The sequence below is a fragment of the Gallinula chloropus genome (assembly GCF_964237585.1).
Source record: "Gallinula chloropus genome assembly, chromosome: 3".
NCBI classification, from domain to species: Eukaryota; Metazoa; Chordata; class Aves; order Gruiformes; family Rallidae; genus Gallinula; species Gallinula chloropus.
Window position 1 is genome coordinate 66,078,515 of NC_140087.1, and position 131,471 is coordinate 66,209,985.

The 131,471-nt window shown below is 45.6% G+C and overlaps 6 protein-coding genes across 8 annotated transcripts; 3 read left to right on the forward strand and 3 right to left on the reverse strand.

Annotated features, from left to right (window-relative positions):
- The first annotated feature begins 9,461 nt into the window (after nt 1-9,461).
- Nucleotides 9,462-26,355, forward strand: DHX57 (DExH-box helicase 57). The gene is made up of 22 exons (XM_084261898.1): nt 9,462-9,556; nt 9,828-9,986; nt 10,698-11,509; nt 12,943-13,130; nt 13,267-13,388; nt 13,646-13,841; nt 14,575-14,699; nt 15,796-15,929; nt 16,559-16,613; nt 17,362-17,564; nt 18,526-18,642; nt 18,999-19,095; nt 20,347-20,520; nt 20,785-20,985; nt 21,277-21,553; nt 22,256-22,351; nt 22,448-22,531; nt 22,667-22,804; nt 24,154-24,228; nt 24,584-24,718; nt 25,530-25,730; nt 25,851-26,355. The coding sequence occupies exons 1-22, from the start codon at nt 9,480-9,482 to the stop codon at nt 25,992-25,994; spliced, it is 3,810 nt and encodes a 1,269-aa protein (XP_084118024.1). The 5' UTR covers nt 9,462-9,479; the 3' UTR covers nt 25,995-26,355.
- A 1,425-nt stretch (nt 26,356-27,780) lies between these two features.
- LOC311190572 (serine/arginine-rich splicing factor 7-like) lies at nt 27,781-35,220 on the reverse strand. Of its 2 annotated transcripts, XM_084262532.1 has the most exons (9): nt 35,099-35,220; nt 34,513-34,693; nt 34,190-34,366; nt 33,174-33,248; nt 32,939-33,040; nt 32,419-32,472; nt 29,928-29,972; nt 29,302-29,337; nt 27,781-28,570 (listed from the first exon to the last, which is right to left on the reverse strand). In XM_084262532.1, exons 1-9 carry the CDS (start codon nt 35,118-35,120, stop codon nt 28,546-28,548), a joined length of 717 nt encoding a protein of 238 aa, XP_084118658.1. In that variant the 5' UTR covers nt 35,121-35,220; the 3' UTR covers nt 27,781-28,545. The 2 variants fall into 2 exon arrangements, with proteins under 2 accessions (XP_084118658.1, XP_084118659.1); XM_084262533.1 differs by lacking the exon at nt 29,928-29,972.
- A 1,352-nt stretch (nt 35,221-36,572) lies between these two features.
- GEMIN6 (gem nuclear organelle associated protein 6) lies at nt 36,573-38,860 on the reverse strand. Its single transcript, XM_084261035.1, has 2 exons — nt 38,718-38,860; nt 36,573-37,121 (listed from the first exon to the last, which is right to left on the reverse strand). Exons 1-2 carry the CDS (start codon nt 38,843-38,845, stop codon nt 36,746-36,748), a joined length of 504 nt encoding a protein of 167 aa, XP_084117161.1. The 5' UTR covers nt 38,846-38,860; the 3' UTR covers nt 36,573-36,745.
- A 2,147-nt stretch (nt 38,861-41,007) lies between these two features.
- SRSF7 (serine and arginine rich splicing factor 7) lies at nt 41,008-47,911 on the forward strand. The gene is made up of 9 exons (XM_084262151.1): nt 41,008-41,051; nt 41,382-41,562; nt 41,696-41,872; nt 42,763-42,837; nt 42,927-43,028; nt 43,395-43,448; nt 45,577-45,621; nt 46,196-46,231; nt 47,346-47,911. The coding sequence occupies exons 1-9, from the start codon at nt 41,024-41,026 to the stop codon at nt 47,398-47,400; spliced, it is 753 nt and encodes a 250-aa protein (XP_084118277.1). The 5' UTR covers nt 41,008-41,023; the 3' UTR covers nt 47,401-47,911.
- On the reverse strand, nt 47,214-61,994 carry GALM (galactose mutarotase). The gene is made up of 8 exons (XM_084262150.1): nt 61,760-61,994; nt 61,129-61,283; nt 57,462-57,668; nt 55,204-55,285; nt 51,722-51,863; nt 51,467-51,641; nt 50,899-51,010; nt 47,214-47,383 (listed from the first exon to the last, which is right to left on the reverse strand). The coding sequence occupies exons 1-7, from the start codon at nt 61,953-61,955 to the stop codon at nt 50,933-50,935; spliced, it is 1,035 nt and encodes a 344-aa protein (XP_084118276.1). The 5' UTR covers nt 61,956-61,994; the 3' UTR covers nt 47,214-47,383; nt 50,899-50,932.
- An 18,964-nt stretch (nt 61,995-80,958) lies between these two features.
- On the forward strand, nt 80,959-106,652 carry HNRNPLL (heterogeneous nuclear ribonucleoprotein L like; the record flags this gene model as incomplete). Of its 2 annotated transcripts, XM_084262081.1 has the most annotated exons (13): nt 80,959-81,159; nt 89,914-90,032; nt 91,217-91,454; nt 93,699-93,784; nt 95,976-96,072; nt 96,159-96,231; nt 100,206-100,277; nt 102,022-102,239; nt 102,398-102,519; nt 102,904-103,105; nt 104,058-104,115; nt 104,233-104,331; nt 105,885-106,652. In XM_084262081.1, the coding sequence occupies 13 exons, from the start codon at nt 80,959-80,961 to the stop codon at nt 105,938-105,940; spliced, it is 1,641 nt and encodes a 546-aa protein (XP_084118207.1). In that variant the 3' UTR covers nt 105,941-106,652. The 2 variants fall into 2 exon arrangements, with proteins under 2 accessions (XP_084118207.1, XP_084118208.1); XM_084262082.1 differs by lacking the exons at nt 104,233-104,331; nt 105,885-106,652 and having other exon boundaries at nt 103,983-104,112.
- Nucleotides 106,653-131,471: the final 24,819 nt, after the last annotated feature.

Below are 131,471 nucleotides of genomic sequence, written 5' to 3' on the forward strand. Positions count from 1 at the left end.
TTTAGAGACCTTAACTAGAAATGCAGCCTCACAAGATTCTTCTCTATCACACTGAGAGGCTAGATTTCCAGGCACAGTCTTAGAAGAAATCAGCTGGAAATAACTGGAAATGCAAAATATTTCAATACTATTTCATGTGCTGCATGTGCAACATTAAATGGCTACAGCTCTTTTTCCAATAATATGAAAAATGGTATTATTAATCCCAGTCTTCATCCAATGCCAAGTACATTTTAAACTTACCTCAGGCTAGTTGAAGATCCTTCAGCACTGTCGGTTGCCAGAGTTGGAAATTAGCGCTGTGCAAGAAAGGAGAGAGAGGAGAGCAATGGTGGCTTTACGTCTCCCAGGATGGGACTGTCACATGCTAATCACTGATACGAAACACAAGCATAACAAATGCCTTCTAATTACATAATCTTTGGGTCACATCCTTGCATCCTCATGTGAAAATCAGGACTCTGCACTCGGAGGATGATACCAATTTTTTTCCTTTTTAATTAGAACTGTGCACTGCTGCGAAGGGAGGGTTAGAAGCCTTGGGAAGTGACAGCGTGGTCTCTGCTACTTTGGCAAGCTTTTTACCTCCTATGGCACCCAAGTGAGGCAGCTGGGGACAGGGAGATGAGCCAGCTCCTCCCTGTTTTCTCTGACACCGTCAGCCTCCTACTATGCGCGGTCTCACTAGGGATGGCAGGGCCAAGAGGGCTGTCCCCTTCTTTCCTTCAGGGGAAACCAAGGTTGCTGAAGTAGCCAGGGCAGAGGAGCAGCAACCACCAGTACTTGCACGTTTTCTGTTGCTTGATAGATCATGAAAAATTTCCTTTGAGTATAAATAAACAAGGGCTTGGAGGGAGGTAGAAGAGTGGGAGGCAGCATCCCTCCATGCCTGCTCCGTTCCTTCTGAAGGTCCTGCAATGCTTTTTGCTTTCTTGAAAAGAAAGCGTAGGGAGAATGCAGGTAACACAGGGCAGGGGCTGTCACGAAAAGTTTTGAGCCAGTCCAGTGAGTTGCTCCAAAGTCTAAGAACAGGGAGATGTTAAGGAGGAACAACAGTAACAAAAGGCAGACTAATTTCTCCTTGAAAGATGATCTGCTTCAAAGATACCCTTCAGGCAGAAAACCCAAAATGTAAAACTGCACAGCCTAAATCAGTATAATTACTGTTCAGCACAGATAACTGTGGTAATGTGGCGTCCCAGCAAAGGACATGAAAGGACAGGCTTGTAAATTAACAGAAGCTCTCTGGGAGATGCTGCTACCTCTCAAGTCAAGGACTAGGGTCAGAGAAGGACAGTGTATTTGGTTTTTTGGAGCTGGCTATTTCAAGCAAAAAACACAACAAAATCGAAAAAAAAAATTCTGAAGGTGTGTTCAGTTTTGGGCCCCTGAGAAAGGCAACCAGGCTGGTGAAGGGGCTGGAGAGCAAACCTTACAAGGAGCGGCTGAGGGAGCTGGGGATGTTCAGCCTGGAGAAGAGGAGGCTGAGGGGGGAGCTTATCGCCACCTACAACTACCTGAATGGAGGTTGTAGAGAGGTGGGAGTTGATCTCTTCACCCAAGCAACAGGTGACAGGATGAAGGGGAATGGGCTCAAGCTGTGCCAGGGCAGGTTCAGATTAGACCTGGGGAAAAAGTTCTTCACCAAAAGGGTTATCAGGCACTGGCACAGGCTGCCCAAGGAGGGGGTTGGGTCACTGACCCTGGGTGTATTTAAAAGATGGGTAGATGAGATGCTTGGTGATATGGTTTAGTAGAGGACAGATATGGTTGGACTCTATGATCTGAAAGGTCTTTTCCAATCTTGTGATTCAGTGAGTATCCTGGTAACTACGTTTTTGGTGGGTCAAAGATGCCTGTGAATTCAACAAACAACTCAAGATAGGAAATATATGTATTTAATAAATAAAAACATTTAGCTTCACAAATCTATGAACAAAATATTTCAAATAAAGATTTTTCTTACAGGCAGCTTTAAGAGAAAGGTATTATATGGCTGAATGATCCATGAGCTGCTTTGTTTCAGATGGCCCAGTGTGTTTCAGTCTGCTGATAACGTGCTGTTCTTTCAGTTTGCTATTTAGATTCATAGTGCAGAGACCTTTTGGTGACCAAAGGCAAACAAAAGCAGAAATAGATTTTTTCATTGTGTCAGGCTTTCTGATGGGACAGTGGCAGCAATCGGTATCTCCCCTGTGCACTTTTTCTCCAGAGAAAACCAGCTCTGGTGCATGGCAGAAGTCTGTCCTTGAGCTGTCTGGTACCGGAGCTTGGGATTGATGGGCTTGACCTGTGAGGAGTAGCTACATTTGTTCTCTGCCCTGACTCCACTATGCCACACCTGGCTTATGGTGAACATGATCACAGGAGTGCTGTGTTTGCTAAAGCTTCTGGGGGAAAGGTTTGTCTTCTGGGGACAGTTGAGCATAAAATAGGTGGCAGTTGTTGAGGGACAGTTGAGCTGAGCATAAATTGTCATTTATTGATGACAAGTGTTTCGGAAACTCAGGGAGAAAGACATTCCTAGGGCAAGTTAAAATTCAAGACAAACCCAAACCCAGGAAGAATTTTAGTCATCAACTGCTCTAATTACAAATTCACCCTATCCAATGTGATTTCTTTAAGGTTTTCACTTCAGCTGATCAGTCTGAAAAGAACAATAACTTGGTTTTATTTACTATTGACATGCATCCTGAGGGTTTTATTTGTCCCTTCCAACCCTAACCATTCTATGATTCTATGAAATCAGTGCCTGTTGAAAACTGGTCACAACTGTTGAGCCCAGCATGCAAGCAGCGAACTGCCTTTAACCTGCGCTTCTCTCCATGTCAAATTGCAACAACTTCTGCTTCAGTCCTGCTGCTGCCAAGCCAGGAAATGTGCTGCTCCATTTTCATCTATAAAGTCTCCTTCACTTTCCATCCTGATGTCATCCTGTAATGACATCAGTCCAGCCTGTTGAGAATGCAGTCGGTTTGTGGCAGCGCAGCGATGTGAGCACTACCCAGATAAGCAAATAGCCAGGACTCAGTGTATTGTAAGTACCCTTCTTAACGTTCTCCCACATTGTGGCCTAGAAAATGTTCATCTACAAAGCACACGGTGACACAACCAATGAATTCTGCCTTTCTTTGCAGTATTTTTACTGATGTCATCCCAGCATGAAGCCTCTGTGGGAAAAACATAGTCCAAATCAATATTTAAATGTACTGGGTTTACAACAACGTTCATTAGTGGTAGCCTAAGGATTTTTAAGTGCATGCAGCTGGTTACTGTGTGATATTCTTGCTGTAAAAAATCCATCCTCTCTTACCCTTTCCCTATCCTGCTACGTGCTGTTAGGTCAAAGTGCAAGGCTTTACAGCTTCCCATGTGGGGAAAAAAGTGACTCTCCCTGAATTTAGTCCTCATAAACCACATATTTCTGCTGATCTTTGAAGCTCTGATCGAGCTGATCATTATACCTGAAAACTTCTCTAAAGATGAAATCTCTGTGCATCAATATCCCTAGCAAATGAGGGGAAAAGAACTTTTAAAATAAATCACTGGAGCTTTGTTTCCCTTAAAAAAATGCAGCCACAGCAAGTTTCTATGGTGCTGCCTATTTATATTCTCTCCTGAAAGCTGCAGTGATCCCATCTGAGTAGGTGGAAACTAGCAGCTCTGAAGCTTGGCAAAAGTGGGGCTGTCTGGGAGTGGCACATATTAACAGTCACAAAACAGTGTGAAAAAGGAGAAGTCTTCATCCCCTGGTGAAAACGGCAGCGGCTAGCAAAGGTTGGATCTCTGCTGCCAAGGTCATACCTACATCAGCATTTTAGTTAGGTGAAGTCACAAGTTCAAATCAGAACCAGCTGGTTTTCTCTACAGATCGGTTACTGGTGACAAGTGCTGCACTGGCCCCTTTGCAGTGGGATGGATTTTCACAGAATAGAGACAACATCCTAAGAGGTTTGAGAGAAAATGCCGCCACTGGAGCTATGTGTGATCTACTGCTGAATGCCCTCACTGAAGAGATGTGTACTCACAGGTTTCGACTTCATAGAGAATTCACGTCTGTCATTTAGTCTGACAGCAAAAGACAGAAGCTCTGTGGCATATTTTTGCATGCCACTGTAATAGAGGCATAATTTAACTTAATTTGCTCTTTACGTCTTCCCCAAACATTTGAGTGGGTTGTACAGATTCCCATTGTGTATCCAGGTACACATGGTAATGTATATTTCATTTGGTGTCAGATCACTTAAAAATAGAATTGCTCAGCAATAGTACTATCTTGGCTATTATTTTTGGTCAGCAGGTCAAGAGACATATTGTTTTCTGATGAAAGACCATATAATAACAAACACATTTTAGATTTATTTCAGATACTGGACTGAACAGGTACTTAAAGAAAAATTAAATCTAAGTCAAACCTAGCGAATTGGATGGAGAACTCATTTAAGGAGAATAAACATGAATGTTCTCATGTCATTTTTTTAGGGTTAATTTTCGTACTAAACCTGTTTTGGGGATTATGAGTGGGTGTGAACTTCTCGGTTTAGGGAAAGATGGATTCTTGGCAATTCAAAACTTACACCGTTACTCAAAAGAAATTAATTCAGCTGATGTTTATAATTGGCACTACAATGTTTTATTCCGAGTTATGAAAATACACCTCCATGTTTTTCCATCTCTCTGAAATCTATACCTCAAAAAGTAAGCAAACAAACTTTGCAAGCTATTGGCACAAATCAGTGCTGTATTTCTGCATGCATCTGTTGACAGACAGCTTGAAACACCATCTCTGAAATGGCCTGAACTGTTCTATTCCTCTGAGTTCTGCCTTAGCCAAAACACCTGGTAACAAAAACTGTGTGGGTGACTTCTGACTGGGAGTGAGCCACAGATTTTTGACTGATCTAATGAAAAGGATATAACTGGGATCAGCAATCCCAGACACCCAGTGCAAGTTTCACTGGTAGTAAAAGAAACCTACTTCCATGCTGGCTGAATTATATTTGGGCTTTACAGCTTATGAAATCAAAGCTGATAAAAAAGACTACGTGACACTTCCACTTCAAACATGTTTTCATTGAATGATACAATGTACCTGGCTCTTCTTGTAAATGTGTAGGTACCAGCCCCTTGAAAGTTCTTCGAACTTGCCTTCATAAACTTCACCCTCCAGTACCATTCATCTGTATTCAATGAGAGATGAAGGAAAAAGAAAACAGTTAATGTTTATGCTCACAGTATTATTTTCTTTCATAACAATATCCTTTTGGATTGTTGCCTTTGAGTCTGCTGTCATATTCAGATGTGGTAATGGAGAGGAAAGGGACTATTCTTTTCCAGGATTTCAGGTAAGAGCTTAGAAGATTTTGTCCAGCCACAGTGACTTTCCTCTGCTGGTGCTCTCACAGGACCTTACCAGTCTACATGGCACAGAACTGCTCTCCCCAGCCCTGCAAGTATCTCCTCTACCCTTTTCCAGAATTTCTTTCTGCAGATAGAGGCAGAGCGAGTCTTTCATTTGTTTAAATCTCCATGCCTAGAGATTTAAATCAGTGCACTTCTGTGCTGTAATCTTAATTCTTGTCATCACACCAATACATTCGTAAGAGACCAAAAAAAAGGCCAGCCTAGATCTAATAAAGCCATAAGACGCTGTTTCCTAATTGCAGATCCCTAATTGTCTTGTTTCAAGGACTGTCTTCTCAACAGCATCAACAACATCAGCAATTTTCCTATCCTTCCTGGGGAACTCAGCTAACTCAGTTACTGAGGGCAGCCAAACAATGGTGTATCTGTCATGGCCAGAACTCCCATTTCATTGTGAGATGGGATATACACATGGAGGAGGGCCATGCCTAACCCACTGTGTGTGCACAGACCAGTCATGCAGGGCTTTCACTGGCATCATGCTGCCCAGGTATCTCCCCTGGGCCTGCCTGCGAGTAACGACAGGTGTGTTTGCAGGAGCCCCAGAAGGCAGCGTGACATCTGAAGCCCCCAAGTGTCTCAAGTCGTCAGATTGGGCTGTGACAAGATTCACAGACAGAAGAAGAGCCTGGAGCGTTGGTCTGATTCTTCCTAGGTTATGACTTTCCTTTCTATGTCTTTTAAGGGTGGATATAGTGAGACATGCTCCATTCCAAATCCAGAGAAAGTTTAAAACGGAGTATGTAAAATTACTTTGTCATTTTTCCAGTTGCTGATATGCCGTTTTCTTGGTGCTTGGTATGGCACTCATGACCGTTGCTCTCAAACATACACTCAGGTGTCTTTTTGCAGTCCCCTTCTAGAAAACTAGAGTGGCGGAAGACAGGCATTTTCACTTAAAGGCAGAGCATCTGAGAGGCAAAAACCTCTGAGATTGTGCAATGCATTTATTCTGTTGCACAGAACCATTGCGCCCAGAGCTGACTCTCCATCTCCTGTGGACAGAGTGCTTCCACAGATGGGCCCTGGGAGCATGCAAGCCCTGTTGGAGCAGGCACCTTTGGGTGCCATGCACGGAACACGAGCCAGCAGCAGTCCTGTTACCTGTTCTTCCACCAACACTGAGCTCTGCTGCTGGGGTGGTGTGGAGCAGCATGGGCCAGAGCTACCCCAGGGTAGCAGCTGTGCCTGGCTGCAGCAGGATGTCAAGGAAACCCGCCCATGGCACCTTCTGTGTGTCTGGGGGTCCTTATGCAGCCAAAGCGGTGTGTTTCTTGGGCAGTAGTCCATTCAGTTTTGCTGGTAAATATTTTTGCTTTGAGATCCGAACTGGCCCAGGATGTCCGGAGGGGTTGTGGAGGCTCCATCCATAGAGATATGCAAGGCCTGACAGACCACGGTCCAGGGCAGCCATCGCAGATGACCTTGTGTGGAGGATCTCCAGAGGGGCCTCCCCACCTTAGCCGCTCAGCGTCAGGGTTACCTGTGTGACCCTCACCCTGAAACCGATAGAGGTTTCCTTTATTTTCAGCCCATACGCTCGGCTTTACAACAAGAATTAGCGCCTACCAGGGCCTCTCTTACCTCGCTGGTCTTTATTTGGGAATACGAAAGACACTAAAAGCTGCCGGAGAAAGTAACCACCAGCGGCACTGACAGAACTGTCACCTGGACTCCAGGGTGCATATAAAGACGCAGCTTGGAACCGCGCACAGTTATCCGTGTGCCGCCTGAGCGTGTAGCCTCTACGGGGGAGCCCTCGTCCCGTCCGCGGGGCACCGCGCGAGGGGAGCGGGTCGGCCGAAATCACCGTCCGGGGTGGCTAGGAGGAAGTGTCCGGGGTTGCTAGGCGGAAGCATCCGACGTTGCTAAGGAGGGCGGAGGCCCGGAAGAGGAAGATGGGTGCTTCCGGGTCAGGGGGCGCTGCGCCGGGCCGGTACGGAAGGGAGTGGTCAGAGCCGCGGCCGGGGGAGGCTGTACGTGCGTTTTCGGGGGTGCGGAGGGGAGCGGCGGAGACCTCGGCAGGGCGTGATGGCGGAGCGGGGGTGGAGAGGGCGGGGGTGCGCGGGGCGGGGCAGGCGAGTGGGTGGGGGATGGGATCCCGAGGACACGGGCGGGAGGTCTCTGCGGAGAGGTCGGGTCAGCGCTGGGAAAGGCGTTTGGGGATCCCCGGGTGTGGGGTGCTGGTGAGCCGCTTCCCCGAGGTGCTGTGCGGGGAAGGTGCTGGGGGAGCCGGCCGGGGAAACACCCGGGTAGCGGGGCTGTGCTGAGAGGACTGGGACAGACCCAGTGTGACAGCGGCCTCGGGAGCTGCCGCAGGTGTCCGTGCCCGGCCGTGGTGTCTGTGCCCGGCTGCAGTGCCCTTCCTCCTAGTCTTCCTCATTTAGGGCAGGCCACCCTGCATAGGGTCCGCTTGTCGCAGCTGCTCGCCTGTCCCTGCAATAGCTTTCCATTTGCAGGAGCGTGATACTGGACCGTGTGTTAGTGTCTCTGCCAGCAACTGCTTAATACTAACAGGCTTCTTTGGTCAGAGCTTCTGAAAATCCTGCTGTGAGGAGAGGGCCTCAGTTCTCCAAAATAGATCTTTAACCACTCCTCTGCCTGTGCTCCACAGCATACTTGGTCATATGGACAGCTCCTTGCAGAAGATGATGAGTAAGGAGCAGGTTAATGTCGAAACAAACGGAATCTTTAGTTTCAATTCCCGTTCAACCTTTAACTCTCAGCACTGCAGACTCCCAAGCTGGAAACAGCTGCTTTCTGCTGTGAATGTTCCCCTGAAGGTTTGTTCTTTGTGTTCTCATGACCAAGAAAATGCCATTGGAGTGGCAGAACTGGAGCTCCCAGGCTAGGCAACACTGCTGGTAGGCTCATCTGTTTGCCAGAGATCCTGCAGTTCCTGTTTGAACGGCTGTGAGGAATATTACTCTCATTTTCTAAAACCACAGAATGTGTTTAACAGTGTTCCAGAAGTATGTGCTTTGCTTCAGGAGTGTACAAATATCCTCTCAAACCACCTGTATCATCTCTTGTTACATGGAGAAACAAATAATGTAACATGTGCCTGGACATTTGCAATGTGCTCAATCATCTTCATAACTAAGGGCTAATTTTTTTCCCTTCTTTAGCAAGGGAACATGAGTTCAGCAGGGAGGAAAAGAGGAAAGCCCAACAGAGGAGGAAGAAGAGGGAGAGGAGGTGGCTGCAGAGGAAGAGGGGGCGGCAGCAGTGGCCATTCAAACAAGTCTCAACTTGGTGGAAATAGGAAATGTTCAACCAAAATTTGGGACGATGGAGATGACTTTTGTCTCTTTGAGGAACCAAGGCTGGAATCCAGGTCTTTCTGTTAATTTGGTGGGGTTTGGGTTTGGGATGCTTGGTGGGTTTTGGACATCTTTGAATATAAAGAAGAGTGAAAGGGTGATGAGACTGTTGCAGTGTGAAGCCGTTTTCACATGTTGGTTTTCATTAACATTTTTATAATTTTACAGGAAAGTTTTGGGTTTTTTTTAATATTAGAACCTCCGTTGATTTTTTTTTTTCCTTTGGTCATTAATTTCAAAACATCTTAGATCAGAAAACACTAAGAAACACAGGATATTCATTTTTGTGTGTTACAAAGCAGAAGCTGGGCCATGGAAAACTGGCAATTTAGAATTTAGTATCCTACTATGTATTCTGACTGATCTGTCATAGAAATGCGTGGTTGTACTGAAGACTGAGAACAGCTTTACCTAGCAAAGTGTTACATCACTTTGGATCTGACATAGGGTAAAATACATGTGTGCATGTGCTGATACAGACACATACATCCCGGCCACATCAGAATAAACCCAACCGAATAATCCTTAGGTGATGGACTTGTCTTATTTTGGCTTTCCCAGTTTGAAGTACAGGGTTGGGTCCTCACACATCCCAATTCAGTCAAGATCATTTGAGCCAGGCAAATAAGTGGTTGCTATATTCTCTTAATTTTTAGATCAAATGCCCCTGCCAGAAGAGGAGGGCAAATAAAGCATAGACCTGAAGTGAAAATGCCTCTGCAGACCATACACATGACATCGGAGAATCAGAGAAGAGTGAAAGAACTTCTTCAAGAGCTTCAAGAGCATGACCTGGCTCCTGAATCAGAGTTAGTTTAAACGGGGACACTATTTCTAACACTTATAGATGAGCATGCTTTAACAGGCACACTGTTAGAAATTAAAATAGTAATTTTTTCCCCGTTCTAATTTAATCTCAAATCCTGTGCTTTTCGATCTGCTTTGTTCTACAGTATTAAATCTGGGAAAGGAGTGACAGAATCCTCCATTTAAGTGGAGGATTTAAAGTTGGAGAGACAGAGTTTTGTGTCTACTCAACAGTATAATGTTTCATTTTAATTTGGTAACTCTTTTTATCAGAGTAGCTGGTTCTGGTGAAGACGGCGATGAACCTGATTACCTTGATGATGAACAGTGCTGGTCAATAGATCAGGAAATTTCTGACCTAATACCAAGGCCAGCTGAGCGCAGAGTTGTGGAAAGTGAAGTGTCTTCATTTGCTGTGCACAAGCTCTCCAGGTGATGCGTTTTCAGTGAATGATTTGTATTCTGCATAGGTAAATCACTAGTCTCAACACTGTAAGCCCTCAGTGCTTGGACTTCCCATTGACTCCAGGGAAGTTCCATATGCAGAGCTGATGAGTTTGTGTCTCCTACAAACTGATGGATTTAAAGTAATGGCTTTGTGAAAATAGTCACTCCACCCTTGTTTTAGTGAAGTGTTCGGGTCTTTCTCCAAAGTGATGAAGCAGATATTGGGAAAGCTCGGGGAGTATCTCTCTTATATATAGGTTTCTTCCAGACAGGTTGTGTTTCAAAACCTTGAAACCTTTTGCTTGAATATGAGCATTTAACTATTTTTGCTTTATTCAAGAGAGTTTCTCAAGTGAGAGGATTCAGCTTTTTCTGAAGAGTTCGGTTTCTGTAGTTCACCTGGGAAATCTACTCCAGTAACTATTCCGTGCTACACCCCGAGACAGTCACCACCTGAACAAATTTGTCACCTAATTTGACAGACAAGCATTTACCAGCAACAAATTACTGCCTGCCACTGCCCTTTAAAATAGCATCAACATTTTGGTGTGGTTTCACCCTCCCCCCACCCTCCAGTAGTGATAGTATCTCATGCCATACATGCTTCCTTACCGTAAGCCTAACCAAGCAGATCTTCTTTTGCTTCATCCAGGTCTCTGTCACTCACTTGTTGCCATATTGTGTGTTTTGTTGCAGGTATGGTTTTGACAGTGAGCGCTGTAGGACAGTACTTAGATCCTGCAACGGTAACATTGGGGCATCACTGGAATATTTGCTATTGCAGTGCTTTACTGAAAGATACGGAGAGAAGATGCAGATTTCTGCAACGGCAGCAGAAGCCAGTCAAGAAGAATGTTTGGAACAGAGACAAGAAGAGGCATTTGCCCTCCGGTCAATCTATGGAGAGAAATTTGTAGAAAGAATTCAAAACCGAGTTTGGACTTTTAGTTTGGCGTTGAAATACCTGGCAAACAGGCTCGGCAAATCTAATCAAAAGGGTGTCTTTTCTAGGGACATGGCAAAGCAGACTTCAAAGGAAATATGTAAATTTTATCTCCAAGGGGGCTGCAGGTTTGGTTCAAAATGTAGATTCGCACATGAATTCCCTCCAGACCACCCAAAAAACCCAGCCAGGAACTCTGTAGATGATGCTCATCTCAGACCTAGTAATGATGGTCCTGTGTATGAACTTGAAGTAAGATTTCCTGAAGAAAGCAAGTATCCACTCCAGGCACCTCTAGTAGCATTTTATTCCACCGATGAGAATCTACCTCTCGCTTGTCGTTTACACGTTGCTGAATTCCTGTTTGGAAAAGCTTTGATAGCTGCAGAGTCTAATGAGCCAGTGGTTTACACCTTAGTGACTTGTTTAGAAGATGAATCTGAAATAAGCGAGTTACTTAAAAATACTTATCACAAGTACAGTGTTCCTCCTGTGTCCCTGCTGGCAGCGCCTTCGGTAAAGCTACAGCCGGAGAGTACCTCTGGGTTGACTCGAATGTCTGAAGGTACGCCAAATTTTCCTCAGGGGTTTCCGGGCTAACAACAGTCAAAAATATTAAAAAAGGAAAAAAGAGGAGGAGGCAGAGACCCTAATTCAGGCAGCTGTTCCATATCTGGTTTTGGAGATTAAGGTCATGTGGTGAGCCAGATCCATAATCTCTCTGTGCCTTGGGAAGTCCCTTTCATAATAAAGCTGCTGCAGAATGGTTTTCCACTGGCAAGAAGTGAGTTAAAGGAGAACAGAGCTAATGAATTTGAGTTGGCAGAGTGAACTATGCCTTTTCCTACACAATCGATAAAATCCATTGAGAGACGTGCTGTGAGCTCACCAGAATTGACTGGAGAAGTGTGCTTGGAAGGGAACAGGGAAGGTTGTTAAGTCTGGGCGCATCTGCTACCCGTCGATTCAGAAATACCTTTTTTCTATATTTAAAAAAAAATTAATAATTACCAACCCTTCCTTGAAATTAGTTTTGTAAAGGTGCAGTTAAAGTAAGCTAAGTAAATGTTGCAAGCGGTTCTAGAATGTTGTTCAAGGTATCAACCCTTTTTTGCACACAGGTACAATTAGGTTGATTTCATGGGAGGAGAGTTAGGACCGTGTCACATACAACTCCATGGCATGGATGACTTTAGAGCTCCCAATTCCAAAACTTTCATCTAAGGCAAACTTTCTTCCAGGAGAGTTTTCAGGAACAACTGTATCACATTTTAGAGCACCTAAATACTGATGGCCTTTTGTTTTGTTGCAGTAAAACAAATTATTCCATTTTTTTTAACACCTCTGCAGAAAGAAAACCTTTGATCCTGAAACTGAACCCGTAGATTCCAAATAATCTTCCGTATGTTATGAAATACTTTGTTTAGATAAATGTAGCCTTAAAACTCTCAAGGCCTGGCTTACTCTCTGAGAAAATCCTACTTCAGCTGATAGGCATTAAGCAGTAAAGTACCCTGTCCAGTTTCAGCCCGAATTTAAGTGTACTTGGCAGTGGCTTAACACTTAATGTTACAGCATAGTTTTAATTAATTGAAGTTGGTGCTGCCATCGCAGTCTTGTGCTCCATAGAAGTAGTCGTGTGGTGGATTGGAGCAGGGACCTAGACACACAAAAACCGTTCAGGAAGGCAAACCGGTTACCATACTGGTTCACCGTGTGGCCACCCAGACCATAGTGTCACAGAGCACAGCTGCTGTGGAGGTAATGACAACCAAGTGGGTTGGAACTGGAGAACTTGCGGTTTGTTTGATGAGGTGAGGTTTTCTGGTAGCATTGAATTAAATGCTTGTCAGAAACAGTCCTGCAGACCCTCAGCTCCAGACTAACAATGTTCTTCATTGAGAATGCTCCTGGAACACAGGTCTCTCTTCTGCTGTGCTGGTGAGGTCCTGTTCATTTGTAATAAGAAAATCTAACCACACGTTTCTCTGCCTCAAGCCTCAGCAGTGTCAGAACCTCAGGAAGAAGAGGAGGTGGCAGAAGAGGAGGAGCAAGATGAGCCCAAACAAGTTGTTGTGGAGAATGAGAGCTACGTGAATCTCAAGAAAAAGCTTTCCAGAAAGTACGATGTGCAGTCTCTGTATAAGGAGAATGTTAAAATCTGCACAGATTTTCAGCTGAAAAAGGTACAATGTACGGAGTATCTGTTTGCATGCTTACTTTAGAGCTGTAAATACTTAAGTCACCGGCTGCTGTTTCCACTGGTTTTGTTCCACTCCAGTGGTGTTCTTAACTGCCATGCTGTCTGGTTTTGTGCATCAGTCTTCTAGGCACTTCCAGTCCATATTGCATGAAAGACAGAAGCTTCCTGCGTGGCAAGAGAGAGATACCATTCTTGATTTGCTGAAGAGCCACCAGGTTCTTGTTGTGAGTGGCATGACAGGGTAAGAGTGTGATTGCGCATGCAGACTTTGTGCATCAAAGTATACACAGAAGAATGTGAACTATGTAGCCGTGTCCTGAAGAGGTTAGGGTCATGGTCCATGCCTGACCAGTGCTAGCAGTCTTAGATGAAATTCATGAGAAGGGTGACACTAACAAAAGAAAGCAAATTTCAAGTGGAATGTGGTCATCTACTTTTACATAAATAGAATGTGTTGGGTTCCTGTGTTTGGGGTTTATCTCTGATTTTGTTGTGCAGATGTGGGAAAACCACTCAGATTCCTCAGTTTATTTTGGACGCTTCATTGCAAGGATCTCCAAGCAGAGTTGCAAATATCATCTGCACTCAGCCTCGTAGAATCTCTGCTATTTCTGTGGCTGAACGTGTAGCCAAAGAAAGAACAGAAAGGATTGGACTCACTGTCGGGTATCAGATTCGTCTAGAAAGTGTAAAGGTATGTATGATTTGCTTGCTGGCTTTCGTTCAGTTGCATTCAAATCTGCCTAGTGCTTCTGTAGCATACAGAATCTCTGCCCTGTGTGTGAGATTAAGCATATCTGAATCACCCATATTTTATATATTACAAAATTTATTTTGTATTTTATTTCATCTCAAATTGCATAGGACACTGAATGAGAGGGCAGTACTATAGCTTGTATTGTTGTCTTGCTTTCTGTTGAGATAGGTGAAGGGGTCTGAGATTATGAGTCATGCTTCTGACCTCTGGAAGGCTACAGACCTCACTTCCACTTGTCCCCATCTCCACTTGTCTCCCAAGTGGAGATTGACAGGTGCAGCTTTGGTCATCCAGAAGTGAGGGTTGAAATCAAACCGCTGTCTTAGAAGTTCATGTTGCAGCAGATTGACTGATAGCTTTTTTCCAAGAGCTGTGTTAAAAAAGAGTCACTAAACCATTCTAGGGACAGAGGTATAAGTTATTTATCAAAAAGCAACTTCCACAGGAAAACAGGTCAGATTTTTCTTTTTTTTTGTTGTTTACAACAATTACCAGGGGCAGTGCCCCCTGGTAATTAATCAAGAGAGAAAAATTGTTTGGCCTGTCTCCAGCGGGGACCACTTGTTCCCTGGCACTCAGATGAAACCAAATGCTTTATAGCAACACATATTCTCTTTGCACTATGTTAAGATGCACAAAGTCAACTGAATCCTTTGTCTTACCATTCAAGTCCTCGGCTACCAGACTCTTATATTGCACTACTGGCGTGTTGTTGAGAAGGCTGGAAGGAGATCTGACTTTGCAGGGAGTCACACACGTTATTGTTGATGAAGTTCACGAAAGAACAGAAGAAAGGTAAATAATCTCGTATCCCATAAGCAAAACAAAGAAATGTAGTCAGAGGGATTTGGGTGACTAAGGTACAAGTAACTGAAGTCAGATTTGTTGATCCTGTGGCCGCAGTGCGGGACTGTGGAAGGAGTCTGGTTTTAGGTTCTATTGGAAGTTGTGTTGCAGCAGCTTGGAAAGAAAGCACTTCACTTAAATTTCTCTGCTTCAAGGCTGCCAGTCACATTGAAAAGAGGTTTTGGATGGGGCTGGAGGGTTAACCACAGTTTTCTGCTTCTTATTCTTCCCTAATTCTTGACATGTCCTTTTCGGAATTATATCTCCTGATGCAGGCCTCAGCAGAGCACCTGCAAGGAGCATGGGTTTCTGTTTTCTTCCAGTCTGTGGATTTTACTAGCTGCAGACAGTCTTATCCTGTCCTGCTCCAGCATTGTGCAGTTTTACCCCACTTACGGGCCAACACCTGGCAAAAGATAATTATGTCTGGTCAGTGTCTCCATAAACTTACGCGGCAAGGATCTCTTTCTTTGAAGTTTTCCTGTGGAACTCTGCAGTGCAGTAGGTTCCCAAGAGGCTTTGACTGGGACCCATCATTCTACAGCTCAGGTTATATTTTAACCTTGTGAAAGGGCTTGTATCTCTCAAGGATTCTTCTTCCTTCTCATCTAAAATCACGGGAAGCCAGTCTTCTATGTATGCTGTGAAAGCTGTAAATACCTAGGGCAGAATGCAGTGAGCAGGGAAGAGTTTGAGAAACTCCTCCAGTAGAGGAGCTCTGTTACTCTGTAACCTTGAGGTAATTTGTTACCGTGTTGTCATTAATGTTGTTAATTTATAAGGTAGCTAGAGCTTTTTGTTGCCTAAATGAATTTGCCAGGTAATCCTGATGCTCTAGTGAGGGCCAACCAAAAAGGAAGCATGTTGCCTTCTATTGCTTTACTGCATTATTAACCTCCAGCCATTCTGAGCAGCTCGTACTTCTGGGATGGCAGCACTCTGCTGCTGAAAACACCGTGATGGTGCACGGAACACAGAGGAAAAAAGAGATGCTGAAAGGTAATACTGAAGATGTTAAAATGTCTTTTTTTCTTGCCTTCTTCAGTGACTTCTTGCTGCTGGTTTTGAAGGATATAATGGTTCAGAGGCCAGACCTGCGCATCATACTGATGAGTGCCACCCTGAATGCAGAACTTTTTTCTCAGTACTTTCACTCCAGTCCAATTATTAACATACCAGGTGAAAACAGTTAAATTTTATTATCTTGTCACATTCAGTTGTTTTAGGGGGTGATTTTCCATAGTTCTGCATGCAAAGTGTGTCTTAATTAAACTGCAAAGGGCTAATTCACAGACTAGTAAGTGAGGATTTATACAACAGTTCTGATTGCAAGGGTTTAGCAGGAAAGACCAGTGAGATTTAGGAGAGAGAAGACTTGGAAAGGGAGCCTTTCTTGCTCTGTGTCCATACTAGCAGGATTTCCTTCCCCAAAAGACAAAACTGGCATGGCGTGCCTGACATGATTCCCTAAGTTAGCTGAAGACTCCTCCCTATCCTCGTAAAAAAGCAGCAGGGAGAAGATCCAGCTGGATGTGTACGCATTGAGCCAAATACACCTTTTAAATGGCTAAGTTATTACATGGAGTATGACAGAGACATGGACATCAGCCCTTCTCTGTGCAAATGCATGTTACCATACTGTGCTTTGGAAGCCATCTAATGTTTGTCGTAGAGAGAAGCTGCGTTGAAGAGTGCATTATCTGTGAAGCCAGTGTATGACATCATAATCTTTGTGAAATGACAACCATCTCCTGTCTTTTCCCTGCGTGTTCTGTGGCACGGTGATTTATTCCCACATTTCCTTTCAGGTCGAACGTTTCCCGTGGATCAGTTTTTTCTGGAAGATGTGATTGCAATGACAAGGTACGACATTGCCAAACATTCTCGCCTCCGTTTGTCCTTTGAGGTTGCACTATTGACTGCAGTAGTTCTGTGCATAAGTTTTAAAATTCAGTATTCTCCAGTCTTACCCCATCACCTGCAGTCTTGGACTTCTACTAAAGAACTGACTTGAAACCCTCCTTCTTATGCTAGAGTGGGCTCTGGGACCACATGCCGAACCAAATCTCTCTGCACCACATAAGTACTCATGAAAAGGTGAACTTTGCTATGAAGGGTTTGTCAGTGCTCGTGCTTTTCTTGTGTCGTGGTGGTTTGGCATTGGTGAGCAAAAGAAACCTGAAGGAAGATTTCAGAACTCAATGAAAAAAGTGAAAAATGCAGGATACTGAACAATTCTTCTTTGTAAGCTCTACCTCGCAGCTCAGGTGCCAGGTTCCTGTTGCCATTTGTAATTACCAGAGTCATGGCAGCTCATATTTTCCCAAGAGTAAATTGATCAGATGCTGTAAATTACTCGCAGATTGTTGTGCTGAGCTGCCCACTTTGCTGTCAAGGGCAAGTTTGCAGTCGTTCTCATCACAGCTTTTAAAAGACTAACATCCCAGCATAGAAGGACACTTTGACCTTGCTGCTGTCTATGGTTTTGCGACCCACATACAAAGTTCCCCTCAGATTTACATACTTCTGAGAACCTACCTCCGCAGGTAATTATTAGAAAGCGACTGTCAGACTTCTTGCCACACGGCTAAAATGTTACTCTGCTGTTCAGGTACGTTCTAGAGGACAGTAGTCCCTACAGGCGCAAGCCAAAGCAGGAAAGCAAACAGAGTGAAAGAAAAAAAAGAACTGCATTTGAAGAAGTAGAGGAAGACCTGAGACGTGCTGGATTGCTGGAAGGTACTGACACGGCTGTCAGAGATTCAGACCCAGACCAAAAATTGACTCTGAAGCAGCTCCTTACACGATACAAAGGTGAGCTCCTTCTTTAATCTAATAAATTGGCATATAACATTTGCCAGCTAACACAGTGGGTTAGCATGTAATGTTGTATGCTGAATGCACGTGTGTAATTCAGTTTTGTCCTTGTGAAGTTAAGCAGGTCATTTCTTCAAGATGAGATCAGAAATGTTCTGATTGTTCTCTTTCACTAGAACAAGCATCTCTCCTGAAAAAATTTCTTAGCCTCAGAACGTGGTTGGGTTTCAGCTGCTATCTGTTTCCATCCCTTTTCTGATGCCTTGTTAATTTTTCTCTGTGGCTGTTCTTGCTAGAGCAGCTTTACTTAAAAGCATGGCATGTATCTGCCCCTTCAAAGGAGGTCGCCTCAGCACCACAAGCCTTCCTCAAGAAATTCAGCCACTGTGAATGGCTGAGGAAGAGAGGCAGAGCTTTCCATTAATTTCCCACTGATTACCATTGTCAAAATCTCTTTGTCCTTAGTCACGAAGAGTTCTTCCTTGCACACCCTTGTGGCATGATCCACAATGGTATTGTGGGAGCCATTGCTTATAAGCTTCAGATTCCTGCTAGACAGCTATCTCCTCAGAAGAGTAAGGGAATCTGGGTGTCTTTTTGAGTTGGTGTAAGAAACCTTGGAAGGGAGAGCTTGAGAATGTAGTTCTGGAGGTATCTGTAAGTGGCTATGTGAAGGATTTTGGCTCCTCTTATGGCTAATATGTGCACATGAGAGTCTTCTAGTAGGTGAATCCTGGTCTAGGCTCTGCACAGGGCAGGTGCGAGGCCCATTGAGGCATGAGAAAGGAAGAGCTGAAACAGAGGAAGATGTGGAGGGGGGCATGAGGTGCATTGAGCTCTGTCTGGCCTAAGCCAGATGCTCTTTAATCCAAGGTGTGATTGTGCAGCCACACTGGCTCATCCAGATGTTTTTTACAAGAGCTGGATGTAACTGTGTGTTTCATTTCTTTTTCCCCAGGGGTTAGCAAGACAGTGTTGAAAACGATGTCTGTCATGGACTTGGACAAAGTTAATCTGGAATTAATTGAGGCCTTGCTAGAGTGGATAGTTGGTGGCAGACATTCATATTCCCCAGGTAATTTCATTGTCCTCAAGAGATATACAAGAGTAGATTCCCGGAGGCTGAGCACTTACAGGCAGCCCAGAGATAACGTTTTGCATGCAGAGTTTCTGATACTGACTGATTTTGGGAAAAAAAACAAGCTCTGGCTGAGGAACAAAGCCCCTAATGTACATGGGATGAGGAAGGTGAGGGGATTGTCTACTTTGGAAAGTCTTTGGTTCAGAGACTGTTGGAACCTGTGTGGTTTTTGTACAAGAATTGCAAAACAGAGCTTGAGTTTTGACTTGAGCCTTCTGCACGTTGATAAAATAGCATGCTGTCCTTGATTATATTTTCTTAATTTACTTTTTTTAAATCTACATACACAGGTGCTGTGTTAATATTTTTGCCTGGTCTAGCAGAAATCAAGATGCTATATGAGCAGCTCCAGTCTAACCCTCTTTTTAATAACAGGCACAGCAAGAGGTAAGGCAGAAAAGCTCCAAAACTGTCAGTCTTTACCCATAACTAAAGAGTAGCTTCCTGCACAGAGCCTGCCTTTATCCAAGGATAAAGGTTATTAAATGTGTGAGTCTGTGTTATGAAGGTCTTGACTCCAGTCAGGGTAATTCCTTTTCTATTGTCTTACTGGGTTGTTCTTTTTGGGTTTTTCTCTCCAGGACTCAGTAAGGTTAGTTGTTGAAGTTCTCAGAGACCCTAGTGATGGGTGTTCTCTGTTTTGTGCTCTGCATGATCCAGTGGACTGTTGAAAACTTCACTTGTTCTGTCTCAGAATGTTTGTTGAGACACATTCAGCTGTGGTTGTATTTGTCCTTAGATTGTTACACAGAGAAGTAATTGGATCTCCTTGACTAAACAGTTTTTACACAGATATCCATGACAAGGTTAGCTGGAGCAATTTCTTCCAGTCTACCATTATAAACAACAGATTCCTTCAAAAGAGGCAGAATTTTTGCTCAACTCTACTCTGAGACCTGTCCCTTCTGTAAACTTGTCCACCTTCCCGTGGAACATGTATCATAAATAATGTGGCCAGCAGGATCAGGGCAGCGATCGTCCCCCCGTACTCAGCACTAGTGAGGCTGCACCTCGAGTGCTGTGTTCAGTTTTGGGCCCCTCACTACAAGGACATTGAGGTGCTGGAGTGTGTCCAAAGAAGCCAGTGAAGCTGGTGAAGGGTCTAGAGCACAAGTCTTCTGAGGAGTGGCTGAGGGAACTGAGGGTTGTTTAGCCTGGAGAAAAGGGGAAACGTTATCACTGTCTACAACTACATGAAAGGAAGTTGGTCTCTTCTCTGAAGTAACAAGTGATAGGACAAGAGGAAATGGCCTCAAGTTGTACCAAGAGAGGTTTAGATTGAATATTAGGAAAAATGTCTTCACCAAAAGGGTTCCAATTGTTGGAACAGGCTGTGCAGGGGAGTGATGGAGTCAGCATCCATGGAGGCGTTTTAAAGATATGTAGGCATGGTGCTTAGGCACCTGGTTTAGTGGTGGACTTGGTGGTGCCAGGTTAATAGTCGGACATAAGGATCTTTTCCAACCTAAATGATTCTGTCTTAAAGGTGACATAGCAGAGAGGTTTGCTGCGCTATATTGCTTTCAATAGCTGTGGGCAGTGTCTGGTACTAGTGGGGCTCAAGTGTGCACAGCAGGTTGTTCCCAAGAAGGAAAAGGCTGGACGTGCACTGAATATGCTGTTGTATTGTCCTTCCAGGTGTGTTGTTTATCCACTTCATTCTTCACTGTCTAGTGAAGAACAGCAGTCCGTGTTCCTTAGACCTCCTGCAGGAGTTATCAAAATCATCATCTCTACAAACATTGCAGAAACATCTGTCACCATTGATGATGTGGTCTATGTGATTGATTCTGGAAAAATGAAAGAGAAAAGGTACTGGGATTCATTTCTTGCTGCTTTGTGGCCTGGGAAACTGATCTGTTCCTTGACCTTTAGCATTTCAAAATGCTGGGATAAATTTGAAGGCACTTGAGCTGTAGAAACGTGCTGCAGGGTGGAGGAAGACAGTCTAGACCCAGATCCAACTGCAGAGGCAGGAATTGTGTCTGTACAGGAGCTAGCAGCATCTGCCCACTTGACCTCCAGCCTGTTCACTCTGCACTCAAGAATTTAAGCCTGTTTCTTACTCTCCTGTAGATATGACCCAAGCAAAGGAATGGAAAGTCTGGAAGACACATTTGTGTCCAAGGCCAATGCTCTGCAAAGGAAGGGGCGAGCAGGCCGAGTAGCCTCAGGCGTCTGCTTTCATCTTTTCAGCAGCCACCACTATAACCATCAGCTTATAAAGCAGCAGTTGCCAGAAATCCAAAGAGTGCCCTTGGAGCAGCTTTGTCTGAGGTGAGCTCTTGTTCCTGTATTGCCTGAAAAGACAAAAACCTCTATTGTCTTCAACAGGGATCTGTTCTTACAGGCTCTGTGAGGTGGGGGAGGTATGCTGCTCCCAGGCTATTATTTCGCATTGCTTCCTGTCTTGAAATAGGCATTACAGGCCTGCTTCTAGGGAGCATGTTCTTAGAAGAGTATTTTCTGTTGTTTTGTTTTTATAAAAGCTTGCTTTTTTTGTCCTGTGTATGGAACTAAAGATATTTTATTTTTCTTTCCTCTTTCATTTTTTCCCTCCTCCCTAAGAATCAAGATTCTGGAGATGTTTTCTACACAGAGTCTTCACTCTGTCTTATCACGACTCATTGAGCCCCCTAGAACTGAGTCTTTGCAAGCATCCAAGCTGAGACTACAAGACTTGGGAGCATTAACTCCAGATGAAAAGCTCACCCCACTGGGATATCACTTGGCTTCTCTGCCTGTTGATGTCAGGATTGGCAAGCTGATGCTGTTTGGCACCATCTTCCGCTGCCTGGACCCTGCACTAACTATAGCAGCCAGCCTGGCCTTTAAGTCACCTTTTGTAAGCGTTCTGAACCTTGTATCCCACTTTGGCAGCACTGTGTTTTCATGCAGTGGCAAAGCCACTGTTGGAACTTGCAGTGTATTATGCTTGGCATGTTTTAATTCTCCTTTTCAGCCTGCATTGTTTCTGTGTGCTTGTTAAAAGAGTCCAGTTATAAAGCAGAAGACCAAAACCATGCAGCAGCAGCAAGAATGTTAGTTATGAGTGTAGAGTAGTAAGAGAGTGGATATTAGTTCTAATTTGGGTTAAGAAGTACAGCCGGTTATTTTGACCAAATCTGGCATAAAAATTGAAAAGGAACAGTAATGTTATGAGATGGTGATAATGATGGGGGTGATTTGGCCAAGCCATGAATGTAGAGTTCAGTTTGGACCTCAGTTTGTGTGTTCATTTCCACCTGTACTCACAGCAGTCGTTACTCTTCTACTGCCACGTGCAAACTTGCATGGAAAGTCAGATTTGCTCAATTGCAGCTGTTAGTGGTGCAGAGGGTTTGCATTGAGGGTAGCTGTGAAAGAACTGGAAATAGGTTGTTCTAGTTACTGATGTTTTCCATACACTTGTTGGGCATTTTCTACAGCATGGAGTATTGTATCCAGTGTCCAGGGGGGTTGTGGAGTCTCCTTCTCTGGAGATATTTAAGACCTGTCTGGACAAGCTGTGAGGGAAAGAACACACAGTCTCTTACTGCCTGTCTAGGTGTCACCATGGGATAAAAGGGAAGAAGCAAACAAAAAGAAGTTGGAGTTTGCAGTAGGGAGCAGCGACTACCTGGCTCTTCTCCAGGCCTATAAGGTCAGCTAGAATTCCTGAGCTTCTCTGATTGGTTTGTGAAGTGTCTGTAAGTCCAGCTGAAACATTTTGTTGAAGGTTTCCTGTCCTCTTAATTAGGGATGGCGGTTAAGTATCAAAGAAGGCTCTCAGGCAAGCTACAACTACTGCAGGGAGAACTTCTTGTCAGGAAGAATTCTTCAGGTAAGTCACTTCTCGTGGCCTTGCACCGGGAGTGGTCGAGACACTGGCAGAGTCCTAGTGATGAAAATAAGAAACTAGTGACAACTTTCCTCGCTGTGTGTTACCCATCACTCACAGCCCTTCGTCTGCTTACAGGAAATCGCTAGTCTGAAACGGCAATTCACAGAACTGCTTTCCGACATCGGGTTTGTGAAGGAGGGATTAAGAGCCAGGGACATTGAGAAGAAGTGGTCCCAAGGAGGTGATGGCGTATTGGATGCTACGGGAGAAGAGGTAATGTACAGCATTTGAGTGCTCCAAAAAGGTGCTGCAGTTTTTCTTTCGACCTGGGTGCCAGGTGGGCTCTAGACAGGTGGGTCTCTTGTCACAGCCTGGCCTTACCATCTCACACTAGCAACAGTCAGCTCCTACCTGCTCTGTTCTTCCTGCGCATCGTGTGTGCAGGCACTTGCCTCTACTGCACAAGGCTTTACATGCCCAGGAAGTACGGGCCCCAGTGTAGAAGTGGGCTGAAACCTGCTCCTTTGAGACTCTGAAACGCTGCTGACTTGACATGTTGGAAGTCAGGAAGCGGTGGGATGGCATGGGGATGACTTGTGACCTGGCCTGGATGTTGGGATTCATGACAGCCTTACTTTGTGAACAGAATTACATTATGGAGCAGGTGGTGCAGTATTTCAGCGCAGTAGGCAATCCTCAGAAAGCAGTACCTCGCAGCCAGAGGCCTCCTGGGGGTACGTGGTAAGGGTTCGGTAGTGTCTGAGTCTCATTGTGCATTGGGACTTCTAATTGCTGTCAGAGCCACCGCTGTATCATAGAATCATAGGAGTTGGAAGGGACCTCGAGAGATCATCGGGTCCAACCCCCCTGCCAAAGCAGCACCCTAGGACATATCACTCAGATAGGTGTCCAGGCGGGTCTTGAATATCTCCAGTGAAGGAGACTCCACCACCTCCCTGGGCAGCCTGTCCCAGGGCTCTGTCACCCTTGGTGCGGAACTTCCTATGTTCCAACTTGCAGCCATTGCCCCTTGTCCTATCTCCACAGACAACTGAAAAGGGGCTGACCATTTCCCCCTGCATCCCATGCTTCAGATAATTATAGACTTTAATTAGGTCCCCCCTTAGTCTTCTCTTCTCAAGGCTGAACGGTCCCAACTTACTCAGCCTTTCCTCATAGGGGAGATGCTCCAGGCCCTTAATCATCTTCATAGCCCCTCTTTGGACTCTCTCCAGGAGATCCCTGTCCTTTTTATACCAAGGAGCCCAGAACTGGACACAATACTCCAGGTGGGGCCTGACCAGGGCAGAGTAGAGGGGGAGGATCACCTCCTTTGACCTGCTGGCTACACTCCTCCGGATGCACCCCAGACATCAGAGAACAATTTGGCTCTGCAGTAACTACATTGAGAAGGCTGGCAGCCATTTTGCTGCACTGATGGTAGGGGGAACACAGCCCAGGTCTAGCCTACCACCTTGGGAACAGTAACTACTCCTCCCTGATAAGCACAGCCATGCAGCTGTGCAAGTAAACTGGCTTCAGGAATTAAGTCATTCCAGAAGCTAGGTGTTACCTTTATCAACTTACCTGTAGAAAGTCTAATGCATGCATTAACTTCACAGGCAAACTCGAATGCAGAGAACTTCAAGCTGATCTCGGCTATGTTGTGTGCTGCGCTGTACCCCAATATTGTCCAGGTAAAAGAACAGATTTTCCTTTTCCCTTCTGCTGTTCAGCAGCCCCACGCAGCCTGTTCTTGGTCTGCAGGGATTGTGGCTGCCTTGAGCCCAACTTAGCTTGCCAAAGCTTACAGGCAGCTGAGCTCCACTTTGTATTGCTTGAGACTGCCACTGTTCCGATAAGCTGATCTCTGCATCACACAGAGGCCAGCAGCAAAAGTCTGGAAGAAACAAATGAACACTTGGACAGCACCTGGAGTGTAGTATCTGTCTCCAGTGACTTGGCATGTTACCTGAGAATTTGTGGTTTGGATGAAATTAAAATATTTATCTGGTACAGCGAAGTTTTATAGCTTTTAATCTCACCATACAGGTGAAAAAGCCAGAGGGCAAATACCAGAAGACCAGCACAGGAGTGGTCAAAATGCAGCCAAAAGCAGAAGAGCTGAAGTTTGTTACCAAAAATGATGGCTATGTTCACATTCACCCTTCTTCTGTAAATTATCAGGTAAGGATTCCATTTTTTTCCTGCAAAGCATGGTTTTTTGATAAAAGCAGTCACCTCTGCTTAAGCAGCTGACATTACAGCTCAAATATAAAAAATAATCTCCCCAATTGCCCACTCCCATTGGACTTGTAACAGTGCATTCCCAAGAGCACACAGTTAAACTCACAAGAGTGGAATTAGCAGATGCAGTAACCCCCCCACATTTGCTTAAACTGTGTCTGCAAAGCTGCACATGAAAATGTTGCTGTTGCAGCATTCCCCTGGCTTCTCCTTGGCATGGACTGAGATTGCATGCAGGTAGCACCTTACACAGGCACATGAATTCCTGTACCCCTCCCCAGGCTTCGGCTCTTCAGCTGAAATTAGATTTATTCAGGGACAAACTCTGACTTGGGGGCCCTCACACTCTGAAGTTAACTTACTTTGCAGCTACCTACTAGCCGGTATTTAGAGCTTTCCCTCCCTGCTGCGATACATGGTAACACTTTGTCTCCTGAAGCCTATGCCTGTATTGAGTATTCCATTGCTTTTCCCAGGATATATGTTAGTTGCCCTAAAAAAAGGGGGGGGGGGAGGGGGTAATCATCAGACACGTATTGGGTTCTGAAGGCTTTGACCACTCTTTGAAAGATCGTAATGAACACACACCTGAAAATGTCCCTAATGTGAGATGGAGAACTTGGGGCCTTGCAGCAAGGTTGGGGACTTAGCTGATTTCTCACACGCTCGCTGCAAAGTGGGAAGGAGTGGGAAGGAGCAAGGAGTGACTGGCAGAGGCACTTTTAACAGGGATGTTGTGTACATGTTCCAGACCAGGCACTTTGAGAGCCCCTACCTGGTGTATCACGAGAAAATCAAGACAAGCCGTGTGTTCATTCGGGACTGCAGCATGGTGTCAGTGTACCCACTGGTCCTGCTCGGAGGCGGGCAGGTGCACATGCAGCTGCACAAGGGAGAATTTGTCATTTCTCTCGATGATGGATGGATACAGTTTGTGGCTGCCTCACACCAGGTAAGGAATAAAAGTGGGATAATCCTGGGAGTGCTGCAAAGCTGAGCTTGTCTTCCCAATGCAGGAGGATGATGCATTTCATAAGCCTTACGGTCACCTCTGTTTTACCACATGGGGTAGGTGGCTGAGCTGGTGAAAGAGCTACGTTGTGAACTAGACCAGCTACTGCAGGATAAAATCAAGAATCCCAGCATGGATTTATGCATGTGTCCCCGTGGATCTCGGATCATCAGTATGATTGTCAAACTTGTGACCACGCAGTAATGCGAGAACAACTTTCTGCAGAGACTTCCTGCTACAACCTGAGAACAGACCAACATCAGCATTTTAGGGATCTCGTCCCAGAACACAGCACTGATCCCTGGAAGACGCAGCTGGACAGTGCCAGGTTTGGGCCAGGTTTTTGGTTTTTTTACACCTTTGTGTGCAGAGCTCACTTGGTCATGGTAAGGTGCCTTGCAGTACTGCTGGGAAATAGGAAAATGGCACATCTTCCAGTAGGAATAAAAAAAAACTCAGAGAAAGCAAGCAAAGTGGTTTTTTGTGAGGGTATACACTGCAATTGTGTGGTCTGGGCACAAAAATACTTGTGACCTAGCTTCTTCTTGCAATAGGAAAGGCTGAAGGCAACATGTAACATCTTAAGCTGCTCCCAGATTGATTTAAACAAGGCATTTGCAGGGGAGGGGGGTGGTTCCCCAGAAAGCTGGGCTTTTCTAGCCCCCCTCTCTCCCATGCTGGGGGGCAGGAGCAGGAAGGAAATGTAACATGGCTGGGCTCTATTGCTGTAGTGCATTCAAAATCGTTCCAGTGGGGGTTGAGATTGCTGGTACCCCTCCTCTGGAAGGCAGCAGTCCTTCCACCACCGGGCCCAGGTGGAAATTCATTCCACTTTTGGACACTTGCAGCCTGCTCTGGGGAACAGGGTGCTACAGATAAGTGTGGCAAAATGCCCCAGTACTACAGGACTGTTACTTCTTCCCTTTCCCACCACTGTATCGCTACAGCTGAGCTGTTTAACAGTTGCAAATTATACTAAGTGCCTTAAATGAAGTAAACTGCAATAGTAAGACCAGAGTAAACACTGGCTCTGCCAGCAGCCTTCCTTCAGGCTGGGGCATGCCGAGCAGCAGGGTCACGGCATTCAAGCACTAGTTTGATGATGACAACATGACTGGTCATAGGAGCACAGCCCTGCATGAAGAGTATCACCCAGGCTGCTGGAGCAGTGCAGTACAGCAGGCACTGTGGCTGTGCTGAACTGCATCACACCTGGCAGCCACAGCAACATGGGTGAGAGCAGATAACGGGTCTGTTCAGCAAGGCTGTAGGGTGAAATAGGACATGGTCCACTTTTCACTTCAGCCTTTCCTACACTTCCATAGCAGCATCCTCTTGAATAAATGACTTCTGACACATGCATAGTGTGTTTTGGATGGAAATTACTGTTCAGGCAGGGTCTGTACAACTCTTTCCCCATGTATGTGCTAAAATACCTGGACATGGTGTAGAGAGTTAATCTGAAAACCTAGGGCTGAGTAGACACACAGCTCCAGTGCTCTACCACTAGTGTCAGCCACAGGTGACAAAACCCCAGCACCTTAGAGCTCTGTTAAAACACAGCTACATAGGCCAGAACACACCAAAGTCAAAGTTATCCAGCCTTCCTATTCCCTCATTAGTCTGGCCACAGTCATCATCAAATACCTTGCACTGGTTTGTCATACTTGTATGAAATCCTTCAGTAACCCATGTGTGGTGAGATAGGAACCATCACTACAAAGGTAGCTACAGTCCAGCCTCCCAAAGCGAGGACAGATGTAGGGCAGCAGCAAGGCCCCTGGCTACACTGCACTGCCAAAGGAAATGTGCCCAAGAAGATAGGTAACATGAGCTCCTGACCTGCAGGGTCTGCTTGTGACCTTGTGTAACAAAAGCCTTCATTTCCTAAAGAGTAACTAAACATTTATCTTCTGCACCAGAACTGCCATTTCATCCTAAGTATCACAAAAAAGTAGCACTATTTGGACAACCAGGACATAAACCAAGATTTCTAAAAATATTTACTTCAGTAGTTTACATTTCAGAAGTACTCCAAAATGCCTTCAGACGAGTTCACTGGTCCTTTCATCAACAAGGCAGGCCAGCATCCACCCATTCTTCGTTTTTATCCATCAGTTAATGCTCTTCTTCAACACTCTGTTAAGTCAAATCATCCTGTGAACAAACACACCTCCAGACAGGTTTTCAGCATCACTGAGCTTTGAGGAAGCAGACAAAAAAAGCATGAGGTACAGATGACCATAACATTCACGACAAAGTAGCAAGGACATCCCTTCACCTCACCAGTGCTCTTTGGGCATGAAGCCCTGCACAGGCACACCACTCAGGACAGCCCACAGCTGGCTGCTGTACTTCAGTTGCGTCCCAAGTGCCCCCCCACAGCCAGCCTCCTGCTTTTCACCACAGGAACACATCATCTGCTCCAGCTACCCAGATATTAACAGAAACAGCAGGGTTATCACAATATTTCTTCGTTAGAAATGCAGAGTTTATTTCAATGCTCCAATTAAAAAAAAAAAGCCCAAAATCTCCAGACCACAGAACATTAACACAACGAGAGCGCTTTGCATTAGTCTACTAATAAGACTTTCAAAATATCCAGATTCATGCCAGTTGTTGGTCAATAGAAACAGCCTGCTAGGACTAAGCCCTTTTATAAAGACACCACAAAATCCCTTATAATGTAAACAAAATAAATTTTTTTCTTAAACTTTTTTAAATTTGAATCCATTCTTTCAGGATTTGCAATCCTTCAAGGGCTTCCCGATGGTGAATGACTGAAATGGAAAGAAAAAAAGAGCAGTTAAGAGCATCTCCTACAGCAAAAACAACAGAAACTCTGCACCCTACCCGATGCCTTCTCTGCTCAAGACCCCTGCCCTCACACTCTTCTTACACCTCTGTATAATGTCTGCTTTAGGCTTGGGAAGGGCAGGCAAAATAAAAAGCATCAACTCCAACAGCTGGGCGAGACCTGAAGCCTGCACTCTGGCCATACAAAGGAATTCTTACTCTGCCATAGCCCATACAGCTGCATCTCACAGCTGGCTGTGAGGCAGCACTCTCAGACCATGCAAATTCCAGCACATGCTTCTCTGGTCATAGGAAAGCTTGCTTCTTACTTCATAGTGCATAGAAACACTTGGCAGCTGTGCAACTGAGATCCAGCTTTTAGGAGCCATCAGCAAGAACATAACCACACCACATATTCATGGCTTGCTCTATACCTCACATTACTCCTAACCCAGGTTCTACATTCCTCAGTGACTTCAGGATATTGATTCTCACTTGACCACCTCTTCAGTGACATTTTAAAGGACAACAGAAGTTACTTTTGCATTACTGTCATGAAGTTCTGGCTACCAGTGTAAGAAGCGCCCACAACAATCAACTTTTTCACAGATTAAGTAAAAAAGTAAAGCTCTTCTCCTCCCATAAGTTAATTCCATTGCAACCACTCTAGACACCAGTTCTTTGTATGGCACACTCCAGTTAAGCTAATTCTTACCTTCTCTTTGGAGATGGTGACCTGGACTTGGAGCGACTGTTAAAAAAACACAACCAGCAAAACAATCAATGTGGTAAAGCTGTATACTCTCAGTAACCACTTTTAACCATTTTAAAACTTCAGGTTTAACAGCTTAATGCTGTTAAATAAAAAGATACCATCCTTAACAGTGCTGACCCTATTACTGTAAGCAAGAAGCTGTAGTCGAGAAGGAAAACTGCTGGGAGCCCTTGGGAAAAGCTGGCAACACACAGCTTCAAAGCAGTTATTAAATGACCACAGTAATCCTGCGAAGCAGCAGCAGTGTGGCAAGTAGAGAAGAGTCAGGAAGACTGAGAATGACAGACAGGTGAGAACCGAGGTAGGGAAATCCTATCAAAAACATGTTTTGTCACAACCATGGGTTTAACAAAAACCTGTATCTACAATCCTTCTGGAAGAATTGTTTACTGTCCCACAAAAATCAGATTAAAAAAATGCATCAAAAAATATTTAACACCAACCAAAATAAAAAAGCACCCCACAAAATCCACTCTTCCACACACAACTGAAATACTGGTCCAAGCAGATATTTTGAATACTGAGAGAAAAAAACAACTTAGTGTTTCTTGTATTTATATGCTCACCTTTTAGCAGGTAAGCCAGATTTAGATCTACCATGGGACCCAGACCTATAATAGGAGAGAAATACAGCTCAGCAAAGCAGCCAGTGGCATGCACATATAATGAAACATTAGCTAAACCAGCAAGGGCAAATTCATACCGCACAGCACCAGAAACCAGAGAGGAAGCTCTAGTGCTGCAGGCTTTTCTTGAGACAGACATTTCAGCAGAATCCTTTAGATCATACCCCAGAGACCCCCCCACGTGGAAGACTAGAGCACAAGCACAAGAAGCTTCCCCGCAAAGCTTCAGCTACTACTTTCACAAGACAGAAGGCCTTGTACCAGGCTCCCAGACTTTTCCCCTCTGCCTGCAAGTATCCCTTCATAAGGGAAGTCACCTTAGAAAACCTTTTAGTAGCACATTAAGAGCCTGGAATAACCACAGGTAAGCACATGTGTTGAGAAGATGCATTTGTCCGATCAAGTTCCCAGCACCACTTTTATTAAAGCATAATACAGATTTTTTCATTATCCCAACAAAAGCAGCACTTCAGGTTTTGATACCTGGCTACTAACGTGTGAACTACTGCCAGTTCATCCCACACATTAAAATCTACTCAAACTGTGAGACTTTCCTCTCACATTTATCATGCTACTTTACCAACTCAATAGAATATTTGTCCTCTCAGTGTCAAGGCTCAGGCATGTGGTGTTACTGAACATCCGCAAGCCCAGTGTTGAAAGCAGTCATTTAACAGACTTGGCCAAAAAACTAAGAAACTTTAATTTCCTTTCTGATTAGAGCTGTTTTTAAAGGGTAACAGAGATTCACCTTTACCTGGCCTATTAACTTAAGAGGTACACTGCTTGTTAGTGTCAGTTAAACAGTCAGGTGCCACTGCTCTGAAACCTTCCTGGTAAACTGACATCATCTGTCACAGTTTGCATCGCTATAACCAGCCATTTTGTTACTAAAAGCATTGTCTTGGTTTCAAGGAACCCTTTAGATTATCAAGTCCAACCACCACCCTAACCTGCCATCCACTACTAAACCATGTCCCTCAGCACCACATCTAACAGCATTTTAAATACCTCCAGGGATTGGAGACTTCCACCACTGCCCTGGGCAGCCCATTCCAATGTCTAACAGCCCTCTCTGGGAGGAAGGTTTTCTTAATATCCAAAAGAATAGAACAGAGTTGATCAAAACTACTCAACACTTATGCTTTGTAGCATGAGCATGACCTCCTTTGGTAAGAAATGAGTAAGGCAGCACACAAGAACATTATCTTGCTATGAAAACCACTGGCAAATCCTCCTGAGGCACAGCAACAATGCAGGACTGCAGACCAAAAGCTCTAGAAGCAGCACTGGTTAGATACAGGTGTTGGCAGAGGACCAGCACTGGTTTTCACAGTCCTCCCATAGCTTGCATCCTGAAGTACCACTCCTCACCACTGTAACTGCAAGCCTATGCAAAGTCAGTGTTCCCCAGAAATTTCAAAATGGCTATCAAGTCCTTTGTGCTGGAACACAACTGTCTCAGAACCAGAAGTCAGCCAGCAGCAACAGCAGGATCCCGACCCTTCTACAGCAACATGCAATTTGAGTCTGGCTATTCACCTCCCACATTACAGGTCTATGAGTAACAAGACCATCAACCCCTTAAAGGTTCAAGGTCTAAGTCCTACAGCAGTAGGCAGACTCCTAAGATCACCTCTACTCCCCTTTTCTGAGGCAAAACAAAAGATAGCTTCTTCCAACTTACCAGCTCTCATGTCCGTCGTATTTTTATCCTTTTCTTTCAACCCTGCTTCCAACTCAGACTTACCACAACAGAGGAAAATAATACAGGAGCATTTACCCATTGTCCTCAGCTCCCATTCCAGCATGAAAACATCCAGGTCCACAAAAACAGGGCTACATGTCAGAGAGGCCCTTCAAAACACTACCTGTGGCACCAGAGCTTGTGGTCCTGCACATTCAGCCCTCCAAACCTCTGAAGTCGAGGGTCTCACCCCAAGTAACTGGTTCTTAGCACGACAGCAATGCATTTTGACCTAACTCTCAGAACTGGAATTGGCAAAGCTTAAGAGCTGTAAAGAAGACCTCAGTCAATAGTGGCAACCTTTCCTAGAGGACACAATGTCAAGCATTCCCTATGCATATAGATATTAGCTGCAGAACTTCTCCTAGTACCTTAAATCACATATGTGTTTTATGGCTACATGTACATAAACTGTACATAGCGGCTAATGACCAAAACAAATTCATGCTAATCACCAGAAGGTGACCAATACTTCAGTCTGCAGAAAAAAAGCAAAATTTAAGTATAAATTCTGTATGCTGCACAACCTTCTAACCCCTTCCAGTCAAACTCCTTTGGACTCCAACAAAACCACACATAAAGCACCACAAACCAACCCACAACACACACCAAAACACCACCACAACAACAAAAGAGGAGTCAACACACCGCTATTATTGGTCTGAAGTAAAACAAGTCTCTTACCTGCTTCGAGGCCATACAACAGAGCGGGACCTTGAGCGTGATCTGGATCTAGATCTAAGAAAAAAGAAAAAAGCAGTGAAAGCTCAACTACTACATGATTGATACAGCTGATAGTATTCTTTGACTTTTATGATACCGACCTCAGAATTTTGATAAAACTACTGGTTTTGCAGGTAACTTATTATTAGAAAGCTGTAGTACATTTGGACAGTACTACCATCCAAATAAGAAAATGCAATGCCCTCATCAAGTAAGCCAAACTACTCCCTGTACCCTTGAAGCCAAACTAGGAAGCTGGAGCCATAGATAAAGGCTGTAACTCTGGCACAGTATTAAAAAAGCTCAGAAAGAGCAGTTCCAAAATTACAAGCCCAACATTTCAACATCAAAGCATTCAGACTAGCTCTCAGGAATGTAACACCATGAAGGTATCTGAAAATATAGGGACTAGAAAAGTCACACGCTAACTCCAACAGTTATGTTCCCTTCGAGTGTTGTGGGGTTAATGGAAAACACATACCTTGACCTCCTTAAAGAACCAGACCGAGATCTGCGGGGTGAAAATGACCTATACCTACGGGGAGACATTGATCTGGACCTGCGGTAGGAAGCTGACCTTGATCTACAAAACAAAGAGGAAAAAAAAACAAGCAAAATGAGTTCAATGTACTGTTCACAGGGATGATGGACAAGAATGGAGTAGAGGGAGAAGCAAAAAAAAAGAAAAGAGATGAAAAACACAGACAAAACCCTACCTCCTACCACGACTGCGACTGCGTGACCGAGAATACCGCCTTCCTCGGGACCTTGAGCGGGATCTAGACCGGGACCTGGTTTTAGGTTAGAGAAAACAGGTATCAGGAAACAGCTGCAGGAATCGCTGCATGTGAGACCCTGCTGAAGTCAAAACTGATTTCAGACAACTAAAAACAAAATAAAAAGAAAAAAACAAACCCAAAACCAAAACAACAAAAATACAGCACTAGCATCTGTCAGTTGGAAAAAAATCTCTGGGCCTACTTGTCTTGAGCATTTTACTACCTAGAAAAATGTTAAAAGCTGAATTACATTGCAGAATTACATTAGAATAGAAAACACTGTAATGCGTATTTAAAATAAACCTTGCAAGTTTGCAGGTCGACCCTCTTTGGCCCAAGGTCTAGCAGATCTAGACGATCTAGAAGTATCTATAGCCGATCGCTGCATCTAGGTGTTCTCTTCAATCTAACGACGATCAAACTGACAGCCCAATGAGCCAGGGTGAGGCTTGATTGACGCAAGAAGATTTTTCTAGGTGGGAATGTGGTCAATCTGGTGTTCCTCTTTCTAAACCGGAGGGGGGCCCCAATTGAAAGCCAAATTTACTGTTACGGCGGTCACCGTCTCAAATTTTCTGCCCTTAAAGAATAAGGTGAAGCTACGTGTAGATGGCTCGAGGGGATCTGGCCTCTTATGCTGATCACCTCAAGGTCTAGGAGGATCTTAAGTGTCGGATTTGCAAGGCGCCTCAGCATGAAATCTTAAGGCTCGTGACATTCTGAATCAAGGCGACTGACTCAAACGAAGAAACCTGAAAGGTTTTGACCAGGTTGATTATTAAGATATTAACATTTGATATGTATTAGCAAAAGAAAAAAAATAAATTGATATACACCTGTAGACGTACAACATTAAGAGTTAAAACTGGCATAACATTCTGGGTTTTTTGCTAACAAGAGCTACACAAAAGCGAACTGGAGAAGCCACCCAGCTGCTCTGGCCCCACACATACCTGCTCCTCCTTCGTCGACTATAGCGGTGACAATCATAAGCATAGTGGCCTTTCTCACCACACTCATAGCATCTGTCATTAGGGTCAAAGGGGCGCCGTGCAGGAGGCCTGTCATAACGGGAGCGACGAGGCATCCCTGTTGACACTTCCACTCTAACCCTGGAGCCACATATTATCCTGCAAGACACAGTACATATTAGTCACAGTGATGCTCTTCTCCCCTGTGCTCACTGGGCACCAAACAGGTACTGGTGATTAGCACGGGCTTAGGAGGTCAGAACCGGAGCCAGAGCAGCAAAGGGGAGTTTCAGGTATGCACATACTTCCCATCCAGGCCAAGCACAGCATCTTCAGCGTCCCTCGGATCCTCGAACTCCACAAAGGCAAACCCCGGCGGGTTCCTCGCGATCCAGACGGTTCTCAGGGGCCCGTAGTAGCTGAAGGCTCTCTCCAGCTCGCCTTTTCCCGCGCCCGTGCCCAGGTTCCCCACGTACACCTTGGTCTCTGCCGGGATAGACGCCAGCTAAGGGCCAGCCGCGCACAGCGTCCGCGGCGCTGGGCACAAGGCCACGCGCGACGGGTAGGCCGCCACCCGTCTCCCCGCTCACCCCGCAGCCGCCGCCATCTTTGACGCCGCCTCCATTTTGGTGCGCTCCCGCCGCTGTTGCCGCGCTTGCCCTCCTCCCCTCTCCCTCCACCCCCAGGGCTCGTTCTTCGCCACGACCCCGCAGCAGCGGCTCGGGCCCCAACACCTCTCGCGCCCGCTCCATTTTCACTCACAGCCTACCGGCCGTTCTAAACAACAGCCGCCGCCTCCCACCCACGGCGCGAACAGCAACACCACCTCCGCCCGCCTCCGACTGTGGCTCCCACCTGCCCAACCCTCCGCCAGGTGCTCGTCGTCCCTACCGTAACGCCCGTAACGCGACATCTTTCCAGCGGCAGAGCGAGCCCTGCGTGCAACCTTTATACAGAGGCAGTGACACCGCGCCTGCGCGCCGCTCCCCTTATATAGAGGAAGCACCACCGCGCCTGCGCCCCACTCGGTGCTATGGGGCCGGAACTCGGGTTGTCCGGCAGTGCGGGGAGGGGAAAGGCAGGGCTGGGCACTGGCAGGTTTCGCGAGAATAGTGGCGGCGGGCCGTACGCGCCTGCGTGCTGCGGCGCAGCACCGAGGGGCGGGCGCCGGTGGGGTGCGGGCTGCTGGTGCCCGGTAAGGTCGCGGGTCGAGCCTGACGGACCGTAGCCATGTGCCTTCCTGGGGGAGCTCAGCCTGGCCGTGAGGAAGGCAGGGAGGGAGCTGAGTAGAGGGGAACCAATTTTTCAGTCGTCACCCTTCACCTGAGACATGTAGCTCAGCTTCCGGCCCCGCCGAAACCAAAGATGGTTACTGGGTTTGTTGCTCCCTGGTGAGGCGGTGGAAGGTGTTGCCTGCCTTGTAACAAGGCATTCTCAGGCTGTTCTTCAATCTCTGGAGCAGAGCTCAATCGAGTGCTGGCTCTCACACCGAATGCATCCTGCCTCAGTCAGGTGAAGCACTCAGGCGCTGGCATCTACCACCCTTCTCGGGGAGACAGGCACTTTGCATTTGTGCAGCAGAGGACTTCAAAGCAAAATCAGTGTCAACTGACTGATCTGCAGTAAATTTAAAATAAACCACAGCAAGAATGTGGAGGGCCTTTTACTGTCAAGGGTCAGGCAGACTTTTCAAATGCATTTGAGCACACTAACGTGTTTTGGTGCCCTCTCATAGTAAGACCTAACAAATTGACACATTAAGATAAATGAGGACTCTAAGGGCTCCTGACTGGGTTAAGTCTCAGGGATAATCACACGGTGATTCTTGCAGTGGGTGGAGCCATAAACTAGAAACAAAGCATTAAGAAACACAAATTTACCAAATTATAAGAAATTCTTGAAGGATTAAAGGTCTTCCAATTACTGCTGCTCCAAAATAACAAATATAAGTAGGAAATGCTTTAAAACCTGGTATTTGCCTGTTAACTCTCCCTAATAATTTTAAAAATGTGTACCTATGTTATAATTCATGTTTTAAAACAGGAGACTTGGGGGGGGGAATCAAAAAAGCTTTCCAAACATTTTTTTAATTTTATTTGGAAAGTCCCAAGTCTCACAATTCCCTTCCAGGGGAAAAAAAAAATTAAAATCTGGTAAGCAGTTCAAGGAAACATGTCTACACCACTAGGTAATTAATTTTAAAGGCAAAGGAAAACACAGTTTAAATATACCATATATCATCTTCTACAATACTGTTACAAAAAATGCTTAAACTGATACATCAGCTTGTAATACTGGTAAACTGATGCATCACTTAATTAAGCAAGATATGGGCTTGCTTTAAATAAAAATTTGTGCACAGAAAATGCTTCATGCTTTTAGTTTACACTGCTTGTTTTATACCTTCACATAGAAAAAATCAGACAAAAGTACCTAAACCTGGCATTTTTGCAAATTGCAAATATTGATACCCAGAGCAGTTCCTAAAACAGGACAGGTAGAGCCACTCCTGAAGACAATGGCTTTAAACAGCAGACATCACTGTTGTTTCTCAAGATAGCCCTGTATCAAGCCTTGAACCCGAGACAGAATAATCTCATTGGAGCTGCTGCACTCTTCTGGGCCATATGGTGGGTCAATAGTTAACACCCCGGCCACACACAGCGTTCTCCCTGATTCCCCTTGCTCTGTTACAGGGATGTGGTTTGTTTCCAGCCAAGTCTTTAAGTCGTTCTTCCTCTTTTCAAGTTTCTCCGGGCTGTAGGGTTTGTTTTCTTCAGGTGCAAATATACAAGAAAGTCGTTGCTTCATTTCATCGTCCCCTTCTTTGAGTATTTCGACCTCCTGGACAGCATGGCCCAAGACAACTGATATGGACAGTTTTTCATTCTCCAGGAATGTTGCAAGGACAATACTGCCAAGGAAAGCAGGACACATGAGTCATCATACTTAATCTGAAGACACAGAAACAGAGGCCAAGATTCTTATATGAGTGCTCATTAATAGCAGCATAAACCAGGTATCTAGGCAATGCTGAGTACCCAGCATTTCTCTTGAAAAGCACAATAGCATGCCCTTAAAATAGTGAAAATGTGGGGCTCTGCCAGCAACTTCTGGCCTTGAATTTGAAAACTACTCTAGACATCAAGCAGAACACTACTCTAAAAAAAGCAAAGCATACATTAAAATCATGTCTGGGAATCTAAATATTTTTGTGCAATATTCTTGACCTTGATAAAGCACCGTAATTTTTCCAATGTTCAAAAACCAACGATACCTTCATACATTCCGCACTCTGAATGCCAAAGCAATGATGGCAGTTAACATCCTCAGAAACTTTAAATGACAGATTATTAGTATTTATTGATCACTACTAAAATAATACCTTTTTTTTTTTTAATGAGCCTTGCTAGATTCTTTCTGAAAACTATAGTTTGAATATTACAATGGGAACACACCACAGCAAGTTCACGCTCATGTTGCAGCAGCCTGGTCTTTTCCCAAGGGCACTTACATCCCAGAAGTCCTAAAATACAGGTAAGAAGGGAAGGTTGTTTTATTTCTAGGATCTCTTCCCCATATATTGATGATCGGAGAACATTTTCTTCCTCTTCCGGGAAGAAAAATTCCAGAATCTGCTGCTAGCACTTTGCTAATCTACTGTTGCCACCATCAGCAAAAGTAATGGCTTTTTGGGAAGCGTGTAATGAAATACGCCTCAGTTTTAGCTTAGGCCAACCTCAGAATCACTCACAGCTGCACACACCTTTCTTACCAAAATGGTATGCAACTCTGAGAGAAAATTAGAGCATTGGAGCTACTCTAGAGTTGAAGCAACTACCAGTTCTTCTCAAACATATTGGAAGCTGAATATTTGAGCTTCTAGCCTCCATTTTGTGCTCATGTGGGACATGCTCACAACCAAAAAGGTATGAAAAAGCTCTAGCAGCAAGGATCCAAATTTCTGCCTGTTCCCTGGTGGGTTATGCCTTTCAGACCATGTTTTCAAGTTACTCACTTGAGATACTAGAGATCTGTGGTACCACTTTCTGACCAATAGCAGCCACTACACACTCATGTGCTTCCAGCTGGAGGGGAAAGCAGGGCATTGATGTGAGAACTCTGGACAGAGGGATAAGGGTTTCAACACCTAAAATACCAAAAACCTTCCTGCATTCCCACTGTCTTTGTGAAGGGGGGCTTGATATATAATTAAAAATACTCCTAAACACATGGATGTAATTTAAAGTGCTACCCTTGGGTCCACAATAGTAATCTGAATCCAGGTATTACTCATTCCCCAAACTTGAGTGCTTTGAATGAGATTAAAGTGGATTTAGGTGAACAGGCCTCATCAACTACAATACTGCTTTCCCTTAGGGCCTGCCAATGCATAATCCCAACATGCCAGTTTTGCTCCAAGTAAGTTTGCTTTAGTCATACGATCTTTTCTCTTCCTCAAAAGCTCATTTTCCCTCAGATTTACAAAAACAAAAGCTTTGGTATTTACCTGGCAGAAACTGGATCAACTGTTAAGACCCATCCTTCATATTCATGTTTCTCAATTCCAGCAACTTTCACCAATTTGTTCACATATGTTTCCCAGTCTACTGGGCTTTTTCTCTGCCAGTCATTCATATTTCTTACATCCAGAACCTAGAAAACAGCCAGAACAGTTAGTAAAAGCAACGAATCCTCTTGCTTTGCCCTTCAGATCAGAGCTGAGTTTGGCTCCAGGTAAAGATCTTCCATTTGTCCTAAGCACGATTTGCCTTTTTTTATTTATTTAAAGCAATCATTCAGACAAGGGGTTAGCATATAGCTGCAGTTCTGCAACTTCCCACCCAGTTCACTGTTTTTTAAAAGTAATATGGTGAAGCAAGCCTCAAAAAAATCACTGTTCTGTTAACACCTACCCGAGGCATTAAACGTTCCTTTTATTGCTCTGACCTCTTACAAGACCTAAGGCAACCCTGTCCCTGAGGGACGGAGTTTACTGGCTTGGCTCTCTACCGGCACAAGCCCTTCCACTGCCTGTGGGACGAGCATTATCATCCCGGCCCTTTCCTCGTTCCCTACGGCTGAGCGAGCTTCTAGTTCTCGTGTCGTTCCCCTCTCTTCCCCGTACCGGTAAGGACAGCAAAGCCGCCCGTCTCACCTCGGGGCCACACAAACACGTTGTCTCCCATCTCCATCGCGAAAGGGGCTGGGGAGAGGTGGGGGCAGCGCCGGGAGGACAAAGGACCAGAGGAAGCTTCCTCCTTTGTTCGCCCCTGGCTCCCTAGCGCTGCCTCCCGCTCAATGCCCGCCTGCTGCCTCTGCGCTCGGCAGGACGGGTAAACGCAGGCAGCGAGCTGGACCCGGCAAGGGAGAAACAGCCCGCTTCCCCTCCCTCCCCAAGCTGCGTGGGCGCACAGGGGGAGTGCGCCCCGGCCCTGCGCCCGTGGCCCACTTACCGACTGTGTGGCCACCGGCCGCTCGGTTCCCTGCCCCACGGAGACCGCCTGGGAGCGAGCCGCTTCCCCACCCCCGCTCTCCGGCGGGAGCGCCGCTTCCTGCCGCAGCTTAACATCCTCCCGCACAGCTTCGGGGCACCTCAAGCACGAAACTTGAGGCCTCCGAAGCAGGGAAACACTCGGATCTAGAGTGCTTTATAAATATGGGTGCACATATCAATTACACATAGGTTGACGCGAGTCCAGATTGCAAAACAGCGAGGTAGGGAGTGTGGTGCTTAAATTGCCCTGCCTTCTGCCGTGCTTCAATTTGGGTTTGCCAGTGCTCCTGCTAGTGCTGCGAGGTTGCTGACTTCAGTACGCAAAATGATGACTCAAGCCTCTTCAAGCGATCGGTATGCCTAAATAACTCTACACCTGTTGTCTGCTTCACACAAATATTCTGTTGCTTCCCTGTTTTTGTCCTTTACAATGTTTCCTGGGAACCTAGGGACCGTGACTTCCCCTCTTCTTCCCCCACTCCCCCCCCAGCTCCTGTTTCAACGGTGCTAATGAAAAGCTTCCTGCGCATGGAGCAAACAAGCTGCCATTGTGCCCATGATGCAAGCATGCGATGATCTTGTGAGCCTAATAGAAAAATTAACAAAGACCTATAATGAGATTAGAGTCTTATTTGCAGCCTTGAGGTTTGGTGGGTGGTTGGTTTTGGTGTGGGGGTTTTTTTGGGGGGGGAGCACTATTTGGTGAAGTTTCAATTAAACTTCCACTGTATTGTGGATATTAATGATGGACTATGCGCCTGCTCTCAGCTGTCTCAGAATACGTGGCTAGAGCGTAGAGAATGGCATATCTTGTTTTGACTCTAAGAGCAAGCAGCACCATGAGGAGCCTTAGCTTCCCTTTAACGCCGCTTTCCAGGTGAGAACGGCTGCATGGCCACGCTGCTTTCCCGGGGCTGCAACGCCCTTTAGGCGGGGATCGGAGCGGGCCTGAGGCGCTTCTCCCGCGCTGCTGGCCGCCCTCACGTTCGCGCAGATGGAACCTCCTCCAATAGCGCGGCGGCCACCGGGCGAGCCCCGAGGCGGCAACAGGCTCGGCAGTCCCCTTCTTTCCCTCCCTTACCCCTCCTCCCGCTCCGGTGACGCTCCCACTCAGCTCCACCGGTCGCACCCCACTGTCGCCCTGGCAACCGGCACCCCACTCTCCGCCCTGGCCCCTGGCGCGCGCCATCTCTTGCGCGCAGGCGCGCCGCCTTCACGCCGCAGCCCCACGCCGCCTGGGGGAGGAGGGAGGGGAGGGCAGGTGACGGGCGCAGGCACTAGCGCGTGCGCGAGGAGAGGCGGTTGGCGGAGCCGTTAGGATGTCGCGTTACGGCCGCTATGGAGGCGGTGAGTTCCCGGGGTGTCGCGGGCGGTGGGCGGCTGCGCGGAGGGGAGGGCGAGGAAGGTGTGCGTGAAGGGCCGGTTGCCGCGGGGAGCCGGACGGCCGGCGGAGGATGGGAAAGGAAAGCGAAGCGGCTGTCGTTGCCGTTGTCGCCGCCGCCATTTTGCGTCAGCGGCCGTGGGGGAGGGGGTGCGCCCGCGCGTGCCGCTACTCGTGCAGGCGGGAGCGGGCCGCGCGAACAAGATGGCGGCGCCCGGCGGGGGCGGGGGCGCCGCTCCTCCGCGCTGCGTGAGCCCGCTCGCGCCCCGGCGCTGACACCGGTTTGCTCCCGGCAGAGACCAAGGTGTACGTGGGGAACCTGGGCACGGGCGCGGGAAAAGGCGAGCTGGAGAGAGCCTTTAGCTACTACGGGCCCCTGAGAACCGTCTGGATCGCGAGGAACCCGCCGGGGTTTGCCTTTGTGGAGTTCGAGGATCCGAGGGACGCTGAAGATGCTGTCCGTGGACTTGATGGGAAGTACGTGTGCATTTCAAATGTTTGCGGGAGCTAGAGCCGGCCCAAGGCCACACAAGGAGTTAGGCTTCTCCCTTTTTTAGCTCTGCTATAAACTGTAACAATTAACTTAAAACTGTCGTGGACTTGTTTGCAGGGTGATATGTGGCTCCAGGGTTAGAGTGGAAGTGTCAACAGGGATGCCTCGTCGCTCCCGTTATGACAGGCCTCCTGCACGGCGCCCCTTTGACCCTAATGACAGATGCTATGAGTGTGGTGAGAAAGGCCACTATGCTTATGATTGTCACCGCTATAGTCGACGAAGGAGGAGCAGGTATGTGTGGGGCCAGAGCAGCTGGGTGGCTTCTCCAGTTCGCTTTTGTGTAGCTCTTGTTAGCAAAAAACCCAGAATGTTATGCCAGTTTTAACTCTTAAACTTTAATGTTAGAATAAATGTATAGGTATATATAACAATTTGTTGCTATTTCTATCAAATGTTAATATCTTAATAATCAACCTGGTCAAAACCTTTCAGGTTTCTTCGTTTGAGTCAGTCGCCTTGATTCAGAATGTCACGAGCCTTAAGATTTCATGCTGAGGCGCCTTGCAAATCCGACACTTAAGATCCTCCTAGACCTTGAGGTGATCAGCATAAGAGGCCAGATCCCCTCGAGCCATCTACACGTAGCTTCACCTTATTCTTTAAGGGCAGAAAATTTGAGACGGTGACCGCCGTAACAGTAAATTTGGCTTTCAATTGGGGCCCCCCTCCGGTTTAGAAAGAGGAACACCAGATTGACCACATTCCCACCTAGAAAAATCTTCTTGCGTCAATCAAGCCTCACCCTGGCTCATTGGGCTGTCAGTTTGATCGTCGTTAGATTGAAGAGAACACCTAGATGCAGCGATCGGCTATAGATACTTCTAGATCGTCTAGATCTGCTAGACCTTGGGCCAAAGAGGGTCGACCTGCAAACTTGCAAGGTTTATTTTAAATACGCATTACAGTGTTTTCTATTCTAATGTAATTCTGCAATGTAATTCAGCTTTTAACATTTTTCTAGGTAGTAAAATGCTCAAGACAAGTAGGCCCAGAGATTTTTTTCCAACTGACAGATGCTAGTTCTTTAGTTGTCTGAAATCAGTTTTGACTTCAGCAGGGTCTCACATGCAGCGATTCCTGCAGCTGTTTCCTGATACCTGTTTTCTCTAACCTAAAACCAGGTCCCGGTCTAGATCCCGCTCAAGGTCCCGAGGAAGGCGGTATTCTCGGTCACACAGTCGCAGTCGTGGTAGGAGGTATGCTTAAGTTTGGGTTTTATTCCTATTTGTTCTTTTTGTTTAGAAAATGCTACATTTATGCAACTCTCTAATTGGTTTCGTTACAGGTCCAGGTCGGCTTCCTATCGCAGGTCCCGGTCCGTTTCTCCTCGTAGGTCTAGGTCTGTGTCTCCCCGCCGGTCCCGATCTGGTTCCTTGAAGAGATCAAGGTGGTAACTTTTAGCAGGCTGTGTACTTTGTTTCTGTTGTTTTTTTTTTTTTAGTTAAGGGATTCAAAAAGATACCGGACAGCAGACTTTGGAAGTTGTTAATAACTAGGAATCAGACTTTAGCATGCTTTTAAAAAGTTCCTTGTAATCTTAGTAGTATTTACAAGCATGGTAATGGAAGTAGTCTTGAGACCTTTGTGTGGCTGTATATCCCCTGATGAGTTTTGATGCCTAAAGCATCGAATAATTATGTAGGCTTTAAGTTTGACGTGTAGGCAGAAATTTGAAGTAGTGCTGTAATTGTCATCACTTGTGGTTGACTTGTTTGATTTTTGTTTTAATTTGTCTTAATTTATTTTACTTTAGGTCTAGATCAAGATCTAGGTCTAGATCCAGATCTGTTACATGGCCGCGAAGCAGGTAAGATCTCTTCCATGACTGTGGGTGCTTAGTAAGAGTTGCTGAAAAGTCTGTTTAGGCTTTCCAGCAGCTGTTAACGTTTTCAGAAAAAGCTGTTTTCCCTCCACTAACTTAGTGGCTTTAAAAAGCAGTGCAGGAAAACTGTTCTTTCTCTTTTTATTGTTTTAATTATGACTGAAACCCAGGTCTTTCTAGTCATCACAAGTACTGTTTTGACCAGGTTGCATTATAAACAAACATTAAAAATTCATCTGAGGAGCTGGGTTTTTTCTTTGTGTAGCACCCATGAAATTATGGAGCGTTCGCATTACTTGTGAGAGAAATCAGATTGCCCTTCTGGTAGTGTGTTAAAAGCACTGATGCACAGAGCTCAGCAAGTGCTGAAGGGCTTAATAGTGCCATGAGTTTACAGTTCTTTCCAGCTCTGTTGAATAACAGAAGTGTCAGTGTGCAGGAGCCAAATTAAATTTGAGATAAGCACCTGTTGGAATTATTTTGTGCCAACAAATGTGTCCTAAGAGTGACAGATTTTCAAGGTACACGGGATGTCATTCGTTCTCTTAAGTTGTAGTTTAATCCTTCCATACTAAATGAATGCAACGTTGTGCAGCCGTGTCCCAGCAGCGTGGCTGACAGAGTTGATGAAATATCCTTGGCTGACAGTTGATGAGATATCCTTGGCAAGCTGTTACAGAACAAGAGTAAAATGAAGTTCTGCACTGAAGGAGATAGTACTGGTCTTGCCCATTCCCAGGCCTCCTGTTCTAGTTTGCTAGCTATTCTTTGAAATAAGTTATGTAATAGTCCAACTGTGAAGATACACAAAAAAACCCCAAAGGAAGCTTTAGCTGAAGGGAGTTAAGTGGAGGAGTCTACAGCTGAACATGGAATTTCAGTGCTGAAAGGTGGTTGGTGACATTTTCTGAGTGGAATGACGAGCAGTGACGGGAGATTTTGGGGAATAGAGAGATGAAGACCAGAAGATGGTTTCATTGAGAGCAGAAACTCATAGAAACAGTCCTGAAGCTAGTAGAAAGAAAAGGGAAATTTCCCCGAGGCAGTGAAACAGTTGAACTTTCTCTATACATTGCTAAAGTATGTTGAATCTTAATACACGTTGTTCCAGTGTGATTTAATTCTGGCTCACCATTGCTCACTATTAATGAGGAATAGAAAACGGCTGCAGCCAACAGGTTTACCACCATTGTTATCTTTTCTTTGTATCAGGCTGGTTTTATGCAGTGTAAAGGATGCTGTGAGTGAAATTTCTAGACTCTTGCTTGACACCTTTCCTTGTAAATAGAGATGAAGTGACTGAGGCTGAGGAGATTACATATGTACAGGTACAGAGAAGTGGCAAAATACTGGTGCTTAATTCCAGTGAAGTCACTGCTAAACTTCCACGTGAGGCAATGGAAAATCTGTTTTTTACAGAAGAGTCAAAGGAATACATAGTACCCAGAGACTGGCTCTTGATTCTGAAAGAAGGCAGGCTGAATAAGAATTGCATGATGTTTGCTGGTTTGACAGCATCAAAGCATACATCTGGAAGTTGTTGCAGAAAGCACTGGTTGTGGAAAGTAGAACACATCCTTTGGGAACCTAGAAATTTCAGTGATTCTTTTAGGAAGTGTTAGTGTTCCTCTGGTGCTGCAGTCTTTTCTCAAAGACTGAAGTTTTTGACAGCCTTTTTCCAAAGGTTGAGTTAAAAAAGGAGTATTTTGAGCAAGTGCGTGAATCAGATGAGGTGCACTGAGAAGGTATTTGTAGGAGCAAGCTGCCTGCAGCCAGTGGTAGATGCCACTCAAGCCTAAGAAAACTTGCTTGTTTAGAAGGGTGGCTTTTAGCTTTGTGAAATATTGGTTGGGATTTGGGTTGTTCATGTATTCCTGCCATCTGCATCCACAAAGCCCAGTCATCAGCCAAGGACCAAAGTACAGAGCAATGTGCAGCATACATGTAGAAAGCTTGCCCCTGCAAATTAGCAGGAAAAGCCCTGGAAACTTGCAGGATTCTGTCTGTTCATCATGCTGGTTCCTGTACCTTTAGTGTGCCTCTTGCTGTCTCAGGTGTGAGAACACATGTGCTACCAGCATCCCTGTTGAGTTGTGGTTTTTTGTTCTTGTAGGTCTAGGTCTCATGGCAGATCAAAATCTGGCTCACCGGCTAAGAGGTAAGCATACAAGAGATAAAGCCCGCCAGAGTGTCGGGAATTGGGTTTTAGGTTTGCATGATTAACAGAGCATGGTCCTTTAGGATAAAAAAATCCCTCAAACATTGGTGCCCAGATGAACTGTTTGTGCAGGGATCAAGATTATAAAATTGGGAATATGTTCCTTACCCACCTATTTGTTTTCATTAACTCTTTGTAGTTTCCAACATTGTACTCATGTTTTTGTGTCTGTGTGCCCAGTTCTGTTAAGTTCTTCGATCCATCAAATAAAGGGCTTCAGCTTTATTAATGCTTTTGATACACAGCAGGAATTTGTGGTGAAGCTTTTCTCAAGAAACTCATCTTGGTACTACCCTGGTCTCTTTGTTTTCTCTGCTGAAGACAATTGCTTAAAATTAAATCTCCGTGCTAAATGACTTGAGAATCCCTGTCAGAGTAGAAGTTGATTTGAATCAAAACTTTGCCATTTTAAAGAGCCTCTGGCGAGATTGCCATTGCTAAGATGCTTACTTTCTTTGAATATAAAAGTTCCATTTGACCTTTACACTGCATTGATGATGTTCTGTTTTGACAGTCGTTCAAAGTCCCGATCACCATCTCCAAAGAGAAGGTACGTTGATCTCCCTGCTAACAGCATAGACTCTGTAGAGCTTGCATTTTAGTATCTGCAGTGATCTCTGCCGAGGAGTTTGACTCCTGTTTGTAGGAAAGGACTGGGAGAGATCTCTTTGGCAGAAATAACACAGTTTTATAAATGGTAATATCAATGCGGTAATAACTCCTCTGGATAGTGGTTATTGTAGCAGAGTGAACATCTTGCCTTCGCTTCTGCGTTCATTTCAGTTTGCTAGCAGCTCTGTTGCACAGAGGCTTTCTGCTGATGAGCTTAAACCACAGAGTGAATGTTGGGATCAGCTCTGAGTGTCACTAAAAGACACTTTGAGACTGGGGAAGGTAGGCTGGACTAACCTGGCATAGCAGTCAGGAATTGGAGGTAGAGCCTGTGGTATTTGCTGCTGTTACTCAGATTATTTTAAATTTTTTTTCCCCAGTAAATTGGTAAATAATTTCTCTCCGTGCATACACATATATGTGTAGTGACAGAATAGGCAACATAGTTGTTTTTTCCCTAGCTTGACTTCTTTAAGAGCTCACTTTTACAACTTTGGTGTTTATTATTTGAGGACATATCCTGGTAAGAATAGTCATAGACCTGCCAGGATGTCTCCCTTGCCTGGGTGATCTCTCTGCCCTGCAAGTTATTTTTTTTTTCTTTCTCTTTTTTTTTTTTTTTGAACATTCTTCTAGAACTCCTACACTTAGGTTTGCTTCATTTAAAAATGTGGCTGTGTGTAGTCTAGCCTCACAAATGATCACCAGGAACTAAGTGCTGACTAATCACCATAATAGGTTTTGACAGACTGCTGTATCCAACCAGTGAAGAAATACCCCGACTCCTTGAAGGGTACTATTGGTACTGCCCTTCAGATGACTTAAAATGTTCACATGTAAATTATATTATTAAATAACAGTAGACAAATGCAGGGGGGAAAAAAAGTATTTTCTTGACAATTAACTCACCAACACATGTATTTGTTCATGCCAATTGGTTATTTTATTAAACCCCTGTGCTTAAAGGGTGCTAGGGTAGCCTGTGTGTCCTGTTGCTTTTACCTGAAGCCTGTACAGCTACTGATATGATAACGGGATTCTTTTCCTTTCAGTCGTTCACCATCAGGAAGCCCTCAAAGAAGTGCAAGTCCTGAAAGAATGGATTAAAGTTATGAAGTTAATCTTTTAGGAAGAAAGTTATTTTGCTTACATTATATAAGGGATTTTGTGGTGTCTTTGTAAATGTAAGAATGTAGATAGAAGAGTATATCAACTAAAATTTGGCATGATCTGGATCTTCTGAGTTAGTCACACCAATAGACTAGCACAGGTCTCTTTTTATTGTATTGAATTAACTTCCTGTGATATGAAAATGTGGGACTTTTTTATTGGCACATTGAAATAAAATGTGTATTTTTAACTAAAACTTCTCTGTAGTAACCCCGCCGTTTCTGTTAACACTTGGGTCATTTTAACTGTGTGCCATGTAATGCGGGTGAGAAATATCTGAAATGGAAATGACTAATACTGGTGTCTTCTCAAACTAGTCACTTTTCACCTTTATTGAGTGGTCTTCAGTGAACCACTTTCTTTGAAATGGAATTTAAAACCCACCTCTGTCTGCAGATGGCTAAAAACTCAGATACACCCTTTTTCTCTGTTTATTATATTTAGCGGGCATTCATTTTTCTCCTTGATCTAATTGCTCCACAAAGCTTACTCTCTGATGCTTCACTAGTAGTTGTAATGCTCAAAAATGTCAGAACAAGCTTCTATTTGAAACATGGGCATCTTCTGAGTAAGATCTGCAGAAACCTCTGAATGCAACAGAAACCATCCAGTACTTGACAGTCGCTGCTGTTGCTTGTTGCATTGTTACTTGTTAGTTCTTCAGGCTTTTAATACAAAGGAACCTTCTCAAAAGTCTTGGTGCGCGCTTTCCTGTTTCAAGGGAAGAGGCAGGGTCTTCTTACCTATGTTCTCATGTTTGAGAGGTGAAAGCACGCTGTCTTTCTGCAGCTTGTCTAAACTTCCCTACTTAAAATGAAAGACACTCACAGCTGACCTTAGTCACAGAAATGGGTCTGGTTTTAAAGCAGCCCGGAGCTGGGAGATGACTCCATTGAATTAAGCTAATTTCTTACAGCAAATACACACCTGCAGGAGTAAGTAATTGTGGACAGGTATGTTGAACCTTGTTCTCTAGCCAGGAATTGTATATAAAGCACTTTGTTGACACAGATCATGGCAAGAGACTGGAAACAATGTCAGACTGAGCAAATAGGCGGAGGACATAAAAGAAAACTGGCTGCAATGGAATACCTAGCAGAAACAGGAGCCCGTTTCAGCAGTAAACAAGTACTGGAACAGAAAGTGAGGCCTTACGAAGTCTGCTATGGTGGTCTGCTCCCAATGTGCAAGCCATGCAGAGCATCTTAAATGGAAAAAATAAATTAACACCTTTGGTCACACCTTGGGTAACCAATGATTTTCACAAAACACGTTTCCTGTTAGCAGTGACTTTACGGAGGTTTGTCAGTCTATGTGCAAATTGTCCCCAGGCTGAACGTGCTGGCAAGCAGCCTTGTCTGGCCTCACTGACTTGTCCTCCCTGCTGTGGTGCTTGGTTTCTGCTTGGACGCTCCAGCTGTGCTTAGCAATGAGGATTGCATTCTCTGCCAGGTGCAATGATCAATATTCTGCCAATATCTTTTAAATGCCACCGTCACCACAGCAGGAGAGCACAGCACAACACAAGTGTCACCCTGCAGTGATTCTGCAGAAATGCCCAAAGCCTGTGACCTGTCTTGGGGATATTTATCGGTTGTGCGTTGCCTGCCGGGGTTACAGCGTGCCTGGTGAGAGGCACGTGTATGCCACTGGGCTGGAATCTGATCAGCTGCTTTTTCCTCTCTGTACTCTTACAGCAAACCTACCCCACAATAAACCTTCAGATTAACACGACAGCTGTACTGGTACCTGGCTTCCAGCACGCTGAGGTGCTGTGAAAGTTGGAGCTGGGTACCTGGGCAGATGACACGGACACTGGGCCTCCTCTAAACCCAGGCTTGGCAGTGAGAACCTGAGCAAGGAGGCAGGGCTGTGCTGGCAGGGGCAGCTGCTGTGAAGACGGACAGCACTTCTGAGGCACAGTGGCAAATCTGGCACCTGCACTTCTGCACAGTTGTCGTGACCAAAACTGAGGGTGGCTGTGCTGCCTCCCTCAGCTCCTGATGTCCCCAGAGCAGGCTGCACAGCTCCAGCTCTCACACGAGTCTGGTAGGACTTCACAAAAGATCCCACGGTGTTTGTGAGCTCTTGGCAAAAGTGTCTGGATGGAGGTGTGGCAGTGTGACCACTGCTGCTGTGACTGCAAGACATGTGCAGCGTGGCAGGGGCCAAAGGGACCTGTACCTGAGGTCTCTGGAGGGGGGCAAGCCCTGCTTGCATAGTGGTGACGGTGCTTCTACCCTGGTTTGCACCCTAGTGTTTCCCAAGCTTGGATTTTCTGGGCTTAATTCTCCAGCTAGCAGCCCTTACACAGCACAAACTGCAGCCACGTACGTCTCACCGCTGTGCACATCTGTGTACTTGGGGCATCCTGGGAGAGTAGTGGGGTGCTCATTTTGGGGTCAAGGCGACAGGTCTGACATGTTTGCAAACCCAATGGCCAGGCACTTCTACTAGGGAAAAGATCATTCACACAGTTCTGCAGGCAAGGGAGCACACTGGAGTGCTGTGGGGCTCACTCACAATGTGATGGTGGGAGCTGGACCTTCTTGTGGCTCCTTGGGCAGCAGCATGACAGGAGAAGGTGAGAGTCAGGCTGCAGTGCCTCGCACAGGGTGCCTGGCCCAAGGGTTGGCTTCCCCCATGTCCCTGTGGAGAGGGGTGCCAGCTCCCTAACATGATGGCACTGCCACACCCCCAGCTTGGGCCAAATTTTATGAAACCTCAGAAACATGGAGGTTTTCATCAGACGGGCCTGTTAGAGGTTTTGGGGCATATTTCTCATGGAAACACAACATACACAGGATGGTTTTCCTCCTGCAGTTGTATATTTAGGGCTAGAGACGAGTATACCTGCAGCAGCCAAGGTGTAGCATACTCTTGCACGGCTGTCGCTGCTAGCTTCAAAACAAGTTAAGAGGAGCCAGGGTGGCTGGCTCAGATAATCCTCCACAAAGCTATCCTGCATAACCTCTGCCTACCTGTGCCATCACAATGCTCATGTCAGACCTGGCAGCTGGGCCATAAGGGCTGCCCTGTTGTCCAGCATGGGCAAGGCAGGTCAGGCTTTGATGAGCTGACATGGAGCATGTCGGTGGCAGAGGGAGAGCAGCACACAGCGCAGCTCACAGCATGTTGCTGGGAATAGCTGATGTCATGAACCACCACAACCATATCAGCCTTCCCACGTGCTCCACAGCTGTGACATTGCTGTGTCCTTACTGAGGTGTTTTCAGTGCATTTTTACTGCAAAACAAAACCTAACGCCAAGGGTGAGCCTGGACAGAGGATGAGAGCTTGGCACAGGCCAGATGGCAGCAGAGGTGGTGACAGGAGTTAAAAGCCATCAGAAGCCACAGTTGAAAAAATGTTCCCAAACAGGATGCATCACCCAGTGTAGTTTGAAAGTGCTGTTTGGCAGCCGATGGGACTTACCCTTATCAGTGATAGGAGTCAGGGTGCCCTTTCCTTAAGCAGCGCTGAACAAGAGCCATGTGGTGTGGTTGTATTCCTCACCTGGCCGGAGCAGGGCACTGGGGAAGTGGGGCTGGGGAGAGGCAGCAGCACATTAGTGATTGTGAGCACACACCACAGGACCAGAAAGGGTCATGAGGGCACAGCCGCATCCCCTCTGCCTTCCTGCAGCAGCAACCCATGCATTTCCAGCAGCATGCAGCCTCTAACCACCTATTGTTACTTGGCAGCTGGCTGAGTGGGTGAGTCCTCCCTCTTGTGAATTCAGGTGGGGGTCTTCTGCCCTAGACCCTGTGCCCTTGGGAAGCTGGGCTGTGTGGGGCTGCTCCCCACACAGAGCAGGCCATACCTGCTTAAAGCCGCAGGATGCTGTGACCTGCGCCTGCCTCGGTACTGATGTCTGCTAAGCGTCCCCTTACCAAATAGACTCTGTTCACATATTTAACACTGCAGACCCATGAGGGGTGATGGTGGTATGGTCTCCAGGCACAGGGCCTGAGCAGTTCCCAGGGGTGGGGGGACAGTTTACCTTGTTGACAGCATCAGGCCAGTTCTGGGTTTCCAGGCAGAACGCTGAATGCTTGGGGTACGTGATGGCACCTTTGCCCTTCAGGGATCCATCCAGATTGTTCCCAGTATAAAACTGGATCCCAGGCTGGGTGGTGTGAACCTCCATGGTCCTGCCGGTGGGTGGGTGGCAAGCCCTGGGGAGATGCCAGTGGAGGATGCTGTAGGGCTGTCTGAATGGGTGTCCCACAGCTCCAAGGTTGGGGTTCCAGCCTACCTGGCCACGAGGCGTCGAGCTTGTGCCTGCTGCAGGCAGAAGTTGTGGTCAAAGCCGTCCAGGCCAAACTTCTGTAAGTGCTTCCCCAGCTCCACGGGCTGACGAAGATCAAAGCTGGTGCCCTGTACGGCAGCCACCTCCCCTGGGCAAGGAGAACGGCAGTGTCAGCCACTCACCTCCATGCCAGCGAACACCCACGGTGTTGGCTGCTGCATGGCGTTGAGATCCCTTGCTTTCATGAAACTCCATTTGAAGCTGTTTGTTATCTTTGTCTCGTGGTGCCCCGCTCTGAGCAAACTTGCCTTGTGTCCACTGTGACTCAGGCTGGGACATCACTACCTTGTCCTCTAGCAGAGCTGACAGCCCCTGGGGACACTGCTGTGCTTAGCTGGGGGAAAGCAAAGCCAAGAACTAGGGCAGGTTTGTATATATAACTGTACAGGCTAATTAATATAACCCCCAAACTTATTGGCTATTAATATTTATATATACTTAAGGTATATATACATGTAGTATCTCTCTCTAAATAAAGGAATACTCCTAGATCTCTGGACAGACATCCAAAAGATGGCCACAAAGGTGACTGTGGGGTGTATTTTAGGACCAAATCCCCTCCTGCCTCAGGGCACTGTTTCAGGAAAAAAAGGTTTAAGACCACAAAATCAGCATTTTCTCTCAAGTTTGGTTTTTTTTTTTTGAAGGCCTGATATGAGGATGCAGCATCCCGTGACAGAGCTCTTGCAGTGAGAAGGACCCTAAGACACACAACACAGTGCAAAATACAGCTATCCCAAGCCAAAGGCAAGCAGGTTTGCATGGGGGAGGTGAGAGAGGAAGGGCAGGGGAGGGGAATTGTCCTCACAGTCACATTTTCCTACCCCTCCTCTGCCTCCAAAGGGAGATGTTTCCAATGGTCAGCAGGCAGCTGCTGGGGATGGGGATGGTGGGACATGGGCATCCCGGCCTGGCTGCCAGCACCGTGCACTGTGACCACTTGCTGCAGCCATGGGCCCTGCTCGGCTGCGGTTCTGCACTAGTTCTGCTCTGCAAACCTTGAGAAACATCAGTCTCCACCTGACAAATAACACATTTCTGTGGCTTCTGATCCTATCTAAAAGGAGCGCATTTGCTGAATTCAGCTGTGAGGTGGCAAAACCCTTGAAATGTTTTTTTTCTTTCTTTTCATTTAGGCACGCAAGGGCTCTGCCCTTAACAGGTGCACAAATCTCATCTTCACCCCAGCGCTAAGGCTACACACTGCTTTATCAGCTTCAAAGGTTACATTTACCCAAAACATCAAGAAGGAACTGTAAAAAGCAGGGGCAGTAAGCCAGTGATTAAGGTGGGAAAGAGCTCCATGGCCAACGCAGTGGGGAGAAGCAGGGCATTAAGCTCTTCCCCAGCTTGAGCCCAGGCATGACATGCCAAGCTGAGTAAAAGCCACCTGCACTGGGAGACTCACTTCTCTAAGCACAAGCTGATGCATGCACGCACAGCGGTTTTGGTTCATGAACAGAGGCGTAACTCTGGTTTCAGCAGACACCTGAGCTAAAAAGCTTGCTCTCTTTCTTTCCTTTTTTTTTTTTTTTTTTCTTTTTAAAGCTTCTCTTACTCTCCTCCTGAAGTCAGAAGGTGCACTCAGCAAAGCAGCCCTGCAAGAGCATAAGGGAAACTAGCCCTGCCATTTCCAACAGAGCTCAGCAAACCCACGCTTACGAGAAACCACTCTGCAGGTTCATGCAGCCTTTGGGCACGTATCCCACCACCACCCGCTTAGTTTCTCTTCCTTTGATGCTAGCTGCTCTCAGGAGCACAGCCTTCCTGACATTTATGCTCCTGCACAGCTGCTTGGCGCTCCTATCACTGCTCTGTCCTCTGGAGACCTGCAGCTTGGCACAGAACCATCCCATTGCCCTTGCTTGCCATGGCTCAGGTCCTGCACTCCGACAGCCTCCATTCCTCCAAGCCAGTTGGGCTGGATGAAAAGCCATCTAGAGCAAATCTAGAAGTCCGCTTTTTGTTTTGTTTTGTTTTAAGCAATGCTTTTTCATTCTTAAAAACAATAAAACTTGGCAGCAGATTAATGCTGCCATCAGATCAACGCTTTCTGTAGCTCAGCACAGTCACTTATGCTAAAGGAAAAGCGGGTGGTGGAGGAGGAGGGTGGGAGCCAAACTGCCCAAAGCAAGATGCCCCCTTGTTAGCAGTGGGACCATTGTCAGATGTACATGCTAGGTGCTGGCTCTCCTGCGGGTACGGGGAACGTGTTCCCTGTCCCAGATTGTTCAGTTTATTTAACTGAGCTGCTCGATTGTTTCTGGGAGAGAACAGAGTGGCAATGGTGGAGGAAAACAGAAAAAAGGAAAAAATAAAGAAAAAAGAAAACTAGAAAGCCCTTGTTCTCCTTTTACCCCCCAAATTAAGACCGGAAGCAAGAGGCTGCCAGCTCGCTTCTCCACACTGAGGCTAGAAACAGCAGCAATACTACCTTTGTTTGATTAACCTCCTTAGCATGCTAAATATGCAGTTTTCATTAACTGGTTTTCCTCTTTCATCCATGCAGGACATTAAAGACAGGAAAGAATAGTGCCGGTTTTTGTGTCTTCAGCCTCCCAGGCAGTAGCACCAGCTCTTGTCCTGATGAGGGGACTGATGGCTCAGCTCTCACAGGGAAGGACGATGCTGGACTCCTGAGCATCAGAGCTCCCAACAGCTCTAAAGGTCTGTGCTGGGCCTGAGAGCTGCCCTCCAGATCAGGGAGCCTGACCACGTCCTGGTGTGCCATCACTTTTAGCAACGGCAGCCTGGAAGCCTGGGGTACACTGCTTGCACCTCCCACATTTTATTGAGGCTTAAGAAATTAATACTCCTGCTTTCCATGGACTTTGAGTATGGACTGATCTTTGGGGAACAAGATCTGTGGAAGTAAGATCTTAACATAGTGTGAAAAATCCCAGTAGAGAAGTACGATGAAGTTGAACAGGGCTGGAGGAAGCAAAACAAGCAAACCCAAGGACAGCCCCCACTCTCAAAGTGCTGAGTGACCCTCTCTGGTGGCCTCACTGGCTCTGGAAACGACAGATTAGCCTGCAGAGAAATGCGGGCCAAAAAGGCCTGGATAGACATGCTTTGGTCCTGTGTCATAGGTAGCTTGTGCCTGGACCAGCCCTTTGGACCCACATTGCAGCTTCACATCCCACTTTCCTCTGGCACCATCTTCTGCTGCTCCTTCCTGCACCCCGTGGACAGGCCATGGTCCACCCCTTTCCAGGTCTGGGGCTGTTGATAGACCCCATTACCAGCACCTGGCTCTGCCCACTCTGCTCAGGTGCTGTGTGACTGTCTCCATGGGTAAGGGTCCAGCTGTGCCTGGGGTCCCCTGGGTCCTGGTGCATCCCCCTTGCAAAACAGTGCTGCTGTTCCCCAATACCATCATCAGTCAAACCGTCTCCACCATGAGCTGTAGGTGTCACACCACCCACCAGTAGGAATCTTGGTGTCGTCCACAGGCAGGTAGGAATCTGCTTCAATAGAAATCACGTGGTCGTAGATATCCTGTGAGCCCTGCAGAAGGATGGGAAATACCAGGATTCCTGCTGTGGCTCTTCCACCATTCAAACAGCCCTAAACTCAACCAGGAAGTCACTGCTCACAGTGGTGCTACAGCTGACCTGGGGCACCTCCTTGCCTTGACCCTGGGCACAAGACAAAGGTACCAGCACAGGAAAGAACCTGCACGAGACCTGGGAGCTGTAAATCCTGCGGGGCTGAGACTACCAGTCTGACCTTGTACCTCATCAAGCACTACCACCCTGCAGATTGACTAGCCAAAACATGCTGGTTGCTGAGCACATGGCAGAAGGCAAAAGGGGAAGGAAGCAAGCATGGGGAAGCACAATTCATCCTCCTGGCTCATCTCCTGCAGCACGGGGAGGGGGGTTGTGCTCTTCTTCCTCTTCTACAGCCTTGGGCATGTTGGCAGGGAACCTGCTGGCCTGACAGGGAAGCAGGATCAAAGCTGAGCTTGCACATAGCTGTCTAATTGGTGCAGCAATTTCATGCCCAATGTTATCCTTCTCCTCTGGAAACACATCTGACTTGCATGCTGTAGGAGTCAATACCATCCTGCACTTGTCTCACAACAACCCCATGCAAAGCTACAGGCTTGGGGAAATGTGGCTGGAAAGCCGCCTGGTGATAAAAGACTTGGGGGTGCTGGTTGACAGCCAGCTGAACATGAGCAGCAGTGTGCCCAGGTGGCCAAGAAGGCCAATGGCATCCTGGCTTGCATCAGGAACAGCGCAGCCAACAGGACCAGGCAGGTGATCACCCCCCTGTGCTCAGCTCTGGTGAGGCTGCACCTCAAATACTGTGTTCAGTTTTGGGCCCCTCACTACAAAAAAGCCATCGAGGTGCTGGAGTGTGTCCAGAGAAGGGCAACAAAGCTGGTGAAGGGTCCAGAGCACAAGTCTTATGAGCAGCGCCTGAGGGAACTGAGTTGTTGTTTTTTTTTTTAACCTGGAGAAAAGGAAGCTGAGGGGAGACCTCATTGCTCTCTACAACTATCTGAAATGAGGTTGTGGTGAGGTGGGTCTTGGTCTCCTCTCCCAAGTTACTAGCAACAGGACAAGAGGAAATGGCCTCAAGTCGCACCAGGGGAGGTTTAGAATGAGTATTATGAAAAAATTCTTTACTAAAGACTAGTCAGGCATTGGAACGGGTTGCGCAGGGCAGAGTCACCATCCCTGGAGGTGTTCAAAAAAATGTGTTGATGTGGCACCTTGGGACATAGTTTAGTGGGCTTGGTGGTGTTGGGTTAATGGTTGGACTTGATGATCTTAGAGGTCTTTTCCAACCTTAATGATTACTGCTGTACTGCTGGGAGATAAAAAAAAAAAAGAGGGTAAACTAACAACTGCACAGCTGTTAATTATTAGGGTAGCAGCCTGAGCACACCTCCTGCACGGAGGAGGTGGGATGGCCCTCACTAATGCTTCTGAGGATCTTTGTCTCATGTCCAAGTGCGACTGCACTGTCCTATCCCATTGCTCTGCCCAGCAACATTTTATTTCCCAGATCCTTTCCTCCAAGATCAGTTATAAACAGGGTGAGACTAAAATGCAGCTGCAATATAGTGCCCTTGCTGGCAGAATCCTGGGCTGGTGTGTGTGAGCCCTCTGCACCCTGGTACTGCCCCACTCTGCAACCTTGGCCACCTCACATCCCCATTCCATGATGCTTCTCCACCCCATTTTGACCTGGGTATTTTGTGCTGCACTGACTCTGGCTGGCACTACCGGTCCTGAACTCTGCCACACCATCCACACATGGGTTTAGTATACTGTCAAGTACCAACAGAAGACAGCTGCTACTAATAATACTCCATCAGTAGGGCATGCCAGATCTGCACCTCCTCTGTAATCTGCCCAAGGAACCCAGAGAGACTGAAACTCCCCAGTTACACACAAAAGGAGAGTTAATATTCATAATGGGATGTCTCTGTTCACAACATTTGGGATAACACATCCCCAGTTGAGGTCAATGTGATTCAGTCCTGTTCCTGTTCCTGCATGAAGCCCATGAAGCACAGAGGCAACCCCCATTGCTGTGTGCCCAGAAGCATGCTGTGTCCCCAGACCAGAATACTGGTCCCAATGATCCCATGGATCATCCTATGGGTTCCCAAGGCTTTCTTCCCCTGCACAGTGTCCCTCCATGGGGTTCATCATCCTGTGCTTACCTGTCCTGCAAGGTTGAAGTATGCATGGTTTGTGAGGTTGATGGGTGTTGTCTTGCTAGTCTGGGCTCGATAGTTGATGGCCAACTCCCTACCACTGAGCGTGTAGGTCACCCAGACTTTCAGGTCACCAGGGTAGCCTTCCTCACCATCAGGGCTGAGCCGGAAGAAGCAGATGCCATTTGGGAGGACCTGGGGGCTCCAGAGAACCTGCAAGAAGCGTGCCATCAGTGGGATTGTCATGGGAAACACAGTGCCTTTCTCTCCTGCCTGAGGCTGGGCTGAACCCAGGGACAAAAGGTACTCAAGGAATGAGGCACTGAAACAAAGGGGTTTTTTTCAATCACCTTTCCTGCTAGTACTCCTAGAAGAGAAAAACAAAACAAACAAACCCCCGACAATCTTTTTCTCCCCATGAAAGACTAAAACCCAATACCCCCTTGTTCTCGCTGGTGGGAGAAAACACAAGCACTAGCCTGCTCTCGGTCAGTCAGGACCCGCAGCAAAGAACAAATTTTCCAGTGAGCCACCAAACAAAGGAGGCAGTCTGCTCCAATGGAGTCTGTTCCTGCCTGTGTTACTCCGTATCTAAGAGGGTCATAGAATCATAGAATGGCATGGGTTGGAAGGGAACCCAAGGATCATAGAGCTACAACCCCCCTGCCACAGGCAGGGCCAACAACCTCCAGGCCTGGATCTACACAAGGTTGACCAGGGCCCCATCCAACCTGGCCTTGAACACTTCCATGGACATGGCATCCACCACCTCTCTGGGCAGCCTGTTCCAGCATCTTACTACTCTCTCTGTAAAAAACTTCCCCCTAATATCTAATCTAAACCTTCCTTCCTTTAGCTTTAATCTGTTCCCCCTTGTCCTGCCATTGTCTACCCTTTGAATCCCCTCCTGTTTCTCTGCTCCCTTCAGGTACTGGAAGGCTGTAATGAGGTCCCCCTGCAGCCTTCTCTTCTCCAGGCTGAACAAGCCCAGCTCCCTCAGCCTCTCCTTGTAGGGGAGGTGCTCCAGCCCTCTAATCACCTTTGTGGCTCCTCTGAATCTTCTCCAACAGTTCTACAGGTTTCTTGTATTGGAGGCCCCAGATCTGGACACAGGACTCCAGATGGGGCCTCACGAGGGCAGAGTAGAGAGGGACAATCACCTCCATGTCCCTGCTGGCCACCCCTCTTCTGATGGAGCCCAGGCCTTCTGAGCTGCAAGAGCACACTGCTGGCTCATGTTAAGTTTCTCATCTGCCATGAGTTCCCATGGGTTTGATTTTTGCTCTGCAGCTGGATCCCCTCCTACAGATCTCCTGGTGAGCAGTATCACCTCCAGAAGCTGCTACCCTTCCCTCAGCTAACTTAAGGCTGGCTTCTAGGACAATGTAAATACACACAGGGAGCTCCTGGCTTAGGGGCTGGGGTTGGGTTAAATAGTACCCAGTGCATCAGCAGATACATTCACATGTCAGCACTGATCCAGAGAATGGGATTTCTCTATCTCTTGCCACTGCCAGAGACCAAGGCTCTGCTTGGAGCAGAACCTGCTGGCAAGCGGAGCACGGTCTCACTGCAAATTTAGCTGCCCAGATAGCGTGTTTGACCCTGGCCATGGACCTGATTCTAAGCAGATGTCTCAGCACCTTGCAGGACAGACGCACAACAAGAGGTGATGTGCCCAGTTTCTGAAGCACCTTAATTGCTATCTCACCAAAGAGGACAGATCTAGGGGCAGGGGCCAGATAATGTTTTTGAGAAGACCCCTTTCATGTCCTATGCAGAGATCACAAAATCAGGGCACTTGTCAAAAGCCAACATTTTCACCAAACACAGGAACCAATGTCATAACCAGGCTGCAGAGCCAGTGCTCCTGCATGGAGAACAGCTCAACTGCAGCTGCCAGTGCTGTGGGATGCTGTGGTTTTCTAAATGAGCTTCTATTTACGTTCTTTGAAGAGAAAGCTATTCAAGGCCAGTAAACACATCACTAGTTTTTAAAGCTAGGATGGTTATTTGCTGAAGTCATGCAGCACCCCAGCAGCATGGTCAGATATTGCTGCCACCTAAGCACGGCTGCAAACTTCCTTGTCATCAGACTATGCACTGACAGCAGCATTGAGGTCTGCAAGATCAGGAAAAAGTAACAAGATGGTCAAGGTGGTCACAGCCAAAAGCAAGAATGTCTTGGTTTTTGATAGGACTGACCACAGGTCTCTGCACAGTAACCACTACCTGGCTGGAGAGAGTTTTAAGCAGGTGCCTGAGCATGCACTGTGGGCCAGAAGACAGAAAATCCTGGCTGGGAGGTGTCATTGCCTTGTCCCCAACAAACTGAGATCCCTCAGGCAAGCAAGGGGAACAGGCAGAAGAAGAGATCAGATCCCCTGTTTGCAGAAGACAGCCTGGAAGCTCTGTGCAAAGGAGTACATGTTTACACCTCCATCTCACAGGGCATCAGGGCATATAAAGAAACTTTAAATTGTCCTCTTTGGGGGTACAACAGCCAAATACTCTGATGTCAGCCCATACTGCAGTGCCCAGAAATTAGCTTCTTCCCAGACACTCTGACTTTTGCCCCATCAGCCTTCATGTCCTTCCATGAAGCAAATCATTAACCCAGGAAAGCAGCTGCACCAGCACGTTCACATCAGCTTCTCTGGGGAAACTGTACCTCAGCTACTTGCCAGTTACAAATCCGTTTGATCCAACAAAGCCCAAGGCTTCATGAAGGCAGAGACTTCTGAGTCTGCTATGCAATTAGCAGGGTTACCAGCAAGGCTTTCAAGAGAGGAGATGCTCCGCTGCTCTTTGTAGCACTCTGATGGTATCTGAATTTCAGCAACAGCTCTTGGGAGAAGACAGGAAGGGTTGAGAGCATCCTAGAGCCAAGGAAAAGTCACAGGGAAGGGCTGGGGAAGGTCACAGTGATACTGGGGTATTTTGCAGGCCTGATCTAGTCTGCTGCTGTGAGTCAGAGTGAGAGCCCGGGTTATGCTGTCACCGGGATAAAAACAGCGCCCCAGGGAGCAATGAAATTACCACACTGAACCCACAGCACCACCCCACTGTCCTTGTATTTGGGAGTGCTGTCAAAAGCAAGCAGCAGTGATGCTCAGTTTCTGAAAACCCAGGACCTCACGATTCTGGGAGGACCTATGGACAGGTAACAGCTTTGAAACCTCAAGTGCAACCGAGTCTAGATTGATCACTGTTCCGCAGGAAACTTTCTGTGGGCGCTGGGACAACTACAGCACCCACTCCAAGGTGGCGTGGCTGGTGCTTCTGGAGCCTCCATTGTGCATGAGGCTGATTGCTCACTGCCATGTTCCAACCCAGGCCCTCTGTGAGCAGCACCTCGCCCCAGGGCAACCCCACGAGAGTTGGGTTCAAGGCTGCAGTAACACAGAGGAATAACAGCAACTGTCTGCGTTGAATCCAAGGATGACACAAGCGAGCCTTGCTAAGCGACCCAGGCAAAGACAAGCCAAACCAGCAGCTCAGAGGGTCTCACTCCCCCCTGCTACTGTACTCACAGCACTTTCTGGGAGCTGATTCAACTCTATAACCACTGTGAAGCCCTACAGGGTCAGGAGTGAAGGCTTCATATCCTTTTCCCACAATCCCAGAGTCTGGGTGCTAGAGGACACCAAGACCCCCTCAGCCTTATTTTCACCTTGTCAAACCCCTTAGCTCCTCCATGCAGGCTATTGGGCCCATTGTTGAGAAACAGCTGATACTCCTTCCCGTCCACGGTGAACCTCCCCTTCGCAATCCTGTTGGCAACACGCCCCACGACAGCGCCAAAGTAGGGGTGCTTCCTCAGGTAACCTGTCCAGAAAAACAGTGCATAGCTAAAGAGAAAAATCAGGGCAGGATGCGTGGTCTCCAGCTGTGCTTACAGACTCTCAGGAGTCTGTTTCCCCCCAGTACTAAATAGGTGACTGCAGTCTCGGTGTTTCACAGGGCACACAGATTGCTAGTCATACACAGATCTGATTGAAACAGCCTGATGGCATCTTGTATTCTTTACAGCTGTGCAGACAAGGCCTCTGTCACTGCCAGTCAAAGCATGACACAGAGCTGACCAGGTAGAGGAGCTCTCTGTGACCTGAGGCCACCAGTGTCCCTATTCCCTGTCCACCACTGAGCCCAGGACAGGCAGCTGGAGTTATATTTATTCAGCCCACAATTTGGGGCAGACCTTTAGAAGCAGATCATTCAGTGTGGTAACAAACCAGAAAACACTGGTTAGCTTGCCCGATTTTTAAATTTATTTTTTTTTAAAGAAACAGACATAGACCCACCTTCCAAAGTGTCAAAGCCCAGAACAACATCAGAAAACTTCCCATCCCTGTCTTTCACTTCCAGAGCGGCGATTATGCACCCTAACGACAGGATCTCCACTTTCACGCTGTCCGACTTTAATACGAACTTTTCCACTGCTCCTCCTCCTTCCTCCAGGGGCATTTGCCCGAACACCTCTCTTTTAACCTCCGTCATTGCTCCCCAAGACCTGGTCTCCAGCACCGCCGGAAAGGAGCTGCGTGGCAGGGAGGGAGGCTCCAGAGGAAGCAATGGTGGCTGTGGGCAGAGCAAATGCGGCTCCAGAGAGCAGTCATAAAAATCACATGATTGCGTCCTGCGCCGGGAGGAGTTATGCCATGGATCGCCCTCTCCCAGCCGCCCCAGCTCTGCAGACCGGCTGGCAAGCAGCAGTGCAGCCGTGGCGGGAGTGCAGCAGAGCGTGGGGAGGCGCTAGGGGCTTTCGGACCCCCTAGGTCTGCTCAGCTGGAGGTGGCAGGGCAGCGGAGGAATGATGCCAAACGGCGGGGGCGAGGCTGCGCGTGCCGAGGCGTGTGCTGCCGGGGCCAGGCAGCACGGCCACCGGCCCGCATGTTCCCTGCGCGTTTGGGCTTCTGGAGAGCAGAGCATCCCCACCGCCAGCTCTTCTCTCCCACTTCCACTATGCTGACGCAGCTTTCATGGCCCTTGCAAAAGTATGAGGTGACAAAATGCTGTTTTCTCCCTTTTATGCTCCGCCCTTGGCCCCTCCACCAGAAGCCCAAGAATGGTCTCATGCCTGCTGACAGAGCTGTAATTCAGGCTGAGGGCTTTTGCTGGCCAGATGTTATTCTCACAGTCACATTCGTGTGGCCCTGACCCAGACTCCACTAAAACTCATCTTTTGAAATACCAGCTTCTCCTGTCTCATGTCTTTGGGGGCCATTTCAGTCTGCTGTAAAGTAACGTGCGTGCACAGTTTCGACATCTCTTGGCAAGGTTCAACAGCAAGGGGAAAGAACTTCACTACAATTTGATATCATTATAATTTTATGAGGGCCCAATTTTGGAATTTGTTCCAAGAACCTGTAATTCCAAGAACTGCCCCACAAAAACCTCAAAACACTCAACCAGAGAATGGCAAATGATAATTTCCAACGCAGCAATCACGTTTAGAGAAGACAAACTACAGGTTCCAAGCTATCACAGAAACAGAACCTCCCGCTTGGGGCTGAGCTGAGGTGGTTTTGAAACTTAGACATTTTGTTAACAAAGGCCTTATGTCTGCAGTGTGACACAAACGGATGTTCCTGTGTTTCCTTCTGCACCTTCGCAACTGAAAAAAAAAGTAAAAAGTGAGTAAACGTGCATTTTACTGCTCATCAATACCACCTCCCATTTGAAATAGGCCGGAGAGCAGAACAAATTTTGTTTGGAGCAAGGAAGGCTCTGGCCAGGTGGCAGAGAGGGCAGCCATGTTTATAACTGATTCATGAAGCATCTCCATGTGCAGAGCATCCCCCGAAAGCTTGCTCTTTTGGACCTTGGCTCCCTTGACACCTGTCTCTTAATGTGCTTCTCCAGAGACAAGGAAGCATTCCTGCTTTGCAAAGACCGTTTCTTATTATAAGGTGTGATTTTCCTTAACATGATAACAGCTGCCATTTTGATTTACTTCTCCAATTCATACCTGAGAAGGTCCAGAACCATCTCTTTGTCTGATAGTAAGATAATCACGCACACTCTTTCATTTTCTCACATGCCTTCACAGATGCAAGATCACTCAAGCTTCAGTGACATCTAAGACTGTTGCAGGTGCAAAAGCAATACCACAGACAAATCTGTTCATGAACCATTCACCCACTTCTCAAGCTGACAGATAAACCAGAAAAGGAACCAGCTTACACAAGACCGAGTGTTACACAAAACAGCAATGGCAGTGAAGCAATGTCAGCTTCAGGATTTCAGCACAGTGTTTGAAGAGTCCTGCTTCATTACTTCATAGTTCGCCTCTGCATGTGTCCTACCTGTCTGCCCCGGCACCTGGGGGAGGCAAACAAGGGGAGGAGGCAGGATACAAGCAGGCTGTGTTCAGCGTCTCACTACATGGGATCTACTTTTTGGACATTCCTGTTTTTTAAGAGAGAGCTTGTTTCAGGCCTTACACACCGTGGATTGTTCTTCCCAGAGAAAAAACAACACAGTGCCAGGCCTGAACATGCCTGACACTGGCAGCAGGGCCCTTCCACAGGTGCTGAGTGTTCAGAGAAGCTTGCCACACATCTCCAAGAGTTTGGTTTCACTTCTCTGCCTTGCGACTCTTGCAAAAGTAGCTGGGCAGTGCACCAACTCTGTTCTCCATATTTCCCTTCACTGTCACTGAAAAGGCATGGTGGCAGCCTTTTGCAAGCCAAACCCCAAAATGTTTGCAAGAAGCAGGGATTTATCCACTCTGTCACAGAGAGTGACCTGCAGGTATAGCAGAGGCATGGCATGAAGGCAGGTTATGCGCCGCTCAGAACCTTTGCCCCAGCTCCTCTAAACCAGGCAAGGTATTTCTGTTTAGTGGTAAAGGCAAACTGGGAAGGCAGCCTGTGAGTCCTCTCCCCCACCAAAAAAGCTAATGGAAAGGCATACTGTGAAAAAGAACACTTTTGGGTTTTGTTTGGGGTGGGGGAGGGGTGTTTGGATTTTTTTGTTTGGCTTGTATTGTTTTGTTGGGTGGTTTGGTTTTTTGGGTTTTTTTGAGAGGGAATCATTTATTGCACTGTCAACTACAAACTCGTTATGAGAAAAGTTACAGAGGTGAAATTATTTCCCTGTGATCAGCAGCCTGGAAATTCCAAGTGCCTGAGAAGCAACTGCTGTTTTGCAAGGCAGATGCAGGGCATCACAGGCTTGTGCTGTTTTCTCATGGATACTTTTTTTTTGTGGTTTTTTTCAGATGTTTTTCTTTCATGCAAAATGAAGTTACTTGCTTAAAAGGCCACAGTCAACCAAAACTCTCCGTCACACAGTACCTGCTATCAGAATATCCTTTTTTGGTTGGTCCTAAGTCACTTCTGTAATAAACATCACTATACTTCCTTCCTTAATTTTGCCTTTATTCTAAACCCAGCTGTGTTTTTCAGTTTATTCTGCATCCAGAGCAAGACTTCAGGATTCAACTAATAAAGAAAAACCTTAAAAGGCAATTCAGAGATAGCCAACATATCCGTATCTGCCCCATGGGAAGTTTCCAGGTAGTACCTGGGCTAGGTTGCTTGTCTTGGGGAACCTAAGCTGTTTGTCTCAGCAGCATGATGTGATGCAGCTTTGCACACAGAGCCCAGAAATTATTATACCATTATTACACCAGTGCCATTTTGATTTGAAGGTGACAGAGGCATTCCAAATGCTGTAATACTTTAGCAATGGCCAGTGGCTAACAGCTTGCTGTTGCCCAAGAAGCTTTTTTACTCACTGATAGCAACAGTCATGTACCCAGCACCGCAGCTGGAGATGGTTGCTGTAGAGACAACAGGAAAAAACACAGACATCACTTGTTATACTCTCCAGCTTTACAAGACTGTAATTAAATCCCCTTTTTCCAACAAACTTCATGTAAGCTCATGGAGATCAGGTGGCACTGAAGTCTGCAGGGAGTTAGCACTGGTACACAGAACAAAAGGGGAGACATTCTCCCCCCTCCTCTGATTTTATTGTTTATTGAATGTGTCTTCAGCTCTGCTGGGTACTTCCCAGCACACAGGCTTAAAACTGAGCCTGCACTGTTTTTGTTTCATCTCTTCAGGGGCAAATATACTGAGCCATTGATTAGGTTATTTTAGGATCATGGCACGGTACAATTGCTTGCTGGTATTCTGGCAGTCATTTATCAGGAGCCAGTTATGCACATTTTAGAAAGCTCTTCAGAAAACATAGCTACCCGAGAACACTTTACATGGCACATTTCAGATGTGCCTTTGTGTGCAAGTTGTTTGTGTCTCGGTAGCAGCCAAAATGGCATTTGGTTGCTATAGTAATTACTTTCCTCAGGAGCTAAAATAATAGCTTACAGCTCTTGCAGCTCACTGTTGTGCAGTCTGCCTTGAACCAGAAACACTTCCATTTTGTTTTGTAGGGGGCTGGGGACTAGATGCTGATGCACGCCAAGAGACAGACTTTCCTTTCTATGCTTGCATAGCTAATTTTGAATTTAACCTTTCTAGAGGATGTGTCACAGGTCTAAAGGTTCAAAAATAAAAGCAGCATATTTAACGGTAGGACAGCCTTGCGGCTGAGGTTTCTGATGGGGGTGAAGATTTGGATTTGGTTTCCATTTCTGTTACTGAAAACGGTGGGAAAAGGACTGAGGGTCAAGTTGAGACTGATTTTCAGTGTTGAGGGCCCTACAAAGCAAAGGTCGTGGGGGCTCACAGAGGTTTCGAAAACACCTAGGCAAGTCAAATAGGGATGTGACTGGGAGGACAGCTCTGCATCATTCAACGTTTTTTTCACTGGTGACGGCACCGGTGAAGTGACTGCTGTATGGACCTGCAGCTCTGGGGAGGGCAAAAGGTCTCACTGTGGACAAAACAGCCTTTCAGGGCAATCCCACAGCTGGCAAACTCCAGTTTCCCCCTCCATCTGCAGCCACAGAACATTTCTGAGTGGTATTTTAAATTGCAGTCCTGTAGGCTGTGGGACTTGAAGGGGCACTGTGCATTTCCCAGCTGTAGGATAAGTCCCATGCTCATGGTTCTGTGTGATCGTGAAGGAGGCACTGAATAGGAAGCTTTGTAAGTCATTTTGGGCTCCTGGCCTGGCGAGCCAGTGATTTTTGTGGAGCTGGCAAACAGGTTAGATGGCATGGCACAGCACTTCTGGTGTCTGTCAGGGAAGCAAAAGAGAGGCAGGGGCAAGCGGCACAAGAAATGATCAGACCGATTGCCCTCCTGCATCAAGAAGCAGCTGCGGGGCCACTGCCACACATTTTTATGACTCACAGGGGTTGACCTACATAGGGTCCCAGCACCACCACCAAGTACCTGTTTGATTTTGCAGACAGAGACCAGTAAAAGGGGAGGAGGATATAAAAAAAGGGCTCAGAGAAGGAGGCAGGAGGAGCTAGGATGAAAGGAAAGAGAAAACAAATAGGGAAAGCATTTTGCCTCGTAGTCCTGTCCTAGAAAATTCACTCTCCGATGTGTACAAGGCTGCATTGGCAACTGGCAAGGAGATGCCAAAGGGAGATAAAAGAGCTGCATCATCTTCTAAAGGCTGCAAACACAAACAGTTCCTGTCTGAATAACAGCAGCTTACATAGATGCAGGCAGGGAGGGTGCTTGGGGAAACCACAGGACAAAACTGGGCCTTCGGATGTGAGGGGGGTGTGCTTGGCTTGCAGGCAGCAGGTGATAAGAACTTATTTTGCACATGTAGATGTGCAGATCCCCACACCCTGCCCCTTCAAATTTAGGCATAGCATACACATGGCTTTTGCCTACACAGCTTTGCCGACAGAATCAAAGCAGCCTAGCAGGGACTTATATGAGAATCCCCCTTCTCCTCAAGCAATGCTGGATAAAGCACCCTTTGACAAACCCACATTTCTATATCAAGCTTGTATCTAACAGCACTGGTACAACTGAAGCCAGGTGACCTGTTTATGGAGGGATAACCCTGGGAAGCCAAAGGTGATGTTGACCTTGCAGTGCACGGCAGTCCAGAGCTGCTGTGATGACCAAGCCACAGTCCTTGTGCTTGCACATATGCCCCGGAGCTCTGTGGAGGCAGGGAGAGCCTGTGCTTGCTGGGCATGGGGGAGCTCAGCCCGCATGCCTGTCCTTCCAGCCTGGGGCAGACACATCCCGTCCAGCCTGCAGCTCACACCAAGGCTGGTTGGAAGTCAAGAGGACGTGGTCTTGGTGATCCCACGCCCTTGTCCCCTCACCATGTGGACCGAGCCAAGATATCTTGTGTAGTCCATCTAAAGACAATGCCTAAAGATCATAGAAATTCCAGGGAAAGAAAGGATGATAGACTTTGTCAAGGAATCTGGAAGTGCTTCATTTCAAGGACTCATGGCTCTTTATTTTCTTTCCTTTTATGATTTTAATTCACAACAATCCAATTGTGTAGTCTTTAGCAATGAAAACATTTGAAATATGAAAACAAGTGTCTGTTCTGCATTAAACTTGTGATGTTTCAAATTTTTTTGCCTGAGAATTTCCTAAGGCCTTTTAATAAAGCTCTTGGGCTCAGTTTTCTGCTATTGTATCAGAAAATTTGGCTGTATTTTTAGCCCTGTTATATTGTGGTGTACCAAATCTTCATGTCGTCACTGAAGCACTCCAGTAGAAGAAATATTTAAGATGCAAAATCCTAAATGCAAGGAGGGGTGGGGAAATATTTTTCTGTCAAGAAGCTTTAAGGGAAAAAAAAAAAAAAAGAGAAAGCAAGCAAATTGAAAAGCATGTGAAGGTAAAATGTCACAATCAGTGCAATATATTTCCGGATCCTATAGATTACTGTCTGTCTTTGAAACATACCACTTGTATTCACTGTGGCCAGCACCTGCCATTTCAGCAGAGTAACAAAATTTGTTTCTTTACTCACCACAGAGTCAGGTGCAGGAGAATCGGCTTTCCTTAAACAGGAAGTCTGCAGCCATCATGGGGACTTAAAATCATCATTAAAAACATGATCCAAGTATAAGAAGTTATCAGAGGGTGAAGAAGACAATTGAGACTGTCTTTTTTAATGACAGAAAAAATTACTTCTGATTTTTAAGCCATGCTTTGGAGGGAGCAGGACAAGGCTAATTCATGGCTTTTGATTTTTAGGATGGGCACTACTGGTCTAAACTATGATAACGAGAGTATTTCTTAGATCACTAGATTTTTCTTTAGGTTAATTTGGGAGTAAATTTTGTTATTTGTTATTTGACATTTGTAATGAGCTGCTAATGACTGAGAACATGCACTTTAGGAAGCCTTGTTATATTAAAAGCAAAAGCTGCAGCTACACTAAAAACTTGAGGGAGGCTGCAAAAGCTTCCTCTACTGAAGAACTAGTTTGTGCTAGATAAGCTGGCATAGTTACAAGTTCTTCTCAGATGCAACTCTTCTTCAGCACAGACATCATAAGATGAAAAAAACAATGCTGAACATTTGCTCACAGGTGTCATTACAATTATTTATCTTATATCAGGATAGGTAGCCTGTTTAAATACTGGACAATGCATGAATGCTCCTGTGAAGTGGAGTGTGAAAAGATGAAGTGTGTCACCCAAGAAAGTGTACGAAGGACACCCTAAGGACATGCTTCATCAAGCGCCACTTCCTAGCCAAGTCACTGGAGCTCTTAAAGAGTCAGCAATGATGCTCCACAGACCTTATTTGTGTAAGTAACATTTTCTCAGGCAGGGACAGTGTGCCAACCAGAGGAGTAGTCGTGGAGTAGCTAAAATGATGAATTGTATTGCGATTGCATAAGAGAAAGCTGACTGCATATAGATACCTATTGTGTATTCACTGAGCCCAATTCCTCCACCCCCACCACAATGTTGTCATCTTTGGCTGCTAGCAGCAGCAGTCATCCAGTTGACACCGGTTTAGATGCTGTCAGTTAGGGCAAAGTGAAAGTGGGATTGTTTTTTCTTTTTTTTTCTTCTTCTGAAAGCAATTGAAACTATACTTGGGAACTCACTCCTTTGTTGCAGTCAAAATCCTTATGCTGGTGTTCTGCTTGGGGAATCTAGAAGGTGGGAAAAGTTATGTTATAGGGAAATTACAAAGGATTTATGTCAAGGCTATTGCAGCTCACTAGGTGAAATGGTACAAAACATTTTATTTGGCTTTGCAATGGGCAAAAATAAGTGGGGACAACATTTTGATGACAATCAATAAAAATAATCCTTACACCAAGGACATAGGTAAGCAGAACTGCTTTGAGCTTACAAAATGTTTGTGCTGTACTGAAGTCTGGAACATTAAACCACTCTGGGAGCCTAAGTAAAGCTAGATGGTTCGTGCTGTGGGGATGCAGCATCTTCAGCCAGCATAAGGGTGGGGAAACCTCTGCACGACACCGATTCTTACCCTGTAGGCATTCTTGCTTACCAGACAGTTGGAAATCCACCACAAATTTGCATTCCTGCCACAGCAAGCAAAGTAGTCCAGTGGCATTCCTCCATCCTGGATGGAAAGAGACAAAAGATCAAGATTAGAAATAAAATACAGTAACTCTTAGGAAGGCATCTGGCTGTAAGACCGTCTCTCACTTAGCTGCTGAGCCTTATGCTCCAGTTAAGTTTTAACCATCATAGAGCAAGATGCAAACCACAGAGCATCAATTAAATTTCTATTTTGGAAATGCATATGCTTTCTGGTAGCTCTTCCTCACAAATGGCGATTCTGGGAAACAGCCCCTGCTTTACAAACTGGCCACTGCTCATTTTAGGAACTATTGCCTAATTTAAATCCAGAGTTGTGACCCATTCCTCCTTGAGGGATGCAACAATTAGGAACAAATAAAGCTTCCAAAATCTGTCTTTAAAATGGACCAGGTATTTTAAGAGAGGGAAGACAGTCCTCATGTCTGGATAACTATGCCCATGGATGAGGGTCAGAGCTGGCTAAGGGCATGATTTGTGTCTGTGGGACAGGAATTGTTTTGTGTGAGCAGCCCTGAGAGCATTATACTGACAGACTGTGTTGGTCAGCCCTCTGCACAACAGGACACCCCAATGTCCTGTTCACCCCTCATGATTCTGTGCCCGCATTTCCTGAGCCAGGCAAGACAAGGAAGCTGCCTGGGATTCTTGCATAGCCAACGTGTGTGCAAATGAACTGCACTGTGATGAATACACTGAACAGCCCTTGATTTAATTGGCCAGAGATGTGTGTAGCAGCTACAGAACTGACTTGAAGCATGGGCAAAGGTAGTTTTCTAGTACAACAAAGAAGCCATGGGTCTGCTGCTCATTTCACCTACACCAGAGCCCTGGAGAGATAAGCTAGCCCTGCTGACAGGAAGGAGTGTGGAATGGTATCGCAGTTTTGTGTGGCTGGGTCCTGGTGGAGAAGGGAGGGGTCTGCCGGGGTGGCTTCTGCAAGCAGCAGCTAGAAGCTCTCTGCAGGCCCCAGAAAGTAAACATTGGCCAGTTCAAGGCCAGAGTTGTTGCTGACCAAGACCAAGCCAATCGGCGATGGTCACAGTGCCTCTGGGAATCACATTAGGAGAAAAAAAATGCGGGCAGATGCATTTTGCCACCAGAGAAGGGAGTGAAAAGATGTAAGAAACTCTGCAGACACCAAGACCAGGGAAGGAGGGGGGAAGGAGGCACCCCAGGTGCCAGAGAGAAAGATGCCTCTGCAGCCCATGGAGAAACCCATGGTGGAGCAGGTGTCCCCCCCGCAGCCCATAGAAAAGGCCAAGACCCCACCTGCAGCCTGTGGAGAGGCCTCATGCTGGAGCAGGTGGAGGATGTACAGGACATGCTGTGACCTGCATTGGAGCAAGCCCCTGCCAGCACTTGGAGGCTGTGGGGAGAGACAGAGACACAGAGATGAGAGAGGGAGAGATCCACGCCAGAACAGGTTTGCTAGGTGACCCCATGGAGGACTGGGACTGAGGGACTGAGAGACTGAGTTACATAGTGATTTATGACTGCACCCCATAGCAGTGACCCATGCTGGGGCAGCTGGTGAAGAGCTGAAGCCCTGTGGGAAAGGACTCATGTTGGAGAAGTTTGTGAAGGACCGTCTCCTGGGGGTGAGAGCCCACAGTGCAGCAGGGGGAGGGTGTGAAATGAATGCCCCCTCTCCCTGGCCAAGAAGGAAAACAACTTCTGAGGAAGTGAATGAAACTCCCATTTCCCCAGTCCCTGCTGCCCCTCCTCATGCCATAATGTTGCAGGGAGGGGGGGGGGGGGGTGGGGAGGGACAAGGGAGCAAAATCATGACTAAAGGGAGCAAAATCATGACTAAAGTCTACTAAGAAGGGAGGGGTGGGGGAAGGTGCTTTAAGATCTGGTTGCGCTTCTCATTATCCAACTCTGGTGTCACTGTGTGTGCAGTGCAGGGTAATAAATTAGAATTTTCTTTCCTTTATTCTGTGTTGAGTCTGTTTTACTCATGACACTAATTGCAGACTGATCTCTCCCTGTCCTTACGTTGACTCCTAAGCCTCTCAATATATATTTTTCCCCTGCCCAACTGAAAAGGGGAGTGATAGACCAACTTTGGTGGGCATCTGGCCTCCAGCCAGGGCTAAACCATCACAAATAGCTGCCTTAAGATGCAGAAAAAGCACCTCCATGTGGCACATCTATATGGCACAGAGTTGTCCACCTCTTCTGGACTTGCCAACAGATCAGCAACCCACCACCAAAAGGAAGACATTTCAGAACTGTAATTATTTTATGCTACAGCCCTGAAGAAGCAAAACTTGCCCTGGATGAGGATATGAAAGTGCCATTACAGTGTCTTGAAGAACAAATGATGTCTAGTATTCATGCAGAGAAAGGTGATCCAAACCAGACAGAGGAAGTACTAACTAGATAGATATGTTACACAGTTCATCCAAGAATGAATGCTGGTAAGCAAATGGTAAAGGTTATGAAAAGAACCCCAAGCTCCATGACCATCCACCTGTCCGGGGGCTCTATATGTGGGTAGGAGTTGTGATACTGGGGCTTTTGTCCCTGCTGTGGCTGCAGTAGCACAAACACGCATAATGGATCTGGTCTGCTGGTGTACTTATGTTGTATGTCTGAAAAACACCACAGGATGACCTGTCAAGTTACCTTTTTATCCGTCTAACAGAGGGAGAGCACAGATGCCCTAGATTACAAAGAAAAAGAACTAAGTATGCAAAGTCAAAAACATATGTAATGAAAATTGCCAAGGAAAGGTTGCAAATGCAGGCTGTTTTTTGTCCCCTCATGCCTAACTTGTAGCAACAAGGACTTCAATTTTACATTCATCAGTTCTTTTGCTCATGGGGCCTCAGCCTCACATGGTGCCACTGGACAGGCTATGCCCAGGTAGCGAGCAAGTGCTCAGTCTTTGCTTTCCTCCCACTCACACAGGGAGTGTGGGCCATGCCCAAAGCACACTCCTGACTACTTCTGTTGGTAAAAAAAATACTTGTTTTCTTCTGAGTATTCTTCACTAAGGTAGGGAAGTACCTCACTGTCATGTGAAGTGAGCAGGTGCTGTAGTCTGCTGCAGAGGTAGAGGACTGACACACAGAGAGCGTTTGGCCAGGTGTAGTCTTAATACCATTTGAAATGCTTAAGGCCTTGCTACACAGATAATACAATTTTATTTTACACTCAAGTCTGAAAGTTAATTCTGAAGTTGTCAGAACAGATGTAAGAAAATGAGGAAACAACAGCGAGAGATTGTAAGCAGCTGGTTTTAGTGACTTGCCAAGTCTTACATTGGTCCGAGAAAGAAAGCAGCGTCATCGCTTTTAAACTCTGTGAGTGTGTGCACACTGACTATATACAGAAGAGCAGTGGTAATAAACTCAAACACTTGAAAACTTGGTGTCAGGGCATCTAAAAGAAAACCTGAGATTTGGTGTTGCGGTTTAGCCCCAATCAGTGATTAAGCACCACACAGCTGCTCACTCACTCTCCCCTGGCAGGATGAGGGAGAGAACCAGAACAGTGAAACAGAAAACTTGTGGGTTGAGATAAAAACAGTTTAATAGGACACACAGAAAAGGACAATGATGATGATGATGATAACAGTTAATATACAGAACAAGTGATGAGCAGCACAATTTCTCACCACCCACAGTCAATGCTATGCAAGACCCCCAGCCACTGTACAACACCCCCCTAGACTGTCCAGCATCAGCACACACATACAAGCAAAGCAAACCAAGGAATTCATCCACCACTTCCCGCTGGCAGGCAGGTGTTCAGCCATCACCCTGAAGCTGATGCTGCACAAGATCCCCAGGTCCCACACCAGGTGCTCAGTTGCCCCAGCTGCCACTTAGACCCTCTAGCCCAGCTACAGTTATGAATGCAACATGACATCACACAATATGGAATCACAGAAGTACAGAATATTAGGAGTTGGAAGGGACCTTGAAAGATCATCTAGTCCAACCCCCCTGCCAGAGCAGGATCACCTAGATTAAATCAAACAGGCATGCATCCAGGCAGGATTTGAATGTCTCCAGAGAAGGAGACCCCACAGCCTCTCTGGGCAGCCTGTCCCAGTGCTCTGTCACACACACAGTGAACAAATTTCTCCTTATATTCACATGGAACTTCCTGTGCTCCAGCTTGCACCCACTGTCCCTTGTCCTATCGCTGGCCATCACTGAGAAGAGTCTGGCTCCATCCTCTTGATTCTTGCCCTTTACATATTTACAGACATTTATGAGGTCACCCCTCAGTCTCCTCTTCCCGAAGATAGAGTCCCAGGTCCCTCAGCCTGTCCTCATAAGGAAGGTGTTCCACTCTCTTAATCATCGTGGTGGCCCTGTGCTGGACTCTTTCAAGGAGTTCTGTGTCCCTTTTGAACTGAGGGGCCCAGAATGGGACACAATATTCCAGGTGTAGTCTCACCAGGGCAAAGTAGAGGGGTAGAAGGACCTCTTTCAACCTACTAACCACACCCCTCCTAATAGACCCCAGGATGCCACTGTCCTTCTTGGCCATGAGGACACAGTACTGGCTCATGGTCACCCTGCTGTCCCCCAGGACCTCCAGGTCCCTCTCACCTATGCTGCTCTTCAACAAGCCAGTCTCCAAGCTATACTGGCACCTGGGATTATTCTTCCCTAGATGCAAGACCCTACACTTGTTAAACCTCAGTTAATATCACTGTAACTAGTCTGGATCAGCTGTCCTGGCTGTGTCCCATCCAAGCTTCCTGGGTGCCCTCCACCTTCTCTTTGGCAGGGCTGCAGGAGAAGCTGAAAAGTCCTTGACTGCTCAGCAACAACTAAAACAATCAGTGAGTTATCAACATGGTTCTCATCCTAAACCCAAAACACAGCACTGCACCAGCTGCTAGGAAGAAAACTAACTCCCTGGACATTTGCTTATGAGATTTTATGGCTCATATACTTGAACTGATTACAGCTGGGTTGACCCTGGCATTAGAGCATTTAAGAATCATGTTTTCCATTTGCAGTCAAAGGATGTAAAATCTTTTGTCAGAAGTACTGACTAGGCAGAGGTAAACTTCTCTAAGTTTATTTAGAAAATTAAACTTGGAGTTACTTGGAGTCTGATGCTTTAAGAAACAATAAATATCATAAAATCTGTAATCCTTTTAAACTTGGAGTTACTTGGAGTCTGATGCTTTAAGAAACAATAAATATCACAACATCTGTAATCCTTTGAAAGTGCTGGTAATAGTTCAAGCCTTGACAATTCTGCTGTGTAAGGCAACTCCTTACTGGTCAGTGGATCTGACCTCTATCACAGCTTTTTATTCACCCAGGCGTACACCAATTCAGGCATTCAAGCCAGCGTCAAACATGCTGAGCACTCACAGTTTTGCTTGACAATCACTAGTGTATCATATGCTTAGTATTCCTGGGAGGTTTTGCCTTCTGAAATCTTGTAATGAGTGCCCAAATGTAGGGGTCTATAAACAACTGGTCGATGGAAAAGCAGCAAGTAGCTGGAAGTGCTGTCCAGCCTAAAAGATAAGACCTGAGAAAAATTCTCTAGTTCAGTTTGTCCAGGTATTTTCACAATCTCTCTGCAGCTGAGGTAGTGATAACTTCCAGCAGGAGGGTGGTGAGAGCACTAATTTCTTAAACTGTTGAGACTAAACTAAAAAAAGGAACAACCCCCCTGCACATTCGTACCTTGGCTGTCCGTAACAAATACCAATGTAATCTTCCTTCACATTGCAACATGCCAAACTTCACATTCAACCTATATGCAACATATGTTAACTTTGTGATTCCACTCACTGTCAGTAGGGCCCTGTGCGTTTGGTAAAAGGGGATGAGTTGAAATGATCAATGTGGGAAAACTGTATTAAACAGTGATGTTGGAAGGGAGGTCTTAAGCCTGGAATGTGCAAACTCCAGCCATGCAAAACTTCCCAAGAGCTGTCACGCTCCCCTCCAAGTAAAGACCTAATCCTTGGTCAGAACAGCAGAGTTTTGGCTAAGAAAGAACTGCAGAATGAAACCCTGCAGCAGCAGAGCCTCCCTCGCCACCAATGGATGCTTACCTGAGCCACTGTGGTACCTTTACAGGTAGGGCTCAGGAGGTCATGGTCCTCCCACACTATCCTGATGGTGTCAGCCTGTGGCATGTCTTCTATGTCATACTGTGGCAGGGAAGAACTCTCCATTTATACTGATCTAGCCCTGTGGTGAAATCACTTTTCCTTGGAAATGGCATTTTCTTGGCTTCAGTCCTTGACTGAGGCTTCTGCAGTTGCATGCCCTCAGCTGCAACAGCTAGTGTCAGCAGCAGACACAACACATCAGAGGAGGAGAACCCTGCCTGACAGCCCTCACGTCCATGTGTTGAGAAATGTGCTGACATTTCCCCCACAAGCTGCGTGTCTACTTATCATTCTCCTCAAGCTTCAGGAAGGTCCCTGGCATTGGCTTCCATCAAACATGCATGTGAAAACATGCAACCAGGGGAAAAGACATAAGGACACCAGAGAACTGAGCACTTCAGGAGAACCTTTAAGGAAGCAGAAAGTATAAGTGAGAAAAAAACCCCCAAAACCTCAGCTTAAGGCTATTAAACAGACAGGTATGGGAGCAGCTTCGGAATCAGAAGATCCTGAAACTGCTGACGGCTGGAAATTGGAAAGAATAACTGGGAATGCTCACTCCGTGCATTCTGTGTTATGTGTTGCTATACACAGCCGATGCTGGCAGCTCTCCAGTATAGGACACTCTTTTGTCTCACCCATTTTTATGTCACCTCTTGTTGGATCAACCAAACAAGGTAGATCAGATCTTAGTGTAATATCGCACCTAGGACCCTCAGCACAGTAAGGTGTGATGGCTAAAGGACAAATTTTACCTCACATTTGAAAGTCACACAGAGACCATTTTTAGGTGTCGCCTTCTTGTTAATATCCCACTATGAATGTCATTACCAGATCAACTCATGCTAATTATTTTTCCCTTACAGCCAAGAGAACTAAAACATTTTCCACACTTTTGTTCACTTTTGTTACAGCTGTTACTTGCATTCCCATGGTACCTAAATACACTGATCTTAGCACTGGAATTGTAATGTGTTAGCATGGTAGGAAATGTTCCTCACTACAATGAGCTAAGAGCTTAATGTAATATCAATTACAGTAAAGGATGTAAGAAACACAAGACAGGAGAGGAAGAGGAGAGAAAATTGCACTAGTAACATGTACTTCCAAACTATACACACAGTTTTAAACTCCTACCAGCTTTGGGGATTTTTCTTTGTGCCACTGTTCTTTATGTAATTATCTGGTTACAGTTGACTGCACAGTGGTAAGTAACTAACACCAATTGCTTTTCTTAATGGAGAGTAGTAGACTAAAACTGTGACTTCAGTTTATCAGCTCCAGGTAATAAAAATTGTATGAAAAGAACTACTTCAGGCTGTATTAGCACTTTTCATCTCTCTCTCTTATACAGCACAAGTAGGTTTGGCAAGCAATCTAACAGCGAAATCCTTCTGCTGAGTCAGATGCTGGATTTCAAACTTACGTAACAGGGATGTGTTTCCATATTCCCTCCCTCCTTTTGTATGCAGGAAGTGCAAACAGAAAGAATGAGGGCTCCAAGGCTCACAGTATCTTAGTCTGGAAAGCTCAACGCTGTAGCTTAAATACAGAAAACACCTTAGCATCTTCACTGTGGAATAAAGTACTGCAAGGTCTGCTACCAAGGGATATTGGAGTCCATATTTTGCACAGCAGCATACCGAAACTTTTCTGTTTCTTGGAACCCTCAGTAAATAAGACTTTGGTCAAACAGTAAGTTATTTCCTTATTTTCACAAAAGTAATTTTAGATGCATGGGGTGGGTAAAATTTAACTAGTGCGGAAAATCTAATTATTGCAGCATTTCAATGCATTTTCTGGTTATAAAACTCTGGTATGTTCTGTGATTTCTCAGGCTGTTATTTTTTGCAATCATATGATGTAAATGTCTGCTAAAATCCCAGAGCTCTAGTGCATGCCACTAATTTACTAAAAACTTTATTTGGCAAGTAAGAATTTATGTCCATAGCAGAAATATTGTCAGTGTATTTTAGAAATAAGTCAAGTGCCAAGAAAAGTTAAGTTTAATGTTCACAGATGGCATGTTCCTTGGTGACTATTTGAACCCACAACAGATGTATGTACAGCTTTGGTCCTGTGGACTGTATTGTCTCAAAGTTGTAATGACTTTTTGTTATACATGAAAAACAGGCACAAGAAATACTGCAAGAAAAACATAAATTAAGAAACAAAGACCAAAAACAAGAAGGTGAGAAACACAGCAAGTTAAATTAAACAAAGCGCATACATTTGTAGAGAAGATGAACAGATGAGTTACCTGGGAGATGCAGATTCAAATCACACTGGGCAGAATGGGAAACTGAACCTCCTCCCACTTCTTGGAGGAGTGTCTTTACCACTGGATTTCAGGGTAACAGAAAATGATTAAAGAGCAAACCATTTGCCTTAATTTCTAGCTTACAAGGACCATTTCAGGTGGAACAACATGTTTTGTGTGATACAACTATGGGGTCTAAGTTTCCACCCACACCAAAACCAACAAGAAATTAATAACATTTATTTTGGCAGCATTCTGAATTACTTCCCTCCCTCCTATTTGGCTGCTCAACTGAAGAAGCAATTACTCACACAATCCCATACCCATTCTCTGTTGACCTACTTTCATCAGGATTCCACTCCACATCCACCTGGGGTTGGCAATCACAGCAGCAGAAACTAATTCAGCTAGCAAGTCCTGTAAGCCACTTATAACATTGAAAGACCTTCTGTATCTCCATCCATGTGGAAGCCTTCTTCTGGATGAACTGGCACAATACAGATTGGATAGGTGGTCTGCCAGATGGGTAGAGAAATGGTTAACAGGCTGCCCTCGGAAGTTGATGACCAGCTTTTTACTCAGGCTGGCAGTGTCTCACAAGTGGGGAACCCAGGGACTGACACTGGTCCCAACACAGTTCATCTTCACAAATGATCTGGATGATGGTATCGGAGGAGCCTTCATCAAGATTGCAGGTGACACTAAGCTGAGAGGTGAGATGGACACAGGAGAAAGGAGAGCGATCATACAGAGAGAGCTGGACAGGATGGAGGAGTAAGTTGGGAAGAGCAGAAATTTAACAAAGACAAGTGAAAAGTCCTGCAAGTGGGTATAGTGAGGTTAGGAAGCATCTTGCTGAAAGGGATCTGGGGGTCCTGGTGGACAAGAAGCTGAACATCAGTCAGTACTGTGATGATTCAAGAGTGTTCTAGAGAGCAAAGGCAATGTGAGCCATCAGCTTTTGTGCACTGTTTTGGAGGTTATGATAGATGTTTTGAATCAAGATGGTCTTTAAAGTTAGCACTGTTTGGCATCATGTTGGCACTTACAACAGCATCATGTCCTGGCTGCTAGTTTGTTTTGCAACTGAGAACATCTGTCTCCATGACAACAAGCTCTGATTCTGAAATAAAATTTTGAAATAAATTTGTCCTTCTCTGGAAGGAGGCCAGATACTCTGCCATCTCCCACAAAGGCAAATCAGATCCTGGGCTGCATCTACAGGAGCAGAGATGTTATCATTCCACTCTATTCAGTCCTTGTCAGATCACACCTGGCACACTGTCCAGTTCTTCCCTACATTTCAAGAAAAACACAGACTGAAGAGGGTCCAAAGGACAGACAAATAGATAGTCAAAGCCTGAAGAAGTTAGGTGTTATGTCCCTGGAGAAGACTAGAGAGGTGGGGCTCAGCATAGTGTTCCAGTACTTGGAACGGCTACAACAGGGACAGAGGTGCTCTCTTCACAAGCGGAAGACGAAGGGTAACATGATTTCTTTCTTTTCTTTTTTTTTTTTTTTTTTTTTTTTAAACAGCAAGAACAGCTAATCACTGGAACCAAGAGAGGTGGTAGAGTCCCCATTGAAGGTGGTTTTCAAGATGCAACTGGACAGGGTGCTAGATAACCTCATCTAGGGTCCCTCCTATGAAAGGGTGGCCCAGGCAACCCTTCCAGCTCCCTTCCAGCCTGGGCAGCTCTGTGCTTCGATGCAGGCAGCTGTTGGCTCCAAGAGACACCTTCAGCAACACGTTCCCTGAGGGAACCCCGGTCAGATCCACCTACTGCTTCCATTGCCAGCAAGCAGATGTGCTTGTAACGCAGCGCAGCCCTATCACCGTACACTGACACCGTTAAAAGCGTCATGCTGCTGAACAGAGACCTGGGCACACATGCACAGCTCTCTGGGCAGCTCTCCGCGTTCGTCGAGCTCGATGGGAGCATATTCAGCTCGGTACTGATTCTCGCCCGAGGGACACCGGACCTCATCGCGCCGCGTAAGCGAACCCAGGGGCCAGCCGGGGAGCTAAGGGCCGCGCGTGAGGCGGCGCCTCGGCAGCGGCCTCTCGGCTCCCTGACCTTGGCAACTCACGGCCTTCACAGATAGAAGACGGGACGCAACGGCCGCGCCGCCAACCCGCCGCTTCCAGCGGTGCCTTATGCCTTCCCCTTTCCCCTTTCCCCCTTCCCCCCCCCCAGCCGCCTTTATCAAGCCGGCGACGCCGGGAAGAAGACAAAGGCTGCGGAGAAGCGGCGGCTGAAGAACATGCTCCCAGGCTGAGGCGCCGGGCCCAGCCCTCGCGGGCACTTGACACGACCTCGCGCCGGCCAACCGCCGCAGACCCACCACCTTCTCAAGCCCTCAGCTATCAAAGAGGGAGAGGTGAGAGAGAGGGGGCGGTGCCGAGGCGGCCTCACGGCGCCGTGACGGGCACGCTCGCCGGCCAGTCGCCGCGCCGGCTGAGGCCGATGGGCATGCCTGCCGGCCCATCGCCGCGGCGTCTTCGCCCCCTCATCGCCCGGAGCCAATCGTGGCGCCAGTGGCCGACGGAGAGGCGTGACCCACTCCCGGCGCGGGGAGGGGTGCGTGCGGGGGAACGGAGCGCAGAGCATCTTTCGCGTTCAGCGCCGCCACACTCCGTCCCCGCTCCTTCGTCGCTTCCCTCCCGCCGGGCCGTTCCTTCCCTCTTGCGGCCATGTCGTCGCCGTCGTCTGGAGAGCGGTACGAAGAAGAGGAGGAGGAGGAGGAGGAGGACGGCGCCTATGAGAGCCAGGCCAAGCGTCTGAAGCCAAGCGCCGCCGCTGAGGAAGGGGAGATCGAGTATAGCGGCGCGGAGGAGAGCGAGAGCCGGCGGGACAAGCTCCCCGTGCCGCGCGGCGGGGGCTTCTCTGGCGCGGTGAGAGACGTGGGGGCTGCCGGGGTGTGGGTGGCATCTCCCCAGGATGCCGGCGGGGGAGGGGGCCTGCGAGCCGCCCGCCCCACCCTACCCCCTCCCCTCCCGGGGGGCGAGGCTCGTGACACTCCCCCTCCGCCGTTCGCCCGATGGGGAGGAGGCTAGGGGAACCTCTCCCCGCTTCCCTGCGGAGCGGCGGGAGGTGGGTCTCCCCGCGGGGGTGGCGGTCCCGGCCACGCGGCCTTCCCGAGGCTGGAGCCCGCTGGCCCTTTCCCCTGGCCATGGAGTCGCTTCCGGTGGGGGTGCCCGTCTCCCTCCCTTCCCCCGTGGTCGGGGGGCGGGAATGGCGGGGAGGAAACTAGGCTGGGTCCTGTACTCTCCCTTCTTCCCGCGGCGGGCGTGCTGGGAGTGCGCGGCTAATTGTTTCTCATCGTAGTTGCCTGGGGAAAGGAATCCTAAGCACAGCTGCAGTCTGGGCAGAGAAGGATTGAGAGCAGCCCTCAGGAGAAGGTCTTGTGGTGTTGGTGAATGAGAAGCTCAACGTGACCCGTCAGTGTGCGTGCACTCGCAGCCCAGAAGGCCAGCCGTGTCCTGGGCTGCATCAAAAGCAGTGTGACCAGCAGGTTCGAGGGAGGGGATTCTCCCCCTCTACTTAGCTCTTGTGAGACCCCACCTGGAGTACTGTCCAGCTTTGGGGTCCCCGATACAAGAAAGACATGGGTCTGTTGGAGCAGGTCTAGAGGAGAGTCATGGAGATGATCAGAGGGCTGGAAAACAGGATGAGAGAGTTGGGCTTGTTCAGCCTGGAGAATAGGAGGGTCTGGGGAGAATTTCTAGCAGCATTCCTGAAGGGGCCTTCAGGAAAGCTGGAGAGGGACTGTTTGCAAGGGCATAGGAAAAGGGGTGATGGCTTTAAGCTAAAGGAAGGGAGATTTTAGCTTAGATATTGGGAAGAAATTCTTCCCTGTGAGGGCGGTGAGGCCTTGGCACAGGCTGCCCAGAGAAGCTGTGGACGCCCCTTCCTGGCAGCGTTCAAGGCCAGGTTGGATGGGGCTTTGGGCAACCTGGGCTAGTGGAGGGTGTCTCTGCCCATGGCAGGGGGTTGGGATTAGGTGATCTTTAAGGGCCCTTCCAACCTAAACGGGTCTGTGATTCTAAGGGACTGAGCTTGCAGGCTACTTTGGATTTTGCGGTTTTGAGATTGTTCAGTGGCAGCTTCTTGCCTTTTGGGATGTTGCTGTTCCAAGTTCTGTGCTTGCCCTGTTGCTGAGTGTAACTATAGAAACGTAGAGCCGGGTAAGAAAGCAAGGCAGAGGGTTTCTTTCATCCTTCTGCTCTGCCTTCATGTCTAGCAGTGTATGGTGATAAAGCTGATGATAAATGATTCTCTTCTTTTTAAATTCACTTGTATTTCTAGTTTGTCCCTCCTCCATGAATGCTAATAAGCATGTTCACTTTTTTTCTTTGCTGTGGACTTCTTCATTAATATGTATCTAAGTATCAAGATAATCCTTGTCACTTAAATTTGGGCTAATAATATTTTTGTGTCTACTGTTTGATTTCTTAGCTAACTAATTGTCTGATTGTAACCGTTTTTCTTCTTGATAGTTCTTTCTGCTTATTATTTAAAAAAGCAATATTGGTAAAACAATGATTTAATGACACACCTTGAATTTTAGAATACCTCTGTTTCATGTTTTGTTAAAAAGTACTTGCTTTAGCATTGGCACAAGTTAATGAGAGAACATTTGCTATTATGATCCCTCCATCAGACCTCTTGATGGAGAGGGTACCTGCTAAATGAATAGAAAATTTCCTTGATAAAGTGCAATAAAGATACATCTCTGGAGAGAACTGTTTTAATTTTATGGCTTCTTGTGACAGAGCATCATCTGTATTGCAGTCAGTGTACTCTTAGCAATGTACTGTCTTAAAGGCTAGTTCTTTGCTTGCTTATGTTGCCTTGAAACTTTGTTATGTAGAAGAGCTGGATATCATGCAGTGTGTCAAGCAGGAGCAAGGTACTGAACTTGCTTTTCCTCTCTTCTGTAGTATTTTATCAAATCAGATAGGTTGGGTTTGGGTTTTTTTTTTTGCTATCGGTTTATCCCAGCTAATGTATGGAACACACTGCCCTGTCCCTTTTTAGGCAACGTGAGCATGAAGTGTGCCTGTAACTTTAAGTTTTGGATTTCAAGAATGGCATGTGCTCAGTGCTGTTAGTAAAGAAACTCAAACAAATGTGCAGTAAGTCAAGAACATGAGGATTTTTAGGGAGCTTCTGGAGTCGGTTGCAGTGTGCCTCAAGCAAGTGCCTGGTCGCTAACTTTGTTGATGAACTGGCAAAGCTGTATTCACAGGTCCATTATTGGAGAGCAGAAGTTGTCTTGATAATAGAGATCAAACTAGTTTCTTAAGAATAAGCTATAACGTCAAGTGGATATATGGAAAATGAACAATGACCACTTCTGTTAGTAATTTTATGTAGGGGTTTTAATAGCAAAATGTCAGCATTTATTCATTACAGGTAATACTCATTACAGGTAAATTTTGAGGTTTTTCTCTTATAGATTAGAGAAACGTGCAGGTAACACTTATTCTGTGACATATCCTACTCAATTCTCTACAGGGAAATGTTCTTAGCTTAAAAGTTGTGTGTGGTTCAGGGCGAAGACATTGAAGATGAACATAGGCAGAGGGAAGAAGTTTAAGTATCCTGGGTTGCACAGAAGAGAGTAGAAAAAGGAAAAAAGCGAAGATAAACTAGGAGGAATGGGAAATTAGTAGGAGATATGGGAAAATGGACCAGGGCAAAACAAGTGGTAGGATTATGGTAGCCTCACTGTTTTGGGTTTGTTATCCTAATGTGTTCTAGAGTATCACTGAACTGTGCACTCATATGGATTATATGTATAAAACCAGCTTTGTATAAAAGCTGTTTTGTGGTGGTGTCCTGCTAGTGGGTTGGCAGGCTCTCCTTTTGAGGAGAAATATTTTTATTATTAGGGCATTTTCTTGTTCTTCTGGGATTGTTTCACTGGCTTCAATAAGGTCTTCAAGCCTCTTAAGTTTCAACGGGTGACAGAAGTATGTATGTGAGATCCAGATGGGGAAAAACAAAGTATATTTGCTGTTATTTTTCCTCTTTTTTTTTTTTTTTTTTTTTTTTTTTTTTTTTCCCAGTTGTGTGGATACTCCTCATAGCCCAGAGGTGTACCCTTTTCATCATGGCTCATCTCCAGGCTGACAAGCACGGAAAGCCAGGAACAGACCAGAATGCCAACTGAGGGAGGAGTAGGAAGTGGTCTTGCAGAATTACGCTGTGAGGGAGAGTATGATTGGAAGAATGACTTTCAAAGAGGCAGCGTTGAGTGGTGGTGAAGCCTGGGCATAGGACTCAGAATTGTGGTGTAGCAGAGGGTCGGGATGCTGGGAGATTGTGGATTAAGAGCTGTGTTTGAAGGGCCTTTCAGCTGTATCCTCTCTCCTTCCCTTTAATTTCAGTTTTATTGATTAACACTGCATTTATACGATATCTATTTTCTGTAGCATTCACCTGCCTCACTGTCTCTGATGTATCTATTAAGTATTTCTATGAAATAAGGAAGATCTGTTATCCTCTTTCTTACACAAACAGAACTACAAGACAAGATAGGGACGTGAACTTGCAGTCTCTCAGCTACTTACTGTTACTTCCTATGTGTGGTGTTCTTGCTTTGTGGTAAATGGATTGCAACTTGGTTGCCTCAGGTCTGTCATGGTTGGTTAGGGTAACAGTAGCTGGGGTGGCAGAGTTGAGATCTTGACTGACTTTGCAGTGACTTGTTTGTATATACATTTCTTAAATGAAGTACGTCCTCGAAATTGGTTATGGTGTAATTGTAAATCATCCTCCCTCCTTTGTGCGTGCTGAAACAAGTGGGAAGTAGAGTATTTCAGTTGACAAGGACCTGCAACAACCATCTAGTCCAACTGCCTGACCACTTCAGGGTGGATTCAGAATTAGAAGGGGCCAGAGTGCAGCTATTCTGTTCTGTTGGAAAGATAAAGTGGTAGAGAGTGCTGGCAAGAGGTATGCCTGAAACAAGAGAAAAGATACCCCACACTCCACATTCAGAAAAAATAATTTGGCAGGTAGCCTTCCAGAATGTGGGGGGTGATTAACCTTAACCCCCTTCTGCTTAGCACTCTCCCCGCCACCCCACTGCCCCCTAGCCCCAAAACCAATGAACCAACAACAAAACCAATAAAACCCCACAGGTTGTACAAAACTGATATATTCTTCTACTGCTGTGGAAACAGGATTTTGCTTTGTTTCCTTGGTTCTTCTGAGGCACTGCTGTACTTCTCTGTGTACTGGAAATAGCGTCACTGCAAAGCTACAGGAATTCCAGCTGGCACAGAGGTGTCTCCCATACCTCTGAAGGGAGGGGACAACTGCTCAAGTCAGGCAGGTGTGATCAGCGGGGACATGTACGTCAGGGCAAACAGCTTTGAGGAATGCCATGTAGGAGCAGTTGAAGAATGTGCATGAAATGCCATGTACCTGCTTATGAAAGCCTTTCTTCATCAGACCGTCCTCAGTGGGAGAGCTGAGATTATGGAGGAATGTGTTGTGTACCTTCACCTTACCTTTATAGTGTGGTAATTTTAGCTAGCCTTGGCGTTGTGCAAGATGGTCAGGATGCAGATTAGTCTGTAGTTATGCACTGATAAAGTTTTTGACACTTCCCCAATAAGCAACTTTTTGGAGTAGCCCTTCGCCCCAGTTCTGTCAGACTTATAAAACCAATTTCAGAGCATGTGAGAGGGATGCAGTGGGAGGACAAAATTTTAGAATGAATAAGATAACCCAAATGGTGAGAAATAAAATAACAGTATGTTTAGATACCTGTGGGGGAAGAATACAAAGGACTAGTGCCATACTTTTGCAGTAAGGAACAAATAAAGAGATGGTGAAGGAACAGGTGTTCCAAAAAAAGGTGATACAAACTAATAAAACTAAGGTGAATATACTGACTGAAAGTGTCTGGAGAAGGGTAAAGGGGACATTTATGTGCCAACAGGTGGTGAGAAATTCTCTGGCCTGGAATAATTAAGGAAGAGAGACATCCTAGAGTCCACAATGACTTTCTTCCTTTTTGGAATTGTTTGCAAGAAAACAGTAGTATATTTAAAATGTTGTCTAGAACTATGTAGGTCAGCAAAGAATGGATGTTAAAATGCTGCAGCAGTTCTTTGAAGCTGCTTCTGTTGCAGTATATGAAGTAACTTGCTTGTGCTTCATCCGCTTCGTTATGTCAGCACTTCCTTTCGTGCCCCAGCTCTAAAGAAGCTTGGTTTCAATGTTAACCATTTCTACTTTTCTAGTTTCTTTCTCAAGGGAGGCCTGTCCTTGTTACTGATCTTGAGCATGTAGAAGGGAAGTACATTTCTATTATCTGTTTAATAATTGTCTGTCCAGCTAATGATTCTTAACCCTTAAGAATGGGGATACAGTAGCGTTGGCTAGTTGTTCTTCTGGTTTTGGCGGAGTGTAAGTGTCATGTTGGAGTTTTGTACGGGGCTTTTGTGTCACCGTGGGAGTTGGAGTTACTGAAAGACTCCTTTGTAAGCAGAAATACTGGTGGTGGTTAATGTGTATGTGAGCAGATGTTTTGATGTCACCATCGTCTGTGTGCCGAATGTAGGATGTGTAGTTTTCAAGATACAGTGACTGTGAGATCTTGGTCAACAACCTGTATTTTTCATCTCTGGGAAGAAATTTTGACAGCAATTGGATGAGTTGTACATATTTTGACCTTAGCTGTAAAGAAGCTTTAAACTCATGGACACGTTTGATGTCTATTTTCACGTGGTCTGGTAGATTTGTTTCTCCTCCTTTTAGAGGAAGTCAGGGATCATTCTAGATGTGCTTGCTACTGCAGCTTGGTAGTCGCAACGCTTGTTTGATGACAGTATGTACGTCTACCCTTTGCAAAGACTTTTTGCACTTGAACACGTGCCTATGGCGCGTGTTCAGGTCTTTCACCAAGATGCTCTGTGAATGTTAGGTTGCGGCTTCCTGGCTCAGGACTGACTGGTGCTCGGCTCTTGTGCTGCTGTTTTTCTGCTGCTGGTTAGAAGCTATTTCGAATAAAGCAGAGGCCTTTTTATAGCTTTTTTATAGCCATTTATAGCTTTAACAGTTTTAGCTCTATAAATTATTTTATGAAATGCCATGCTGGTAAGTCCTTAATTTGATAGCAGGTGGCTGTCACTATTTTGGTTGTTTTGTGGTTTTTGTTTCAGGAGGTTGTTTGTTTTAAAACTATTTTTTTAATTCCATGCTTCTGTGTAAGTTACTGTAATAGCAGTGGTATTATGACTTTTAATTCTTGTTAAATCTTCTACTGGACAACACTAGTAAAGGTTGCTTTCTCTGTGGTGGTATTGAAGGAATTTTGGCTTTTTCACTTCAAAACAAAGCAAAATTTCTGTTGGCTGGTAGTTCTGAGAATAATTACAGTTGCGAAAGTGCAGGCACTTGTATATGTGGATATAACTGATGTATAGTGGGTTTGGAGATGCAAGTAGAAAAGTCTTAATTTTTGAGAGAATTTGTGCTATTAAACACAAATTCTTTGTGAAGCTGTGTATCTTCAGTAAGCAAGCTTAGATTGATGGCTAATAAAAAAAATATAAAGGAATATGCATGACAAAGAAACATGAACTGAAACTATAACAGAAGATTGAGCTGGGGTGGGGAGGAAGGGAGAAATGCAGTTCTACTGTCTATTCTCTGAAAAGCTTGACTTGATATATGGGGATGCTGATTAACTAAGGTATCTGTTTGTAGGGAGTCTTTGCTTTGGTGAGAGACACATTGCTTATATTTGCAGTCTGATTAGACAGATTTATATTTTTAGGGGAGAGAGATTTCTTAAATGCCTTAAGGGCGGTGGAAGAAAAGAAAATGTGTACCCCTAGCATTAACTGGGATCTTAATATAGTAACAGTATGCAGGGCAATGAATAATTTATTTAATAACTTATAATTGTTTGTGGACTGCAAATAAAATAAAGGTGCCTGTTATCTTAATACCTCAGAGTACTAGACTTTGCAGGAAAAACTGGTAATTATTGTTGGTTTTCTTTTGAAGGTTTCCTTAGGTGCCACTTTCAGTTTGGAAAGCGTGTATGTCAGTAAAGAACATATAAGCCGAAAATAAACCTCTACGTAGTTCTGTTCCTTCTGCAGTTGCCCAAGTATTTGCAGTTCAAAGTATTAACTTTTTATGACTACTTTGATGACTGCTACTGGTGTAGACCTCAGCTCATTAATTCAAGATATATGGTATCTTATGCAAATATTGCTAGTGGTGTTTTCCCACAATTGTCACAGCTCTTATTCAGAGAAATTTCTGCCACTTAAAATACTCTCATACTGCAAGTGAACAAAATGTGAGCTAAAGCTTAAAAACTTACGCAGCAGTCTGGAGTGCTGGCTTTTTGTTCAGAGTGGTCAAAATCTTGATTTAAAGAAAAAAATGTAATTGTTTTGGGAGGACTGTGTATGGAACAGAGTTGAATTAAACATGCAAGACTCAATTTATAGTTATCTCGAAGTTACCTGTGTTTTCTCCTTGAATCTGTAGCTCAAACAGGGAAGAGAGGGGAATGTCGGAAGCAGTAGTAGCAATTAGTGTGGTTATTTAATTACTGGAGCCAAGAATATCACACTGAGTCCAGAAGATCCTATGCTGCATCTTACATAAAAGTGAGCAATCAACAAGACTTGATCTCTTAGATCAAATACATTGATGTAGTTACTGCATTTGAATGCATCAACTTCACACTGTTAGAAACATGAAGTTTGAGTGCTAGTAATTATACTATATTTAAGTGTGCCCTTTATTATCGCTAATCTTTCTTTGATTATCTCTCATTATTAGCTTTGATAATGTCCTGTCCTCCCCCCGCCCCCACTATCTTAGCTTATAGAGGGTAAATTGCAGCTCAACTTCAGGCTTTGCACGGAAAGTTGAGCCAATTCCAACCTGAATTCTTCAGTCATACAGAGACTGCTAAGTCATAGCAGTGCCTCTGAAAAAGTGGGAATTCTGTGTGCTGGTGAAAAATGGCTATGTCTGTTAATGGCAGACAACCTTGAGGTGGAAGGAGAGAGGGTGCCCATATGTATGGAAGCTGTGAGCTTTTAAAAACACCCATGAAAGAATGTTCAAAATTAGAAGGGAGGTTGGTTTTATCTCAAGTATGGTACAGAGCCAGCATTTTGTTGCATTATGGTGCACAACCCTCCACATTAGGGAAATAATAGGCCATCAGTAAACTGAATGAAGATTTGTGTTTTTTCTTGCTTTTTTTATCTCCCCAGCATAAACAAACAAGAAGGGTATAAAATACTTTAGCTTTTGTGCATGTCCAAGTTGTTGGGTTTTTTTAATGCTTTTGTTGAATAGGGTAGAAGACCTGCGATTCAACTGTGTGTTGAATAGGCTTTATTTTATGTTTAAAAAAAAAAGGTGCCTGTGCAAACACACTAATTAAATCTGCAAAGCATTTTATTTTAAGTAGACTTCAGAAACTAAACTTGGCAATCTGTTTGGAAAGCAAAGTTATTTAAAATATGCTTGGATTGTACATTTAGATGGCTGCTTCTCGGCCCCCTGTAGTGTCTGCCAAGTATTTAATTTTAGTTAATGATAGCAGTATTCCTTGTTCTGTATTGAATTTTAAAATGTCATTTTGTTGCTAGGATGCTGGGGGAAGTCATCACAAAGTCTCTGTTTCTCCCGTTGTCCATGTTCGAGGGCTGTGTGAATCAGTTGTGGAAGCGGATCTTGTGGAAGCTCTTGAAAAGTTTGGAACCATATGGTATGTCAAGTAGCATAAAGTCATCTCTCTGGGCAAGTTGGGAGCATTATTTAAGTCTCTTAAACTTCTTTATGATAGCCATTTGAAATCCAGAACTGAATTAACAGTAAAGCATAGAGATTTTATAGCTGTGTGAAGATTCTGTGTTTCTTTACATGGCAAGTCTGGTCAAGCAGAGTTCCACTGTCTGTATGCCAGACTTCAGTAGCACAGCTCATCCTGGCCTTAAAAAGAGCTGTAGCTAAAGTGAACTGCAGAGCAGCAGGAAGGTGGTTGTCTTGATATTAGTGAATATACAAAAAATAAGGATGGGCTGCAGAGCAGATGAAGCTTTTTCCTGTGCTTATGATGTGGTGTGGGACCTTTGGAATAAGCTGGTTATTCAGAAAAAGACCCTTCAAATGTCATAAAACCTAAAGATTCCTCATGTGTGAAGAACATAGTAAAGGTGAGTGGGTAGCACCATCTTATTCGAAGTTTTCAGTGCTGCTTTTTTGAAACATGCATTTCTTTTCAAGTAAACCCTTGAACTGAAGTCAAGTAAGGTTTTTTAACTAGTACAATAGTATTTTTTGCAGCCTTAATATTCAAATAACTGAATTAGACTTCTGTCAGTATCTTAAAGAATAAAAATCAAGTAAGCACAGCTTACTTGACAAATAAGTACATTTTAGCCTTTAGTACATTATATTTATTATACAAATAAGTACATTTTAGCCTGAGAATTTTACTTGTCAAAAACTTAACCTGCTGACAAAGCTTCTCAAGTTTGTCTGTGTCTGAACTTAACTAGAATACTTTTGTTTGTTTCCTCTAAGGTAGCTTTGTGTCAGAAATAGTGTTTCAGATAGCTTTAGCAAGTTTTATTTAAATATTAATCATAGTTCTACTACATTAATAAATTATGGACTTTGTTATATTGGTTGGGTGTTTTTATGCATTAAACTTCTTGGGCAAAGAACAGCTTATCATTTATTCATCTTACAGCTGCATTTCTGTGTTTTGTGTAAATGCTTTAGAAAAGTGCTGGCCAGGTTTGGTAAGCACGAGCAGGGAGACCTGCCCTCCTTTTATGACCTTGTTAGGAATTGTTTAGGAAAAACATCACATATGGCAGTTAGGGGTCTTTAGAGTTGTTTTGAGTAAACATATGGGAAAAATTATTGTAATGTTTCTCTCACCAGCTATGTCATGATGATGCCGTTTAAGCGCCAGGCTCTGGTGGAATTTGAAAATGTAGACAGTGCTAAGAAATGCGTAACATTTGCAGCAGATGAACCTGTATACATTGCTGGACAGCAAGCCTTTTTCAACTATTCAACAAGTAAGAGGATTACTCGGCCTGGAAATACTGATGACCCCTCTGGTGGAAATAAAGTTCTTCTGTTGTCAATTCAGAATCCTCTCTACCCAATTACAGTGGTATGTTTCTTCTTTTTGTGTTCTTTTTTTTCTTCCCCATCTCCCCCCCCTTTTTTTAAGTACTAATCTCTGTTACATTATTGCCATTGTGTACTACTTGCTGAAATTGTGTAGTGTGAATTTCAATCAGGAATTAAGTTTGCCACCATCTTCACACATGTTTTGGAAAAAAGTTTTTTGCGATGATTCACTTGTTGCACAGAGATTTTGCAATACAGTTGAAGACTTCAGTGGTCAGGATTCTGAAATGTTTAAATTGCTACATGCTTCTGAAATATTTCCAAGTATGTTGCCACAACTTAGTGGTGTATGTTTAAATAACAAGTATTTTTTTCCAGTAGGAGTGGTTATATGATTGCAGTCCTTCGTTCTTAAGTATGTCCTTTGTGGAAAGTTAAAACCTTAATCTGCTGGTTATCAACTACAGTTAGAATGAATATTCCTCAGTCTTACTTTGGCTGATGCATGTTACTTTTCAGTATTTCTAATCATACTATATATAGAGTTGTATCTTAATTTATAGCCATCTATTTATGGCTGATGTGCATATTTTTTAATGATACAGATATTTTTTGCTAGTGTTTTAAGAATGCATGTTTCCTCATGCATTAAATGCTTACATTTTCCACAGAGATTTCGTCGTCTGCTTAAAGCAGACATTTCACACTGTGATATAAGCATAAGTTACTTGTTCTTAGGGAAATGCATACGGTAGCATGGATCAAAGTGTTGGGCTGCATGGAACAATTTAACTTTAAGCTAGCACTCAATCTTGTTTAACATGCTGTGTATTATGTTAGCAAATTGATTGAAACTTAGCATCCCTGAAATTACTTCAAGCAGTGAGTTCCATACCATGCTTTTTTTGCTTCACTGTATTGTGACTATCAGTATGTTTTTGCCTTCATATTAGTGGGTGATGAATTTTCTTTCCCCTGTCAGTTTTCTTTAGAGAAAAGCATGGCAAGGTATGAGTTGCTTTTTCATCAGTGGCTAATAATATACCCGCTTTGAGCTGCATGAAGAAATCCACTAAGTTAAAGTATTTTTTTGCCTGTCACTGCAACACAAACTTTACAAACTATGCTTCATTCATGCATTTTGAATTTGGCTTGCATAAGCAGCTGAGTTGAATGAAGCTCAGAGAGTTTCATGGAAATTCCAAGGATGAAACCTCCAGCAGATAGCTCCTTCTTGAAAACAGTGAACCCCCCCCAACACCACCTCCTGTTTGACTAGAGTTTACCAACAAGCACTAGACACTGACAGATTTCCAGAGTTAATTGCAAGCCTCAGAGCCCATTTAAGGTAGTACAGACCAGTAGTCTTAGAAACTGGAAAGAGCAGTAGTACCCCTAACAACTAGGAATGGGATGAAAAAAAAAAAGAAATTGCTTTTGGCTAACAGGTTAAAGGAACTGATAAGAATCATCATAGACTGGTTTGGGTTGGAAGGCACCGCAAAGCCCATCTAGTCTCAACCCCCTGCCATGGGCAGGGATACCTTCCTCTAGCCCAGGTGGCCAAAGCCCCATCCAGCCAGGCCTGGAATGCTGCCAGGGAGGGGGCACAGCTTCTCTGGGTAGCCTGTGCCAGGGCCTCACCACCCTCACAGGGAAGAATAGCTAAGGTAAATTTACCCTCCTTCAGTATTATTACCACTTGTCTTATCTTTGTAGTACAGCCAAATGCTGTAGAAAGTAGAGTAGTAACAATGAGATTGCATTAATCCAGTGTTCACTGTCAGAAGTTTTCTCTGTCTTAAGTGATACGGTGGATATGATTGAAATTCTCCTTTTGATAAGCTACCTAAGCTTGCATCATGGGATACCCTGGATTACTCTTTTGAAAATGAACAATTAAAAAAAACAGCTCAGCTGCTAGAGTCTTATAATGAAATGTGCTTTAACTACAGAGTCTCTTGGCTTTGGTTGAAGGCTTAAAAGGAAGCACAGCCTGAGATGTGGATACGATTACTGGGTTTTAACACAGCTGAAGATACATGTTAAACTAATGCTCACATGAGTGCTGCTTGTAGAAGGTTCTTCCTGTTTTTCAGATTTAACTGCCTGGGATATCCTGATTCGTAAAAATGCTAATGATAAATGTACAAATTGTGTGGGGAAAAATTACAGATTAAAAGTTAACAAACTTTTCTTTGCTTGTTGGCCTTTGCATGCAAGAAAACATTCTGTGGACCTGAAGCGTCACATCTGACTAAAATATTTTTTCCTTCTTCCATAGGATGTCTTGTATACTGTGTGCAACCCTGTTGGAAAAGTTCAGCGCATTGTTATATTCAAGAGAAATGGAATACAAGCTATGGTTGAATATCCTTTTTTGGAGTATGATTATTTTTTTTTTCCCCTGCATAGGCTCTTGATTGCAGATGGGATTTAACATGCAAATGTCTGAAAAATACTGTGCAGTGTTGATAACAAATTCTTTTTTTAATTTCTAATTTCTGTATGCCTATGAGAATAGCCCTTACAGACTTCATCTTTATAGGAAAATAACATTGTCAACTATGATGTTGATAATCATGTTTACACCCCTAAGGCGAATTCTTGCAGACATGAAATATGACATGGGTGTGACAATGCACAAATACAGAAAAGTTTCATGGGTTCTGTCTGTGGTGATACTCAAGATACGGGTTTGCAGAGGTGCAGTTTGCCTACTTCAGATGTTTCCAAAGTAGTTATAATAATCTTACTCTTCTGACTTGAATAAAGCACAAGACTAACCTAGGCTTCCTTGACGTGTTTATCATGTGTCAAGGAATTTCCCTGCTCTGTTATCCTACTGTTTATTGTATTTGTAGCATGAATATTGAGAGTTGTTAATGTGTTACTGTGGTTTGCAAAGTCCAAAGTCTGATATGATTGCACCTTAGTTTATAAAACTGATTACCCTCTGTTTCTGAGTTGTTACATGGAAAAAATTTTATCAAAATCTCAGAAATTCTTCCGTGATTTCGGATGCTATGGATGTGGCAGGCTTTATTAGTGGGTCACATCTGTAACATATTACTTAATTGGTGGCTGCATTGGGGATTTGCCTGGGAAATTTACCTGACTTCCATAAACGCAAACTAATTGCTGTTTATCTGTGTAGAAGACTTAGAATGATATGTCCTAACAAACAGTAGTTTGGCTTACTGTGATGGCGTGTCGAGTTTGTGGGAAGTGGTGGTGTTTGGGTCAGGTGACTTGTACAGTTTGGTGTTACTCTGAATCTTGTGAAAGATCAGGGAAGTTGTGGGGAGGATCCTGCTTTGAAACTACCATACTAATGTCCTTCAAATTAAATTGTGACACGCATTTTACTTAAAAAACAGAACCATCCTTCTTAAAAGAAGGCTCTTGGATGTGAACTGAGTAATGATAGTGAGCTTAAAGACAAGCCTTGTCTGAAAAGTTCCAAAATTTACGTAAACTTCAGTGCTAAATGCAATACCCATTACTCTTGCAGATGTGCTCCTACCATTCTAGCCAGTGTCAAACCATTTCTTAGAGGTCAGAAGCGTAACTTTTCTCACTCTTAAATTCCACAGTGAACCTGTATCACCTTGGAAGAAGTTGGGTGGCAGGAATGTGGTAAAACACAAGGGACGTTATTTATATAGACTGCTTTCAAAATGTCACTAAATTATATGAAAGGATGGTGCAAAAATGTCTGGTCTGCTGCAAGGTTCAGACTTTCTGATGCCATATGTTACTGAGTGCGTATGAGGTTGTGGATTGTCATGTGCCAAGGGTCAGATGCATTTTTCTGCTAGCCATAAAACTAATCTTGGAGTATGTAGAGGGTATGAAATAACTTACATGTTGGAGTCTGGTACATGCCTTTGCCTTGAGCAATGGATTTAAAGGAGACTTATGCTTGTATTTTTTGACGCAAGATGATTATTTGTTCATTCAAAGTATCTCTCTTAGTTTACAGAATCACAAAATGTTAGGAGTTGGAAGGGACCTTGAAAGATAATCTAGTCCAACCCCCCCTGCCAGAGCAGTATCATCTAGACTAAACCTAGTTCTCTGGTATTATTTAGCTAACAAGCTAAAAAGTGTGAACTCTTTCTTGGTTCTTTTTGCTGTAAAGTAATGACTGAGTCCATGTCCTGATAACAACTTGAACTTTTCCTTCAAATATCCTCTAGGCTTGCTGGTAACTTTCTGTGTCCTCTGATGAAAATGCCTAAATCCTCCAGAACATCTCCTCCTGAGCAGCCAAAGCGCAGAGCATAAACAAAGCTTTCATTTATATAGTCCACACTGAAGAATTTACTAATTTACGAATGGGTTGCATCACGTGCTGTTTACATCTCAAAACCAGATCCGTAACATAAGTTGAATCCGTCTATGCTTCTTGATAATTTTATAATAAAGTCTGTATAGATTTCTTGGAAGTTATGCATAGGGAAATATCCACAGGCTACAAAAATAAAGGCATGTCAGAAGAAAGGGACGTGGATGAGACACTTGAGGGGGGAAAAAAAATCCTTAACATGGCTTGTATGTTTGAATCCGTGTTTTGTGCCCAGAAGGCGAAGGCTGCACTCAATGGAGCAGATATTTATGCAGGATGCTGCACACTAAAAATTGAATATGCAAGGGTAATGCTCGGACCTTCTATTTTAATTTTAATATTAAAAATATATGATCACGGCTTAACCTTTTCACTTTTACTTTATTTGAACAGCCAACTCGCCTTAATGTCATTAGAAACGACAACGATAGTTGGGACTACACTAAACCATATCTTGGCCGACGAGGTAGGTTTTCGTACATTATCGCTGTAGATCTTTTTGACTATACTAATGACAACAATCCTTTATACTGGTCAGGCTGTATGGCAATAGTCCTTGCAAAAGCAAGCCAGTGCTGCTGAAGGCTGTGTTCACAAGCCTGAGCCCTAGTGCCCCCTACTGCCGTGTGCTTGAGCCACTTAGTGCAACAAGGAGCCCACACCTGCAAGCACCTTCGCAGTTCTCAAGGACTTGCATTTCTCCAAGCAGCTCTCTCTCTTTGGAGGAGAGGAAACCTGGTACAGACTATTCCTTACAAACTACAAACTTGCACACTGCTTCTCCTTCGAAAGGACTCTTTCTTTTTTTTTTTTCCTTTATTTTTTTTCCCCTATGTTGGACGAGGCATTAAGAAGGATAGAGGACTTCATCAGGCTGACTCTACACTTCATCATGCACCACATCGGCATCAGCAAAAAAAAAGGCCCAAACACAACCAAACCAAAAAACAACCCCCCCCAAAAAAACCCTCTGAAAAAACTCAGACTCGCAATTCACCTTGTCTCCATACTGCATGCAACACCACAAGTTTTAAAATGAGGACACTTCCAGTACTTCAGATTTGTATGGGATGAATAACACTATAGACTGTACCCATTCTGTTCAAGTGTGTATGTATGCTGGTCTTACTTCCCTTAAAATTACAACTGAACAATTGAGAACCTCCAAAATTAAGAACCTGTCTTGTTGGTATTATTGACATTGTAATCTTTTGATGACTTGCTGTATGTGAGAGATTCATTCAGTCTTTAACAGTGTAAATATTGTCTAGTGGTAGGGAAACTTAACCCTTACTTGTAGATAATCGGAACCAAGCAGTGCAATATCAGATAGGTCCCCACAGTTACATTTAAGTAATAAAACAGGGAGATTCACAGGTATCCTGTCTCACAAGTACTCAGCTGTAAAAATTACTACAGCTTAACGCATGTCAGTGGAAACTATGACTATATATGTAAAGACAAACTGCTGTGTAGCCTAACTCTTGTAAAGTGTTTATTTTTTTAAAAAATAATATGTAATTACCAAGTGCAGTGTTCAGTAATTTATGTACAATAATGTGTGCTATGTAAAGTTAGAAAAGTGAAGACAATGTGTCCAAGATAGAGTATCTACTTATCAAAGGCTATATGAGAACCAGGACTTTGGCTATCTCAAGTGATATGCATTTTCTGCAGAGACTGGGCTTGTAAAACTGTTGTACAACTAAAAACTTAGGGCGTGGATTTTCAAAATGAACTTCTTGTAAAAAGTTAACAAGGGAGCTACAGTATTGGTTGCAGCTTGCAGTTGATGACTTTGTATCACGATTCAGTTTTTTTTTCTCAAATTCCTGAGTGCCAAAAAAAAAAAGGTGATTTTGAAGAAACTCAAGGGCAAGAAGAAAATCTGAAGTTTTTAATTTGAAAAATCTAAAGGATTAATTTGACTGTCACATTTTTTGATCATTGCAGTATTTGGAGGCTGATTTGTAACATTGTGCATCTAGTTACATGGTGTAATTGGCCTGCAGATAGGGCTGTATGAACTAAGTGATCCCTGAGCTAGAGAAAAACAATGGAAAATGAAAATCTTAGGATAGGTACAGCTTGCTCTTCCTCAAGAACTCACTGTGCTCTCGTTTTCCTTTGTTACTTTGACAGCCTGTCCCTTACTTTCTATACACCACTCTACTACACTTGAGAGGAAAAGCATTAGACTTGTCATTTTTAGATATGTAAGTCTCATGCTATATTGTATGTAACATGTTTTTTTTCACTTACTGTGGCCCACATCTATTTCTCTAGAAAATGGGAATATAAATTGTTGAGCGAACGCTGAAATGTGCTAGAGAAAGCAGGCATCTAGAGGATTTTTGCCCATTAAGTAATTCAGGACTTAGTTGTGGGTTTTTTTAAGGAGCATTTTTGTATTTCTGCTTCAACTTTTGCAGCAGCACTGTTTGGCTTCTGAACTTACTGTGACCCGAACTGTAGGGGTCTGACTGCAGCAAACAAGATCTTAACCCAAAGGAATTTCATTCTGAGGACAGACATACTAATATATCCTTTCAGAATTTCGTGCACACCCTCTCAAATATTACAAATGGAATGCATTTTCCTAATGATTTTTTAAGAACTTGTTTCAGTTCTTTGTGATTACAAACTACAGACTTGCATGTAGTATTTCTTCACTTAAGTAAACTTCCTAAGAAGTGCCTGCTGCTATGAAGCCCTGTTGCATTAGTTTAAACACCCCCACCCCCCCCACACACACACTTTTTAGTAGTCTACTTGCTCTTAGACAGAATGTTCAGCCTGTAGTTTGTTTTGGTGGCAGTGCCAGCATACACAGTGACTCAAGGTCCTGATTTAAAAATAGAACCAAAACCCACCAACCCCCAAATCTAAATTAGATTCTAAACAATCTCTGAGAACTATTTTTAGCACAGATCAGTTCTCTTGTCTTGATGCCTGTTGCACAGCTATTTGTACTGGTGCAATTGAGGGACTTTGTTCAAGGAAGGAGTAAGTATAGGACAAGAAGAGAGCAGTGGCCTTACACCATCACAAGGAGGAAGCGCTTGCCAAACTGTGTTTTCCCAGAATTCTTTATTTGAATAATGTGGGCCTTTGCTATATTACTGTGTGCAGCTTCAGAGGATTTCATTCCACGGACTGGAATTACAAACTTGATCTTTCTGAAACATGATTATTGCATGCAGTTCAAATGCTGAAAATACTTAATAGGACTGCGCATTTTCTTTCTAGAGACAAGCTGTTACCCTGAAAAGGAAGTGGAAAAACAAAACTTGACCAAAGTAATCTTTCTTCTTATATTTGAGGGCATTGAGCACTGTTCTCTCCTCAGACTTCGCTGCCAAATTAAGTATCTGACTTGGAACCTGTGGTCAAAATGCTGAGCACAAAGGGCACATGTGTTTCATGTGTTTTCATCTCCCACAGTTGTGTTGCCTGATGCAAACAGTTCATGGTTTTCAGGGGAAATACCTCCATCTGCATTGGACTGGAGTTGCCATTTTCAGCAGTTATACTTAAATTTCCTGGCAACTGATATAAACTGACGAATGTCTTGCCCCATTTTTTCAGCATGGCTTTTTTGATTGTGATAAATCAACTGTTGTTTACCACAAAGAAATCTGGAAGTTTACATTTTCTTTGTCGTGCAGCTTGGATCTGATCAGAAAATACAGCTTTAGCTGTGGTGCACTGCTTTCCTCCAGTAATGTAGACCCCTTGCTTAACTTTATATCTTAGATAACTGGGTTTTCTTAAAGGATTGACCGTTGTTTAAGTGCCTAATTCAGTGATGTTTTTCTTCAATCAAACTGCTCTGTGCTGCTGATAATGCGATAGTGTACAATCCTTTCAGCACACCCATAAATCAGTAGGTGTTCTGTAAATATATATGTACACACATGTAATGCTCTCTGTTTACTGATTATGAAACCATGTAATACAGGTTGTTGTTGGCTTATGCTGAAACTTCTTGAAAGAAGCCCACTTTGAAAATGTGTTGCTGTTGAAGCTAATATTATGATTCAGGTACTGTCTTTCAAAAGTACTGCATTTCAAATTTGTTTTAAAAGACAAGATAGGTAAATCCTGCTGTATGGTGTTATCTATACTAATGTGTGGTGTCTGTTTAGGAGAACTATTGGTTTTTTCTGTAAACCTTTAAATGTCTGCATCTCTTCATTGGCCACTGCCCCCAATCAACTTAAGTGCAATATGTTATACAGATGGCAGTATTTTAATTTTGGTGTCCCAGGGCTACAGCTTATGGTTTTAGACATATAATGAATGAGAAATTGTTTATAAAATTAACAAGGACTCAAATTACATTTTTGCTTCTTAACTAGAAGCTTTGTGTCTTAACTGGAGAAATCAAGTGCATAATTGTCCATTCTAAACAGTTTTCTTTCCCTTCCCGCATGTTAGACAGAGGGAAGGGCCGCCAGAGGCAAGCTATTTTGGGAGAGCACCCATCATCATTTAGACATGATGGTTATGGTAAGTAACACAGGATGACAGGTTGTTACGATTTCTTTACATGTTACTTGGAATTATAAATACGCAATCAGTACTTAACTGTGGACCCCTACAGCATGAATAGTCAGCTAACATGCTGTATGTGTGCTGCTGTCAGTCCACATTCTGACAGTACTGGTGATTCACAGAAATCTCTTGTCCATTTGCTGCCATACCTCTTCCTTCCATGGCGAGCACCTGGCTCTACAAAGGTATTCCTTGGAAGGCCATTCCCTTTCAGTTGCCGTCACCCTGGCAATGGATGAAAAATGACATCTGTACTGGGAAAGCAGCTTTCTTCTAGAAAATGGCAGCATAGTTTGATCAGTGGTTTGATGCAACACAGAATGCTTTGATGCTCTTGCACGAAGAGCTGTGAGCTTTGTGTTTCTTCTAATTTAGATAATTCGGAGAAGATATACCCGTGTGACTGTATAAGAATGGTGTTTTGGAATTAGTGCTATAAAGTGCTGCAGGTGTTACAACTGCTGTCTGCAAATGAAGATCTGCTCTCACTTTTCCTGTGTTGTACCAAGATCTCAGGGATCAGAGAAACTAACGTCCCCAGTTAGATGTGACTTTTCTAGTTATTTCCTCTCGACTGTCAGGTGTAATGTGATTTGTCTTGCACTTTTTTTTTTCCCCCCAAATATATTTATGGTATTTTACAGTGTAGGTTGACCTTCTGCCTACTCTTTCCAAAGGCTCTTCAAACCTCCAGAATTTCTAAGGTCTACCTAGTATTGACTGGTATTTTTCATTCTTCCTATACACCCTTCTACATTAATGTGGCTGTCTCCTGTTATGCCAACCTCTCCCTCAGTTAATGCTTTTTGCTGGGGAAAAAAGGACAAAAGGTTCCTTTTACACTTACTTGGCTTATGTGAATTTCATGTTTTTGTGTCAGAGGAACAGGGATATCCTCCCTTTGGTTTAAAATAGTGATGTTTTTTATAAACAAAAGTATTGCATGCTAGTAATGTCTCTTTATTTACAAAACCAAAACCAGAAATATAAAAAAACTTTATTTCAATGAAATTTGTCACTTTACCTGTAGTGGAAAACAGACAGATTCATTTTGCATTGATACAGGGGTTTAAGTATTCCTGTTTCTTTTAAATGAACTGTTTGTAGAAAAGCAGTCTTCTGACTTAGCTCTTTTTCAGAGACAAGAGATTGTTTCGTCTCCTCTCCTGACCTCTGGCTAAAAGTTCACTCCTCTTGGTTTCTTTTCTCCCACTTTCTAATACTCTTCCTTGGTGTCATGCAGCTCTATAAGTAGACCTGGCAGTATTGCTGAAAGTTAATTTGAAATATTTCTTCTGACAGGTTTAAGTACCAATTTTTTTGGTATGGTGCAGGGAAGATACTATTTTTAGGAAAAACAGTAATTTTGAAGGAGCATAGCCTGTAATTTAAGCCATTGGAAAACTAGTTGCCAGCAGACTTTTTTCACTTGTGTGTAAAAACAGTATCATGGAACAGCTTCTTCCTTCTTGTTGGGTAATGTAAAAGCCTTGGAATATTAAAGGGAATAGAGGAGGATAGAGTTTTGTTGGGTGGGTGGTGTTTTGATTTTTTTTTTAAATGGGAAAAATTAGTGGGAAGTGCTGTAATGTTTCCTCCCTCTCCTTTAAATATGCATTACATGTGTGGTTTTTAATGCACGATTAAGTAGTGAAATTTGTTGCAAACAATATGAAAGCATGGTCTTTCATCTCTGTAGGGTCACACGGTCCTTTGTTGCCCTTGCCTAGCCGCTACCGAATGGGATCTCGGGACACTCCGGAACTTGTTGCTTATCCACTGCCCCAGGCATCCTCCTCTTACATGCACGGTGGAAATCCTTCTGGGTCAGTTGTCATGGTTAGTGGGTTGCATCAGCTAAAGATGAACTGTTCAAGGGTCTTCAACCTGTTCTGCTTGTATGGAAACATTGAGAAGGTAAGGCATAATTTACTAGGGACTTGGAAACTGCTATAGTAATTTTCATTGTTTTGGAAAAAAGCCTGTCTGAGTCCAAAAATAGTTCCTTATAAACTAATAGCACACTGGGTCAGGCTGTTTGTTACAAAGCCGTTTTTCTATGTTATCTATCTTAGGTGAAATTTATGAAGACTATTCCAGGTACAGCACTGGTTGAAATGGGTGATGAGTATGCAGTGGAAAGAGCTGTCACACATCTCAACAATGTCAAGTTATTTGGAAAGAGACTTAATGTCTGGTAAATGTTTTATCAGATTGATTAATAAGTCTACTAGTGGGCAGGTGGAATGAGATTGCAAGTGGATCACATCCCTTTGTTCTAATTGTTGAAGTTACAGTTTCCAATTTGCAGCTATTACTTATTACTATTTATAATCTGTATTTATTATTTTACTTACATTAATAAAACATAGGGGTATTACATGGATTGGCTGTTAATGAACTGGGTTCCTTAGTGTGTCTTTTTTGAGGAAGGTGTCAAATCCAACCCATGTTGTTCTCCTATTTCTAATAGTTGTAAAGAAATGTCAACTCTGTTCTGGTTAGATGAATAATCTCTGTGCAAAGTATGCGAGTCATAATTGTTCAAGCAACTTTAACTATATGTATCCTTAAATCCCAGCGTTTCCAAGCAACATTCAGTAGTTCCAAGCCAGATATTTGAACTGGAAGATGGCACAAGTAGTTACAAGGATTTTGCAATGAGTAAGAATAATCGTTTCACCAGTGCTGGCCAAGCATCTAAGAACATAATCCAACCACCCTCTTGTGTGCTGCATTATTATAATGTTCCCCTGTGTGTAACTGAAGAAACATTTGTAAAGGTAGGCAGTTGAAATGACTGTGACACACAGTGCTTTGGGGCTCTGATGATTTGGGGCTCTAGCCAGGCTTTATGCTGCACTACTTCTAAAAAGAAATAACTGGCATAGTTACAGCATAGCAACTGGAGGACAGCTGATTTTTAAAATACTTGCAGCCTCTCTGTAGAGAAATTGATTTTTTTTTTTTTCTTAATTCTGGAATTCTGGCATTATTCCCTCTGGGGTTTTTTGTGGAGGGTTTTTTGTGGGGTGGTGTTTGTTTTGGGTTTTTTAATGTGATTGATATCTTGGAAATAAAGTTGAGGACCTTAACATTTTGGAGGGTTTTTTGTTTGTTTTGTTGTTGAGTGTTTTGGGTTTTGTTTTGGTTTGTTGGATTTTTTGGAGGAAGGGAGTCACACAAACCCAAACACAGGGAAAGTTAAGACTACTATTTGCTAAAGATTTTGCTGTGATTCTCTTGAGACTCTGTATGCTTAAAACGTGCAATATTGGTCCTCTCAGGTGGAGATAATGGTAAAACTGATGACGGTTCAATGAGTTCTCTTTCAGTCCAATAAAACTATTATTAATTTTTTTCAAGCTCTGTCTGAAAGTTAACTCAGGTTCATGAGTGGTGTGCTTGCATGTACAACTTTAATAGAAGTGGGAATCACAAAAAGACTTGTTTTTATTTAAATATGTTGTTTGAGGTTATTGTGATACCAATTTTGTGCCTATAAAAATCATATTTATCATGGGAAAGCACAGATAAGAGCCTTGTTTTGCATACTATAGAGTTGCCAATCTAATCCTATTTTTAAAACAGTATTTTGCCATAAAGTCTTGGAAGCTCTCTAAAAGAGTCAGTATTTTCCTTTTTGTGTGTCTCTTCCAGGAACATGGCATTTTTGCTAATATCTTTATGTACGTTTTTACTGGAGTTTTACCCCTTATTTTATTTTTGTGACAGCTATGTGAAGATCATGAAGTTCTCAGCTTTATTAAATACAAAGTGTTTGATCCAAAACGTGAGTAAAATTCGACCTGTTTGGGGGGTTATTTGAAATCCAGTTTTGGTAAGAGCATATGCGATCTGGAAACATTATTGATCCCTTCCTTTCCTTTTCTGTTTCTCATTTTGACAGCCTCTGCCAAAACATTGTCTGGTCTTTTGGAATGGGAATGTAAGACAGATGCAGTGGAAGCTCTCACTGTACTTAATCACTACCAGATAAGAGTCCCAAGTAAGTCAGGGGTTTTGTCTTGTTTTCTTGCATGTTGATGTTGTCTTTGTAAAACATGAGGCTTTATCAGCTCAGTCCCCAGCTAAAAACTGTGGTGGTCTTTATGCACGCACACGCACACACACGCACAAGAATTATACTATGTATATTACAGTATTTAATCTCTACTTTATGGTCCATTAGTTTCTATCTAAATGGCACTCTTTTGCCCTAAGTTTTTGAGTTAACCTGTAAACTTCAAAGTTATTAAATTTGTGGAAAGATATGGAAAAGAAATGGTTTGGGATAAAAAGAAGGCAGGCAGGAAAAGCATAAAAATCGACTGTTATCAAAATCAAACCTAACAGATAATGTGTCTCTGAAGTTTTTTGTCTTTCACAATAAATACAGAGAAATCTGCAATATCCCTGGGCAGAAGATTCTTGAAGTTACACAGCTCTCTGCTCTGAATTAACTGCTCTTGTACTGGGTTCTTTTTCGAATTGGAAATTTTGAGGCTCTGCTGAGTTTAGCTCCAAACAAGTAAGAATGAAGAGGGAGTTCACCCACTAAATGAGTTACAGGATGGGCCAGATCCGCACTGGAGAGTTCACTGGATTAAACAGAATTACTTTGGCTGTTCACAGACATAACTCTGAATGCAGCCCAGTGTTATGAATTTGTGTCTCTCATATCTCTTCTATCCCTTCCTTCCCACCCACTCCTCCCTTATCAACAACTGACTGAGATTAGAATCTTCAGGGGCAGGATACTTTTTAAGATCCTGTTGATGACTGACCGTTCACTATTTCATAATAATCTCAGTTTGGATAGGTGATAACAGCTGAGCTACTCACTCTTTAATCGTGAAAGAGGCAAACCCTAATGTATAATCAAATACAGCTATTGCATAAAAGAGAGTATTTTAAAATGAGGACTGTTGGGTAAGGCTTGCTGTAGTAAGATCATCTGAGGTTGGCTGAACTGGGAAGAGATATCTTCCACTACCTGAGTGGCAAATGTGAGCTGCATTCCGCGGGTCTTGGCAGCCTTTCCGAATAAAGGGGGTTCTCATATTCTTTGTTTTTTGAAGAGGCCTCAAGAGTGTGCTGGGCATCCTGCTGCTCTTTTGCCAGCCAAACACATGCAAACACTGTCCAGTGCCACTCTGATAGAAATTCCACATTCTGAGTCTATGCTTCCTTACTCACCTGTGCCTTTTGTCTTTGAAATTGCTTGTTAAATGCTACTTTTATAAAGATTTCCACTAGGGAGAGGGGCAGCAATAATGGCAAACTCTGTCATGTAGATAGAACTCCAAATGTTGTACTATTTACATTCCCTTGCAACCAGATTCATAACTTTGTTTTCACATCTTAAAAATGCTGGTAGACTATCGGTATGACCTACTTACAGGTCATCTGGTGTCTGCAGACCAATGCCAGGGGGCAGCAGGGATGTGTAAGCATTAATTCTGCAGAATTGATAAACTTGTCGGATTATGGAAGGTGATCTTGTTCAGCTGGAGATCTCAATAAAACACCCTGAGTATGTTATGTGTTGTCTCCTAACAGATGGCTCCAACCCTTATACCTTGAAGCTTTGCTTCTCCACTTCATCACATTTATAGAGAAGAGGACAGCATGCTAAGAGCTACATTCATCTTGATTTGCAAGTTTAAAAACTACACGTCGTTCACAAAGCTCTAAAGTGGTTGTTCTAATGTTGCCTTGTTTCAACTTAATTCTAATATCTTTTATCTTGTTTTATAATAAATGGATGTTCCTTCATAAATACAAAACAGATTTTTTCTTCTTGCTTCTGAGGAGTACATGTTGTAAGCTTACTACAAAGTTTGTATTTCATTAGTATAGTATCTTCAAGTGTCTGAAGAAGCACCAGTAGTACGAACAAGATTGTTTTCTTCCAAAAATGAAATATATTTGCATTTTCAATAATGTTAAAGATTAGCAAGTATTTTTCCATTTGTAGTCTTAATTGGCAGATAGAACTATTACATCAGAATTTTAAATGTAGAACTTGTTTTTCAGTATGTTGCAATACTAAAAAGCTTGTATTTATAAAATGCTTTAATCAGGTTAACGTTGCACATAGCAAATTTTTAGTAGTATAGACTGACTTTATAGTTAAAGCCAACAGAAAATTATTAAGTATGTACATGTGTATGGTATGAATTCATACTTTATTTAAAGTGGTTTGGTTGGTTGTGGTTTTTTTAAACTATTTTCCATTTGCATTAGCATGATGCCATCTATAGCTAGTCCCACTGTAGGGGCATTTTATAAATTAAAACTGCAAGCCTGTATCAATGTGTTCATCCTCATTTTCCATAATTTAAGCTTAGATCTTTTGGTGTTTAACATATCCTTTGGCTTTTTTTTTTTTTAATAGTGGTTTTGACATACTAACTGATAAAAGCTGGGTATGTGAGAAGATTGATCACAATAGAAACCAAGGTGGTAAAAATAGGTAAAACAAAAAGCAAGCCCTACCATACTCTCTCATACCTGGAAAGTTAATTTGATGGGGTTTTTTTTGTCTAATAAATCCTATACATGTTATGACCATGAAAGAATTCATAGGATGAAGAAATTTGGCTAGCCTGTCACTTGAACTGAGGTGATCTAGGTGGGATTCAGATAATATAACTAATTATGTGCTAGGAAATTAATGAAGTGAGTCACATTTCACTTTGGGGAAGATGATTTGTTTTGTGCTGGTACTTTGAAACCTCTGTTCTCTCTTCTAGAATGGGAGTTGAGTCTGCCTTGGGCTACACCACCAGAAATGGTAATCCAGGCTGGGAAGTCTGGGGGCTGTTGTCCTAGGCTCCGTGTTTGTCCCCATTTCTGAATTCGGAGCAAAATGTTTAGGGCTTCTTTGAGTTCTGCTCTTGGTGATCAGAGTGAATCTGTCCTACCAGATATTTTGTTTTATCATACAAGCTCTTCGTTCTGTCTTTATGGATTTTATCCACATCCACCCTTTTTGTAAGGCTATTTGTGCAGTATGCTTGTCCTTTAGAGATTTGTGTTGCAGCACGTTTCCAGACTGTGGGCACTGCACGTGTCTTTAAATACAGTCTGGATTTTGCCTATTCTTAATTTCAAGGCAAATATATCTTATCACATGAGGGAAAATGTCATTCGGGTTTTTTCATCAACAACTATTCATTTTTGCCCCATCTACCTCCATTTTGTTTGTGCTTCAGGTAATGAGTATTTCAGGTATTTAAACTGGGTTGCCTGTATGTCTGAACTGGGAGCTACTACTGGACAGCTACTCTTTGGCAGCTCTTCTGCATTGGGTTTGGAGTTACACTAGCCTCCTGTCTAGTGGGTGGCAAACTGGCTTGCGTTTTAGGGGCACAGCCCTTTCAGCCCCAGTGCTTTTTCCCCTGAAGTTACTCCCAGGGAGCTCCAGCATGGAAGGCTGTGTACTACATCATGCAGTTTGTCAACAGAAATGCTGGGTGCCAGTGAAACGTTCTGCACTGCCTAGTATTTTAACTGTAAAAGCTCTCTCCCAGTCCTTCATTTCTCTTTCACCAACATGAATGTTCTGTAGGAAGCGTTTTCTTCTGTCATAACTTGCATTGCAGTTTGTAGTATTGAAGTTTCAGAAGTCAAGTTGTTTGTAGTTGAGCATTAAAAATAGTATGTCACCTGTTGGTCCAGTTCAGGATATAGGATGAGTGACCCTTAAAGCATTCAGGTTTTTAAAAAATGTTTTTAAAAGAAAAAACAAAAAAAGCACTTTAATCTTTCATTGTCCTCAGTGGATCACAGCATTCAGTGCCTAAGATGTTCAGGTGACAGGCATCTTTCCTGTGGCTGCCCAGACCAAGCAGAGAACTGACTAGTTCCAGGGTTATCTGAGAGGACATCATACCAGCTCGAAGTCCCTGTATGCAAAATGAGTGGCCTGCGCCACATGAGAAAAATTGTTCAAGCTTCTTTCTCCTTAAAAGAATCATATTCACCTAGAAATTGAAAACAGGAAAGATTCCCTGTTAGTGTTTTGCTTTTCTCTTGGGCCTACAAGTATGGACCCTTATCCTCAGGGAGGAGCGAGGTTGGCCGTCTCCTTCCACAAATGAGGTCTGTGTCCCATCTATAACCCTGCTCTGTAGATCCAGAATGATGGGGCAGGCACAGAGGTAGTTGCTCCAGGGGAAGTGAAGTTTGTCTGTCTTTTGGCAGTGGTGGTACTAGACTTGTTTGGTTAACGTTAAACCGTTACAGACTCTGAGAGCGGTTTTTTCTGTCCCTTTAGCATAAGCCATATGAGCGAAGTAGTGAACGTTGCTATGCACATTCCCTGCTTGTAAGCAGCTGGTATTCACACGGTAGTATCTTCATGTCTGTTCCACTGTATGTATGTTGGGGGTTGGGGTTTTTTTAGTTTATTTTTTCTAATTGATCACCTTTCATTGGAGGTAAATGATACATCGAGGTGGATCTGTTCATCTCTCATGATACTCTAATCCTTGTTTATATTTTACTTTTCCTTATATGCAAGAAGTGAGAATAGTTGCTTTTTGACTTTCTATACCACCATGGCAAGACACGAGCATATCACAAGGGTGATATGAGGAAAGATTTAAAAGAAACCATTTGGGAAGTGTTTGGGTGTCTTGCTTTACAACAGGAACGGTACAACTTAATGTGGTGTCACTAAATCTGTCTTTTAGTGAGGGGTAACATTTGGGGTAAGCTGGCTTGTAACTGGCTGATACCCTCTTTGTTGTAATTAAATGCAACTTGCTCCTTTTCCTGCTGTGTGTTTTCTTGTGAACAGTGCTTGAACTTGCTTGAATGTGATGGTGGTTTAGCAGGAGATGCTCAATCTTTGTTTTATAATACATCAAAGTCTGGGAACATGAACGTGCTCAATTTATTTTTTTTTCCCCACTTCTGGGATGTATTTAAACATCTGGCTGACAGAGAGGGGAGGAATAGCAAAATTCCCATGGTTAAGGAGGAAATGATTAGTGACCTACTTGGCCAGTTAGATACCCACAAGTCAATGGGGCCAGATAGGATTCACCCAAGGGTGCTGAGGGAGCTGGCAGATGTGCTTGCCCAATCCCTTTGATCTATGATCTACCAGCAATCCTGGCAGACTGGGGAAGTTCCACTGGACTGGAGGCTGGCAGATGTGACACCCATATACAAGAAGGGCCAGATGGAGGATCTGGGGAACTGCAGGCCTGTCAGTCTGACCTCAGTCCCGGGGAAGATCATGGAGAGGGTCATCTTGGGAGCTACCATGCAGCACATGCGTGATGGCCAGGGGATGTGGCCCAGTCAACATGGGTTTACAAAAGGTAGATCCTGTCAAACTAACCCAATCACCTTCTATGACAAGGTGACTCGCTTAATGGACAAGGGGAAGGCTGTGGATGTGATATACCTGGACTTCAGTAAAGCCTTTGACACGGTTTCTCACAGCATTCTGACTGTGAAACTGGGTGCCACTGGCCTTGTCAGGTGAACCCTCAGCTGGGTTAAAAACTGGCTGGATGGCCAGGCCAGGTGAATGGAACCAAATCCAGCTGGAGGCCGGTCACGAGTGGCGTCCCCCAGGGCTCAGTCCTGGGTCCAGTCTTATTCAACATCATCATCAATGACCTCGATGAAGGGATTGAATGCTCCCTCAGTAAGTCTGGAGATGACACTAAGCTGGAAGGAACTGTTGATCTGCCTGAGAGCAGGGACTCTCTTCAGAGGGATCTGAACAGACTGGACTGATGGGCTGAGACCAACAGGATGAAGTTTAACATGGCCAAGTGTAGAGTGCTGCACATGGGACATAACAACCCCATGCAGAGCTACAGGCGTGGGGGAGACTGGCTGGAGAGCTGTCAGGCAGACAAGGACCTGGGGGTGTTGGTTGACGGCACACTGAATATGAGCCAGCAGTGTGCCCAGGCAGCCAGGCAGGCCAATGGCATCCTGGCTTGTATCAAAAACAGTGTGGCCAGTAGGTCTAGGGAGGTGATGGTGCCCCTGTACTCAGCACTGGTGAGGCCGCACCTCAAGTGTTGTGTGTAGTTCTGGGCTCCCCACCATAAGAAGGACATTGAGGTCCTCGAGCAAGTGCAGAGAAGGGCAACCAGGCTGGTGAAGGGGATGGAGGGCAAATCCTATGAGGAGTGGCTGAGGGAGCTGGGGCTGTTTAGCCTGGAGAAGAGGAGGCTGAGGGGAGACCTTATCACTGCCTACAACTACATAAAGGGAGGTTGTAGAGACATGGGCAATGGTCTCTTCAGCCAGGTGACAGAAGATAGGACAAGGGGAAATGGCATGAAGCTGTGCCAGGGCAGGTTTAGATTGGATATTAGAAAAAAATTTTTTACTGAAGGAGTTGTCAGGGCCTGGGACAGGCTGCCCAGGGAGGGGGTTGAGTCACCATCCCTGGATGTGTTCAAAAAAAGGGTTGATGAGGTACTTAGGGATATGGTTTAGCATAGGATGGGAATGGTTGGACTTGATGATCTTCAAAGGTCTTTTCCAACCTTGTGATTCTGTGATCTTTGGGATTTATTTTTTTTCAATGTGTCTTCTTTTGAAAATGACTTTGGGTTCTTGCATCTGTTGCTACTAGTGGGTTCTTGTAGCTTTTCAAGGTTTTGTGTCTTACCATGGGTTTATTCCCTTCTGGCAGTTACTGAGGTGGTAATAATCTCAAATATAATCTTGTTTGCATTGGCATGGCTTTGGCCAGAATTTGTGTGCAAGAAGGCATGGGAAAATAAAGCAGTAGTTACAGGCTCAGCTTCCTGTGAAGAGTTCTTAGAGCAGAAAATGCGTTGCTTCTGATTTTGACTTTCAACTGAACACAGCCTCACCACAGTTGAGTTGAAGCCTCCCAACTTCATGTATTAGGTGTATAAAAGGTAATTTATGAGTCCTGCTGTAAAACTTGCCTTGCAGTTGTTGCATCTCCCAGTTTGCATGGCCATGCAATGCTCTGGTGTATTGTCAGAGGGGAGCTGATAGTGCCCTCTAAGTACCTGGCAAAAACGTGTTAGCATTTAGGAAACAAACCTTGTTCATTTGGGTCCCTTAGTAGCAGCAGTCCCGAAGAAAGGGCAAGGTATCAAGGGAAATGTGGTCTGATGCTCCCTGGAGTGTTTCCCATATGGTGGTTAGCTGCTGATGCCATGGTGCTGTCCTGCATCACAGGCTGTGTTGCACTAAGGCAGGTGAGAAGTGCCTTGCTGAACAGCACGAGCAGTGTGCTCTGTGACCCAGTGTGGTGAGAAAATCAAGAGCGAATGGAGAATCCTGTCTAAACAAGGGACAAGCAGTGCTGGAAGACCTCCGGAAGGAAGGTAGTAAGGAACAAGGGGCACTGGACCTGCACTTCTCTCCCAGACTGTGGGGCTGGCAAGGGTGAGAGGTGGACATTAAACTGCAGCTGAGTGAAGTGCTCTGATATACAGGATCCTGCCTAAGGCCATCCTATCTTAGAAGTGAGGTACTTCCCACTTCCTGCATTTCTTCTAGCTTGTGCTGGTTTTCTTTTCCATTGTTGGGGCCACGTGTTTTAAATAAATCTGGGTTCTTCCAAGCCTACCTTTGCTTCCGTAAGGAATGATCTGGGAGTAGACTGGAATGTGAAAAACGTTAAAAGCACTTGCCAGGGAAGTCTAAGTTGATAAATACTCAGTGTCACTCTTCATCCATAAAGCAAAGAATTTGCTTTTTTTTTTTCCTCACCTGTTCAGTCTTATGCACGCTAAGTCAGTGGTAAGAAGGGATCTTCTCAGTCACACCATGAAAACTGGTGTGCTGGGGCGTGCTCCTGTGTGAATGTGAGGTTCCTATAGTGCCTCTCAGGATCCTTCCAAAACCTGGTGGGAGCACAGCCTGAGATGAAAATAAACAAATAACTTCTAGGTTTGGGACAACGAGGCCCCCAAGTTCAGATGCTAAAGCATCTGATATAATAAAGGGTGAAGAGCTTCCGTTTCTAGACAGTCATACCACCAGCTGAAAGAAGAAAACATTTGTGTTCAGTCTCCTAATAAGTAATACTCTGTCCCTGTTCACAGAATCACTAGGTTGGAAAAGACCTTTGAGATCACAGAGTCTAACCGTACCCGTCCTCTACTAAACCATACCCCTGAGCACCTCATCTGTCTGTCTTTTAGATACACCCAGGGTCGGTGATGCAACCCCCTCCCTGGGCAGCCTGTGCCAGTGCCTGATAACACTTTTGGTGAAGAACTTTTTCCTCAGGTCTAATCTGCCCTGGTGCATCTTGAGGCCATTCCCCCTCATCCTATCACCTGTCACGTGGGTGAAGAGACCAACACCCACCTCTCTACAACCTCCTTTCAGGTAGTTGTAGGCAGTGACAAGGTTTCCCCTCAGCCATTAAATAGTCATGTTAAAAATAGAAGATTTCTTTCTCCAAGGACTATGATTCCCACAGGATGGGAAGGAACCTAATGGATTACTTGGGCTGTGCTTTGGCCGTGTCTCTCCAAAGGAAATAACCTCAGTCCCTTTTCTTGCGTTTGAAAAAGCTTTTCTCCTGCACCAAGCCTTCACAGCCAGCTCCCTGGGCTAGAGCCACGCATTCATTCAGAAAGTTCTCTGCTCATCTTCTTGACTGCTGCAGCTGCTGGTGCGAGGTCTTAATTTTTGGCATGATTTATTCAAACTTTTTCCTTCTCTGGCATTCACAGAGCAGCTGCAGACTTGAGTTGGCCTTCATGCAAAGGAATGAACACTCCTGCAGGACTGTGCCAGGGAACCAGCAGCTATTAAAAAGGCAAAATAATTAACCCTCTTATTCCAAAGCATCTGGGATCCAGGAATACAAATTAGTCCTGGCAGGAGCGGTATAGCAGCGTTCAGAACAAAACACTGAAATGGGCTTGGAGCATGGGGGATGGCTGAGGCTGGCAGCTGCTGCAGAATACAGGATGTAGCTATTCAGTTGCACTTATTTCCTCCTGCCACCTCTTCTTTCATTTGGGGCCTCACCCTCCCTCAAGCTAGTATGAGAATTACATTGCAGATGTGTTTGCTCAGCTCCAGTTTCAGTGGGGAGCAGTCAGATTAGCCTCGAGAAGGTACTAGTTGGTGTGCTTGCTCCCTAAAACTCTCCTGAATTTTCTGTCACTTAGGCTATTAGTGTATATGACTTTGGGTATTTCAGGAAGCACAGTTTATCTTAATTGGTGCTTTACCATCTAAGTGTAAACTTCTGGCTGTTTTAATGGCAACGGGATTTGCATGTAACACAGATTATGCTTCTATTTTCTCTTCTGTGAACCACAGCGCTGGAACTGCTAAATCAGATTAAAGCAGTAGGCTTTGGATAAGCATCCAGCGGAAGGGCTTCACCAGACTGGCTAGGAGTCAGACAGTGACCTGGGTAATCTTTTCTTGAAGTTACAGCGTGGTTTCTGTCTGAGAAATTGTAACCTAAAGCTTCACTCAACTAAGGTGGGAATCCCACTCACTGAGCTTTTAATTGTGACCTCTCTTCTTGGGTGGGAGCAGGGGGCATGTTGTGCTTTAAATCCAAAAAACCCCTCCTCAGTTCTGAGGATAGAGCTCAAACTGGAATATTTTAGTTTTCCATAAATAGGTTCCTCTTGCCCAGTAATTCTGTGGAGTCTCATCTTTGTTACTGTTGCTATTTAGACAGACACCTTTGTGCCTTTCTGTGTTTGCAACTCTTTTTGCATCGCTTGAACAGGAAGGAATGAGAACTAATCACAGGATTTCAGATTAGAACTGTGCTATTGACTTGTTTCAAAGTCGATTTCAGTAGCATGCTCTCTAGTCTTGCTTTTTTTCAGCTAGAGCTTTCATCTAATATAAATAAACCCTACCTCCTATCCTAATATTCCAGAGGACAAGTTTCTCTCCATGAAGACAAGTAAGGTGACAATACTTCCCCGCATTTTTTCAGGATACAGACCCTGAGTTCACAGCTAAGTGTGACCCTTCTTGTGTGTCCTCCAGCACCATTTATGTTTGAATGTTGCTTCAGCCTGCCCCTGCTATTACCTGCAGCGGCTGCATCTTTGATGACCCTGTCATTACAGGAAAAAAAAAAAAAGCAACGGAGCTCTCCTTTTTATCTCCCAGAGCTTCCACACAAAGCTGGTTCATCTCTGCTCTTTGCATGTTTTGAAACTTTCTGAGAAACAGAGGAGGGATATTCAGGGGTACAGGGCCTACAGAAACTAATCTTACTCTTTCAGACTACTGGGGAGGAATGAGTGGCAGGTCCTGGCCTGAGACTGCCAACACAACCTCTTGTGGACTCTCTAGGCCTTTCTGGAGAATGCCCAGCTATGGATAAACCTCCTTTCATACTGAGGACAGAGCAGTTCAGAAACCCTGATGGCATGAGTTCATCTATAGTTATGTATGTGGGCTCAGGCTTTAAATTCCAAGGGGCTGGTTGCTTCTTTCTCCTAGCATGCTGCCATCCCAACAGCCTTGGCAGGAGACCTACCACCAATAAACTGCTTGTGGCTGACCAGTGTTTAAACTGCTTTAGAAGCACCCAACGTTCCCTATGAAGCTGCTCTTAGGCGGTTTTGCAAGCACGTGTGCTGTTTCCATCTTGTGCTCCTCTTAAGCTGCTGCTGCCTATATGCTGTAGTGGCCCAGTTCTTATTAAAGACTGTGAAGATCAGTGTTCCAAACAGCATCATCCTCTTCTGTGCCTGCTTTGAGTTGTGATTCAGCCCCAGCTGGCTGCTAAGCACCACGTGCTGATCACTTACCCCCCAGCCCTGGTGGGATGGGGAGGAGAACAGGGAGACAGAGGCAAAGTGTGGAGACAGTTTGCTGGGGCAGCAAGGGGGTGGCAAAATAACAACAGGACTTGTGACAGAACACACACAACAGGTGATAGGCAATGCAGTTCCTCACCAAACCACACTGCTTACCTGTCAGGGGAGACACCATGATCAGGCAGGTGGTTTTTCCAGGGCAAGGCTAATCCCCTGCACTCCAGGTATGCTGATGCCTGCACTTTATTGATCTGTAGTAGTGGGGGACTGTGTTCATGCTCTCCTCTGGTCAGGAGATGGTCTGTGCAGTAGCCCTTGGGACTGTCCAAATAGGGCCAGATGTAAAGAATGTTTTCTACACTGCAGCCGGGGAGAATGGCCCTTTCTGGAGTCTGGTAGAAGGCATCGGGGGAGACTTGAGGTCTACCCCTTGAGTTCTGGAGTTGGGGCTACAGAGTGTCTGAGTCCCACTACACCCCAATTGGAAAGGAGATAACTGGCAGCATATGAAGGGGTTTGAGCAGCTTCAGAAGTGATTAGAACTGAAGCCCAGCTCCTTCTGGCATCCCAACTGCCGGTGCTGGGCTGGATGCTCAAAGGGAGGGTCCCTTGCCCATCATGCGACTGATGCTACGTGGAGTAAGTGGGTTGCACTGATTACACAGCAGGCTCGAATAGGAAGCCCCAATTACCCAGGAATCCTGGAAGTGATCATGGACTAGTCAGAAGGCAGAGATTTTAGCATGTTAAGGGAGGAGGCGGTAACATGTGTTGAAGAAGTCCTGCCATACAACAAACTATCTGAGAGTAAGAAGCAACATGCCCTGGTCACTGAGGGGTCCTGTCACATTGTGGAAAAGCATTGGAGATGGAAGGCTGCCATATGGAGTCCTACAAGATAAGTTGCAGAAGGCACTGAAGAGGAAGGTGAATTGAGCCAGTCTGCCAATGTTTCTTCAGCCACAACGTATGCTCAAGACCCATCCTGAAGTCCCCAACCTGCACTGGCCCTCCCTGGTTAGCCCCCTTTCATACTGTGTATGACATTCTATGCTATGGAATACCTGCTTTGGTTAGTTTGGGTCATCTGTCCTGGCTGTGTCTCCTCCCAACTTCTGGTGAAAATTAACCCTGTCCTAGCTGGGCCCAGGACAGTTGCAATAAGGTTTGATCTTAAGTCTAGCTGGGAGGTTAGTTCCTGAACCAGGAGGGTGGGACACAGCAAAGCCCTGAAAAGAAATTTCCCAGAGCAACTAGTTTCACTAGCAGCTCAGAAACTTGTCCATGCTTGTCCCTGTGGCTTGGTGAGGCGTCTGTTTACCTTTTGCAACCTGCACTGCCAGTAACCCTGAATCAGCTTTGTAACTCGGTCTGTGCAGTACAGACCAGGCCAATAACCACTGCATTTTGCTTTGTGTCCTTTTTAAGTGCAGACCAAGTTTCACTGATGAGATCTGAAGGGACTTTGGGTGGAGAGACTGATGCTGTGTTTGCCTGGGAAATGCTGTTCTTATCTCCTCTGTTAGCAGGGTGCTGGCCAAAGGGGCAAGGGAAACATGAGTGCACCTTTGGCTCCTGGTCGTGCCAGCAGTTTTCACTGCTGTCTGTGCTGACAGCGTGTAAAGCGGAGAGGTTTTCAGAGCAAGGTTGGTTGAATTTTTATATACAGGTATCTGGTAGATTGATTGCTGTAAAATTGATTGCACTCACGCCATCTAGGTAGCTTTGGGCTTGGTACAAGGTACGTCTGTGCAGATGGCTTGCACACGATGAGTGCACAACGCCCAAGGTCTTAGTCGCCCCGTTGTTTTCTTGCCAGTTCCTGGTTTAGTGGTGAAATGGAGCAGCCTGGCCCTGCAGCATGCTTGTGCAGCTTGCTGGACCTTGGGGGTTGCATCGGTCCTCACAGGTGCAGCCAATGTGCCTGCCCTTGTCCCTTATCCTCACATGGAGTCCAGGCTCTGCAGAGGAATGCCACCAGGCTGGTTGTTGCATCCTTGAAGTCGAGGCACTGTGAATAATCTGCTCCTGCATGGGTTTTGTCTGTTGCACTACATGGAGCCAGGAGATTCTGGGTTCTGCCAGGAGTCTGGTGAGGATGAGAATGGTGAAGGCTAGGGTAGGCACAGCTACAAAGGCATCTGTCAGCTACTTCCCTACAGACCTTCCACAATAGATTTCTGCCTCTCCTCCCTCTCCTGGTTTCTTTCAGGGCTTCTGGTTATACCCATAAATAAATGATACAACATTAACAAAGAGGATGCAAGAATGGCTTTAGATGGTACGTACCCCCAAACTCCCTTTGCGCCAGGCTCAGCCTGGCTGATGCAATCCTGGGATGCCCTCTTTGTCTGAATTACAAGAGGCTGCCATGGAGGAATGGGCAGGGTCCTGTTCACGACCAAGCCTCTGGACCAGACACGTGGTCATATGAAATGCTTCCCAAATCCCTCTCCTTACCTTATTTATTCTGTCAATTGAAGCAGGAAATTTACTATCTCAAAGTCTCAGGCATAGATTTCCATTACTATTATTATTACTACTACTATTATCGTATTTCCTCTGTGTCTGCAGCTCTTGCCTTCCCTCTCTCCCTCTGGCAGGCTTCATTAGCAGGGAGGAAGCTCCCTTACAGGTCTGTCCTGACCTAACAAAGGTGAGCACTGCTCCCCAGGGCTAGGGGTCCCTTGCTGCAAGGCGAATGGCTGACACCGTCTTCTTACTGGTGCGTTCACGTGGCACAGGAGGCCAGCTGGAGCAAGAAAAGCAGTGTGTTCAGAAATGCTTGACAAGGGATTGAGCTTCAGTGGTGATTGGTCTTGGGGTGGAGTTCACTCAAATGAAGACAATCTGACCTGGAGATCGTCAGGCAAATTATGGACAATGGCTTCAGCCCGCAAGAAGTGGTCCTTAGTAAGTGTCTGTCTGTGTGTGTGCCTGGATAGTGCCTCTGAATTACTTCCATCTCCAGTGTCCTCTGAGGCAAATGAATGGGATGTGCTCTGTCTTTCCCAAGTGCCAGCACTGTGACACCCCACTGCACTGCCCCCTGCCAGGGCTGGCCCAGCCACAACTCATACCAACGTAAGTCAGGGCTTTTTCTGCACAAGGAACTGCATGAAGTTAATCCGAATTCTGTAGAAGCACTGCTGTGAAGTGGATCGGTAATGCTGCGTTAAGCCCTCATGTGGATACAATTCCAGATGGAAGTGAAGTCAAATCCAGGCCACTCAAGCTCTGAAAAGGCACGAGAGGGGTGTGATGCCCATTGGCAAATCCTCTTGAAACACCAAACCGTGTTTTCCTTGGAGTGACCCTGAATATCTTATTACTGTTGTGGCAAGCTAAGTTTTCCCCGAGAAAAAGTGGAGAGCAAACAGGAGGAAGTCCCACCTTAGTGCTCTTGGAAATGCACCACAACTGTGGCCAGGTAATAGAGTTGCTGTCTGTGCGTTGCTCAAACTGCTCTTGTAGTGCTTACATGGATCCTTCTGTGGTACCTGCTCCCCTTCTCTTCCCAGCTGTGCACACGCTGTGGCTCCTTCGGCCTCTGTTGCTATGGGAATTGCAAATAAAATGCATCTCTGTGCCAATCTCACCTTGGCTCATCCTGCAGCCCGAGGCCTTTCCTGCTCAGCCTCGGGGCTTTTCACCAGTTGCAGCCTTGGGATGTCTCGGCCTGTGCTCCAGCCCCTCTTGGGGTGTGAAGGGAAGGTGTGAAACAACCTGTGGGCTCTCAGAGAGAGTGAACAGCCCCAGCATTGGCGGCAGGTGTCAGCAGGTTGCCTCCTGCTGGGCAGAAAACCAGGGACAACTCCATCCCCCATACTTTTTGGAGCATGTCTCCAGGAGAATGAGGACACTGAAGGCACTCCTTTTGTCTCTCTGTTGTTGTCTCTGGGTGGACAAGCCTGGCTTCGGGTCCTTCCACTGCTCCACAGAGGGCAGGGGCTGGTGGGGAGTGGGGCAAGGGGTCCTGCTCCTTTCCTGCCCCACACACAGCGCTGGCAGGGAGCGCAGAGCAGGGCCTGCTGCTGGCAGGGCAGCAGGTGGCAGCCAGACGTTCAGGTCCCTTGGCTCTGAGCTCCTCCAGGGCTTGACATCTCCTGGCACTTCACCTGGGGCAGGGGTCTGCAGCCCAAGGCTGCTGTTGAACCGAGGACAGGGAGATCTTGCACAAAGTCTGTCTTAAGTAGGTTTTGCACTGCTCCTGGCTCAGGCTCCTGTGCCATCTGGGGCCATGGGATGCTCTCCTGCAGCACTTGTGCTGTATCACCAGTGGGACATACGAAGCTAGATGTGCAAAGGAGTCCTCAGTGCTTAAGTTTGGACTCTCTTACTCAGCAGGACAGCTGCTCTGGTGCAATTTGCTGAGACAACTGTGATCAAGGAGAGAGACTGTGAAAAGGGTGCCAAGGGCAGAAGCACTGATGGTGCTGAATGCAGCTGTGCTTTGGAGAGGGCGGTGTGTAAGGTTGTCTGCAGAAGCCCATCCTTGCCTTGGGAACTCTCTCTACATTACCCAGAAACATTCTAGTTGGAAAACTCGATGTCTGAATCCCTCCCACTGTCTTGCCAGCTCTGGGGTGTGAGCTAAGATATCGCTGCAACCCCTCTCCTAAGAGCATTGCAAAACATCTCCCAGAAGCCTGGATTTAATTCCACTTGTGTAAGCAGTTTAATCTATCGAGTAAGGGAGGGTATTTCATCCCTCTTCCTTGAGGGAGCTGATGTGCTTCCAAACATGCACAAGTGCCCTTGACACTTCAATAACAATAGATAAGCAGCAGCCTGGCTTTGGGAGAGCAGATCTCCCATAACATACGTGACTGCTTTCCCTGGGTGGAAAATGATCCAGCAACCAAAGGCGTGAGCAGTACCTACACTGGCCTGGGATCTTCAAGGAATATTTGTAAATAAATGCCAAGAGGTGTCGTGAGAGGCATGACTGTTACAGCGGCACAAGCAGAGCCTAGAACAAATCAGGGGTAAGACATCTGCCTCAAAGTGTTCCCAAAAGGAACTCCAAGGGGTAGCCTCCGGGTTTACTGGAAGAGGGTGGTACTGGGTGCCATCCCCTTTCCCCCTGGATTTCCTCCAGGCTCTGCCTGTCCCACTTCACATGTCAGGAGAAACCTAAGAAGTAATGGCAGAGGTGGAGTTGTGCCTACATCCCCCCCCCCCAAGTTGGATTGTCCTGCTCCTGAGCTGTGTCCTGTGGGCTCCATCTGGAGCTCACCCCCATGCAGGGAGCAGTAAGCCCTGCCCGCCTGAAGAGCTCTCTGGTGGCTTTTTTCAAGGAGGCCTGTGTTGTGATGTTGGGCTGCAGAAGGAAGATGCAGATGAGGGAGAAGTGTTAACTGGTTGAGACTGCCTTGGGCCAGAGGAGGAGCTTGGTCCTGCCAACCGCCTGCTGCCAAGCTCTGGCCACTCTCTGGATTCCCTAGCATTACCTTCACTCCTGGCAAAGAACAGGGCCAGCTTCAAACTTGGAGCCAGAGTGCTTATACTCAAAGTAAAGCACTTATTTTGATACAAAATAAACCATGTTTGTTATTTTGGGAAAACTTCCACTTCCTTCTTGTTTTGCATCCCTATTCATGTAATAAAAAATTGGCTTCAAACAGGGTTTCAGGACCAGAATGATGCATCAGTTGTACGGCAGGTGCAGTAGTGTGGAGAATAACTGCAGTTGGAAAGCTGTTCCTTCACCCTCCCTCTGTGTCTTCAGCCTGGGCTCACTCCTGCTCCACTCTCCTGGACTTGCTCTCTTTTTTTGGCTTTCCTTTTGCCTAAGCTCCTATCTTTCAGGCCAGGGCACGTGTTTTCCATGGATCAGCCCAGAGTCAAAGGTTACGATTTCTTTGGTGTTTAACCTTGGACATAGATTTCCATATCTCTCAGGGGAAAAGAAGAACCAACCTCAGTTTGGCATTTTGAGCAAACCTCTGTCCCGGGTGGTGAGAGACCCGCACTCTGTGTCTCTTGCACAAGCTGCCTGAGTGCTCCAGGGCTGCTGCCTGCACTGCCCTTGCCATCTCACTGTGGCAGGAGTAAACGCAAAGTGTGGCTGCCAGCAACCCTGCTCTGCAGTCGGTTGTGCCAGGCAGCGGCACTCGTGACACTTGCTCTGTTGCCCTGGGTGAGACAAAGGGCCCAGGACCCCCCCAATACTAGTGACTGGGTGACCCCCTGCCACGCAGTGTGATAGGTTGTCCTTAAGGGTTAAAGTGTTGCTGGATCAGTGTCAACAGACAACTGTACCCTCTTGCCCTTTGGGCATGGTAGAAACTCCCTCTCACAGGGGACTGGAGGAGCAGCCTGGTAAGTGCAGCCACATGTGTAGGTGGTGAGGGAAACCAGGTTGCACTCCTTTCGCAAACCCTTTGCTTAGACTGTTACATACCCTGCTGCACGGGGAGCATGGGAGCACGCAGCCACCCCTAGACCCCAGCTTGCAGCATGACCCCGAGCTGCCTGCCTTGGGGGTGTGCAACTCTGGCTAAGACGAGCGTGTTCCTGTAGCACTTCCACATTCAAACCGCGTCCTCACTTAGCTGGGCTCTTTCAGAAGTGGAGCCAGACACCCTGCTGCCCAGTTGGAGCAGAGATCTCACCCTGGGAACACTGAGCAGCTCCCCCAGCCTGTGTGCCGCCAGCAGCTCAACAGAGTACAGCCCAAGCCTGCTCTGTGCCTCAAAGCACTAGGAATGCACACGGGGCTTTGGAGAGCCAAGGACCGGTTCCAAAGCAGTTCCCTGTTGCCTGTAAATGAAGCAGACTAGCTTTGCAAAACCAAAACGTTCCTAGGAAGCTAGAGGTGCTTCATCCAGCTGATGTTTGACTTGCCTAAGGGGAGGACAGTTTGTCTTTGGAACAGCCAAAATGTTTTTTCCATTAAAGACACAATTTACCTCTCAGTGAAAGCACTGGCAGCTTGTGCCATCTATTTATAAGGCAGCTTTGGAGTTAATTGTTTACGTAACCCATTAAAAATACATTAATTCATCCTTGCATTCTTTTGCTCCCTGCCCTGGAATCAGGGAGGCATGGTTTCAGGTGAGCTCTGGTAGCTGGTTGCTTCTGCAGGGTGTGCAGAGCAGGTTGGACATGGTGGCAGCTCCTGATCTGAGCAGCGCTCCGTGCTGCTCACTAGACACTGCTGGAGCATCCCTGTGCCTTGCTGCATATCCTGTCCCAGCACTGGTGCACGCAGACCTCAGGCTCAGCACGCTGCTCCTTGGAGATCATCATGCCTCTTTAGCCACCTGGTTAATGGTTAGACTTAATTACGTTCCAGCAGCTGGCTCCCCAGCCTCACTGTGGAAAGAGTCATGGATTTCAAATATTGGATTTTCTGATCTTGCCCTTTGAACGTGGTTTCACTGTGGCTGTTGGTAAACTGTGTGCTCCTGAGCTCAGGCTGCTGCACAATCCTCTTTGGACTGCTACACCCCGAGCAGGTACATCTTTGTAAGGTGTACAAGAGCAGTGCCTGACCTAAGTTGGTATGTATGGTTGAAGGCAGGAGGCTGACTTCATCTGAGTCCAGTGTAGAATTCCCACCCGATTTACCATGGACTCATAGAAGTCCTGGTGGGAAAAGGCCTGTGGAGCAGGCTCCAACCCTTGCAGCAAGACTGTTGTCAACACCAGGTAAGAGCAGACGGGACTGTACAGAGCTAAGGCTCCAAAACTTGTATGGATGGAGACTCTTCCTCTTTGGGAACATGTCTCAGGGTGGCACTACCCTAAGGAGTAGGAGGGAGTTTTTCCTAACACCCTATCTGAACCAGCCAGGTTGCAATCCGTGTCTCTTGCTTCATATTGTATTGCCTTGGCCTATTGGAAAGAATTTTGGCTCATCCTCCCTATATCTGCCCTCCAAGTCACCGTAGATTTCTGCTAAATCCCCCCAACATCCTCACCTTCCCAACTAACCAAGCCAGCCATCTCAACCTCTCCCTGTAGGCAACATCTCCTGACCTCAACCAGCCTGGTGACCCTGCTGCGTCCTCTCCAGCTTCCCAGCAGAACCATGCTCATGCTGGTGGCTGTTCACAGCCACTAAGACCTGCAAAAGGAATCCTTAGCAGGGGCAGGCTGAAGTCAAGCTCAGAAACAAACCCTTTATTGCATCTGCTTGAAGACTTTGGGAGAATCTGCTTTTGATCGATTTCTGAATGATATGGCCTGAATCAGCTGACACAGTTCAGGTACATCACCAGCACCAGGCTCATGTGCCAAGTCCAACTGTGTAGGGCTCTCCAGAGCAGTAGGTACCTCTTCATTGCATCCTGGACACTGCCCACCAGCACCAGGCTCATGTGCCAAGTCCAACTGTGTAGGGCTCTCCAGAGCAGTATGTACCTCTTCATTGCATCCTGGACACTGCCCACCCTGCCTGGGGCTGGTCCAAGGGGCTCAGCTGCTCTCAGACCATAGAGGCAGTGTAGCTGCACCCCAGGGGCGCTCTTGGACCTGGCTTGTCCTGCCCAAGGCCAGCTCATCCATCTTCACCTTGGTAACACCACTCATCCTGACATGGAAAAGTGAGTGCGGTGCTTTATTTAGGGGGATGCCAGGGAGCAGGGGAACTTTGAAGGGTCAGCCTGGGGATTTCAGCAGGTTCTGGGCTCCTCACCTTAGCCCTTGGTGGGGCATTAGACTCCCTCCTCTTCTTCCTTCTGTAGGACTGCGATGTGCTGGGCAGCCTGTTCCTGCCCAGAGCTACCTGGTCCCCACTAATCACTCTTCACTGAAGGATGGTGTCAGATGCCCAAGGCTGTTCCCCCAAGGTCTGAAAGATTAGACTGCAAGTTTTTGGGGTGGGAGATGTCCCAGGGCTGAGGTCAGGGACAGAAATGTAACGTCCGCCCCACTCTGTTATACAATCCGCTGTTAAATAACCGCTCGGGGTCACCGCGCCTGCCAGGTGGCTGCGGCTGGCAGTGGGGCTGCCTGGAAAACAGGCTGCAGTTTGCAGGGCAGCCGTCCCCACGATGAGAAGAAGGAAAAGCAGTTACGCGCTTTTAGGCAGTCCTGTGCTTGCACCCTTCCCAGACGGGGGTGTTTCTCATTGCAAAGTGCTGTTTTGTGGAGGAGGCACCAGCCTCTCAAGGGCACAACCTATCTGTAAAGCAGCAGCCCAATGTTTGTGGTGGGGGACGTGGCTCTGGCCACTGTGGGAAAAGGCTGGGGCTTATCTGTGGGGTGCTGCAGCTCGGTGGGTGCAAGCAGGAACCCAGTGGAGGGCCAGCATCCGTCCAGTGCAGCTCTGTGTCCCTCAGCGTCATAGCTGCTCTCTGCATTTCATAAAGCTGAAGTGGAGCAAAAGGTGGGGCTGAGCTGTGGAGCCTCCATCCAGAGCTACCAGAAAATGGGCATTGGGCCAGCGCCACAGTCCCCAGGCACTGATTTCGGGTTGTGCAGCCTGTCCATGACTGATGCCCATTTAACAGCGCTGGATTTATGATTTTGAAGGTGCTGAAGAACAATGGAGCCAAAAGGAGGACATCGGGAAACCTGTGGGAATGGTTAGTGATGATCCATGCTGGCTGTAAAAGAGCAGTTGCTCAAGGAAGCTGGGTGATTTGTCCCAGGAAATATAGGAAAAGAAACCACTCTGGCAGGGAAAGCTCCAAAAAGCTTCCAAAGCAAGGCTGAGAAGCAGCCCCAGCTCCTGAAGCAAGGCTGCTCAGAGCCCAAGCCTCTCTGCCCTGTGGTTGCTGCTGATTTTTACTGGTAAACTTCTTCTTAGTAAAGGTTTTTGGACTGGCTATGCTTCCCTGTACTGAGGGAGAGCAGTTCACTATGAGCAACAAACCAGTGCAGGGGGCGAGTTCCTGTTGTTTTCAACTCAGAGGGTGGGTGAGAAATAGAAACACTTGGGGATAGCTGGAAAGGCACCGACCAAGGAAGCTTGAGTTGTCCCTTGCTTGTATTTTGTTCTCCTGAATGCTGCACTGGTCAAGCAGGGCATCAGTGTGGCCCTGTGGTGGTGGAGGAAAGATGCTCTGTGCTTCTCAGTTTTGCTCTGTGTTCCCCCAGAGGTCCAGGCACCACAAGCAGTGGGGCCGTGCCCAGCAGCCTGCGCCAGTGTGGGAGCACAGGGGGCCTGGGATGATGTGAAATGTCTCATGCACCTGCCAAGTGTCCCTCATCCAGAGTGACAGCCACATGGCAGCCCTAGTACTCCCCTCCTCCCAAAATACTGTTCCCAAATCCAGCAGGAATCATGAGCTGGGTCCCCTGTGGTCTCTTCTGATCCATCCCTGAGGCTGCTCCAGGACAGTGAGGATCATCAGCTGCCTTTGCGCTGTCTCCAGAGATCCCTGAATGAGACTAGTGGGGCTGGGGTGGGACACCGGCTCTGCCAGATCACTTCACACACACAGAGCTCACCTGCTCAAGGCAGCAAGCTGCCCTGCTCTTCCCATACAACTGCTCAACCCTCAAATGCTGCAGAGCCATGGCACCGAGTGTGTCTTTCTGTCCCTGCAGTCAGGCTCTTTGGTGCCTGGCTTCCTGTGATCCAGGGAGGCATTTTAGCTTAATACAGCTATTTTGTTATTTAATCCTGCTTGATTTTCCTTAACAACTTTCCAAATGTTTTAAGCTATCCTTTGTGATGCTCTCCACTGTTTAATCAGAGAACAAATGATTGTATCTTAATCCCCAGATCTCAAATGAATTTGCCTTTGGTTTGGTCAGTTAGCACTCCAGCCCTCTGCTACAGCCAGGCTGTGTTTATCCAGGGCAGGCAGAATCAGGCAGAAAGAATTCCTTTCTTTATTGCAAGCTACCATTACTTGAACAGCTCAAAACAGGTGATATCCCCCAGATTAATATTTCCAAATAATTCAGCGTTATCACTTGTTATAAGGCACTGGAGCCTTCTTTTGTCAATCCACGTATGTGCAATCAAAGCCAGGGCACTACTGTGGGGTTTTTTTTGCAGCTGGCTGGGTGCTCAGAGCAAACTGACATGGAGCGAGTGTGCAGGACAGCATGTGAATTGTACAGTCTTCCTGGAGGACCCAGACACACCGTGGAAGAGCTGTTGAAGAGCAGCCCCCAGCAACTACTTGGCTATGCTCTGAAGCCCCCACTTGGAGGCATAGAAAGAGGCTTGGAGAACGATTAAACATCATTTTTCTAGAGCATGTTCTAGATTTTATTGAGAGTAGATTAAATCTAATTAAATTCACATGTTAATCCAGACAGATTAAATGGCACATTCTTCTTTGTGCCCTTGGCTTGGCCCAGCGGCCAGACTGAACCTGGAAATGCAGACAGCTGAACTAGTCTGGTTCTTCATGTCTAGACTCAGCTCCAGGCTTTGATTCAATGCTGGAGGCTGGATCCAGACAGTTTCATCAGTGTTCAAGCTCATGCCCCACATCCAGGCCTGGTTCAGAGCAGAGCATAGCACTGAGGGTGCCCCAGGTGCCCAGCCTCAGAGGGTGCCCCAGGCTCCCTCTCATAAACCCATGGGGCTGGTGGGAACAGCTCAGGACCCCATCTGACCTGTGGTTACCTGTAGGTGTTCCTGTCCCTGGGTCTCACACTAGCTCCTTCTGGCACCTAGCACATCTTTGAGGTACCCGAGTCCTTGGCCAGGCAACCCACACTAGTCCAGAACTTCTCTAGAGCTGAGCACCACGTAGCTAAATTGCATCCAAACCCATCCTGACTCAAGCAATGGGCTGATTCAGCCTCATCCAAGAGGGTGTGTGGGACACGGTGTTGGAGGGGATTTGCCTTCTAGGCAAGGACAGTGAGAGCTGCAGCTCAGCTTTTCCGGTGCTGTGGGTATTTACAGCAGAAGCCCTCTTTAAGCACAACCCATCTCTATGCAACTAGCCTGGACTTGCATGGGAAGGAACCACATGAAACCCTGAAAATAAACCACCTCTCTCCTTGTGGGGACCTGTAAATCACACCCAGAAGAGTTGTAGCTGCAAAGGATGTAAATAAACTGCTGTGTAATTAGCACCCTTCATAAGCCAGGGCAGGCACACCAACAAGGATACTTTGCTCAAGAGAGAGGGAGTTAGCATGAGATGTGAAAGATCACTTGAACTGCAAGCATCCTCTTCTAAAAGCTACAGCCAGCACTGAGTGTTTCCTAGCAGAAACCCACAGCACACTAAGCAATCAGTCTTGTTACTACATTAAGGAATAAAACATCTACACAGACCCTGAGTTGACACTGATGCCTCTGTGACAGTGGAGTACTTTCTCTCATCCCAAATTACCTCAGGTAACCAGATCACTACACACTGCACAGAACAAGCACCAGTAGTGTGGAGTGAAGCACGGTGTCAGGGATTGCACAGGCACCACTGGGGACTCCTCCTTCCCTGAGCCAAGTGCCTTGCTGCCTGTAACAGCAAAGCAGGCACAGCTCTGTGCTTTGGAGAGAGGCTGTACAGGTTCAGTGGCCGGCACGATTATCTCTGCAAGACATTTCATGGGCATCGCAGTAACAGCTGTAGCAATCCCTCTTTTTCTAGGGCAAAAGGCTTGGGAGCTAGAGTCTGGGGGTGTGGAAAAGTTCTTCCTTTGTGATGAGCTTGATGGCCTAAGAAACCACTGGGAAACAATATCAAGGAGACCCGAGCCCCAGAGGTGCTTAGAGATGCCCAGGTCAGGTGAGAAAAAGCAGCTTAAAGCCTGCATGAAAATGCACTTCACCATGCTGACACTTCATATCCATGTGCATGCTGCCCAGCAGCAGAGTCAGCTCCATTTTTAGGAAGACAGGTCCAAAGTGACCACAGAGCATGCAGTAGGTAGGCAGATGTCCTCTGGATGAGGCTGGAGGCAGTGTGCTAGCTGTAGACACAACCAGCTCTGCAGTGGGACAGCCCTGGGCTCTGCAGATGTATTGGCACTCTAAGCAGTTCTGCAGGCTCCACAGGAGTCAGTATTTAGCCCAGGTTTTAAAAGCAGCCTTATCTTCTTCTGCTCTTTCATAACAGTGAGATGGAAATCCCGCTGTGTTTATACAGACCCAAATGATAGGCATCCATTTGAGCAAATGCTTGCACATGAAATCTTCAGCTGGCTACAGAGTTTCGTTTCCAGGAGAAGAAAACCATGTAGCCATTCTTTTGAAGACTTCAATCACCCTGACAAGGGAAGACAGGGCAGGATGGGGGAGAAGGTTCCCATTCACACCTGTGAGACTGCCACCTCCATGAACAGGCTTCATACCACCACCTCAGAGAGCTCCCCTAACAGGTACTGCAGTGGCACACATGGCTTCAGTCTGCCCACTGCTCTTCCCCCCAAGGGGCTATGCCACAGCCCCTCGATTTAAACCCTTAATCCTGGGAAGATTGTGCAATAGCTCCTTCAGGTTGAGAATGGATTATGCCTCATTTCAAAGGTATTTGGCAGTTGGGCTGCACTGGGAGAGCCCAAACCCTCCTGCAGAAAGCACCTGCAGGCAATTCCTGCAGCTGGTGCCTAGCAACATGCTCTGAGGTGCTCTGACAACAGCTAAAATTCAACGTTATTTCAGCCTGCCTTCCCCAGAGGAGCGGCTCCTGAGTCATCACCAGGGCAGAATGGGATGTGTCTCCCACTTGGCTTGCTATAAATGAGTGGTAAGGGGCTGCTCTCTCTCTTGCATTTGTTCTGCTGCCAGCCTAAAAGGCATCTCTTGGAATGTGGGACAGCTGCAGGTTCAGAAGATAGGATAAATTGGTTTTCCCCCTCTTTCCCAACTCTCGGTTTTGCTCCCAACAGCCTCTCTGCTTCTTTGGAGCAAGGAAGCCAGCAAAGAACCAGGTTTGGAACCATGCTGAGCTCTACCTTGGCTTTCTTTGAGCAAGAGCCAGGTCATGCAAATGCACACAGGTAGCTGCAAGCTTGGGGCTGCACCATACTCTCTGGATCACCTGTGTGACAGATGAAGGCACCCCTGAATCTCAGGGAGGTGTGCTTGGGGGAATGGTGAGCATCAGAAAAAAACACAGAGGAAACCAAGGCTGTTTATGAGATCCTTGCAGAAGCGCTGAGGCAAACACCAGCCAGCCTGGGCAGGACCAAGAAGTGTGTTTCTGCATGTGGGCAGGGCGCAGGGATTGGTGATAGAAAGGAGTCAACAGGAGGATCCAGCTACAGAGAGGGCAGAGGCTCAGTGGGCAGCACAGCCTCCCATGCCTGCTGGCACTGTGCAGAGGAGGAGAGCTCCAGCTGGAAGAGTTGGGAAGCAGTGAGTAGATGAAGTCTGTGGGTAGCAGGGTGGTGGTGCTGCAGCCTGGGTAATTCTCAGAGACAGGGTGCTGGCAGGGTTTTTCCAAACTCTGGGTGGGCACAGGTTTGTCCCTTGGGTGCAAGCTTGAGATCTGTGTGGATTTCCCAGAGTGGGACTTGTTAAGCAATCTCAGGCTTGCCTGAGTGACGCAGCTCCCTTGGCCGTGTCTGGTGGGAGGGCAGCTGACCACCATCTTGTTCTCAATGTTCATGCCAGCTCACCACTGCTAGGCTGATGTCTCCTCGCCTTCCCCAGTCTTTTCCCTTGGGGAGCCCTGGGGGGCCCTAGGGACTGCAGATGAGGGGTTGAAGGCACCTTATTGCTGTGGACAGTGGGGTCGGCCTGAAGAGCCACCTTCATCTCACAGCTGTGTGTCCTCAGCTGCCTGCAGTTTGGATTCTACAGCCTGAAGCAAATGAGGAAAGACATTGGTAAGTATGGTACCACCAAAAGAGACCTCTCCAGCTCATCCAAGGACCCTCAGCCCTTCAAGATGGGAGACTGCTCTGTTCTCCAGCCCAGGAGTGGTGTTCAGCACGCTTCAGGTGAGTGTTTGCCTCACAGATTTGTCATCACACAGGTCACCTCAAACCCAGCAGTGTTGCATAGGTTAGCTGACAGGGAGAGAGGAGCATTTTACACAGCATCTGAGCCTGATGTGTCCTTTTCTCTCAGCCAGTGGGAGCCTGCATGGGTCAGGAACTGTCCTGTCCCCTGCCATGTCATGCTGTCTGAAGGCCAGGAGACATTGTGGTGAATCTGTTTTGCTTCTGGCTGCAGGCAGGTGCCCCTGCCTTGGGCAGAGCTGGTTCTTTGCAATGATGACACTGGTTGTGCTGGCTGATCCAAAGTGGGTTTGGGACAACAGGTGCTTTTTAAAAACCCAGAAATCCAGGAGAAGATGCTGCCTGTAGCACAAAATGGTGCCTTTGCTGTCTGAAGGGACTACTGGCCCAACCTGCGCTTGCTGATTAGACACGTCCTCCTGCTCCAGCAGTTTCTTCCCACCACAGCCTGCCAGTGGTTTGTCCAGTTGCTCCCAAGCTTCTTTCAAGCTAAACCCACAGCTAGTTTAAGCAGTTTCAACACTAACTCCTTGCAGAGCCTGGCTTAGAGGAAAGTGGCATGCATCTGGGAGTACAATGGAGATGGGGACCTTTGCAGCCTGGGGATGATGTGTTGATAGCAAAATCCTCTGCTCAGAAAGCGTCACCTGCCTTTCTGTAAACATGGAAGGGTAGAAAAAAGGTTGAGCTTTTCTGACCTCTAAGTTTTTGCCTTCTCACATTACAGTAGCAGCAAGTCCTGCGGTGAGGAGCAGAAATCTGTATATGCACTATTTCAGACTATTTTTTTGTGTAAACTGTTCCAGACTTGAACAGAAACAAGGCTGTTTACTAACAATTAGAACAGGGAAACTCCCTTAGTATTGGTTTGGGGTTTTTTTCCCCAGTTTTTTAGTTTTCCCTGCTGAAGCTTAAGTCTGCTTCTTTGCTACTGAAACTTAAGTCTGACAGCTAACAGCGTTCCAATGTGTTTTACTTCAAACTTTGCCTGGCTTCCTGTGTCTCACTGAAATATGTCTATATTTAGTGTGCTCTGGCTTCTTTGTGTGTTTTCCTCTTGACTTAGACTGAGGTTAGAAGGACAGGCAATGGTGTACTCATTTTCCCCATCTAAGCAGAGAGTATTAAATTGCTAAAGGTCAATGGCAATGCTTTTTCTAGTGTTCATACCAACACTTCTGTGCAGAGGGGTTGGATCCTGCTTCCATTTATGCTCTTGTAAATCCAGAATAATAAAGTTCTTCACAGTTTTACAGCATTGCATATTTTACTATTGCAAGTGGCATAACAAGAGTTGAATATATGGTATTATCTTGATCATTGTATCCCTTTGTTTTGTTTGCTGCAATTACAGCATCTTTCAGATATTTTTAATGTCTATTTGAAGCAAGGACTGCCGCTGCAGCCACAGCACCAAGGGTGATGGAGCCCAATAATAGAAGCAGGCTCCTATGTGTTATCTCAGCAGTAATGGACCAAAAGTGGGGTTTGGAGAAGGTTTGGAAAGTACATTCAGGTGCTGAGACAGCCT

Excerpts from the sequence above, each read along its gene's own strand:
- DHX57 (XM_084261898.1), top strand. The coding sequence starts at position 9,480 with ATGACATCGGAGAATCAGAGAAGAGTGAAAGAACTTCTTCAAGAGCTT. Across the intron at positions 16,614-17,361 it reads GATGTGATTGCAATGACAAG|GTACGTTCTAGAGGACAGTA; the intron begins GTACGACATTGC and ends TCTGCTGTTCAG. Across the intron at positions 17,565-18,525 it reads GCTCCTTACACGATACAAAG|GGGTTAGCAAGACAGTGTTG; the intron begins GTGAGCTCCTTC and ends CTTTTTCCCCAG.
- LOC311190572 (XM_084262532.1), bottom strand. The coding sequence starts at position 35,120 with ATGTCGCGTTACGGGCGTTACG. Across the intron at positions 34,367-34,512 it reads GTGCTTGGCCTGGATGGGAA|GATAATATGTGGCTCCAGGG; the intron begins GTATGTGCATAC and ends TGTGTCTTGCAG. Across the intron at positions 28,571-29,301 it reads TCACCATCTCCAAAGAGAAG|TCATTCACCATCGGGAAGCC; the intron begins GTAAGAATTAGC and ends TTTCCATTTCAG.
- GEMIN6 (XM_084261035.1), bottom strand. The coding sequence starts at position 38,845 with ATGAATGACTGGCAGAGAAAAAGCCCAGTAGACTGGGAAACATATGTG. Across the intron at positions 37,122-38,717 it reads GTTGATCCAGTTTCTGCCAG|TATTGTCCTTGCAACATTCC; the intron begins GTAAATACCAAA and ends TTTCCTTGGCAG.
- SRSF7 (XM_084262151.1), top strand. The coding sequence starts at position 41,024 with ATGTCGCGTTACGGCCGCTATGGAGGCG. Across the intron at positions 42,838-42,926 it reads AGTCGCAGTCGTGGTAGGAG|GTCCAGGTCGGCTTCCTATC; the intron begins GTATGCTTAAGT and ends GTTTCGTTACAG. Across the intron at positions 43,029-43,394 it reads GGTTCCTTGAAGAGATCAAG|GTCTAGATCAAGATCTAGGT; the intron begins GTGGTAACTTTT and ends ATTTTACTTTAG.
- GALM (XM_084262150.1), bottom strand. The coding sequence starts at position 61,955 with ATGACGGAGGTTAAAAGAGAGGTGTTCGGGCAAATGCCCCTGGAGGAA. Across the intron at positions 61,284-61,759 it reads GGGCTTTGACACTTTGGAAG|GTTACCTGAGGAAGCACCCC; the intron begins GTGGGTCTATGT and ends TTTTCTGGACAG. Across the intron at positions 51,642-51,721 it reads GCTCGACGCCTCGTGGCCAG|GGCTTGCCACCCACCCACCG; the intron begins GTAGGCTGGAAC and ends GCATCTCCCCAG.